General features: G+C 43.7%; 5 protein-coding genes, 1 non-coding gene and 3 pseudogenes across 6 annotated transcripts in view; 4 read left to right on the top strand and 5 right to left on the bottom strand.

The window, feature by feature from the left end:
- Positions 1-19,319, top strand: part of F11R (F11 receptor) — a 21,777-nt gene extending 2,458 nt beyond the window's left edge. The window contains exons 2-10 of the mRNA XM_060088339.1: positions 15,138-15,206; positions 15,373-15,480; positions 15,668-15,814; positions 16,106-16,308; positions 16,483-16,585; positions 16,724-16,831; positions 17,061-17,073; positions 17,379-17,427; positions 17,564-19,319. Of these exons, the coding sequence (XP_059944322.1) occupies positions 15,138-15,206; positions 15,373-15,480; positions 15,668-15,814; positions 16,106-16,308; positions 16,483-16,585; positions 16,724-16,831; positions 17,061-17,073; positions 17,379-17,427; positions 17,564-17,599 (836 nt within the window). The 3' untranslated portion in view covers positions 17,600-19,319. The remainder of the gene's footprint in view (positions 1-15,137; positions 15,207-15,372; positions 15,481-15,667; positions 15,815-16,105; positions 16,309-16,482; positions 16,586-16,723; positions 16,832-17,060; positions 17,074-17,378; positions 17,428-17,563) is intronic.
- On the bottom strand, positions 10,043-12,936 carry LOC132483717 (mitochondrial import receptor subunit TOM6 homolog; annotated as a pseudogene).
- Positions 19,320-22,878: 3,559 nt separating the features above from the next.
- On the bottom strand, positions 22,879-23,009 carry LOC132484799 (small nucleolar RNA SNORA18). The gene has a single exon (XR_009531347.1). It is a non-coding gene; the product is annotated as a small nucleolar RNA SNORA18 (small nucleolar RNA).
- Positions 23,010-23,139: 130 nt separating this feature from the next.
- Positions 23,140-26,130, bottom strand: LOC132475980 (small nuclear ribonucleoprotein G-like; annotated as a pseudogene).
- A 7,906-nt stretch (positions 26,131-34,036) lies between these two features.
- On the top strand, positions 34,037-40,667 carry ITLN1 (intelectin 1). Its single transcript, XM_060077657.1, is given in 9 exon segments — positions 34,037-34,048; positions 34,273-34,336; positions 34,960-35,061; positions 36,019-36,260; positions 36,589-36,747; positions 37,150-37,270; positions 38,126-38,181; positions 38,183-38,230; positions 40,515-40,667. Coding segments are annotated over 9 exon segments (957 nt in total).
- A 2,090-nt stretch (positions 40,668-42,757) lies between these two features.
- On the bottom strand, positions 42,758-45,554 carry LOC132503820 (voltage-dependent anion-selective channel protein 2-like; annotated as a pseudogene).
- A 1,283-nt stretch (positions 45,555-46,837) lies between these two features.
- On the top strand, positions 46,838-94,803 carry CD244 (CD244 molecule). Its single transcript, XM_060120629.1, has 9 exons — positions 46,838-46,851; positions 85,263-85,396; positions 85,471-85,761; positions 87,213-87,320; positions 87,765-87,832; positions 89,982-90,035; positions 92,100-92,165; positions 93,600-93,656; positions 94,723-94,803. Exons 1-9 carry the CDS (start codon positions 46,838-46,840, stop codon positions 94,801-94,803), a joined length of 873 nt encoding a protein of 290 aa, XP_059976612.1.
- Positions 94,804-97,855: 3,052 nt separating this feature from the next.
- LOC132483091 (T-lymphocyte surface antigen Ly-9-like) lies at positions 97,856-116,653 on the bottom strand. The gene is made up of 10 exons (XM_060088338.1): positions 116,530-116,653; positions 112,685-113,011; positions 108,437-108,712; positions 107,576-107,914; positions 106,101-106,406; positions 105,043-105,150; positions 104,001-104,054; positions 100,699-100,979; positions 100,260-100,331; positions 97,856-97,924 (listed from the first exon to the last, which is right to left on the bottom strand). Exons 1-10 carry the CDS (start codon positions 116,651-116,653, stop codon positions 97,856-97,858), a joined length of 1,956 nt encoding a protein of 651 aa, XP_059944321.1.
- Positions 116,654-122,529: 5,876 nt separating this feature from the next.
- LOC132503805 (T-lymphocyte surface antigen Ly-9-like) lies at positions 122,530-132,263 on the top strand (the record flags this gene model as incomplete). The annotated part of the gene is given in 6 exon segments (XM_060120617.1): positions 122,530-122,629; positions 126,373-126,741; positions 129,334-129,435; positions 129,438-129,605; positions 130,340-130,606; positions 132,178-132,263. Coding segments are annotated over 6 exon segments (1,092 nt in total), but the record flags the coding sequence as incomplete, so codon positions are not given.
- Positions 132,264-143,118: the final 10,855 nt, after the last annotated feature.

Raw genomic sequence — 143,118 nt, 5'->3', positions numbered from 1 at the left:
GGAGAGACCCTGCTAGATTCCAAAAGGCGAGAGTGAAAAAGTAGGGGCTTTCTTGGGCGTCTAGTCTGTCCTCTGCCCTTGGGATACTGGAAGCATATATAGGATGCCTGCATGTTCTCCCTCCTCCCTCCAGGGCTGGTCCTCATGTGGGCTCTGCCATCAGGGAGGAAGAAGAAAGGATCAAGCAAAGGCCCAACCCCAGCCTGGGGAACCTAGTGGAGAGGAAGGCCTGAGCCTACTGAGACAGGGTTGGAGACTAAACACTGGGAGAACTGGGCCTGGGAAAAGTAAAACTGGTGACAGAGAGTACTCGTCTCCCTCCCCGTAGAGAGCCTGTGCTTAGAAAAGTTTCCAGCTATCTCCCAGGCAGGAAGAGGCATTTCTGCTTAGCAGGGTGTTGTGTGCATAGGATGACTTTTTGGTGTAACTGCAGAGGAGAAACAGGAAACCTAGGTTGGAATCCTGGTGTTTGCACACACACCTCTTACATCATGTAGTGTCCCCACTGAAACATTCCAGGAGGGAGGAACTGCTGCCCTGTGTCTGGGTCAGTCTGTGAGTCCCGGTGTTTCTTTCGTATTGATGTTTCTGCCTTTCTAGCTTTGCTGTTCAGGGTTAGATTTACCTCAAACTGTAGATTGGTGGGTCACTCCTCCTTTCCCCTCCCTCTACTGGGGGGTTGAAATTACTCTCATGAAAGAATTGTTCCCTCGAAACCAGAACCTAGAAACTAGTGACACAGCAAGTTGGAACTAGGAAGTGAGTGGTAGTGGAATTCCAGTGTCTTAGTCTTTCCCTCCTGGCTCCAGAACACTTTTCACTTTATGATGTTTTTCTTCAGTTTCTTTGTGATCTGGGCTTGCCTGGAGTCTCCAACCTAGTTTTGGCTTAGGGTGGAGCTGCTGTAATTAAAAAAACAAAGTTTATTTATTTAGAAGAGGTTAATACATTAGTGTGGTTCGAGAATCAAAATGATATAAAAGAGTGGGGTTATCACTCCCACCTTGTTCCTGTTCACTCCATATCTCCCCTAGTTTCCTATACATCTTTCCAGTGTTTTGTTATACAAATATCAGTATATATAAATATATATTTCTTTCTTTTCCCTTTTCTTACACAAAAAGAGGCACACTATATTCATTGTATTCCATCCTGTATCTTGTTTATTTCATTTAATATACCCTGGAGATCTTTTCATATTGGTGGTGTGGCCTTGGCCATTAGAATATTCCACCCCCTCCCCCGCCCTCCTCCCCAAGTCCTCTGGGTCAAGGGGCATCTGTTCTGTGGACTCAGAAGTGGCTGACATTCCTGCTCAAGGACAGATTTAAAAGCTATATACATTTTATGTGAGAGATTAGGAAATGATGGGGCTTGTTTTTCACATCTGTTAGCATTAAGGAAAAACCTTGGGGAATCTCTAAACTCAGACCTGCTTCCTCTAGAGGTTCAGGGAAGACCTGGATGGCCACTTGTCAAACGTAATTGTGGAAGAGGTTTCAGTGTTGTCAGGGGGTTGTGAGATGTAATGTGAGTGGATACATACTGGGGTTTTCCAGGCATTGAAAACTCAGAGTTCATCTGCCTGGGACTCCCTGATAAGCAGAGTTTCTGTCTAAAGTCCGCCTGGTGTCATTTGTTTTACAATGTGTAGGACAGGAGGAAGCAGCTGGTTGGCAGGAAGTTTGATGCCAGGCCCCCTGGAGTGAGCCCTGGGCAGGCAGGCAGAGCCTTCCCTTGTAATGGGGAGATGGGTGGGGGAGGAGAGCTGAGCAGGTAGAACTGGAAATTCTGCTGAGAGAGGGCAGGAGGGAGCAATGGCGTGAAAGCTCTCCTGTCCTACACTGCCATCACCACTTTCCACCATCCTCAGAGGGCCTTGCCAGTTGAACGACGTCACTGAAAATACAGCCAAGCCTGGCTGTTTAGAATCAGCCCAGCCTGTTGCTGGGCTCACAGAGCCTTCCTCTTGCCCACGCATTCCTTATCTGTCCCACCCCAAACCCCAGGAGTAACTTCAGTCTCTACAGGGTGAGCGGTGGGAAGGAAAGAGCAAACTGGGGGTGGAAGCCCTGGGTCCAGGTTCTAATTGTATTGCAATGTCAAATTCATTTGTTAATCCAATAAACATTGGTGTTTACTATGTTATGAGCACTGTGCTAGAGATTAGGGAGAAAAAATGAATAACATCTGCTATCAAGAAGCTCTGAGGGGAGTCAGGTATTGTAACAATTAGCCCGAGGCTCTAGCTCCCTTACAGTGGGAGTGTCCTATGAGGCTCATCTGCGTAGAGGGGAAGTTTGGATGAATTCTTAGAGAAAACCAGAGACTGGCTTGGCTGGCTGGCTGGCTTCCCTCCTTTTCCTTCCTTTGTTTGTTTGTTTTTAAATGGATCAAAACAAACGCATTGCACGAAAACAACTTAAGGAAAATTCTAATAATTAACAGGATGCATAGAGAAAACAGATTTCTTAGTAAAGCAGCAGAAGGAAGTAGCTTTTCTGTTGTGGGTTTGACCTGCATGTACAAGGGAGGGTTGTTGGTGGGTTCTGTCAGATGTCTGGATGCCTCCACCCTCTGTGACCACCTTTCTCATCACAGCATTGCTTCAAAGTGGCAAAGCACAGTGCTAGGAACGGGGGAGGATAAAAGCATAATTTGGTTTCTCTGTTCTCAAGGAACTACAGACATACATTGACTAAGTAGAATACAGAGCACTGTGTGTCAGGGGCTGTCATCGAAGCACGAAATGTTTGGGGAGCATAGAAGGAAAGAGTTACTTTTTAAAATGATAAATTTTTTATTAAGAAATAATAGATGTTCAATGTGGAATAATGGGAAAACAGAGGGATATAGAGAAAGTAAAGTCACATGTCATCCTATTATCTAGAGATAAACACTGATTGCTGGTTTTATTCTAGTCTTTCCACTATGAATAAATGTGTGGTATAGATGACCTGTGCAAAATATATCAGAGAAAATAAAATGGCTGTTTGGTGTCACTGACTTTTCCTTAAGTCTTGGCTCTGTGGGCAGAAATTGATTAGGGTCACACCAGCTCAACAGAAATCCATAGATATCAATGTTTAAACCAAACTGTGTACTAATGCTACTTGGAGCTGTGGCCGGTTTTTCAGATTATGTAGGAATTACAGTGGGAAAAAACAAAACTGTGTTATAGATCTCTTCTCATTTAGATTATTAGTTAATGACTGAATACTAGTTTTAAATGAGGTAGGTGACTACGTTCTATGACAGAGAGGATAGGAACATCTATGTGCCCTGGTATGGTGGTAGCATGTCCTGACTGTATTTTTTTTTTTTTTTGAGCAAAATACACTTTAAACAAAATCCCTTCTATAGTATTCTACTGTATGGCTATCCTGTAATTAACTGTTCACCTTTTGTTGAGCATTTAAGGTTTTTTTTTTTTTTTCTTTGCTGTACGAAATACATTAAATTGTCCTTGAACATACATCTTTAAGCTTACCTTTAATTATTTTATTTTCTTAGGCTATATTCCTAGAAGTTGGAGAGAGATTAATTTTGATTGGGGGAAGGCATGATGGATCAAGGGACACTGAAACAGGATCTTGAAGTATGAATGGTGTTTCCTTGCTGCTCTGCTGAAAATGCTGTGTAGTGCAGTAGTTTTGGAGACTCAGAGTTAGGCAGACTTGGGTTAAGATTCCCACCTTGTTGTTTGCAGCTGTGTGATTTGGGGCAACTGTACTAAGCCTCAATGTTCTCATCTATAAAATGGGATGATAACAATAGTACTTGTCTCCCAGGGTTTTTCTTTTTTTTCTTTTTTTTCCCCCTCACAGGGTTTTTAATGACACAATGCATGTGCTCTCATTTCTTCCTGCCCTTTTTCTCTCCTTAAAATTTATCAGACTCACATACAGAATCTTGATAGTGTAATAATCTATTTCTTACTCATCTGTTACTTCATTTCACCTTTAAAGTCTTATTTAATCATTCTGTGCTTCCTGGTGTGTCAGTATTTGGGTATTTCCTGTTATTCTTTATCATCCTTCCTTTCCTTTTGCCTTTGTTTTTGACTCTCCTTTCTTGCTTTGTTTTATTTTTCTTTGCTTCTTGTGATCTTTATTATTCTTTTCCCTTTTTTTTTTTTTTTTCTTTTTGCGGTATGCGGGCCTCTCACTGTCGTGGCCTCTCCCGTTGCGGAGCACAGGCTCCGGATGCGCAGGCCCAGCGGCCATGGCTCACGGGCCCAGCCGCTCCGCGGCATATGGGATCCTCCCAGATCGGGGCACGAACCCGTATCCCCTGCATCGGCAGGCGGACTCTCAACCACTGCGCCACCAGGGAGGCCCTCTTTTCCCTTTTTATTCCGCTTCCCACTCTTTTTTCTTTAAATTAAAACACTTAATACATACTTGTTTATTACACAAATGTAGAACATAGAAGAGAAAAGCTGCCTGTATTCTCATCTCTCAGATAATATGCACTGTCAAGTGTTTGGAGTCTATTCTTAGAGATTCCTTTATGTGTATATTCGGGTTATTTTTATTATTTGTAAAAATAGGGTCATGTTCTACATATTGTTTTTACATTTTGGACATATTTCTATGCCTGAACAAATTGATTTACCTTGACCTTTGAGATGGCAATATGGTTATTTTTATTTGTTTTTGTTTTACATAGTTGTGTAATGTATCATACCGTGGAGCCAGATTACCTGGGTTAGAATCCTAGCCCTGCCTCCTACTAGCTTTGTGAACTTGAGCAAATTACTTCAGTTCTGTGCCCCGATTAACTCACATGTAAGATGGGAGCAATAATAATATTTATTTCATAGCATTATTACAAGGATTAAATGAACTAAACCTGTAAAGGGCTCAGAAGAGTATCTGGTACATAGTATTCAAGAAATTTTAGCTGCTATTATTTTATTCATGCTATTATTTTATTCATTTGGTCATGCTCAGTAACATGTGTCTAGAATTTGGATATAATTAATTAAAAGTATAGGACAAACCTTGCAGAAGTCTTCAAGAATTCTGTTGATTTTTTAAAAAATTATTTTATTGAGGTATGTTTTGCATACAACATTATTTTAGTTTCAGGTGTACAACATAATATAATATTTATAGTTATTGAAGAATGATCACCACAGTAAATGTACATCTATCACCATACATGAATACAGAATTTTCTTCCTTGTGATGAGAACTTTTAAGGTCTACTCTCTGAGCAACTTTTAAATATGCAATACAGTATTATTCACTATAGTCACCATGCTGCCCATTACATCTCCATGACTTATTTCTTTTATAACTGGAAGTTAGTACCTTTTGATCCTCTTCACCCATTTTGCCTCCCAACACCCCACTCCTCACCTCTGGCAATCACCCAGTCTGTTTTCTGTATCTATAAGCTTGGGGTTTTTTTTTTTTTTTTTTTTGCGGTACGCGGGCGTCTCGCTGTTGTGGCCTCTCCCGTTGCGGAGCACAGGCTCCGGACGCGCAGGCTCAGCGGCCATGGCTCACGGACCCAGCCACTTCGCGGCATGTGGGATCTTCCCGGACCGGGGCACGAACCTGCGTCCCCTGAGTCCCCAGCATCGGCAGGCGGACTCTCAACCACTGGGCCACCAGGGAAGCCCTGTTCATTTGTTTTTGATCTCACACATAAGTGAGATCCTGTGGTATTGAACTTTCTCTGTTTGACTTAATTCACTTAGCATAATGCCCTTAAGGTCCATCCCTGTTGTCACAAATGGCAAGATTTCATTCTTCTTTATGGCTGAATGATATATATATATATATATATATATATATATATACACCACATCTTCTTTATCCATTCATCCATTGATGGACACTCAAGGTATTTCCCTATTTTGGCTATTGTAAGTAATACTGCAGTGAACATGGGGCTGCATGTAGCATTTTGAGTTAGTGTTTTCATTTTCTTTGGATAAATACTACCCATAAGTGGAATTGCTGGATCATATGATAGTTCTATATTTAACTTTTTAAGGACCCTCCATACTGTTTTCTACAGTGGTTGTACCCATTTACATTCCCACCAACATAAGCTTTGTATGAGGATTCCCTTTTCTCCACATCCTCACCAGCAACTGTTATTTCTTGTCTTTTTTTGGCCGTGCTGCGCATCATGGGATCTTAGTTCTCTGACCAGGGATCGAAGCCGTGCCCCCTGCAGTGGAAGCACGGAACTCTAACCACTGGACCACCAGGGAATTCCCTATTTCTTGTCTTTTTGATAATAGCCATTCTAACAGGTGTGAGGTGATATCTCATTGTGGTTTTGACTTGCATTTTTCTGATAATTAATGATGTTGAGCATCTTTTCATGTACCTATTGGCCATCTGTATGTCTTCTTTGGGAAAATGTCTATGCAGATCCTCTGACAATTTTTAAAACAGATTGTTTAGTTTTTTTTTGCTATTGAATTGTATGAGTTCTTTACACATTTTGGGTATTAACCCTTTGTCAGATAAGTGAGTTGCAAATATTTTCTCCTATTCTCTAGGTTACCTTTTCATTTTGTTGGTGATTTCCTTTGCTGTGCAGAATGTTGATTCTTTCACTGTGCATACTTGAGTCAAGGCTGTAGTGACTGGAGATTCAACCAGAATGTCCACAGCTGATGCCCAATTTAAACCTTTGTATTGGTATTTTGGGGATGCCATGACAAAATACCAAAGACTGGGTGGCTTGAACAACACTAATTTATTTTCTCACAGTTCTGGAGCCCAGAAGTCCAAGATCATGGTGCTGGAGGGATGGTTTCCTCTGAAGCCTCTCCTTGGCTTACAATGGCAGCCCTCTTGCTGCCTCTTCACATGGTCATCCCCCCTATGCATGAGCACCCTTGGTGTCTCTTTGTAGAAGGACACCAATCAGATTGGATTAGGACATATCCTAAGGTCCTCACTGTAACTTAATTACATCGTTAAAGGGCTTGTCTCCAAATGCAGTCAACTTTCTGAAGTACTGGGGGTTAGGGCTTTCACATATGAATTTTGAGGGAATACAATTCAATCCGTAAAAACCATGAACCATTTTGAAGATTCTGTAGAAAGAAAAGTGATCTAGTCAGGTGTCTCCTCAGATGACTTGAGTCTATTTGGAGTCTTGGGTTGCTCTTGTGATCATAAAAGAAATGGGGGTGTTGTAAATGGATTCACATCTTTTCCCCATTCCCCCCCTCCGCCCATTTTAGACCTTGCATTAGAAGGTCTAAAATGTGTGCAGACCTTGCATTGGCTCTGCACACTTCTACTGGATGTGAGAAACCAGCCTCTACTGTTGTGCATGCAGACACCTACAGGCACACTGCAGCCAAGGTGCAGAAATGAGGCCCTTTTGCAAAATGGCAGGAGGAAACCACTCATGTGCAGAGAACTTTAATTCTGTTTCATAACTATGAAGCAAACTAAAAACACTTAATTCTTAAATTGTGAAGCTAAATTAAAAAAAAAGATTAATAGAACACTCTTTTTTTTCTTCTGAGAACTAAACATTAAAAAAAAAAACACTGTTGCTAGTATTAAAATTTTTTAAAGATTGGGCTTGAATCAAGTTTGTTTTTTCTTCTTCTTTTTAAAAATATTTATTTATTTATTTATTTTGGTTGTGCCGAGTCTTGGTTGTGGCGTGCAGACTTCTTAGTTGCAGCACGCAGACTGTCAGCTGTGGCATGCATGTGAGATCTAGTTCCCCGACCAGGGATCGAACCCAGGCCCCCTGCATTGGGAGCGTGGAATCTTACCCACTGGACCACCAGGGAAGTCCCAAGTTTATTTTTTCTTTATTTGGGCGTGCCCCATCTGCCAATTTGAAAAATGGGCTTATCTTTGTAGATAAACCTTAACAAGTAGATGTTATAGTGAATGGTCTGCTCTGACCTAATTTGTTAAGGCTCTATGTTGTTCAATGTCAGTTTGTACCAGGCATTATGCTAAGTGCTGAGAACTCAGAATGATAGATTAACATATTATCCCTGCTCCTTTGGTAGTTTACTGCCTGATAAGGGAGAGATATAGGCGCATAGATGATGTCATTATAATGTGGGAAGTGCTTTGACAGTGTTTTGCATGGGGTAGTGGAAGCCTAGGAAAGAGACCTTAACTTGGCTGTGGTGAGGATTGGGGGTGGGGTAAGTCATTTCCCATAAAGTAATGTGTTTGAATACCTGCTGGCCAGGTGGAGAAAGAGGGGACAGGGTGTTCCGTATAACAGGAGTAGCATAAGCAAAGGCAGAGGTTGTGAAACTGCACGTCTTTGCTGGGAATTGTAAGTAGTTTTGTATTGCTGGAGGTTAAAATGCAAGAATAGGGAGTGTGGTGAAGATGATAAGCTTATCACCAGTTCTGTTGGTGCTAGAACTCTTGCCTGGCTGAAGAATTTGGATTTTATCTTACAGGTAATGTAGAATCATTGGAAGCTTGAAGCACGTGTTAGATTTGCACTTTTTAGAAGGCTGTATAGTGTAGCCCAGTCTCTGGAATTGGACTGCCTTGATTTGAAGCTGTACCACCACTTAACTGCTCTGGGCCTCAGTTTCCCCATGTAGAAAACAGAGGTGATAATAACAGTATCACCCAACTCCTAAGGTTGTTGTAGGAATTAAATCCATGTAATGTGCTTATAGCAGTGCCTGGCATATACTATTTTAAGTGCTCAATAAATGTCAACTCTTTCTCTAGCAGTGAGGTGGAGGATGAATGTGAGTGGGTCAAAATTAAACAAGGCAGAGAAACCTATTGAGAGACCAAATGCAATTCTTCAGATGACGATGGTACTAAAAAGTGGCAGTGGGCCTGGAGAGGAGGTGCCAAATTTGAGGGAGATTTGGGAGATGACATTGTAATGCTTTGGTGTTTGACTAGAGTGAAGGAAAGATGGTGATGGCTTAAAAGGTTCTAGAGTGAGTGACCAAGTAAATGGTGATACCACCAACCTGGAGAGAGGTGGGGAAGCGAGAGGTAGTGGGAAATGGTGAGCAGCGTGAGATTGCAGGAGGGGGTGTGTGAAGTCCACGTAGAACCGTCAGGAGGCACAGCAATAGGAGTCTGCAGCTCAGGCAAGAGGTAGTATCTGGAGCTGGCCATACACTGGTGTAGAGGAATGTTGTGTATTTGAGATTTCCTAGAGAGAATATGGAGAGGAGAAAGGGCATGGGATGGAATGCTGGGGATTACTAATATTAAGGGATGGACAGAGGAAGCAAAGTTCAAGAAGGCGAATAAGATAACACTGAGGTGGGGGGAGGACCAGAAGGGTTGAACGCAGAAACCAAGGGGGTGGAGTGGCTTGAGGAGGCGAGTGGTTAGCAGGGTCAAACATCTCACAAAGGCCACAGGAGGTAACTGAAAAAGCAAATACTGGATATCTTTAATTATAAGACTACTTTAATGTTTTAGAAATTGGGATGTGACTTACAGCCCATGTACATATTTAATACGATGTTCCCCCAAGAAGCTATTATTAAATTGATGTTATATCTTATAATCAGGGTATCTTAGAATTGAGGAATACGATTGGTGACCTTAGTAAAATCAATTTTAATTTCAAAGTGAGAGCCAAAGACGTATTGCAGTAGGTTGAGCAGTGAATGTGTATGTTGGGCTGGAAACAGTGTGTGTAGACTACTTCTTTAAGAAGTTTAGAGAGAAAGGGAGGAAAGGATTTTCACTAGAGAGAAGTGCAAGATTGAGTGAAGGTTTTCTGTACATGAAAGGGCCAAAAAATCTATTTTTTTTGGTCTTTGTGTACAGTCTTTATTTGTTGAGATACCATTAGATTTTTCCTCAGGACAAGAGCAAAGATCATCCCCTGCAGAAACTTTGGAACTATGTACAGAACTTTACAGAACAGAGGACAACACTTTAGCTGAAGCCTGCCTGCTGACCAGAGAAGGGTGTTCCGAGTGGACTCAGCAAAGAAAAGGAAATCAAGCGGGGAAAGAAAGGTGCCCATCTGAATCAAACTTCAGCTGCCATCAGGGCAAGTCTTGTGATGGTCACAGATTGGAGGCTCTGTTTATGGAAGTTTCGAGTACAGCACAGGGGTTCCATGTATCTTTACGGCTACACCCCAGGCTGAGGTGCCATTAAGTCAATGTCACTCAAATTCCTGGCCAGCCAAACTCCGGCAGCAAAGAGTCCCAAATTAAGAATCAAGTTCCTCTGGAAGAGGCTTCCCTGGTGGCACAGTGGTTAAGAATCCGCCTGCCAATGCATGGGACACAGGTTCAAACCCTGGTCCGGGAAGATCCCACCTGCTGTGGAGCAACTAAGCCCGTGCGCCACAGCTACTGAGCCTGTGCTCTAGAGCCCATGAGCCACAGCTACTGAGCCCACGTGCCACAACTACTGAAGCCTGCGCACCTAGAGCCCGTGCTCCACAACAAGAGAAGCCACCGCAGTAAGAAGCCAGTACTCACCACAACTAGAGAAAGCCCATGTGCAGCAGCGAAAACCCAACACAGCCAAAAATAAAATAAATATATTAATTAAGTTAAAAAAAAATTTCCTCCAGAAGTCACTTCTATCGGTGGCAAAGCGGTAGACTCCCTGAAGCCAGTCTCCCACTTGTCTGGAATTTCAGGAGCTTCATTTGCTGAGCCTGCAGTGGTCATGCCAGCCCCACTGGAAGCGATAGCAGCACCTTAGCGCTCTACAAGGCCTCTCAGCACGCACCTTCCAAAAAATCTATTGATGCTTTTGACTTTGTAGTTTTTCTTGTTGTGAACGTGGAGTAAATTAAACCTCACAATGGAAAAGGTGAAATTTCCTTCTGTTTTGGTTTACCATGTTAACTAGTAGGACATTTGTATGTACAGTATGCCAAGTATAGGTCCAAGGTTAAGTGCAAAAGGGAGGTCGTGATGAGGTAAGGGAACATATAAAATAGATGAGGAGAATGGATGGGGAAATTGTGGGTGTTGTGAGAGAAAGCCCTCAGCTCTGCTGCTCTATACATGATGGTTCTAGAAAAGAGTTAGTCTTTTTTTTAACATAAATTATTTATTTATGTATTTTGGCTGCATTGGGTCTTCGTTGCTGCACTCGGGCTTTCTTTAGTTGCGGCGAGAGGGGTCTACTCTTCCTTGCGGTGTGCAGGTGGCTTCTCTTGTTGCGTAGCACGGGCTCTAGAGCACAGGCTCAGTAGTTGTGGCGCATGGGCTTAGTTTCTCTGCGGCATGTGGGATCTTCCCGGCGCAGAGCTCAAACCCATGTCCTCTGCATTGGCAGGCGGATTCTTAACCACTGCACCACCAGGGAAGCTCTAGAAAAGAGTTAGTCTTTCCAAGGCAATTACAGTGATAGAGCAGAGATGGTTTAGTGGGCTGGAATGTAAGCATTTTTCTGGCAGTATTTATATTTATTTATATGTCTTACTGAAGAAAACTTTGAAGTCAGAAAAAGAAATATGTACAGAAGGACCTATGGGCAGATGATGATAATAATAAGACATAATACTTATTTGGTGCTTCCTGTTGGTCAGACACTCTTGTAAGCATTTTATTTGTATTAGCTTGTTTAACTCTCAACAACAGCCCTTTGACATAGAAACTCTTATTATCCCCATTTTACAAGTGGGTAAACTGAGGTTCAAAGTGACTAAGTGGCTTGCCCGGGTCACACAGATTATAAGTAACAGAGCTGGGATTTGAATGCAGGCAGTCTGGATCCAGAGGCTTGTTCAGGAACAAGAAGGGGAACGTGGATCAGGTTGTCTGAGGTGTCCTGGGGTCACTAGGAGGGAAGGACATGGTGGGGAGGCTGGACTTGACTCATGGTGTGAGATGCAGTGACAGTAGAGTTTTGAGTATTGCAGTCAGGCCACAGGCAGACATCAACAGTCCTGCATAAGAGGAAGGTGAGAAGGCCTTGAGGTGAAGGGCCCTGTATTTTAAGCAAGAGGAGAGAAGCCTGGACTAGGTAATAGCAGCCAGAATTAATGAGAAGGGGAAGATGCCAGTTGCCCAATATGTTTGTGTATATATGTGGTGGTGTCATTCCTGCACATGTTTTAGATCTGATAATCTGAGAGGACTCAAAAAAGAACTTCAGCTAAAGTTCGAAGTGAGGCAGAAGCAATCATCAAATTCATATGCTGTGATTTATTTATTTATTTTCTTTTGGGCGGCCCTTTATTTCAAAGGCTAGTTTTTAGTTTAATTACAAGCTGTTCTTCATTTGGGTGGTGTCATAGGTTGGGTTCTTGGGAAACTGACTCTGAGATGTCAATTATTGTAGCAAGACATTTATTAGGGAGTGTTCTTGGGATCCACACCTATGGAAGCAAGACTGGGCAGAGGGAAAAGCTGAGTTGCATTGTAGTCCCAACAAGGCCTCAGCTTACTGCACAGGGACCTTTGAAGCAGAAATAGCCCTTCAGTGTTGTCCCAAGTTGGGGAGTTGGAGTGATAGAGCTGGGACTTTATATGTGTCCTCCCCCCACTTTTTTTTTGTCCCACGTGGCACGTTGGATCTTAGTTCCCCAACCAGAGATCGAACCCGAGCCCCCAGCAGTGGAAGCAAGCATGGAGTCTTAACCATTGAACCACCAGGGAAGCCTCCATAAGTCAGTTCTTGCTGGTTCCTTTTTTTTTTTTGGCCGCAGGACTTGCTCGATCTCAGTCCCCCGGCCAGGCATTGAACCTTGGCCATGGCAGTGAAAGCCCAGAATCCTAACCAGTAGGTCACCAGGGAACTACCCCCCCCCCCCCTCATTGATCAGGCATTGGATGCCAGTGCCCTGACCCTGTTGCTGCCTGGTAGGAGGCATGGCCCTGGGCAAGGCAGTGTTCTGGGAATCCTCAGAGAGGGCTGATGGCTGCAGGTCTTCTTCTGGCAGCAGTCCCAGCAGCTGAGACAACAAGTCCTTCATTCCTGAAGAGAGATCTGGTTTGCACGTCTCGGTGTACATCACAGGTAGCAAATTGTAAATTTCGAGAATCTTGAAAAAACAAGGTCCCATCATCAAAGCAGAGAAAGTTGACTTGGGCAAAAAATCAAAACATTTAATTGTCAGCGTTCTTGATGAGAGCTAGAGACTTCCATGTCCTCAGTTTTCAATTTAGTAAAGACTATTTGGGTTAATTTCTGTATCTGTTATTACATCTGATTATAGATTTGACTTTGAAATATAATGCCAAATATACAGATAAAAAGTAATATGATTAGAAATAATTTCTAGATAAAATGGACCTGACTTTTAAAAGAATCATATTTTAGTACATAGTTTGCCTCCATTACACTAGTGGCTTTTCTGAAAAGCAACATGGTGTATAAAAGTATGGTATAATAAGGGAAAAAAAGAGGTATAGGAGAGACCTGTATGCTAATCTCAGCTCTGCCACTTCCTAGCTATGAAAACTTGGATCAGCCACTTAATCTTTTATTTTTTCTATTTATTTACTTATGTATGTAAGTATGTATGTATGTATGGCTGTGTTGGGTCTTCACTGCTGCCTGCGGGCTTTTCTCTAGTTGCGGTGAGCCAGGGCTGGTCTTTGTTGCGGTGCACGGGCTTCTCATTGCGGTGGCTTCTCTTCTTGCGGAGCACAGGCTGTAGGCGCCCGGGCTTCAGTTGTGGCGCGCAGGCTCTAGAACGCAGGCTCAGTAGTTGTGGCTCGTGGGCTTAGTTGCTGCACGGCATGTGGGATCTTCCCGCACCAGGGCTCGAACCCATGTCCCCTGCATTGGCAGGTGGATTCTTAACCACTGCGCCACCAGGGAAGCCCCCCACCTAATCTTTCAGGTTTAAAAAAAAAAAAAAAAGAAAGAAACAAGAAAAAGAACCTAAAGGATTTCAGAGAACATCTAATTCAAACCCCTTATGCTTCAGATAAGAAAAGGGAGGTTCAGGGTCGAGAGACCATATTCAGTTACTTGGGTAATTTAATAACGAAAAAGTATACTTGCATTGAACAGATGTGCTTGCATTTATCTAAAGAAGACAGGACTTTGACTTAAAGCTATAAATAAAGCATCCTTCATGAGTTTGAGCTTTGAAAACATGAATGAGAGTAATTGTGTACGTGCAGGTTGGTAACTATATCACACCATCCTAGAATCCTCTGGCACTGGTGCTTATTTTGGGACGTGTGGGCCCCTCCTGTGAGCCCTGCTGCCTCTCTCCCACCAGGTTATTTAATTAGCCTTGCCTCTCCTTACCTCCTCTCTCCACCTCCACCACACACCACATTTTCCTTCTTTTCTCCATTGGGCAGAAGGAGATTCTAATGAGATGATCTGAGCCCACTTCTGGTCCAGAACCAGCTGTGTGATCTTAGATACATTTCTTTACTTCAGTTCCTCCTGTAACACTGGGATGATAATATTTGTCCTGCTGATCTGTCATGCTTGTTTCAAGGATCAAATGATGTAATTGTATGTGAAAACACTTTAAAAAGCACAAAAGGCCCTACAAATGTATTATTATTATCCTATTATTGCTCCTCGCTTTCTTCCCTCCCTTGCCTCCAGCTTTGCTGGCTTCCTGCCAGGATTGTCTGACAAGTGACTGCAATTATTTGCTGAGAAGCTTTCTCTGAACCATGAAATGTCATTTAGAAAGCTGCTCTTGGACTAGGAGGAATCTGATTAGATTATTGGGAGTCACAGAGGGGAAATTTTTTTTTTTTTTTTTGCGGTACGCGGGCCTCTCACTGTTGTGGCCTCTCCTGTTGCAGAGCACAGGCTCCGGACGTGCAGGCTCAGCGGCCATGGCTCACGGGCCTAGCCGCTTCGCGGCACGTGGGATCTTCCCGGACCGGGGCATGAACCCACATCCCCTGCATCGGCAGGCGGACTCTCAACCACTGCGCCACCAGGGAAGCCCAGGGAAAAATTTTTTTAAATAAAGAAATTGCATTAGGAGGAAATCTTTTATTTCCATTGATTAAAACAAGTATTAGCCTTCAATTGTAGCAAAAAGCATTTTTAAAAGATATTTAGAATATTGGTGAGAAAGTGTGAGATCCGAGAGGAATGTGAATCCCTTGACCTTGGAATCTCAGCATGGAGAGTCCCAGCCCTAGATGCCCATCAGCTGGGGCTGCTCTTCCCTCTCCACAGCATTCCTCTGTCCACTCCTGATGGACCCACCTCTCTTCTTCTTCTCAGGCTCACTGGCACTGGGCAGGGGTGCAGTGCAAACTTCTGAACCAGTAGTCAGAGTTGCTGAGAATAAACGTGAGTTGGGAGGGGCTGTGGAGGGTGGCGGGAGTTGGAGGGAAGGGAGGTGAGCAGGTGCAGACCCCTGGGGAACATCCAGCCCAGACTGTGGTTTGGGGCCATTTCCCCAGCTTCTCCATTTACTGCTGTTTCTTCCTCCCACTCACTTTGATCCTGTCTGCAGCTGCCAAGTTGTCCTGCTCCTACTCGGGCTTCTCCTCTCCCCGCGTGGAGTGGAAGTTTGCCCATGGCGACATCACCAGCCTCGTTTGCTATAACAACAAGATCACAGGTGAGTCGCTCCACCTCCTTGCTGGCTGCCTGGGTTGCAGGGGGCACACCCTGGGGCTGAAGTCCCCAGGGCCTTCCTGTCGCCTTTTCTGGGGGAAGAAGAGAGCCCCCTGTGCCTTGGGTGCCACCATCACCAGCTTTTCTTAGCTTTCCAGCTCACTCTGCCCTTGTTTCCTCTGTCCTGGTAGCTTCCTATGAGGACCGAGTTACTTTTTCGGACAGTGGCATCACCTTCCATTCTGTGACCCGGAAAGACACGGGGATGTACACTTGTATGGTCTCTGACGAAGGCGGCAACACCTATGGGGAGGTCACCGTCCAGCTCATTGTGCTTGGTACGTGCCACAGGTCTTCTGTGTGGGCTTGCAATCAATTGCTTCCCTAAACCCTTAGCAGGCTCTGCTAAGCTTTGGAGCTTGCTGATGGTGAAAATGCTTGTGGCAGTGGGCTGGGGAGGTGGGTGTTCAGAGTCCTGGTGCTGTCAGAGAAGAACAAGCCCCTGGTTAGGGGGAAACTAAGGGCACAGTAAGGGAGGAAGGCTAGAGCTGATGGATGGGAGTGTCATGCTACTTGGCCTTCAGGCAGCCTTCCTGCTCTTGTGACAAGTACCTTCTCTCCCTCCCCAGTGCCTCCATCCAAGCCTACAATCAATGTCCCCTCCTCTGTAACCATTGGGACCCGAGCAGTGCTGACCTGCTCAGAGAAAGACGGTTCCCCGCCTTCTGAATACTTTTGGTTCAAGGATGGGGTACTGATGCCTACGGAACCCAAGAGCAATCGTGCCTTCAGCAACTCTTCCTATACCCTGAACCATAAGACAGGGGAGCTGGTATGGATGGGGTCAGGGTAAAAGATGTGTATGAGGGGGCGCAGGGTTATAGAACCCCCGAAAGTGGGAAAGAAGAGCAGGCAGCAAGGTAACCTTGGCATTAGGGTCAGGAGACATAAAAGACAGGTGCTTGGCTTCTTCAAGCAGGAAGCCAATTCGTCTTCTGCCCTCCAGATCTTTGACCCCATGTCGGCCTCTGATGCTGGAGATTACACTTGTGAGGCGCGGAATGGGTATGGGTCACCCATGAAATCAGACACTGTGCACATGGATGCTGGTGAGTGAGGGCGTGGCTGGGGCTTGAGCTCAGACCCCAGGGTGGGGTTTGGGGTCTGCTTTCCATCCTGGCTTTGGCAATGTTGTCAATACCATGAACAAGCTTTCAGGTGCCTTACCTCTCATTTGTGTCCCATAGCGGAGCTGAATGTAGGGGGCATCGTGGCAGCTGTCCTTGTAACACTCATTCTCCTTGGAGTCTTGATTTTTGGCATCTGGTTCGCCTATAACCGAGGCTACTTTGACAGTAAGTATTTGCGCTCAAAGGCTCTCCTTTGTATCATCCCCATTTCAGGGCCTGGTTCTTGGGTGCCACCTGAGTACTGCCCTGATACTGAGCCCCGTGTGTGTTGGGGTTACCTCCCAGAGAGCACCGGTCACCCGTATCTCAGGGCCACACGCTAGGTCCCCCATCTTCCTGCGCCATGCTGTCTTCTACCCTGCTGACACTCATGGTCCCATTTCTTGTCTTTCAGGAGCAAAGAAAGGGTGAGTGAGCTGCTGTCCTAGAGCTCTCTAAGGTTGAGTACTTGGATGTATATGGTTTGAAGCTGAGATGTGCCCGGGGGAAGGGGTTGGAGGGGAAGGCAACTAGCCTGGTAGGGAAAAAACATCTGGATTTCTAGCCCTGTCCACTATGGTCCTGTGCTTGTCCTTTCTCCCTGCACCCAAACCTCCCTACCGAGAACTCTGTGCTTCCATTAAGTTCTCAGTCCTGGCCTCTAAAGTTAACAAGCAGAGGTTAAGGAGAGGGACTTAGGGGACTGAGTCTCCATCTTCTGACTTGTCCATAGGACCTCGAGTAAGAAGGTCATTTACAGCCAGCCCACTGCTCGAAGAGATGTGAGTATGCCTGCCCTGGGATGGGGAGGACCTCCCGGCTGGAGTGAGGGGTTTCCAGACTGTGTTTCTATGTATTCAGGGGATTATCAGCTAAAGAAGACTGTAGAGAGTTGACTTGAATGTTTTATTTCTCCAGGGGGAATTCAGACAGACCTCATCATTCTTGGTGTGACCCTGGTCCAGCTCATCTCCCGTCCTCTGTGCTTGCCTTACTCAGGTGCTACCAGACTCTGGCCCCTGATGTCTGTAGTTTCACGGGATGCCTTATTTGTCTTCTAGCCCCCACAGGGGCCCTCACTTTTATCTTAGTTAGGATGTGTTTTTTTTTTAATAATGTCTGCCATGTGCACCTTCTTCCTTCCTGCCTCCCTTCCTTTCCCACCACTGCTGAGTGGCCTGGGACTTGTTTAACGCTCTTTTTCCCCATCCCTACGAGGGATCAGACAGAAGTCCTGACGGATGCCTGCTGAGTTCCCTTCCAAGTAGACTGCGAGGGTGGCGGGGCATTCACTGCCCCCTGCGTGTGGTGGTCCTCAAATAGGAAGGGATCTGGAGCTTGGTTCCTTGGCTCTTTCTTGCCGTACTGAGGACCGGTACCAGCTGTTCTAGAGTGGGGACTGGAGACTGGAGCAGCTGAAATGATTGTTTGTTGACAACGTCAAGTCTCTTCCGCCTCTGCAGCCCACTTTCTTCTGTCTTCCCGCCAGAAGTGCCATGGGATCCTCCTGCACCGTCCTCTTTCTGAACACAAGCAGACTGACAGCAACTATGTCTGTAGAGAAAACAAGAGCTTTTGTTGTGGAGATCATAGTAAACTTTCAGGGCACGCGGAGCAGAAGAGTTTTTACACAACTGATCTACAGAAAAGAAAGCTGGAGCTGGTACCTCAAGCCATCACCCTTCCCTTGGCTGGAACAAGTGGACCCACACTTTTAAGATGTGTCTGCAGGGTTGTGGGAATTTGTGTAGTAGTCAGCTCTGCTGAGCACGTGTGTGTGTGTGTGTGTGTGTGTGTGTGTGTGTGGTCTCAATTCTATACTGAAATTGAGTGTGTGTTGGAGGGCTTCTGAGCTCTTTGGTGAGATTGTACTGTGGGAATGGGAGAAATGAAATACCTAGGTTCCTTCTTAGTACAAACAAGAAAATCCCCAAAGCCCTGCTTCCTAGCAACCTGGGCTGGTCCCTAGCTCACTGTCCTACCCCTTCCTGGTTCCTGCCTTCAAGGCAGACAGACACTGGATCCTCATTTTCCAGAGTCCTCTTGTGGCAGGAGAAGGGCACCCCGGGTGAAGTGATGGTGTACTCTGGCTTCTACTTGGTCTGATCCACCCAGTGAGAGGAGAAGCGCCCACCCTGCCACCTCTGGCAGCCAAATGCACTAAAATACTTCCCTGAGGCTACAGGAAAAGCTGCTCCAGAACCTGAGGCAGGATTTCTCAAATCATTTTCAGAATCACTTGTTTAGTAGTAGTTTAAAGTAGTCCTACTTCTCTAGGGGGTAGGTGTAAGGAGAGCAGGAGTGAGCAGGGTAGTCCTGCCTGCCACTGCTTCCCTTGTCCCATCTTGACCCTTCTTTGCCCTTAAATCTGTTTCTCTCTCTACCCCAGCAGCCCCAGTCTATTTATTAACTAGCAAGAGGGCAAATAAGGGGTCTTCTAGGATTGATTTTGCTAATTTCTGTGGAGGATACTGAACACCACTTTGCCATATTCTGTTCCCTTATCTGACAATCCATCACAGAACTAAGTTTTCTTTTCATCAAGGATCCAGAAGGAAAAACAAAAACCAAATCGTATCGTCACGCACCAATAAAAAATAAGCTTTCCAGCTGGAAATAAAATCTAATTAGGCAATAAAAGTAGTGATTGTGAAACGGTTCAGTAAGAATGAGATTTTTGAAGTATGTTTCAGTTTTGTATCACTGTTGGGGGACAGGGTGGGAGGGATGTGGAGAAAAGGACACAGGGAAACAGAGGTGAATCATTGCTCCTGTAAGTCTGAAGCAAATGGCTCTTCACTCCCTAGGTCACGACTTGTGAGGAGTATGAGTCAGTTATTTACCAGCCTTGGACTTTACTGCTCCAACTTACAACAGTCCCTTTGAGTTGGAAAACACCTCGTCTGCTTTCGTTTTAGAATGTTACAACTAATTTTTGTAATAAATGTTTATTTTTCACATTGAGTTTGTTTAAGTCCTGAAGTTTTAGCTTAAAAGAATTGGGACCCCCAAAGTGACTTGAAAATTCAAAAATCTTACCTGTAGTCTTTTTTAGAAAGAGATTAGAGATATCCTAAATAGTCTGGTAGTTAGATTTCAGTTTAATTTACCATTGGCCCGTACTTGAATAGGAATGCTTCAAGTGGACATTTCCTACATTAAAAGGAGACTTGGGGGTTGAGGAACAGGGTAATCCATAGAGATTAGTGTTTTAGACACGAACCCACCCTGATTAGGGATAAAATGATTGAACATTAAGGATGTATTTGTTGTCCCTGTCTCAACAGGATCTGCAGATCAAGGCCAGGGGAGGGGAAGGTGGGAAATGGGGTTGGTCCGTTTCTGAATGACAGGACAGTATGTTCTATGGGGGCATGGGGACAGCTTAGTAAAGGAGATAAATGAAGAAAAAGTACAACTTGCACTTTAAGAAAAAAAAATCTAATTTTGTAGCTCTTCCAATTTATTATCCCTTCTTTGGTACTAGCTGTAAAAATTTAATATGAAATGGAACTTTTTTTGAGGGAAGTAATTTTTTTTTTCCTTTTGGCTGCACTGCACAGCTTGCGGGATCTTAGTTCCCCAACCAGAGATTGAACCCTGCCTGGGCCCATGGCAGTGAAAACCCCGTGTCCTAACTACTGGGCCACCAGAAAATTGCCCAGTAACTTGTTGAATAATTACTATCATCCACTAATTTCCTTACTGGGTATTACTACTATCCCCATTTCACAGATGGGGAAAAGAGGCACAGAAATGCTCAGGAACCTGCCCATGTTCACACAGTACTAGGCAAGTAGTAGATCTGGGATTCAAGACGGCTGGGGAGAGGCTGGATAGCATATGTCCTGCTCACAGTGACCCTACCGGAGGAGGAGCTGGAGATAGAAGTTAACTTTCCCTGTAGAGGTAGGTATGTGGGAATTAGAAGAGAGGACATTGAAAGTAATGATGTCCACCTGGGGTTTTCTCTGGACTGTTGACTACCCCAACAGTATCTACAGGACAGTGAGACAAGCAATTATGAAGCTCTTGGTAAAATGGAGGGCCTATGAGTGCCACCTTCTGGAATGAAGGATAACATCACTGCTTTTTTGCCAGTGACCTAAATGAAAAACAAGGCATGCATATCATATTTGTGGATGGCAAGGAGATAGAACAACAACTTCATCAGCTTGCAAAATGAGAAGTCCAAAAGATCTCAGTAGGCAGGAATGATAAACTCCATTTAACAAGGTGAAGTTCAGTGGTAATAAGTGTTAAGATTCTGCCTTTGGGCTCCCAAAACCAATTCTTTTTTTTTTTTTTTTTTTTTTTCTTGGGGTACGCGGGCCTCTCACTGTTGTGGCCTCTCCTGTTGCAGAGCACAGGCTCCGGACGCTCAGGCTCAGCGGCCATGGCTCACGGGCCCAGCCGCTCCGCGGCATGTGGGATCCTCCTGGACTGGGGCACGAACCCGTGTCCCCTGCATCAGCAGGCGGACTCAACCACTGCGCCACCAGGGAAACCCCTAAAACGAATTATTCATGTATAAATTTGGAAAGATGCAGAACGTCTAGAACCAGAGGGATACTCTGCTGATGGTACTAAACCCCTGTATCAAGTTCTGTTTTAGATGTCAAACTTTAAGATGATTATAGACAAACTAGAATATGTTCATAGAAAGTGATCTGGATGGTGAAGGGACTTAAAACTAGAAGCCATCTAGAAGCTTAATAAAAGAATCAATGTCAAGCCCAGAGAATCAAAGACTCAGGCAAGACAAAATTAGATATTTGAAGATTACTGGATGGATGGTCCCAAGGCAGAAAATTAGGACCAATGGATGATGTCTAAGAAGACTGGTTATAATTCAGAATGCCCTTCAGAGCTTTAAGGAGGAGGTGCTGTATGGAAGAAAGAATAGCGGTTTTGGAGTCAGGCAGAACTTGTTTGATTCCACATTCTCCTGCGATGTTGGCAAATTTCTCTCTCTGGGTCTCAGTTTTGTCATCTAAAAAATTGGTGATAGGGCTTCCCTGGTGGCACAGTGGTTGAGAGTCTGCCTGCTGATGCAGGGGACACGGGTTCGTGCCCCGGTCCGGGAAGATCCCACATGCCGCGGAGTGGCTGGGCCCGTGGGCCGTGGCTGCTGAGCCTGCGCGTCTGGAGCCTGTGCTCCGCGACAGGAGAGGAGGCCACAACAGTGAGAGGCCCGCGTACAGCAAAAGAAAAAAAATTGGTGATAATACTCACCCTATGAAATTTTTAGAATTAAATGAGACAAGATCTGTAAAGCACTTTATAGTACCTCACATTATAAGAGCTGTCCATAATTGCTTTCAAACTGGATGTTCTAGGCCAGGAGTTGACAAAGTTTCAATAAATGGCTAGATAATTTTTTTTTTGACTTACGAAGGTGTTTTTTTTTTTTGTTTTGGCTGCCTTGGGTCTGTGGCTGTGCGTGGGCTTTCTCTAGTTGTGGTGAGCGGGGGCTACTCTTTCATTGCGGTGCACGGGCTTCTCATTGCAGTGCCTCCTCGTTGTGGAGCATGGGCTCTAGGCACGTGGGCTTCAGGAATTGTGGTGCACAGGCTCAGTAGTGTGGCTCGCGGGCTCTACAGCACAGGCTCAGTACTTGTGGCGCACGGGCTTTGTTGCTCCATGGCATTTGGGAATCTTCCCGGACCAGGGCTTGAACCTGTGTCCCCTGCATTGGCAGGCGGATTGTTAACCACTGCACCACCAGGGAAGTCCCCTACAAAGGTGTTTTTATTTTTTATTTATTTTTTAAAAGGTTTTAAAAAAATTATGTGTAACATAGACAAAGTTATTTGTCAATAAATTTTTAAGGAATTTCACACGTTCTGATTCTTTCCACTGCCAATCACCTTAGTTCCTCCAAACTCATAATCTTCACGATAAAATAGCCCTTTCAAAAAGAAGTTGTCACGTGAGTCAGCCCACAGTTCTTTTGGTTAGGCTTCTTTGATCTCCCGTGGGATATGGACACACTTCAAAATTCCCCACCTGTAATCTTTGGTATCCAATTTCCTCAAGCGATTTACTTTAGGACCATGTTTAGAGTCAGGAGATGGATCTGCCTGGTTCTGAATTTGACATCCTCTAAAAATGTATTAGGTTAAAATCATATTCACTCCTAAGCCGTCACACCCTAGAACAGTACAGATCATTGGGATATGCCAATACCTAAGATTAAAAAAGTTTGTTAGGTTTTTCATAGTTTACTTGGCAGCTGTCTTGTAGTTCTTTCCCACAGATCTAACAGGTAGTTCTATGAGTAAAGGAAACCACACCATTACTCTATGAGACGTTTCCGACGGTGTAGGTTTACAGAAAAGACCCCGTCAGGATAGACCTCAACACGAAGTTGTTTTTAAAAAGAAAGTTTGATAAGAAAATATACACAACCCGATTTTTATATCAGGAAAACAGTTGCTCTGGATGGGGGATGTGTAGAAGCAGTTGATTCCTCTGGTGAACACAGCCGTTGGTTATAAACGCTGGAAGTCTTCTAACATGATGATACTATTTGTATTAACCACCATTCTGGTATTTTTCTGTTGCCCGCTCGTTACCATCTCCACACATTCATCTACCACAGGGCTCATAAAGGGATCAGATCTCCACAGTATTCCTGACATGTCTGCCACAGTTTAATTTCAATGACAACTTCTTTTCTATACATTGTTTTCTTTTTTTTTGGCCATGCAGTGCGGCTTGCAGGGTCTTAGTTCCCCTACCAGGGATCGAACCCCTGCCCGCTACAGTGGAAGCACAGAGCCCTAACCACTGGACCACCAGGGAATTCCCCATAAATTTTTTTTCAAATAGGGAGGGTGAGCTTGGCTCATGGTATCTGCCCAGCGGCTCAAAGTTGCCTCTAGAGGATAACTTTTTAGGCTTTGTGAGCCACACAGTCTCTATACAACTTTGCAGTTGTAGCAAGGAAGCATCCATAGACAATGAATGAGTGTGCTGTGTTCAACTAAAACTTCATTTGTTGACACTGAAATGTGAATTTCATGATTTTCACATGTTGTGACACAAGTAACAGATCTTTTTCAATTGTTTAAAAATGTAAAAACCATTCTTAGGTCCCAGGCTGCACAAAAACAGGTGATGGGCTGGCAATTGGTGTGTGTGTATATATATATATATATATATATATTTATATATAAGAATATTTTAATTCTTGTTCTTAGAAACTGTAACGACTATACACCATTTGGAAATGAGTCTGTACCAAACAATGGCCAGAGAAGAATCATCCACTCTATGCCTTCTCTTTTGTCTGGTTACTCAGAAATATGTTATCAGTTATAACCGTTGTTGCTTGTCACCTCACATTATTTTTATCCATGTATTCACCATAGTCTAGTCTACTTTCCCTTCCACATAAATTCGAGACCACTTTTTCACATACTGATGGGACCGTTGGTATTTTATTCATAGTTGAAGTTAAAAGAAAGCAACTAACCCCCTTAAAAATTATTTATTTATTTATTTATTTTTGGCCGTGTTGGGTCTTCTTCGTTGCTGCGTGGGCTTTGTCTAGTTGCAGCGAGCTGGGGCTACTCTTTGTTGCAGTGCGTGGGCTTCTCACTGCGGTGGCTTCTCTTGTTGCAGAGCACGGGTTCTAGGCACGCAGGCTTCAGTAGTTGTGGCTCGCAGGCTCAGTAGTTGTGGCGCATGGGCTTAGTTGCTCTGCAGCATGTGGGATCTTCCCGGACCAGGGCTTGAACCTGTGTCCCCTGCATTGGCAGGCGGATTCTCAACCACTGCGCCACCAGGGAAGTCCCCCCTCACTTGGTTTTGAATGCAGACTTTAAGATTTCTTTGGCCCAGGTCTGTAACATCCCTGGGGAGAAAGTAACTCAGACAACAGAGTGAGTGGGAGCAGCTGGACAAGAATAAGAGCTAAATCATTGGAGCCTGCAGGAGAGAAAGGATTGAATGGAAAACCAGTATGTCAGTGAGAAGTGATGTGGGAGGAGGGTGTTTTAACTAACAGGGAGACTCATCCCCACTATTTTAGAACAACACTTAAATCCAGTTTCTGTTTCTAGTTGGTTCTTAAACTATGTGGAAACAATAATACAGTCATTTTCAGTAATAAATTATTATTTATAGCTCCTTGTTTGATGTCACCAACTTCCTTGAGGGCAGGGAGCTTGTCATGGTACATGCCCAGTGTCTGGCACATCATGCCAATCGATAAATGGTGAATGAATGAGTATCATGTCCCCATATCTAAATAAGTCAAGGTAACTGAGGAGCTGCTATGTTGCCTGTCACCAGCATTACTACCTCTTGTTTTTTGTGTGGAATCCAAATGAAAATAAGCTGAATGGAGCTGGGGGACAGAGGAGCCCAGGCCCTGGATTTTTAAATGTGCATTTTGTTCTTGGTGTATAGGCAGTGGAGGCAGTGGAACAGGGTACAGGGCCAAGAAGAGAATGAAGTGGCCTCATGCCCTCCCTCTGGTGTGCTGAGTCCTTCCAAGTGGGCTGGGCTCCTGGATTTTCAGAGCTGCTCTTCCTACCTCTGAGACCAGCTCACGGTTTAAGGTGTTGAGGTGGCCAATAAGGAACACATTGAAACCTTCCTCAGGGAGACATCAACCCATACAGGAAAGGCTGAGTGCTGAGAATGAGGTCCCTTTACCCTGCTGTGGAAGGAGCCTGGCAAGGGCAGTGTGGCCAGAGGGATAAAGGAGGAGCAAGGACAACTAAAGCCTCATCCCCCTCTCTCTCACCCTTTTCCACCAATGTTTTGGCAACATTCCTAAAAGGCTTGTGACTTCCAATTCTGTTTGCACTCAGAACACCTGAAGTCTATGCTGTAGGGGAAGAAAAACATATCTTTTTCCCACTACCCTCCTAGGTTCTCCAGTTGGGGCCCGTCATTAGACTGACAAGACAGATTAACAAGAGACAAAGAAACAGACTTTATTAACATGTGTCATGCATACACAGGAAGAACTCAGATGAGTAACTCAAAGGAGTGGTTAGAACTTGGGCATATACAGCATCATAACAAAAGAATAATACATTTTTAAAGAAGTGATGAGACAAAAGGAAAAGGACTTTCTAGGCTGGCAAATTGTAGGAAAGTAAGTATATGGGAAAAACTAATGCGAGATAAATGTTAGGTTTGTTATGTGGATTTCTTCTGGTGCCATCTCTGGGCTAAAGGTCTAGAGTTGTCTCTGGTGATTAACTTCTGTCCTTCCTGGTAGAGAAGGTAGGTAGGCAGGCACCTTTACAAATTTCTGTTCTGCTTTTAGGCAACTAGGGGAAGGGCAGAGGGCTTTTCTTGTATCCACTTCTCATTCCCTTCAGCTCGAAATGATCAATATACCAAAGTGGCATATTTTGGGGTGGCATATTCTGCTACCCTTCAATGTCTATTTTTGGAGGGGAGTACTCCACAAAACACAGGTCGAAATCCTTAAAGATGTCCAGGCTGAAAAGAGACGTCATTGTTGGGTAAAACCATCACAGATTAAAAAAGCTGTGAGAAACATGAGCATTCTTTAGAGCTCTAGATAAGCAGATTTAGGTGAAAAACAGCCTTATATTTTTCCCTCATGGGACTATGCATTTAGGAACCACAGAAGAGGTGATGAAGCTGAAGCTGTTCCCTAGGGAGCAGCAATCTGGTTGGAGGGCAGGAGCTGAAGCTGTATTTGTGTAGTGCTTTACATAATAATAGTTGGCCTGGAATTCTCATTAGTGCCAGGCATTGTTCTATTCGCTTTCAATGTACTAACTCATTTAATCTTCACACCTAAAAGAAAGGTACTGTTATCATCCCCATTTTCAGATGAGGAATTGAGGCAGGAAGAAGTTAGTGCCTTGCCCAAGGTCATATAGACGTAAGTAGTAGAGCCAGAATGTCAACCCAGACAGGCTCCAGAGCCCCAATTCTAAAGACTCACTATCCTGCCTCTACCATGGTTACAGAAACATAATTATCTATATGGAAAAGAGATATTGGAAAGCTTCCCTAAACCACCCCAGCACTGTCACTCAGCACACAACTCCAGAGGCTTTTTTGGAAAATTCACAGGTAAGAGATGTCACGTTAGGAGGCATTGCAGGCCAGAGGTGCCACTCTCATAGAAGTCAGTGTGAGTGATACCAGGAGGACACAACTTGGGGCTCTTGCCTGTGGCTCCCTGTGGTGCCTGCAGAATCCAGGGCTGGATCTGAAGTCTGTTTCAAGAAAGCATTTTTTACGGATGAAGTTCAAATTTCCTATTCACTGAAAACTTGTTTAGTCCTGAGATAGGGCCTTATAGTGTCACCTTTAGGCCTTGGGCATGTAGAAGAGAGAAAGAAAAAAAGAAAAGAAGAAATAAAAGGAAAATAGGTTTGGGGAAAAGAAGCTGGCTAGTGGGGGAAGCAGGTGCTGACAACCTCTAGTCTCCAACATTAGAAAAGAGCCTAAGGTCCAGGTGGTCTAAAGTTGCCCTCTGCTATGGTCTGAAGGTTTGTGTTCCACCCAAATTCATATGCTGAAAGGCGAACCCCCAAAGGTGATGGTATTAGGAGGTGGGGCCTTTAGCAGATGCTTAAGTCATGAGGCTGGAGCCTTCAAGAATGGGATTCGTACTCTTATAAAACAGGCTCCACAGCGCTCCCTGGCCCCTTCCACCGTGCAGGATACAAGGAAAAGTCTGCAATGAGGAAGAGAGCCCTCGTTCAACCACACTGGCACCCTGATCTTATAACAGGGAAGAGCAAAATCTGACTCCATGTTGGATCTGTTTCTTGGACTTTAACCTTTGCTTTTCGTTGCTTTTGTTATTATAATCATACATAATGGCCTGCCTCAGGGAACCCTGCCCACCTGTGAATGGCTGCAGAAAAGAAGAAACTAACACATCCCCTCCCATATGCTGGCCAAGCCAGGCAAAACTAATGGCCTTTTTACTTTACTTCCTCACCTCCTCTCCCTCTCTGCTCTATAAAAGAAACTGACATTCAGACCCCGATAAGATGGTTCTCTGGGGACACTAGTCCGCCATCTTTCTGGTCTGTTGGCTTTCCGAATAAAGTCACTAGTCCTTGCCTCAACACCTCGTCTCCTGATTTATTGGCCTGTTGTGAGGTGAGCAGAGTGAGCTTGGACTCAGTAACAATCTCAGACTTCCAGCCTTTAGAACTGTGAGGAATAAATTACTGTTGTTCATAAGCTACCCAGTCTATGATATTTTGTTATAGCAGCCTAAATGGACCAAGGCACCCTCTAGTATTTTAAAGAGTCTAATGGACAAAGGGACTAAACTACTTGTGAAATGAGGTTGGTAAGAGGGTGAAGCCCAATGTCTGGCATGACAAAACCCAATTCCTTACCTTTCCCCTGTCTGGAACTTGGTGATAAAGGTACTACTCTCTCTTAAGTTGAAAGCTGGCTCCCCCAAAATACCACAAAATAATCTGTTGGTAAGGCAAAACGGAGTTTCTTGCTTATTGGAGTAACAGAGAGAACGTCATTGATAAAGTCTTAGTAGAGTCTCAGAATGGGGCTGCAAAGGCAGGGTATTGATGGGAATTCTGGAGTCTGGTTTACAGGGGGTATTTCGCTGTGGGGGGAGGCAGGGGTTGCTGATTGAGATTAGGCATACTCTGTGACAAAATAATTTAGGATTGGTGGGAAATATTTGCTAGGGAAGGGTTTCCTAGCTACTCTTGTTTGATGAGTTATTTTATGCTAAGGACACTTTGTCGGGATGTCTAGTTCCTGGGCAAGAGTTTCCTGGGTTAGTAAGGTCTTGTTAATGCAGACCTTCACATAGTGAAGTCAGGTTAATGTAAACAGCGAACTGTGTGGGTGTGGATTATTTTAGTGGTCATTCAACTCACAAAGTTTGGCATATGGCACATGCTGTAGCCAATAGGAAAGGGGTTAGAATACACGTTTTTTTCATTAGGGAAGAAGGGGCAGGAGATTTAAGAGGTAAGCAAATGTGCAAAGGCACAAATATCCCTGAAGTAAAGGTACAGTAGTTTTCCTGCAACTAGATATGTAACCACCAGGTGGAGCTAGACCCTTCTGGCATGGGTATTCTTCCAAACGTGATGCTATGTTACAGGCATGATTTCCTGGACACAGAGTTAAGTATGAGGAATTAAAAATAGTTAACTTCACTTATCAGATTGGAAAAATTTATTATTATTATTTTATTTATTTACTTATCATTGGCTGCGTTGGGTCTTCGTTGCGGTGCATGGGCTTCTCACTGTGGTGGCTTCTCTTGTTGTGGAGCATGGGCTCTAGGCGCACGGGCTTCAGTAATTGTGGCACGCGGGCTCTAAAGTACAGTCTCAGTAGTTGTGGTGCACAGGCTTAGTTGCTCTGCACCATGTGGGGTCTTCCCGGACCAGGGCTTGAGCTGGTGCCCCGTGCACTGGCAGGCGGATTTTTAACCACTGCGTCACCAGGGAAGCCCCGGAAAAATTAAAAAAACTTGTATAGGGGAGGAAAGAATACTTTACCTCTACCCTTCCAAGTTCTTGGTTGAGGAAGCCCCCTCCCTCCAACATTAAAAAGATTAACAGGAGAAAAAACAGAAGTTTAATAACATATATACCTCCAGTACACATGGGGGAGTTCCAGGAAAACTCACCAAAATGGCTGCAGCTCTCACCTTAAATACTATCTCTAGCTAAAGACACAAAATGTTGGAGGTGTTGGGGACGCAGAGCTAGTTATGGGAGGTTTTCAGGCAAAACACAGTAAAAAGGGTAAGGTTTGTTATGCAGATTTAAGTCTGTGCTTTCTCCATTGATAAGAGGTTTCTAGAGACTTGGTCATGCTCCTCTTCCTGGTACAGAAAGGGAGACACCCTTACAGATGGAGATTTCCCTTCAACATGTAAATTTCTCTTACAAAGGGTAACCTCTACTTGGTTTTCAGAGGTTTCCCGTGTCTGCTGTTTCTAAAAAGTAAGCAACTCAAGATAATCCTTATGTCAATGTAGGGGAGCAGAATTTGCCGCTTTAAAATATGTCTCATAGGCATATTTATTGTTTGGAGCTGGTTATTTTCTGAGGAACAACAGACATGGGAAGGGCTCTGAAAACCAAGTAGGAGTTGCCCTTTTGTAAGAAACATTTACATTTGTGAGGGAAATCTCCATTTGTAAGGGTGTATCTTCTCTGTACCTGGAACAGGAAGAGGACCAAATCTCTGGAAACTCTTAGCAATGGAGAAGGCAATGAGTTAAATCTGCATCACAATCACCCTTGTTTACTGTGTTGTTCCTGGTAGCTTCCCATAACTGACTGCCCCCATCCTAAAGGTTCTCTTTTGACTTTAGGTGAGGATGGTATTTAAGGTGAAGGCTTTGGCCATTTTGGTGAGTTACTCAGTTTTCCTGGGTCTCTGCCCTGTATACATGTTATTAATTAAATTTTGTTTGATTTGCTCCTGTTAATCTGTCTCATGTCAATTTATTTCTTAGACCAGCCAGAAAAACCTAGCTGGGTAGAGGAAAATTTCTTCCTCCTCAATACCAAAAAGGTACATTTTGGGTGGCATTTTCTGCTCCCCTTCACTTGATAATACACTTGATCACCAAGGCTGTGAGGGAAAGAAACACTTGTATGTTGTTGGTGTGAATAGAAAAGGGAGGGCGGGACTTCCCTAGTGGTCCAGTGGTTAAGAATCCACCTTCCAATGCAGGGGACACAGTTCGATTCCTGATCGGGGAACTAAGATCCCACATGCCTCAGGGCACCCACGCACCGCAACTACTGAGCTGACACAGCCAAATAAATAAATAAATATTTAAAAACACACAGACACACACACAAACCAAAAGGTAGGGCAATTTGTCAATATCGTAAGTACATATACATTTAAAATTTGACCTGGCTATCATGTTACCAAACCAAACTCAGGTCCACTCACCTGCCATGCAGCAAAGCCAATCTACTGATATCAGGTTGTGGTGAAGCAAAGTACAGCATTTATTGCAGGGCACCAAGCAAGGAGAATGGGCAGCCTGTGCTCAAAAGACCCGAACTCCCGATGTCTTTCAGGGAAGGGTTTTTAAAGGCAACATTTGGGGTGAGGATTGCAGCTCATGGAGTTTCTTCTGACTGGTTGGTGGTGAGGTAACAGGGTGATGTTTCAGGAATCTTTTTTTTTTTTTTCCACTCTATGTGGCTTGCAGGATTCTAGTTCCCTGACCAAGGAATCGAACCTGTGCCCCCTGCAGTGGAAGCGCAGAGTCCTAACTCCTGGTCTGCCAGGGAATTCCTGATGTTTCAGGAATCTTAATCACCAACCTTCTGGTTCCAACCAGTCTGGGGTCTATGTGCTTGTAGTCAGCATGTAGTCACCATCCTATACCTGGGGCGGGGGTGGGGTGGGGTCTTAGTTTCTGCAGAACAACTCAAAGATATGCATCAGATTGTTATCTACTCCCTTGAGGAGGAAATAGAACGCTGTTTAGTGGCTGAAATATTGTTAAGCTATCATTACTTTTCTTGCTTGACTGCTTTTCCTTTTTTCTGCATTCCTTCACTTCCCTAATAAGTAACTGAGTCTGCTCTTCGGAACTCAGAGAAAGCCTAAGGGACTAAATCCTTTTTCTACAAACAAGAAACAGGGGACAAGGAGGACTTTTTGTACCTGGGAATTCCCTCCAGGGTCCTGCTCATTTTTCAGTCTCCTCCTTTTCTTTGTTACTTCTCAATCCTGAGGGGAACAGGGGCGGGACAAGAAAGTGAATAAAGTTTTGGATAGAGAGGTTAATCATAAACTGAGCAGGAGAATTCAGTTTTAGGGGGACTCAGTTTCAATCCCATTCAAATTCAATCTAGGAATTTACCCTGAAGATATACCTCTAACAGTATGAAAATAAATGTAGGGACTTCCTGGGTGGCGCAGTGGTTAAGAATCCGCCTGCCAATGCAGGGGACACGGGTTCGAGCCCTGGTCTGGGAAGATTCCACATGCTTTGGAGCAACTAAGCCCGTGCACTACAACTACTGAGCCTGTGCTCTAGAGCCCGTGAGACACAACTACTGAAGCCCGCACGCCTAAAGCCTGTGCTCCACAAGAGAAGCCACTGCAATGAGAAGCCTGAGCACCGCAATGGAGAGTAGACCCAGCTCACTGCAACTAGAGAAAGCTCGTGCAGCAACAAAGACCCAACACAGGCAAAAATAAATAAATTAATTAAATTAAAACAAAAACAAAAAACAAAGAGCATTTGTGGAATAGAGATTTATATAGTAGTCAGGAAGGGCCTTCTGGAATAAATCAACTAAGTTAGAAATAAGCTGGGCAATAAAACTTTGGGGTAGTCTTCAATCATTTGTGTTTTTACGAGGCAAAAATTGACAACTTAACGTGTAACTTCAGAGTTTAGACCCTAATTAATTGCAGCTAGTAAATGAAAGGTTTGTACCTTAGAGCAGCACTGTCCAATAGAAGCAAAATGCAAGCTGCATAAATAATTTAAAATTTTCTTTTAACCCTATATAAAAAGTAAAAAAAAAAAGTGAAATTAACTTTAATATATGTGTGTGTGTGTAGCCAAAATATTATTATTTCAATATGTAGTCAATTAAAAAAATTTCTTTTCTTGCTTAGTCTTCAAAATCCAGTGTGTATTTAACACTCACATACAGCTCAGCTCAATTTATATACTATATATTCATCAGAATTGTTGATGTTGCATTTAGATTTCATAAAATTTATAGTGAAAAAGTTGTTCCAAACATAATTAAAAATATACTGTGAATTCTCTGGCAGTCCAGTGGTTAGGACTGCTGAGGGCCTGGATTTGATCCCTGGTTGAGGAACTAAGATTATGCAAGCAGTGTGGTGTGGCCAAAACAGACAAACAAACATCCCCCCAAAAACCCACCCAAGATGCAAATAAAGACAAAGACTTACATTAATATATATGTATATATATATATATGTATATATATATTTTTTTTTTTTTTTCTTTTTTTTTTGCGGTACGTGGGCCTCTCACTGTTGTGGCCTCTCCCATTGCGGCGCACAGGCTCCAGATGCGCAGGCTCAGCAGCCATGGCTAATGGGCCCAGCCGCTCCGCGGCATGTGGGATCTTCCCGGACTGGGGCACGAACCCGTGTCCCCTGCATCGGCAGGCGGACTCTCAACCACTGCCCCACCAGAGAAGCCCCTTTTGCTTGTTTTGTAAACTCCCTGGGGATTGCTGCTGAGTCCTTTAGGAGGAAAGCCCAGTGATGCCACTGCCCACATATTTTGCTCAGTGGAGACAAGGACTTTGGTTTTCTCAGGGCCAGCCTAGGCTCAGCACAGACTCATAGACTTAGAATTTATCATGAAGTTCATTTACTTCCATGGGAAACAATGTAAAGTTACAAAAGTAAAAAAATTGCCAATTGAAGATTAAGAAGCAAAAATAGAACATCTGTTATCAATATTGCTAAGTTGATAATTGCATGTAGTTATATATGAGGATATCCCTATTAGGCAAATACACACTTATCTAGGGGAAAGGGCCTTCATGTATGTAACTTACCTCAACTTGTTCAGAAAAAAGTGTGTTTGTGTATGCATAAAGAGAGAGGGCATACATGATAAAGCAAATGGGATAAAATACTAACTATAGGTGAATCTAGGTAAAAGCTATATGTGTGTTTTTGTGTTATTTTTATTTTTGCAATGTTCTGTAAATTTTCAATTATTTCTAACCAAAAAGTAAATAAAAGATGACATGACAGTGTGAAGCATGTCATAATCTGGGTTGGGACAAAGTCCAGTAGTAGGACAGGGGAGAAATCCATCAGCTTTGCCTGTGGGTGGGCATGTCAGGGAAGGCTTCACAGAGAAGTTTCAGGAGAGACTTGAAGGATGCCGTCTTGACAGAGGTGTGTGAGGCACTGGAGCATCTGACTGAGGTGGGAGTAGGACAGGTTGCAGGGAAGAACTGTAAGGTCCCATCCATCCTGAAAGTCTGTTACAGAATGTAACACTGTATGTGCTCTGACCCAGCAGGGTTCCCCCTCCTCAGACGGTGAGTGTCACCAGTGTGACCAAGAGCACTGCTCCTTGCCCCTCCAGCCAGTCACACATTCCTTCTCATTGCCAGGGTTCAAGGCCCGGGGACCTTCAAGGGAAGGACTCCCGAGGGAGGGACCTGCAGCCTGAAGTGAGCAGGGCTCAGCAGGGCCCTCGTGGTTTGCTCTCCCCATAAAGGCTCAGCACTTCACCCACCTCAGGACTCTCTGCAGAGGCGGTAGCTCTGAGTCTCCACTTGGCTGGGAACTCTCAGCTCCTGGCATCTGTGAGGAAGGAAGGAGGGAGCTCTCCGTGCTGTGAGGAAGGTGTTTCTGAGTCTGAGACAAGATCCGAGTGTGTGGGGAGCCATGATGCCAGCTCAGGTCTGGTCTTGGTCTCAGAGATGGGGAGTTTCAGAGAAAGGAGCCCATGGCCCCTTAAGGATTTGTAGCATTGGATAGAGGTGGGGGCTATTCCAGGAGGTTCCAGAATGCTCAGAAGCCCATCACTTTCCATTTGAGGTTTCCTTACTCAGAAAGTTCAAAGAGCAAGGATGGAAGGAAAAGATGGACAAGCCTTTGACCTTGTGCATCTCCTTTCCCCTTAGGGGCCAGGGGCCAGATTCTGCCTCCTGCTGTTCCTCTCTTTGGCCAGCAGAGGGCCGAGTGCAGGTCAGTCACTCAGGAGCCGCAGTTTCTTCAGCTCACCTGAGGTGTGCAGTGGAGCAGAAGCAGTAGAGCCGGGCTGGATGCTGAGGTCCTGGGCCAGAGGGGAGTTATGAAGATGCAGAGAAGCACACTTTGCAGCCGACTTGAGATGTGGCCTGGGTGCTGACTGCTGGCCTCTTTGGGGTCTGGTCTGAAGCTAAGGCATGTCTTGGGGCTGCACTCTGTGCCTCTGTGTGGCTTAGGAGGCTCAGGGAGCCATGATAAAGACTGTGCTCCCTTCTAGCTACTCCTACTGCTATGGCCTTGGCCCGGGGATTCCCACAGGGAGCTGGGTGGTCAGAGCTGTGTCCAGGGAATATCCTTCTTTAGTCCCCATCCTCACGATTCCATCCTCACAGTAGGTGTAATGATAATTTTCACTTTTAATTAATTGAGCAGAAGAATGCAAGTGTTAAGCCTGTACTCGATTGTGGGTCAGCTAGTCATAGCAGAGAGGATCCTGACCTCTGGGGCCTCATAGCGCAGTGCTGAACTGGTGAAGTGGGCAGGGGCTGGGATCTGATGGCCAGGAAGGCTGCTGTCAGCAGTACCAGACTATTAATGAGAATTATCTTTGCATCCTCTAGCAGCGACCCATTCTCCTGAGACATTTTGGGAGAGCAAAACCTGTGCTTCTTTCCTGCCTAGAAGCATCAAGGAAATCAAAGAAAGTTGTGGTGAAGCAAGTGGTGAGTTATAAACCAACCCAGCATCCTCTCATTTGAGTCACCTTTAAGCTAAACGGACCCCAGTCATGGACAGCAAGAGGAGTGTGCCCAACACTCCTGTCTGCTCTGACTCCTGCTACAGCCAAGGAGATTTCCAGTGAGAATTTTGAGACTTTTTGGTCCGACCCAGGTGCAGCAGACATGATCTTCTGAACACAGAGAGAATGCAGTGTTCCTGGTGACAGGTGGTGGCCAGAGCAGTGATGAGTCTAAGATTTTCCCCTTCTTGTAAGCTAAAGAGTTAGCCTGCCACAGTTTCATAGATGCTGGCAGAAAATATGAAACTCCTGACAGTGAGACAAAGAAATTTATTATTCACATTCATAGCAGTAGCCAGAGGATCAGCATTTTCTTGTGCTGGTTCCCTGAGTCCCATCCCCACAGGGTGATGTGAAGAGGGCCAGGAAACATTTGCAGATTTAGTTTGTTTGCCAAGCAGCTCGTAAATTGGGTTTGTCAAGCAAATACAAACCTTTTCAGAGAAGATAGTTTATTCTCTTTGGGGCTGAGTATGAGGAGGAACTCTGCGCTTAGAGAATCTGAATCTTATATAAAGGGCTGAGACCATGACTACCCTTTACTCTTAGTTGAGAGGCTACATCTTGATGTAGACTTGAGATGTGGTTGGCTGCTGATTTCTGGCCTCTCCAGGCCAGAAGGAAGCACGATCCACTGAGAATTAATATCTCTGTCTTCTAAGGATGTTAGTGCTACAGAGTCTTTGAATATGTAGCATGGAACAAAGGCTGTCAGTGTCCCTGTTCATAGATGACCCATAGAGAATTGTACTCTAACAAATGGATATGTGTGGGAGCCTCTAGGATACATTTCTGACTTCCCAGGGTGTTTCTGGTTTTGGAGTCTGAGATGGACCCTGTGCTCACAGACACGGGCTCTCTAGGCTGGTTCCGTCCACAGATGGCCTGTATTTCCTCTACACTGAGAATGGCATCATCTACCAGGCCTTCTGTGCCATGACCTCTGGGGATGGCGGCTGGACCCTAGTGGCCAGTGTGCACGAGAACCACATTCCTGGGAAATGCACGGTAGGTGATCGCTGGTCGAGTCAGCAGGGCAGCAGGGCACACTGCCCAGAGGGTGACGGCAACTGGGCCAACACGTTTGGGTCTGTAGAGGCGTCCACCAGTGATACAAGGTTGGTGGCACTGACCACCCAGCTGGGAAAGGGTGGGGAGTGTGGCTGGAGCACAGCATGTGGAAGGGAGGGTGGGAGATGGGGATGAGGAGGTAGGGCTGGAGAAGAAGAAGGAAAAGAGTCCATGTCTTGAATCACGACTTTCTCCCCCCGGGTCTTTTTGGGCGGTGGGGCCTTACCGTCTGCTGGAGGGGGCAGGGGTCGGAGCGCTGCTGCCACCTGCCCCCCGGGAGCCCAGAGCTCTCAGCTGAACTGAGAACTGCATGTGTGGGTCTTTGGTTAGTGGGACCTCCTGGGCTGTTCAGGATCAGTGTGTGTGTGTTGCTCTGCAGAACCCTGGTTACTATGACATCCAGGCCCAGGACCTGGGCATGTGGCATGTGCCCAACAAGTCCCCCCTGCAGCACTGGAGGAACAGCTCCCTGCTGAGGTACCGCACCAACACTAGCTTCTTCCCGAATCTGGGACACAATCTGTTTGGACTCTACCAGGTGTATGGGGCTGCTGGCTGTTCACACTTCTTTTGGTGAACAGACAGCCAAATGTCTGGGGTGAGGAGTAAGTCTGCTCTGGGTTCCGTGTCACTAGCAGGTGCTTGTGCTTGGTGTTTCTTCCACCTGTGGGTCAGGTGAACTCATGTGCTACCGCTCTCAGGAATCTGAGCTGAGCACGGGATGAGGCCTATGAAGGAGGAGAGAGGGGATAGAGTGGGAGAAGGACAAGGGGCTTGAAGCTAGTTAGGAACCTAGCTATGGGGTGGTGGTGGGGGGAAGGAATCACTATTATTTAGACTGATTTCTGCATATTGACACCCGAAGGCTCTAAATCCCCAAATTCCCAATGTGGCAGCTTCTCTACTGTCCTCACACAACCTGTATCTTGGATCCCTGCAGAAATACCCAGTGAAGTTCGGATCAGGGAGCTGTCAGACTGACAATGGCCCAGCTATTCCTGTGGTCTATGACTTTGGTGATGTTGAGAAAACTGCATCTTAATACTCACCAGTTGGTCATTGTGAGTATCTGCTTCCAAAGCCCAGTCATCAATCCTTCCCTGCACTCTTGGGGAAAGTGTAAATAACAACAATTAACAATTGCTAGCATTTGTTGAACACGTACAATGTGCCAAACTCTTTTCTAGGAACTTGACATGGTTTTGTGTCATTTAATCATCATTAGAACACTATGAAGTTAGAATTACTATCCTCTCCAATTTATAGGATATAAACCCAGGCTTCTTAACCAATATCCTGTATGGCTCTTAAAATAGTAAAAACTAGGCTAATGTTCACAGGTGAGAACAACTTGCAAAGTGGCGAGAAAAATTTATTTTTGTTATGATGGATAGCTATTATTTTAAAGAAGATATTTTTTCAGCATAATAAAGCCACAGAATTTAAGTCTTTGGTAGGAAAACAAGAGCCATTACTTTTTACATTTACTATTTCAGTGAGAGCAGGTAATGGTAGGTAGGGCAAATAAAGTCATGGTAATTGGATGAGAAGTGTGCCAGCATAAACAGATGGCCACATCTGATCATTGCTTATTGCTGCTGGACCTCTGGAGATCTTCTTGCTGATCTTTCAGTGGAGTCTAATTTCTCCTATGAGCATTAGGCAGACAAGTGACCTCTTGTGAGCCCATGCCTTGGTCCTCTTTCCCCAGATGGAGGGAGGTTATCTTCTAGCCAAGTTCAGGGTCAGGATGTAGCAGCCACTGTCCACAGAGGTGCAGGGCTCTCTCCCCACAGCTTGGAGTGTTGAGCTGTAACCTGATCTGTTGGTGTAGGGAATCCCTGTGCTGGTGAAAGGGAAGCTGTTTCCAGTTCTTCCTTTGAATACTTGGCCCTTCTCTGCCTCTTCTTTTCCAGGGGAATTTGTTGCAGGATTTGTCCAGTTCAGGGTGTTTAATAATGAGAGAGCAGCCCAATGCCCCGTGTGCTGGGATGAGAGTCACGGGCTGCAACACTGAGCATGTGAGTTTATTTATTTATTTATTGGCTGTGTTGGGTCTTTGTTGCTGCACGCAGGGGCTTTCTCTAGTTGCGGCGAGCGGGGGCTACTCTTTGTGGCAGTATGTGGGCTTCTCATTGTGGTGGCTTCTCTTTGTTTTGGAGCACAGGCTCTAGGCACACGGGCTTCAGTAGTTGTGGCACGCAGGCTCAGCAGTTGTGGCTCGCGGGCTCTAGAGCACACACTCAGTAGTTGTGGCGCACGGGCTTAGTTGCTTTGTGGCATGTGGGATCTTCCCAGGCCAGGGCTCGAACCCGTGTCCCCTGCATTAGCAGGTGGATTCTTAACCACTGCGCCACCAGGGAAGTCCTGAGCATGTGATTTTTGACAAGATATACAGCCTGGTGTGTTTGTGTGTGTGTATGTGTGAGTGTGCACACCCACCCTATGGAGTACGTTGGTGTGTTTCTCCATGGCTTGCATTTTTACTTTTTTGCTGGTATTTTGTGGACATAATTTTTAAATTGTTACTATTATTTTTTAATTGAGATGTAATCAACATATAACATTATATAAGTTTCAGGTGTATAACATAATGATTCTATATATATATATATATATATATATATATATATATTTTTTTTTTTTTTGTGGTACGCGGGCCTCTCACCGTTGTGGCCTCTCCCGTTGCGGAGCACAGGCTCCGGGACGCGCAGGCTCAGCGGCCATGGCCCACGGGCCCAGCCACTCCGCAGCATGTGGGATCTTCCCGGACCGGGGCACGAACCTGTGTCCCCTGCATCGGCAGGCGGACTCTCAACCACTGAGCCACCAGGGAAGCCCTATATTTTTATATATTGTGAAATGATCACCATAATAAGTCTAGTCAGCACCCACCACCACACATAGTTACAAATTCTTTTTTCTTGTGATGAGAACTTTTAATATCTACTCTCTTAGTAACTTTTCAATTTACAATACAGTATTGTTAACTATAGTCACCAGTCTGTACTTTACATCCACAGGACTAATTTTATAACTGAAAGTTTGTACCTTTTGACCACTGGACATAATTTCCTGTATTGAAGTGCAATTTATCTGTATTCTCAGATATGATTAGTACTTTTATGCTGTGTTTAAAAATTATTTCCATATGCTGAGGTCATGAAGATATTCTCCACTATTCTTATTAACTTGTAGAAGCTTTATGTTTTTGTTGTTTTTCCAGTCTTGTAGAAGAGAGCACCATAAGGGTGGTGACTGGAGACTGCCTTTGAGGGAAATTTTGTAGCTGGAAGGGCAGGAGGAAGATGGAGTCAGAGCTATAAGAATAAGGGCATTCCCGCAGGGCCTTTTCCTTCCTTTCCTTCCTGTCAGTCTGAGAAATGTGACCCTGAAGTCAAGAACATCTTCACTTCCCCCATTAATTATCAGTTTGTCCATTTGTCAGTCAAAATGAGGCATCTGTGACCTTGTGGAAGGACCCCTAGTTTGTGATTCGGAAGACAATCCAAACATGTGTCAAACTCAAGTTTGACATAGCAGTGTGGAGGATATGGATTCAAGAGCAGGGAAATTAAGGGCAGGGAGGTCATGAGGCAGATGTAAAGGTGCAGATGTGAAATAATAAGGACCTGAGCCAGGGTGTTCTTGATAAAGTTGAATGAGCAAGGACAGATACATAGATGGTGGAATCAACCGTTCTTGATGACCAAATGAATATGGGGGATGGCAAGTGAAGGAGACTGAACATACTTCAGGTTTTTGTTTTGGGTGACTGGGTGCTATCAATTAAGATGGGTGACAAAATGAGGAATAGATTTAAGGGCAGCAAGAGAGAATTAGTTTGGTTTTGCTCAAGCAGAGTTTTAGATCTAGAGATACTTAGGTGGAGACATCCAAGTGGCGGCTGGATATGGAGTTTCAAGCACAGAAAATATCTGGCTGACCTCCGACATTTAGGAGTATCTTGACAATATATGATTATGCTGGTGCTAGCTAAAAGTCACGGGAGAAGATGAACCATCATCGGGGGAGTGAGGTGTGGACAGAGCCGTGAGGAATAGCATTTGGGGGATCGATCGAGGAAAAGAGGTGAGCTGAGGGGCCTGAGAATAAATATGAAGGAAGGTAGAAAGGAATTCAGGAAAGAGCATGATTTCAGAGTCCACTGGAGGGAGGGTTTTGTGTGGGGCCGTGGTCAAGGCCAAGTAGGATGAGGACCAAAGATTCCAGGGGATTCGACCATTAAGAGTTCACTGGTGTCCTAGCCAATCCCTCATTGTGTCTCTTTCCCCTGCCCCCCAGCACTGCATCGGCAGAGAAGGATTCTTCCCAGAGGCCAATCCCATGCAGTGTGGGGACTTCTCCTCCTTTGACCGGAATGGATATGGAGCTCACAGTGGTTACAGCTGCAGCCGGGAAACAACTGAGGCAGCTGTGCTCTTGTTCTACTGCTGAGAGCTGTGTGGTGTGAGACGTGGAACCCAACTCCTAAGCTCTGATACTCAGAGATGGAAAAACAGAATGTTAAGAAGGAGAGGAAGATAATAAATTACATCACATCGTGGTCCTAAGTTACTTTGAATTCTTTTTACAAATCGACTGAGACCTGGAGGGATGTTTTAAAATAATGCCTCTTATTCTGGTGATTTCTACTTTAGACGGTCTGAGTTTGGAACTTCAGGTCTCTGGTATCCCAGAACACAAGTTTGCCCCTCTTTCTAGGGAAACCCTGAGTGAGATTGAAGAGCAGGGGGAAATCTTTCTTGCTAAATTTCCTATCATACTGTTATTGTTTAATGAAATAAAGCCCTCAACATCAACATCTTAAGGAAGACAAGGTGACTATTATTTAGATTCAGTAGGAAAAAAGAATTAGAGGTCACAACTGTCCATTTCTTTTATTCCTCCTGCTTTGACAGTCGGGATAGTATCCTTAAAATGATTCTAGAGCAATTCCAACATGTGTGTTGGGGAGGGTTCTCACAGCACCAAGAAATTCACTGACGGCTAGCTGGATGTCCTACAACTCAACTCAATTTTGACCCAGTCTATCAGGAGACAATGTCAGATCCCCATGTGGAGGGCTCAGTCCTACAAGTCTGCCCCTGGAATCCCCCACTCCAAATGCCAGTTGCAAGTCCAGATTGTCACCTGTGCTTCTGACTGACTGGCTATAGATTGGAGGTTCCAATGAATCCTTTCTTGGGTTCAATTAATTTGCTAGAGTCGCTCAGAGAACTCAAAGAAACATTTTACTTACTAGGTGATCAGTTTATTATAAAAGGGTATAACCCAGGAACAGCCAGATGGAATAGATGCTTGGGGCCAGTATGGCTGAAGGGCACAGAGCTTCCTTGCCCACTCTGAGCATGGCATTTTCCCCCAATCTCCACATATTCACCAACCCAGAAGCTCTCCAAACCCTATCCTTTGGATTTTTATAGAGGGTTCATTACACATGCATGAATGATTAAATCATTGCCCAGGGCAATTGGTTAAACCTGCCACTTCTCTCCAGGAGGGTCAGGGTAGGTGGGACTGAAAGTTTCAACCCTCTCATCACAAGGCTGATTCTAACTTCGTTAATATAACTGAAGGCACCCCTCCTTTTTTTTCTCTGATCCCTTAGGTATTGTTAAGTGTTTTAGGAGCTCTTTGCCAGAAACAGGATGAAGGCCAAATTTATTATTCATATTGTGATTCACAACATCATGCTCCCCAAGGATGGATGTGAATGGCAAGGTCTGGGCTCCCATCTTCTGTTGCTTATTCAAAAGGGGAGCCAAAGGTTCCAGTGAGGTCTCAGTGTTTCATCTGTGGAAACAGGAAGCTGATGACAGCAGTCCTGGCCTGTGAGCAGATCAATCTTTTTACAGTTTTGCTCAAAATGCAAATCTGATCATAACATTCCCCACCTCCCATCACCATACTTTTTCTTTATTGCTCCTGTGGATTAGGGCAGTGGTTCTCAAATAGGGTGGGAGGTGGGTGGTATCTCTTCTCAGGTAGGGCAGCCAGATTTAGCAAATAAAAACACAGGAGACCCACTTACATTTTAATTTCAGATAAACAGTGAATAATGTTTTTAGTATAAATGTGTCTCCTGCAATATTTTTCTGGTGACCCTACCCCAGGGAACATTTGGGAATATCTGGAGACATTTTCATGACTGGTAGGTGATGTGTGGGTGGGAGAAGTACTACTGGATAGAGGCCAGGGGTGCTGTGAAACACCTTCCATTGCACAGGACTCCTCCCCCAAATGGAGAATCATGTGATCTGAAATGTCAGTAGTGCTGTGGTTGAGAAACCCTGGATAGAGGACTTTGTCTTTACTATTTTTTTTTAAAGCAATTTTCACAAAGGTCAGTTTCATTATTGGTGGTTAGTACATTTAACAGTTAAATAGATTTAAATAATTCAAGGTGACTGCATGACTGCAGCATTGGTAACTAGACAGATAACCAATTTAAGCAGAAGCCAGCTAACATGAAATTGCCTACACATTTAAAATACAGTTCTTATTTAGATGGTCTTTTGTTTTGATCACTGGGGGTCAGGAGAGGGGGAGTGAAGCCTACTGTCAAAGGGGAAATGTATTCAGGCCAAACCTTCTGATATCTCTTCCCAGAAGTTTCTACAGCTGGATTCTCCCCCAACCCCAGAGAAAGCCCAGGTTCATGGCTTCCAGCAGTAATGTTCTTCCTGTTTACCAGAACAGACAGTGTCAGCTTCACACCAGGCACAGAGGCTGAATGTAGCCCATTCCAAGTGAACTACAATTGTTGACTTTTGCAGAAACAGAAGCAGTGGGATCCAACTGATATTTAGCTGCAATGCCCAAATGAGTGCAGCCGGTACCTAATATCCAAGCAAGATTCACCCAAGTGTCAAGATCTTCACATCCTTTCTGATTAAATTGATCCTCCAAATTCTGTCCCCAGAATCACTGGCATAGTATGCAGCTGGAAGTCCCCAGTCCTGTAGGGCACTGCAAATTTATTCCTTTTCACCTTTTTTTTTTTTTTTACATCTTTATTGGAGTATAATTGCTTTACAATGGTGTGTTAGTTTCTGCTTTATAACAAAGTGAATCAGTTATACATATACATATGTTCCCACATCTCTTCCCTCTTGCGTCTCCCTCCCTCCCACCCTCCCTATCCCACCCCTCTAGGTGGTCACAAAGCACCAAGCTGATCTCCCTGTGCTATGCTGCTGCTTCCCACTAGCTATCTATTTTAGGTTTGGTAGTGTATATGTCCATGCCACTCTTTCGCTTTGTCACAGCTTACTTTTTCCCCTCCCCATATCTTCTAGTCTATTCTCTAGTAGGTCTGTGTCTTTATTCCTGTCTTGCCCCTAGGTTCTTCATGACATTTTTTTCCCTTAAATTCCATATATATGTGTTAGCATACGGTATTTGTCTTTCTCTTTCTGACTTACTTCACTCTGTATGACAGACTCTAGGTCCATCCACCTCATTGCAAATAGCTCAATTTCATTTCTTTTTATGGCTGAGTAATATTCCATTGTATATATGTGCCACATCTTCTTTATCCATTCATCCGATGATGGACACTTAGGTTGTTTCCATCTCTGGGCTATTGTAAATAGAGCTGCAATGAACATTTTGGTACATGACTCTTTTTGAATTATGGTTTTTTCAGGGTATATGCCCAGTAGTGGGATTGCTGGGTCATATGGTAGTTCTATTTGTAGTTTTTTAAGGAACCTCCATACTGTTCTCCATAGTGGCTGTACCAATTCACATTCCCACCAGCAGTGCAAGAGTGTTCCCTTTTCTCCACACCTTCTCCAGCATTTATTGTTTCTAGATTTTTTGATGATGGCCATTCTGACTGGTGTGAGATGATATCTCATTGTAGTTTTGATTTGCATTTCTCTAATGATTAATGATGTAGAGCATTCTTTCATGTGTTTGTAGGCAGTCTGTATATCTTCTTTGGAGAAATGTCTATTTAGGTCTTCTGCCCATTTTTGGATTGGGTTGTTTGTTTTTTTTGCTATTGAGCTGCATGAACTGCTTGTATATTTTGGAGATTAATCCTTTGTCAGTTGCTTCATTTGCAAATATTTTCTCCCATTCTGAGGGTTGTCTTTTGGTCTTGTTTATGGTTTCCTTTGCTGTGCAAAAGCTTTGAAGTTTCATTAGGTCCCATTTGTTTATTTTTGTTTTTATTTTCATTTCTCTAGGAGGTGGGTCAAAAAGGATTTTGCTGTGATTTATGTCATAGAGTGTTCTGCCTGTGTTTTCCTCTAATGAAAGAAATTAAAGATGATACAAATAGATGGAGAGATGTACCATGTTCTTGGATTGGAAGAATCAATATTGTGAAAATGACTCTACTACCCAAAGCAATCTACAGATTCAATGCAATCCCTATCAAACTACCACTGGCATTTTTCACAGAACTAGAACAAAAAATTTCACAATTTGTATGGAAACACAAAAGACCCCGAATAGCCAAAGCAATCTTGAGAACGAAAAACGGAGCTGGAGGAATAAGGCTCCCTGACTTCAGACTATACTACAAAGCTACAGTAAACAAGACAGTATGGTACTGGCACAAAAACAGAAATATAGATCAATGGAACAGGATAGAAAGCCCAGAGATAAACCCACGCACATACGGTCACCTTATCTTTGATAAAGGAGGCAGGAATGTACAGTGGAAAAAGGACAGCGTCTTCAATAAGTGGTGCTGGGAAAACTGGACAGGTACATGTAAAAGTATGAGATTAGATCACTCCCTAACACCATACACAAAAATAAGCTCAAAATGGATTAAAGACCTAAATGTAAGGCCAGAAACTATCCTTTTCAGCTTTGATTTGGCACTGTCCCAGGTCATGGGCTGGTACCCAGCAAGCTAGCCACCACAGTCAAAGACAGCTGAACCACTGGTTGCAGGTCCAGAAAAACCCAAGTCAACATCACAACCAAGGTTTATACACTCCCTCTTGTAAAAAGACTTGATTTTGCCATTTTCCTTTACCATGTTAGTGTGAGAAGGTAGTACCAAATCTTATAATCAAACCTTGAAAAATCTCGCCCTCATTTGTAATTTAATTCTGCTCCCAGCGTGTTATCAGTGTTCCTTTGTTCTGTGCTAGATCATATAGTATATGTATTAGGTCTCCAAGGTCCCAGGAAATTGACCTGTGTCCGTATTAGATGATCCAGATGTTGAAAATTTTGTGTCAGTGCGATTTTGTTTTCATATCCAGACAACCCCAAAACAAATCCTTCACTGAAAATATCTCTGGCAGATTTGCCAAGGTCAGCCCATGACAGAGCCCATGATAAAGGAATACACATTGTTCACACACTCCATGGCAAGACTGTGAGAAGAGGTGCCCTGTTTTTTCCTGAGGGGAGAACTGCAGCCACAGCTGAGGCCACTGCACTTGCTCTGGGTTGGGCGGCAGCTGTCCTGGCTAGAGGGTGAAATAAAAGCCCTGTGCTTGTTCTTGGCTAAACCTGATTTGTATGGTACTTGGTCAACTCCTGTTAATGTACAGTTGATCCCTGAACAATGTGTGGGTTGTGAAGACCAACACTTTGCACAGTCTAAAATCCACATATAACTTATAGTTTGTCATCTGTACCCATAGTTTTGCCATATCTGTGGTTTCTGTGTTTGTGGTCGCAGATTCAAAGAACCATTAATTGTGTAGCACTGTGTTATTTACTATTGAAAAAAAACCCACGTGTAAGTGGACCAGCACAGTTCAAACCCACTTTGTTCAAGTGTCAACTGTATTTGCTTTTTTCTAGTATCTTCTCTTTTTTTCACCTCCCTAATAAATCTTTGTTCCTTACTACCTCGTTCCTGATTTTCCTTCCTGCTCTTTTATACCTTCTTTCTCTACTCATCTTTGATACTTCTTGCCTTATTTCTCTCTCCTCATGTCAGGGTGTTACAAAACCAAATTTGAGTCCATATGCCTGTGTGCAGTATAGCCAATCTACTGACACAGTGTTGTGGTGAAGGAAAGTGCAGTGTTTACTACAGGTGCCCAGCAAAGAGTTTGGGTAGGTAATGTTCAAAAGCCCCTGAATTCCCAGTGACTTTCAGGGAAAAGTGATTTTTTTTTTTTTTTTTTTTTTTTTTTTTGTGGTACGCGGACCTCTCACTGTTGTGGCCTCTCCCGTTGCAGAGCACAGGCTCCGGACGCACAGGCTCAGTGACCATGGCTCATGGGCCTAGCCACTTCGCGGCATGTGGGATCTTCCCGGACCGGGGCACGAACCCGTGTTCCCTGCATCGGCAGGCAGACTCTCAACCACTGCGCCACCAGGGAAGCCCCAGGGAAAAGTTTTTAAAGACAGGGCGAGGAAGAGGGTTACAGTGTGCGGCATCTACTAGTGGACATTTTTCTGATTGGGTTGATGGTGAGGTCATTGGGATCAACATCATCAACCTTCTGGTTCCAACTGGTCTGGGGTCTACCTGCTTGTGGTCAGCATATAGTTAACTTCTTCCACTTGGTGAGAGTTTTAGTAATCACAAAACAGCTCCAAGGATATGGCTCAGAAGGCGTTTGTCATCTGGAAGGAGTATTTTTGGAGCACTGGCAAACTTAAATTTCTTAAACAAGATGGCGATTCATAGGTATTTTCTTTTCTGTAATTTGTGAAACTGTATATTTATGTTTTATATCCTTTTCTATATGTGTTTAAATTTTTTCCAATAAAGTTTTTTTTTTAACAGTAAAATGTAAACAAGTCACTTGGAGAAGCTGAGCCGGATGTGAGGTTGGAAGGGGGTTGGCTATTTTCCACACTATTCTCTCTCCACACACACACATACTATCAATTTTTTTTTTTTTTGCCTAAAATACATTTTGAATTATGTTGATAAAGACTGGTGATTGGTTATGAGTCTAAATTCACAAAAAGCAATACTCTATCAGAGTCAATTTTTTATTCCTTCTTTTACATTGTTACCAACACTCCTTCACCTTCCAACAATTTCCAGCTTGTCACCACACACAACACAGCCTCAAACTCTACCTTGTCTCCCCATTTGAGTCTGTCCTGTAGTGGAAAGATCAGTTGGCTGCAATCCGTACCTCCTAACATTTACCTCACTTTTCCCAGCTCCTTTTCACTGCCAAAGCTGTAACATTCCTTGCTGCTTCTACAGTTTCCCTCTTAACTTCTCTTGCTGATTCCTAACTTCTAGTGCACATGGAAATTCAGTGATGAGAGAAATTGATCTACAGGGCATACGGGCACAAAGTGGGGAAGAGAAAGGTAGAGAGGGCAAGTGCCAGGTATTCACGCAATCCCACTGACCAGCAGCAATGGGTCCCTCTTCCTTTCAGATATATGAGAAATTTGACTCTAAAGCCCATCCTGACAGCCTGTTTCCAGAACCATTTCTGTGCTATTTATCTTAGCCTGCATCCTCCACATGTGAAAGCCTGAGGCAAAGATGAAAGTGCTAACACTTGAGTTGGAAGCTGCCAATTCAGAAAGATAAGGATTAGGAAAAAATGGAAGAGATGAAGAAAACATTAGAAACTATGTTATTTGTGATCTCTCTGCCTATCTCTTTATAATGATTCTGGAAGAGACATGGAGGACGCAGAGTCCTGGCCAGAAATCTCTCCCAGGTCCCATGGTGAATTGTCCAGTGTGGGAGAGAGCTTGGCTGACGACACCTGATTCCATATGAGGAACAGGAACAAGTAAGGGCAGAGAGAGGAAGGAGGGAAAGAGAGGAAGTGGTCAGGAGTTAAAGAACATGAAGAGCAAAAGAAGTGAGAGTAGGGAGAGTGATGGCAAAGTCGAGGTGCTGGGGGGTGGCAGGATCATTTAGGGAGGAGAGAAGGAGAGAGAAGGTATTCAAATGTCCCAGTGACACCATGTGCAGTAGAAACAAGCCGTCCCCACTGAGCTGTTCTTAAATTGCAGACTCAGGAGCAAAAGAAATTATTGTTGATGTGGTAAGTCACTGGGTTTGGAGTGGCTTGTTGTACCACAGTAGATAACTGATCCAACCTCCATGGTGTGCAGTTTGAGCCTGGTGCTCTAGCTGATGACATGACTGTTTTCAGTGGGATTGTGGAAGTGCTTTGTGGTATATAAGGACCCTTGCTGGCAGCAGCAGTGCGGGGAAGGGATTGGAGTGGGCCAACACTGGACACAAGTGAAGATTAGGAGGGGTCAGGAGGCCAGTTTAGGAATGGAGGACCTTGTTCTATGGTCACCAACATCATTCCATGTCCAGATGATTAGTTGGAGGCAATCAAAGTCATTCCACCCTTCTGGCCAGAGGCTGATTCTGGAGTGGGCATGTGTCCCATCTCTGCCCAATGAGACATTAGGAAAAGTGTGCTGGAGCCTCTGGGAAACACTTCATTTCTTCTAAAAAGGAGTCAGAGGAAGTGATCCCTCTTTTTGCTCTTGATATTTCTTAGTCTTATAGATTATTATGGGTTGTCCAATAGAAAAATGGGCAGAAGACCTTAACAGACATTTCTCCAAAGAAGACACACAGATGGCCAGTAAGCAGATGAAAAAATGCTCAACATCATGAATTATTAGAAAAATGCAAATCAAAACTACAATGAGGTACCACCTCATACCAGTCAGAATGGCCATCACTGAAAAGTCTACAAATAACAAATGCTGGAAAGGGTGTGGAGAAAAGGGAGTCCTCCTACACTGTTGGTGGGAATGTAAGTTGGTGCAGCCATTATGGAAAACTAAAAACTAAAAACTAAAAGCCTCAGAAAACTAAAAATAGAATTACCATATGATCCAAGAATCCCACTCCTGGGAGTATACCCAGACAAAACTATAATTCAAAAGGATAAATGCATCCCTATGTTCACAGCAGCACTATTCACAATATCCAAAACATGGAAAAAACTTAAATGTCCATTGACAGATGAATGGATAAAGAAGATGTGGTACATATATACAATGGAATACTACTCAGTCATAAAAAAGAATGAAATATTGCCATTTGCAGCAATATGGATGAATCTAGAGATTATCATACTAAGTGAAGTAAGACAGAAAGAGAAAGACTAATAGCATACGATATCACTTATATATGGCATCTAAAATATGGCACAAATGAACCTATCTACAAAACAGAAACAGACTCACAGACATAGAGGACAGACTGGTGGTTGCCAAGGGGGAAGGATATGGGGAGGGAAGGACTGGGAGTTTGGGATTAGCAGATGTAAACTATTATATACAGGATGGGTAAACAACAAGGTCCTACTGTATAACACAGGGAACAATATTCAATATCTTGTGATAAACCATAATGGAGAAGAATATAAAAAAAGAATTGTCTATATGTGTATAATTGAGTCACTTTGCTGTACAGCAGAGACTGGCACAACATTGTTAATCAACTCTACTTCAATAAAAAAATTATAAAAAAATATAGATTATTATGTGTTGAAATGTGTTCCCCCCAAATTCATACCAGAACTCTAACTCTGAGTACCTCAGAATGTGAATGCATTTGGGGATTGGGTCTTTAAAGAGTTTATGAAGTTAAAATTAGGCCATTAAGCTTGGGTCCAATCCACTCTTATTGGTATCCTTACAAGAGGAAACAATTTGGACAGAGTCATGAGGGATGCATCACAGAGGAAAGACCTTGTGAGGACATAGTGAGAAGGTGGTCATCCACAATCCGCAAGCCAAGGAGAGAGGCCTCTCAAGGACCTAGACCTGCCAACATTTGATCTAGGACTTCTACCTTCCAGAAATTTGAGAAAATACACTGTTGTTTAAGTGCCCCGCTCCCGCACAAGTCTGTGGTGTTTTTTTATGGTAGAGCTAAAAAACTATTACACAGATGCTGCTTGGAGCACTGACAGACATTTTACTCTCAGCCAGAGGATGAGCCAGGGTAGAGAGGCTGAAAGTGCTGGGGTCTTGAAGACAGTGAGCTGGTGCCGAGTCAATTAAGCCTGAAACTGCTCTGCCTCTAAATTTCCTATTTCATAAGGTGATGTATTTACTTTTTGTTTAAGCCATTTTGAGGTGGGTTTTCTATTAGTTGCAGTTGAAAGTCCTGTAACTGATCTAGACCTGAACTAATCAAGCGTCAGAGGCAGTACGACTCGAGGGCGGTGGTGTGGGAAACAGATTTAAGAGGAAGTAGGAGATAGAATAAATGGGACACAGTCATTGGTTGTGACTGGATGTAGGTGGTTTGAAGGGGTGCTGTCCCTAGTTTACTTCTACCATTTCCCCAGATGCTTAGGTGCCGTCAACTTTAGGTCATTCCATAATTTATATCCCATGAAGGATGGGATGCACAATGAAATTAAAGATGTCAAAATATGAAAAACTATGTCTTAGAATCAATAAAAGAATGTATTACAAGAAGCATAAGTTTTCTTTTTAAAAAAAAATAAATTTATTTATTTATTTTTGGCTGCGTTGGGTCTTCGTTGCTGCACGCAAGCTTTCTCTAGTTGTGGTGAGCGGGAGCTACTCTTTGTTGTGGTGCGTGGGCTTCTCTTTGTGGTGGCTTCTCTTGTTGCACAGCATGAGCTCTAGGCGTGCGGGCTTCAGTATTGTGACACGCGGGCTCAGTAGTTGTGGCTCGTGGGCTCTAGAGCACAGGCTCAGTAGTTGTGGTGCACGGGTTTAGCTGCTCCGTGGCATGTGCATTCTTCTGGACCAGGGCTTGAACCCGTGTCCCCTGCATTGGCAGGCAGATTCTTAACCACTGTGCCACCAGGGAAGTCCCAAGAAGCATAAGTTTTATCTGGAGTTTTTCTCGGACACTTTTATTTTCCTTTATCAATGTACCCGAGTATTTTGTGTAAGTCAATACTTTGAACCTACAAAGACAGAAAATGTTAGCTTAACAACAACAACAAAAGGCTCAGCCTTAGCCTAAGGCTTGCGATGTTATCAGCAATATAATAAAGTGATGTATTAGGTATGCGGTAATCACTGTGGATGAACTGATCAATTCTATTATAGCTGAAGGGAGAATCTGAGAACAGAAGAATGCCATTGAGACAGAAATGATAGATGAAGCTTGAAGCATCAGAAGTGGTTTGTACTGACTTATCCTGAAATGTAGTCTCTTCATTTGCTCATCTGTAGTAAATATTCACCAGTTTGTGGGAAGATGAGAAAATAAAAGACAAAGTAGTGTCATTGTGTGAAATTACATTTATTTCAACTGAAGATTTATATGTATTCTGAGAAGATCAGTTCCAATTTTGTTCTTAAAATATCTTTTTTCCTATGAACTGATGATGATGGTTGATGTTTAATTGAAAACAATTTTTTTGTGTATGTTTTGCCAGAAGGAAAAACACAAGCAGAAAACCAAAAGTATCACCAGTTCTTATTAGTCTTGTCCTCATGTGTTTTTTTTTGTGTGTGAAAATAACACAGGTCCATGAAATCCCTGCATCTGGACACTATGCTGCTAGTTGATCTTTAAGATTTGTCTTTTATAGGCTGTTGAGCTTCTAGAGAGAAAGCTCTTAGGGTCAAACTGGCTGTCACCTCTTGGTTCCTGGTCCCAGTGTGGAGGGAAGTAGGGGACTATCTGCACTGTGCTGCTGAGACTCAGACAAGATCTGTGAGTGCGGGAGCCCGGATTCCAGCTCAGAGATGTGTGGAGGACAAGGGATTCTTAGTCTTTAAGTCTTTGTAGGACTGGACAGGGGTGGGAGCTGGGACTGAGGGAAAAACGATGATCAGGAAGGTAACCTTCATCTTGTTTTTCCTTAGATTACAAGGATCCACCCCGGCTTCCTGCTGTTTCTCATGGTGGCCACAAGAGGGTGCAGTGCAGGCGATTCTCTCCTGGAGCAGCACTTCCTCCCCTTCTCTAAATGTCAATAACAGAACTGGGCTGGGCTCTTCTCAGTGTCCTGGAGACTCTGGGGCAGAGGGGATGTCTTTGAGCTGCACAGAGACCACTTCCTGCTGCAGATGAGCTTCACAGTGACCACTTCCTGCTGCAAACTTGAGATGCCTGTAGGCTGAGTGCTGATTTCTGGCATCTGGTTGGATCTGGTCTGTAGAAAGCAGTTCGGGTGTTGGGTGAAGCATGTCCTGGGTCCCAGCTCTGTGCCTCTGTGTGGCCCTCAGGGTGGCCCTCAGCGGCCTGTGGTAAGAACTGTGTCCTCTCCCAGCCTCTCCTCTCTCCAGTGGGATTGGTCTTGGGATTTCCAGAGGGGGTCGAATGGTCTGTTTTGTTCCCAGGACAGCTCTCTTCCCAGTCTTCCTCCCCACAGCAAGACTAGCAACGGGGGCTTCCCTGGTGGCGCAGTGGTTGAGAGTCCACCTGCCAATGCAGGGGACACGGGTTCGTGCTCCGGTCCGGGAAGATCCAGCATGCTGCGGAGCAGCTGGGCCCGTGAGCCATGGCCACTGAGCCTGCGCGTCCTGAGCCTGTGCTCCGCAACGAGAGAGGCCACAGCACTGAGAGGCCCGCGTACCACAAAAAAAATAAAAAAAATAAAAATTGTTTTACTCCCCCAAATTTTACTAATCAACTTTTAGAAGTTTTATATGTCATATAGAAACAATATTGCTCATCTCCATCAGCTGCTAGGTTGGGTCTGTGTCACTAGTTACTATATTGCACATGAGATACCACATAGCAAATACATGCTCTTGACTGAGGTGCATGGAGACAAAGATTTTAGGAGTGGTATTTGTGTGTGTGTATATATATATATATATATATATATATATATATATATATATATATATAGTGCCTGCATATGTGTCTGTGTGTGTGTGTGTCCTGATTAAAGATGATTTATCACGGAAATTTTTCCATACTGTTTGCCTGTTGAAGACCCAGCATCAGTTATTCCTTTTGCTCCTGCTTGCAAAACAGACCACCTTTTCTCCCTGAGGTCCTGTCCTTTGTAATATAGAACCAAGGCAGCTGACATGCAGTGCTCACATTGTTTCCCAGAGGTCTTCCCTTAAAGCTCCAGTGCAGTAGGTACATCACATACCTCCTGAGATACCATAGGCAGCACATGTAACATTTTCCCTACAACAGAACACAGAACTCCATCCTTTTAACCTCCAAGATTAGTTTCTTCATCAGCTATAAGCATGCCACAAAGCCAGGGCTACATATTTGAGTTATTTCATGAGGCTGGGAAAAGGACAATATTGACTTGTGCCCTGCCTGGTAAAGGCTTCAGCCTGAAAATAACCTTTTCTGCTTACATTCCTTGGCTAGAACAAGTCCCATGGCCCTTTTTAACTTCACAGATAAGAGATGCAGTCTTCCATGTGCCTCTAAAAAGAAGTGAATTGAATCAGAGTGAACAACACTGATGATTACCTGAAAGTTTTCCTGATGAAGTGACATTAGTGATCATTTCCTTATGGCTGGAAGAAACAGCAGAGATGCATGGGAGACAGGTCGGTCCTCTCTCTGTATCTCCTTCCCTCTCTCTCCTTCCTTTCCTCCACCCCTCCCTCTCCCTTTCCAATTTTTTGTAATGACTTAGACACTTATAAACCATTACCCAACCCCAAAACTGGAATGTTATTAATAACCTATACCTACCCATGTGCTCCTTAGACTTACTTGGGCCAAGATTGTGGCCTGAGCTCTACTTCCTCTCATAGGCACAACAAAATTAAAACAGAGTAACTATTGATGAGAAAGATTGGAATCTAGCAGAAAAGATCTTCTACAACTAAAGATATAGAGAAGGAATCTCAAGGAGATAGGTAGGAGGGGTGGAGTCTCGATATATCAAGACCCATACCCTTGGGTGGATGACCCATAAATGAGAACATAATTACAATTGCAGAAGCTCTTCCTGAGGAGTGAGTGTTCTGAGCCCCACATCAGACTCTCCAGACTGGGGGTCCTGCACTGGGATGATGAGCCCCCAGAAAGTTTGACTTTGAAGGTTGGCAGGGCTTACTTTTGGGAGAGCCAGAGGCTGTGGGAAACAGAGACTCGACTCTTTTTTTTTTTTTTTTTTTTTTTGTGGTACACGGGCCTCTCACTGTTGTGGCCTCTCCCGTTGAGGAGCACAGGCTCCAGATGTGCAGGCTCAGCCCATGGCTCACGGGCCTAGCCGCTCCGTGGCATGTGTGATCTTCCCGGACTGGGGCACGAACCCGTGTCCCCTGCATCGGCAGGCGGACTCTCAACCACTGCGCCACCAGGGAAGCCCCGAGACTCCACTCTTAAAGGGGGCACACAGGATCTCACATACTCCAGGACCCAGGGCAGAAGCAGTAATTTGAAAGGAGCTTATAGCTCATAGCCACCTGCTTATCTTGGAAAGCCTCCTGGAGAGGTAGGAGGTAACTGGAGCTCACCCTGGTGACATAGACATTGGTAGCAGCCATTTTTGGGAACTTGTTCTACTACCTGGGCACTGGTGCTGGCAAACACCATTTTGTAATCCTCTGTCTAGCTTATTAGCACTGGAACCTGCCCCACCCACAAATACAGTGATGCCTCAGGCCACACAACTATTTGGGGACACAGTCTCACCCACCAGTAGGCAGGCTGCCTTAAGACTCCCTGAGCTGACACCTTCCTTGTGACATGGCCTGTCCACCAGAGGGTCCAGGAACCTGCCCCCCACACCAGGGCATAGGCAGTAACCCTAGGACCCCCAGAGCCCTGCAGCCAGAAATTCCATGATCTGGCTCTGCCTGCCAGTGGGCTGGTAGGCCAAACAACCAGTAAGACAGAGATACAGCCCCACCCATTAAAAAAAAAAAGGAACAAAAAAAAATATGTTACAACGAAGGAGCAAGGTAAAAACCTACAAGACCATATAAATGAAGACGAAATAGGCAGCCTACCTGAAAAAGAATTCAGAGTAATGATAGTAAAGATGATCCAAAACCTCAGAAACAGAATGGAGAAAATACAAGAAACGTTTAACAAGGATCTAGAAGAACTAAGGAGCAAACAAACAGTGATGAACAACACAATAACAGAAATTAAAAATACTCTAGAAGGAATCAATAGCAGAATAACTGAGGCAGAAGAAAGGATAAGTGACCTGGAAGATAAAATGATGGAAATAACTGCTGTGGAGAAGAATAAAGAAAAAAGAATGAAAGAATTGAGGTCTCAAAGACCTCTGGGACAACATTAAATGCACCAACATTCAAATTATAGGGGGCCAGGAGAAGAACAGGAAGAAAAGGGTCTGAGAAAATATTGGAAGAGATTAGAGTTGAAAAATTCCCTAACATGGGAAAGGAAATAGTCAATCAAGTCCAGGAAACACAGAGAGTCCCATACAGTATAAACCCAGAGAGAAACACACCGAGACACATATTAATCAAACTTTCAAATATTAAATACAAAGGAAAAAATATTAAAAGCAACAAGGGAAAGCAACAAATAACATACAAGGGAATCCCCATAAGGTTAACAACTGATCTTTCAGCAGAAACTCTGCGAGCCAGAAAGGAGGGGCAGGACATATTTAAAGTGATGAAAGGGAAAAACCTACAACCAAGATTACTCTACCCAGAAAATATCTCATTCAGATTTGATGAAGAAGTCAAAAGATTTACAGACAAGTGAAAGCTATGAGAATTCAGCACCAACAAACCACCTTTACAACAAATGCTGAAGGAACTTCCCTAACTGGGAAACACAAGAGAAGAAAAAGACTCACAAAAACAAACCCAAATCAATTGAGAAAATAGTAATAGGAACATACATATCGATTATCATGTTGAATGTAAAACGATTAAGTGCTCCAACCAAAAGACACAGACTAGCTGAATGGATACAAAAACAAGATTCTTATATATGCTGTCTACAAGAGACCCACTTCTGACTTAGAGACACATACAGACAGAAAGTGAGGGGATAGAAAAGTGGAAATCACAAGAAAGCTGGAGCAGCAATACTCATATCAGATAAAATAGACTTTAAAATAAAGACTGTTACAAGAGATAAGGAAGGACACTACATAATGATCAAGAGATCAATCCAAGAAGAAAACATAACAATTATAAGTATTTTTGCACCCAACATAGGAGCACCTCAATACATAAGGCAAATGCTAACAGCCATAAAAGGAGAAATCAACAGTGACACAATAATAGTGGGGGACTTTAACACCCCACATACACCAATAGACAGATCATCCAGAGAGAAAATAAATAAGGAAACACAGGCTTTAAATAACACAATAGACCAGATAGACTTAATTGGTATTTTTAGGACATTCCACCCAAAAGCAGAAGAATATACTTTCTTCTCAAGTGCTCACGGAACGTTCTCCAGAATAGATCACATCTTGGGTCACAAATCAAGTCTCGGAAAATTTAAGAAAACTGAAATCATATCAAGTATCTTTTCTGACCACAAAGCTATGAAATTAGAAATCAATTACAGGAAAGAAAACAGTAAAAAACACAAATACATGGAGGCTAAACAGTGCACTGCTAAATGACCAAGAGATCACTGAAGAAATCAAAGAAGAAATCAAAAAATACCTAGAAACAAATGACAATGAAAACACGATGATCCAAAACCTATGGGGTGCAGCAAAAGCAGTTCTAAGAGGGAAGTTCATAGCAATTCAAGCTCACCTCAAGAAACAAGAAAAATCTCCAAAAACCAATCTAACTTTACACCTAAAGCAACTAGAAAATGAAGAACAAAGAAAACCCAAAATTAGTAGAAGAAATCATAAAGATCAGAGCAGAGATAAATGAAATAGAAACAAAGAAAACAATAGCAAAGATCAATAAAACTAAAAGTTCATTCTTTGAGAAGATAAACAAAATCGATAAACCTTTAGCCAGACTCATCAAGAAAAAAAGGGAGAGGACTCAACTCAATAAAATTAGAAATGAAAACGGAGAGATTACAATTGACCCTGCAGAAATACAAAAGATCATAAGAGACTACTATAAGCAACTTTATGCCAATAAATTGGACAGCCTGGAAGAAATGGACAAATTCTTGGAAAAGTACAACTTTCCAAGATTGAACCAGGAAGAATTAGAAAATATAAACAGACCAATCACAAGTAATGAAGTTGAAACTGTAATTAAAAACCTTCCAACAAACAAACGTCCAGTTCCAGATGGTTTCACAGGTGAATTCTATCAAACATTTAGAGAAGAGTTAACACCTATCCTTCTCAAACTCTTCCAAAGAACTGTGGAGGGAGGAACACTCCCAAACTCATTCTACGAAGCTACCATCATGCTGATAGCAAAACCAGACAAAGATATCACAAAAAAAGAAAATTATAGACCAATATCCCTGATGAACATAGACGTAAAAATCCTCAACAAAATACTAGCAAACAGAATCCAACAATGCATTAAAAGGATCATATGCTATGATCAAGTGGGATTTATCCCAGGGATGCAAGGATTTTTCAGTATATGCAAAACAATCAATGTGATACACCATATTAACAAATTGAAGAATAAAACCATATGAGCATCTCAAAAGATGCAGAAAAACTCTTGACAAAATTCAACACCCATTTATGATAAATACTCTCCAGAAAGTGGGCATAGAGGGAACTGACCTCAACATAATAGCCATATATGACAAACCCACAGCAAACATCATTCTCAATGGTGAAAAACTGAAAGCATTTCCTGTAAGATCACAACAAGACAAGGATGTCCACTCTCACCACTGTTATTCAACATAGTATTGGAAGTCTTAGCCACAGCAATCAGAGAATAAAAAGAAAAAAAGGAATACAAATTGGAAAAGAAGAAGTAAAACTGTCACCATTTGCCGATGACATAATACTATACATAGAAAATCCTAAAGATGCTAGGATTCTAGAAACAAATGAAATCAGAAAACTACTAGAACTAATCAATGAATTTGGTAAGGTTGCAGGATACAAAATTAATGCACAGAAATCTCTTGCATTTCTATACACTAACAATGAAAGATCAGAAAGAGAAATTAAGGAAACAATCCCATTTGCCATTCTCAACAAAAAGAATAAAATACCTAGGAATAAATCTACCTAAGGAGGCAAAAGACCTCTACTCAGAAAACTATAAAACACTGATGAAGGAAATCAAAGATAACATAAAAAGATGGAGATATATACCATGCTCCTGGATTGGAAGAATCAATATTGTGAAAATGACTATACTACCCAAAGCAATCTACAGATTCAATTCACTCCGTATCAAATTACCAATGGCATTTTTCACAGAACTAGAACAAGAAATTTCACAATTTGTATGGAAACACAAAAGACCCCGAATAGCCAAAGCAATCTTAAGAAAGAAAAATGGAGCTGGAGGAATAAGGCTCCCTGACTTCAGACTATACTACAAATCTACAGTAATCAAGACAATATATGGTACTGGCACAAAAACAGAAATATAGATCAATGGAACAGGATAGAAAGCCCAGAGATAAACCTATGCACCTACGGTCAACTAATCTATCACAAAGGAGGCAAGGATATACAATGGAGAAAAGACAGTCTCTTCAATAAGTGGTGCTGGGAAAACTGGACAGCTACATGTAAAAGAATGAAATTAGAACACTCCCTAACACCATACACAAAAATAAACTCAAAATGGATTAAAGACCTAAATGTAAGAATGGACACTATAAACTCTTAGAGGAAAACATAGGAAGAACACTCTATGACATAAATCACAGCAAGATCTCATTTTTTAAAATTAATTTATTAATTAATTTTATTTTTTGGCCGTGTTTGGTCTTTGTTTCTGTGCAAGGGCTTTCTCTAGTTGTGGCAAGCGGGGGCCACTCTTCTTCACGGTGCACGGGCCTCTCACTATCACGGCCTCTCTTGTTGCAGAGCACAGGCTCCAGACACGCAGGCTCAGTAGTTGTGGCTCACGGGCCTAGTTGCTCCGTGGCTTGAACCCGTGTCCCCTGCATTAGCAGGCAGGTTCTCAACCACTGCACCACCAGGGAAGCCCCCAGCAAGATATTTTTTGACTCGCCTCCTAGAGTAATGGAAATAAAACCAAAAATAAACAAATGGGACCTAATGAAACTTAAAAGCATTTGCACAGCAAAGGAAACCATGAACAAGATGAAAAGGCAACCCTCAGAAAATATTTGCAAATGAAGCAACTGTCAAAGGATTAATCTCCAAAACATACAAGCAGCTCTTGCAGCTGAATATCACACTCACACACACACACACACACAAACCCAGCCCAATCCAAAAATGGGCAGAGGACCTAAATAGACATTTCTCCAAAGAAGACAAACAGATGACCAACAAATACATGAAAAGATTCTCAACATCACTAATCATTAGAGAAATGCAAATCAAAACCACAATGAGGTATCACCTCACACCAGTCAGAATGGCCATCATCAAAAAGTCTACAAACAAGAAGTGCTGGAGAGGGTGTGGAGAAGAGGGAACCCTCCTGCATTGTTGGTGGGAATGTAAATTGATACAGCCACTATGGAGAACAGGATGGAGGTTCCTTAAAAAAACTAAAAATAGAACTACCATATGACCCAGCAATCCCACTCCTGGGTATATACCCTGAGAAAACCATAATTCAAAAAGATGCATGTGCCATAAGGTTCATTGCAGCACTATTTACAATAGCCAGGACATGGAAGCAACCTAAATGTCCATCAACAGATGAATAGATAAAGAAGATGTGGCACATATATACAAGGGAATATTACTTAGCCATAAAAAGGAACGAAACTGAGTTATTTATAATCAGGTGGATGGACTTAGAATCTGTCATACAGAGTGAAGTAAGTCAGAAAGAGAAAAACAAATAGCATATGCTAACGCATATAAGTGGAATTAAAAAAGTGGTACTGATGAACCTAGTGGCAGGGCAAGAATAAAGATGCAGACGTAGAGAACGGATTTGAGGGCACGGAGGGGGAAGGGGTGGTTGGGATGAAGTGAGAGAGTAGCACTGACATATATACACTACCAAATATAAAACGGATGGCTAGTGGGAAGATTCTGCATAGAACAAGGAGATCAACTCGACGCTTTGTGACGACCTAGAGGGGTGGGATAGGGAGGGTGGGAGGGAGGCTCAAGAGGGAGGGCATATGGGGATATATATATACACATATAGCTGATCACTTTGTTGTACAGCAGAAGCTAACACAACATTGTAAAGTAATCATACTCCAATAAAGATGTTAAAAAAAAAAGAACAACAACAACAAAAATAACAAAGAGCCTAGAAAAGAGCATAAAAAGGAATAGCCAATGGACTGAAAATGTGCCTGAGAAATCTTTTGGGGGTGATGAAAACGTTCTAAAACCAGTTTGTGGTAATGAAACTGCAAAACTCCGTAAAGTTACTATAAGCCATTAAGTTGTGCACATAAAATGGGTGAATGTAAATTATATCTCAATAAAGTTGGGATGGTTTTTATTTTTATTTTTTTTTAAACAAAACAAAGCAAAAGAACAAAAAGAACAGGGCAGGAGGAATCAATGCGTTTAGAAAATAAAAAGGGGCTGGTTGTGAAAGATAAAATGCTATTTTTCAGACTTGAGGAAGTGAATAGGAATAAAATTTCTGGGGTCCAAGACCCAAAAGTTATCCTTTGATATAGGCTGAGAAGAATTACTAGAATTTAAACACAAGGCAACCAGAGTCTCTGCCAAGGACTTATAAATCTGAAATGATGCTTTAAAAACCTCTGTTGGAATGAGGCTGATGTACCTTTTGACATTTAATGGTGTGTCTAACACTTGTGCTTGTGCTGGATTGCCCTGGCTGGGATGGAGGACAGAAAAGCAGTATCAGATAAGAGAGTGGAGCAAGGGGAGGTCAAAGTATGTGATCCCCAAGTCTCTTTCCTCACAAGAAGAAAGCACACAGTTGTGCTAAGGAACACCAGCAGAGGCAGTTAGAACAGTCTGCCAGAAAGACTGAGAGAACTTCACATGAAAGTTATATAGGGAGGTTGGATGGGGGGAGAAAAAGGGGAACTCTTGGTGGATGGGAAATCCGATCTAGGCTCTTCATTTTTTGTGGTTTAATATGTGGGTATGTGGGCATGTGTAACCTGTGTAGTAGATGTAACTGCACATGGAAGCAGGAAACCTGTCAGCACTGATATGGATTATACATGACAGGCAAACAACAATGTGGAGAAAAGAAAATCCTCCAGAATAGAGCTTGCCATGTCAAGAGAATTTCATTTACAGTTTATTGCAAATGTTCATATCATTAAAAAAACAAGATAATTTGGTTTTAAGTTCCTAACTGCAGTATGAAACTTTGATCACATGTGCTTGTTTTCAGAGGTTACAGTATACCACAACTTAAAAAATTAAAGGGAACATTGGTTTGCACAAATTGCCTTATCATTCAAACCTCAATTTTGATCTTCTAAATTTATAATTCACAAAGTAGATGTAATTCACAAACTAGGTGGCAGGGCACCTAGAGTCATTATGTTTTCTTTTCCATTTTTGCAAAACACTCTAATATATTAATATGTCAAATGTAACAGTTTAAGTATAAAATTTGATGCTAAATCAGATTCTGATTTATACTATACAGTTGACCCTTGAAAAATGAACAACGTGGAGGTTAGGGGTGCTGAACCCGCCCCTACCAAAGTCTAAAATGTGAGTATAACTTTATAGGTGGCCCTCCATACAGGCGGTTCTGCATCCGTGGATTCTACCAGTCACAGGTCATGTAGTACAGCAGAACCTATTTAGTGACCAAAAAAAAAAAAAAGGTTTACTCTCCCTCAAGTAAGAGAAAATTCTCCTGCCTGATGACCTTCAAACTGAGACATTGGCTCTGCAGATTTTGGATTTGCCAGCCTCCATAATTTCATGAGTCAGTTCTCTATAATAAATCTCTTTATCTCCATCTCCATTTCCATCTCTATCTCTCTATCTATGTCTTTATATCTCCTATTGGTTCTGTTTCTCTGGAAAGCACTAATACATTGATCTTATGTTATGTAGTTGAAAACCTGGGAACTTGGAGAACTGATATTTTAAATCATCGCACATGTAATATAGTTATTGTAAAAGGTTCTGGACAGGAAGTATATGTGGAATAAAAAGTAAAAGTCACTCACTCACCTCTACTCAAAATTCTATTTCTTTATCTAAAAGTTGCCATCGTGAATATATATATATATATATATTTATTATTATTATTATTTTTGGCTGTGCTGGGTCTTGTTGCTGTGCGCAGGCTTTCTTTAGTTGTAGCGAGCGGGGGTTACTCTTTGTTGCTGTGCACGGGCTTCTCATTGCGGTGCCTTCTCTTGTTGTGGAGCACGGGCTCTCTAGGTGTGCAGGCTTCAGTAGTTGTGGCACCCGGGCTCAGTAGTTGTGGCTCATGGGCTTAGTTGCTCCACAGCATGTGGGATCTTCCTGGACCAGGGCTTGAACTCGTGTCCCCTGTGTTTGCAGGCGGATGCCCAACCACTGCACCACCAGGGAAGTCCCCATCATGAATATTTTTCCCCAGGCATGTTTCTTTGCATTTACAACCATTCAGAGAACATAAATACACACACATTAGTTTGTCCACCTAAACAGAACTATATTATGCAGATGGTTTTGTGAATGTCTTAAGGTTCTTTTCATGTGAGTATGTAGACATTTATTTTACTCTTTTAAAAGCCTTCTTAATATACTGTAGTATAGAATGAATACACCATATTTTTAAAACTGTTCCCCACTGATTAACTTTAGGTTATTTCCGATTTTTTACTTAACAATGCTATAAGGAAGAATCTTGCTTATCTTTGGGCATTTGTGAAAGTATTAGTGAGAGTATTTCTGTGGGTAAATTCAAAGAGGGGTATTGCTAGGTGAAAGGGCATATGTATTTAACATGTTAATGATTACTATTAAATTGCCTTCTAGTAAATTATCAAAATTGAAAGTGGTCTTAGGGACCCCAAATTTAAAATTAGTCTCAGAAGTGGGTGGATTGTTTCAGACATTACATGAAATTTCTAAAAATTTTATATGTTCTGGTATAATGTTTTAAATCATAATTCTAGTTACTACTTTAAAATGTATATCTCAGAAATAACTAAATTTCCTTGTCAATTGCATTATTATGAACTTTCATCAAATCTTTAACCATGATCATTTTTAAGTCTTTTGTCATTTACAGACAGTTCTGGATGTACTCTGATGCTTTTGCAAATATGTTCCTATAAAAGGGTTTCATCTTCAAGGAATCCATGGAAAAGACTCTGACAAGTACAGGTTTCTGGTAACTGACTATACTCCTGAACTGAACGAATAAGCATTTTCAGAACTCTAATGGAAAACTGATGAATTCATAAAAGTGTTTACAAAAGATCAAGATAAAAAATTAATTACATGGGACTGAGTGAACTGATGAGGATGATTATAATTTTTGTGACTTTCTGTTTGAATAAAAAAAAATCCCACAAGGACTCAGAGGCAAAAAATATACAAATCAATTTTCACTGCAAAGTAAAGGAGCTGTTACAGTGGAGGATTACTGGACTGAATGTCAATATTATGACGCAGTATGAGTGTGTTTCCTGTTTGGTAATTGCAAACATTGTTGCTTTTGTTGTGGTCATCCAAAAACAACAAAAAAAAAGAAGAAGTGGGTGGATTTGGGGACTCATCAGTGTTGTAGCTGGGATATACTAGAATGACCTTGACTCCTTGAAACATGGTGAAAGTGTGATTTGAGAAAAAGAAGGATGAGAGGGTGGGGGTTGATGAAACTTTCATTCTTGGATGGTCACTGACCGTTAAATGTCCAAGACTTACAAAGACCTGGGGAATATGCATGGGAAATGGGAATACAGGAGTTTCTGAGTTTATGTGGACTTTGTAGCATCTTGGGTCTTCATACTAAAGTGGCTGGATTACACAGAAGGTCTCTTTGTACAAGGATCCTGCAGGGCAAGATATAAACTCCATGAAGGTAGGGACCATGGTGACTTAGTTTACCAGTGTATCTCAGAGGGGAGGGAAATGCTCTCTCTAGGGAACTCATTCATTCCTTCAGCACTCACAATCTATAACCAACTATTAACAGCCAGGCACTGGGCCAGGCTCTGGAAACACTAAACTAAGGAGAGAAAAGACTTCATGTAGAAGACCTTAAGGTCAGGCAGGGCAGTGTGTAGAACAAGTAGCAGTTATCATGGGGTAGAGTATGGTAAGGATCACAAGACACAGAGTGGTACATCTGCTTCCAGTTCAGTTTCCAGGGGATGGTAGGTCATCCATGTGACTGGTGGGAAGAGGATGGAGCTGGTGCTAGGGTCAGGAACGGTGAACCAGATTCCTAATTCATGTTGTCCATCAGTTGCTTGGAACAGATGGACCTTGTCCTCCATCTTTAACGGGAGGAAATTTACTCTTCCTTATTTTATCATGCCTTGAGCATCACTTCTTAAGGTCAAGGGCATGGCCAGATCAACTCTGAGGAAATTTCCCAAGGCTGGGGGCTGCCCCTTGGGAGGAGAAAAATGAGAGAGGAGCTGATAACCATTAGATTAGCTGGAAAAATCTGTGTCGGTCTATGTTTAAGGAAACAAACAAAACCTTACCGTTGTCCAGAGTTTTTTACACTCATCCTCTCAGGTACAGTTTTTTTTTGCGGTACGCAGGCCTCTCACTGTTGTGGCCTCTCCTGTTGCGGAGCACAGGCTCCGGACATGCAGGCTCAGTGGCCATGGCTCACGGGCCCAGCCGCTCCGTGGCATGTTGGATCTTCCTGGACCGGGGCATGAACCCGCATCCCCTGCATAGGCAGGCAGACTCTCAACCACTGCGCCACAAGGGAAGCCCTCAGGTACAGTTTTTAATTTGATTCTGAAGCTACTTTGTGAGGGATGGGAGCCAAGTATTGTTGAGCCCACAGGTTCAGAAAGTAATTTGGTCAGGATCACACAGGTCATGTGTTGCTGAACTGGAATTCAAGTCTACATCTTTGACTCCAAATCCAGTGCTCCATCCAGAATATCACTGCTGCCTTTTTTGGCAAGCAAGGCTTTCAGTCTGCCTCCCCTCAGCCCAGCTTCAGACAGGGTGACTGGAAATGGATCAAAAGATGGTAAAGGAGAAGAAAGAATGACCTGAAGTGAACTGAAAGTATTTTCTGCTAAGCGGAAAGCAGAAGAAAGAGAAAGGCATAGAACTCTGGGGTGTGGTCTCAAAGCAATTGCAATCTGGGGAAGGTGGGATGCCTCCACCTCTCCCTGGCAGGGTGAAGAGGATCAGATGCTACCTGGCCTTTCTGGAGGGTGGAGTCAAAGTGCGTGCTGGGGGAAGCAAATATGGGTCTACATCCTGTCTGGGCGAGAGAAGCTGAGAAAAGGAATAAAGAACTATTACGGGAAAGTAGATAAAGAGGAAGGGAGGGAATTTAGAAGTACAGATAGGAAACTAGGGCAAAAGCACATTCTTAAGAAAAAAATTTAATTTGCATATGCTTAAATTTTGGTATCAACTTGCAGAGATTCCCCAGACCTGTTAGATTTTTCTAGTGCCCCCTACTTGTCTTCTTCAACATTTCACCCACTTATCTAGGGTTCCACTTCTCAGTGCACATCCTTCCCAAACACTCTCCCCTCCACCTTCACAATGTCTGTTGGGATGGGACAGGCTCTGATGATGGCTGTTTGGTCCCCATGTAGGTTTCTCCATATTGCTAGTAGGATGCAGAGAATTGGAAAATTTCTTGGGCATCTGTCCTTTAAACAAAACAGCTGGGCTGGGGCAGAGCTTGGGACAAGATTTTGAAGCTGGTTTTGTGAGTAACTGTGAACTCTGAGCACCCGCCCACTTGAGGCAGACTTTGCAAGTTTAGCTTGTAGGAACTATCAGACCAGGTCCAGGGACTGGGGCTTCCTCAACGGCCTTGTTAGCGTTCAGCTAATGAGAACAGCCTCAAGTTGAGCAAACTGTGGCTGGAGCGAGGCCGTTCTGCTCTCCATCAGCCTCCTGTTGATGGGTGGCTGCTGAGCCTGTGCAGGGCAGAGCATCTGGTGGGAGAGGACCTGGCCTGACCCCTCTGTCTTGTGGGGATGTTGGGGCAAGTGCTTACCCTCACACTCTTCCTGCTCATCAAGGGGCATTGGGGCCAAGGTAAGGAGGCTCAGCCTGGCAGGGGTGGGGCTGGCATGGACTAGGGGCCGTGGCCTTCAGGGAGATCAGTGTCCAGAGCCTCTGGGTTGTGCTGCCTACATGGTGACCTGGAACTCTGACTCTGAACAGTTCCCTGCAGCTCTGGACAGGCTGGGTCAGAGAGCAAAGGCTGGCAGTGGGTTGGGAGGTCCTTGAGAAGTGCCTCTGGCCAAGCAATCCAGGCCACCTCAGTCAAGGTGAGTCTTTTCCACTGGCTTCAGTTTTTCTTTCTGTCTAGTGGGGAGAAAGTATCCTTCCTGCTGGCTGTAAGAAGGACAAAGGAAATATCCTCTAATTTGGTGCGATTACCAGCAGAGAGGAGAAGTGACCATGAGCTTGGGTTTCTCCAAAGAAGTAGGGGTACTGGAGCTCAGAGACTGTCAGATTATTCTCTGAGGCAGGAGAGCTGAGCCCTGGCAAGGGGAAGGGGAGAGGGGAAGGGTGAGGCCAAGGCCAGAACAGAGGCTTTACCAGCATGGCCTGGTCCCTCATCCCTCAGCTCTTCCAGCAGCCCAGAGGCCATGGGAGCCTGAGAATTATTAGGGAAATGTTGTCTGGGGGCAGGGTGCAGGGAAGGGAAGAGAAGGAGGAAGTATAAGGAAGCTCCATAGCAAACTGATAACTGTCAGCAGGGCCCCGAGCCAACAAATGATTGTGTGTGTGGGAAGCAGGCTTCCCCTCTTTTTCCAACCCTAAGTCTAGGATGCTCTGAGACTTGGAGGCTGCATTTTAGATCAGCGACTCTTTGAGGGGCATCATGAGTGGGGGTTGCAGTGAGAGGAGGGCACACTTTTGTGCAAAGGGAAGAAACAGAGGCACAAGGAAGTATTTGTGCAGGGCCTGTTGGAAGCTATTCCTGGGTACTCAGCTCAATCACTGAGCCCCTGAGCACTCTGGTATCCTTCAAGAAGACACATTCTAGGCTCTGGCTTTTGTAACGAGTACAGGCGGAGTAGGGCAGGGTGTAATAATGAACAGGGAACAGAGAGAGAAGTCTGGAGACTGGGGCTCATGCGTGGGCTGGAGGGACCCAAAGATGCAGGATCCTAGGTAAGAGAGCTAGGTTGGAACCTGGGCTAAGCAGCCTTGAAAGCTGAGGTAGGACCGACATGCTTTGATGCCTGGCTTTGGGGGTGGGAGGGACAGAAGGTTGAGGCTGACTCAGATCATGAGCTCAAGTGGCACGAGTGCTCCCTCCATCCCCATTCCCAGGGCTGTGGTGCTCTCTTTGGGTGTGGCTATGACAAGACCCATTGGTGGGAGGTAGGGGGGAGCCTGGCGAGTGATTCTTTGAGCACAGGGAGGGATGGACTTTGGTCTTAGGGAACTTCTCTCTCTTCTTGCTATGCCCTGCGTCTGTGGGGCCGGCCTGATGAAAGCTGACTGAAACTGCTCTGTTTATTTAGTTCAATTTTTAAACTTCTTAATTGAAAATAATTTTGAAGTTTCAGGGAAGTTGCAAGAATAGCACAAAGAATTTTTGTATTTCCTTCACCTAGATTCACAAGTTGTTAACATTTTATCACATTTGCCTTATTTCTCTTTCTCTCCAAATATAGGTATGTGTGTATAACTGTATAATAATAATTATTTTTGTGGAATATTCAAGAGTAAGTTGCAGACATCATGCCCCTTTACTATTTTAGCACACATCTTCTAAGGACAAGGATGTTCCCATATCATATCATATCATATCATATCAGCACAGTTATCAAATTTAGTAAATTTAACATAGATACAATCAAACATACAGTCCATATTTAAATATTACCAACTGTCCCCCAAATGTGCTATACGACATCTTTTTCCCCAACCAGAATCCAATCAGGATCATGTATTGCATTCAGCTGTTATGTATTTTTTGTCATCTTCAATCTACAATTATTCCTTTCTTTGTCTTTTATGACTTTGACATTTGTGGAATACAAGTCAGTTGTTTTCTAGAGGGTTCCACAATCTGAGTTTGTCCAATGTTTTGTCATAAGACTTAGGTCATGCACTTTTGGCAGGAATACCACGAAAGGACAAGCATGTCTTTTTCAGTGCATCCCATCAGGTGGTACAATGACAGTGAAACATTTTTTCTAAGACTTGGTTTACTGAAGAATGTAATATGCATCACATATGTGTAAGAGGCTCATAGCACTCTTGAGCATTGCAAAAGTCTTCCAAAGGCTTCTCACTTCACGTAGAGTAAAAGCCATACATTTTACAATGGCCCATGTGATCTGGCCTCCCTGACCACTGCCCCTTCCTCTCTGGTCTTCTCACTGCATTTCAGCCATGCTGGACTGCTGATCCTCACGCATGTTCCCCTTGGGGGCTTTGCACTGTTTTCTCCACTTAGAATGCTGCTTTCCCCTCATTTGCCATGAGGCTTGCTTCCTCATTCTGCTCAAATACCACTTCTGTGATGATATCTTTCCCACTAAAAATGTCAACCCCTTCATCCTGTAACTTCTTATCTCCCTCTTCGTTTTTTTTCTCTGTAGTGCTTGTCTCCATTTTACGTACTATATGTTTACTTATTTGTCTTATTTTCTATCTCCTAGGCTCTTCTTTACCTCATTAGAATGTAAGATCCTTGAGGCCAGGGCTTTTGTTTGTTTTGTTCACTGCTGTATCTTCAGCATCTAGAACAGTATCTGGCACAAGTAGACCCTCAATATGTACTTAGTGAATGAATGAGTACTTTAAATAATCCATGGAATAAAGCGAGTTTATCTGCCTACCAGAAAGCTTCATTGGGAAAACTGTTTTAGATTTTAAAACATGTAAATACTAACTACCTCTGTGGCCTTGAGGAAGTTAACTAACTTCTTGTTTCTCAATTTTTCATTCATAACATGAAGTAAACAGTGGTGCCTGCTTCCTGGGGGATGTGTGAGGGTTAGATGAGATAGAGTGTATAAAGTATTTAGAGAAATGTTGAGTTATAACAAGTCCTCCAAAATGAATGCTCATGTTATTCAGCTCTTTGGAGGCAGGGCATATATTTCACTTAGTTTTGTAGTCAGAGTAAAGAGGAGAGACTATTCAGTAATCTTTTGTTGACTTTAATTAATTGAATAGAGAGTGAGTTAGAGAATCTTGAGATAAGATGATAAAGTTTTAATGTGTGACCCTTTTCTGAGGGTTTCTCATTATCATAACCAGGATCTTAGGGAGATTTCAACATTTTTAACTTAAAGAAACATGTATTCAAGACATTTAATCACATGATTACATCGTAATGTAAAGTAGTCTGTTTTCAAAATAGCATCTCCCTCTCTATTCCCATTCCTTCCCTGGATATGTTTTGAGTAGCTCTACGTCAGGTGCTGGACAAGATATTTAGGATTCAGTAGTGATTAAGTACACGGCCCCTTTGTTCACAGAGCCGACACCATTTATATCCATCAGTACATAATTACAGCTGTGATTAATGCCCAGCGAAGTGCCCAACACAGTAAGTGCTCAAGACATGTTAGTTGAGTGAATAAATGAATTGTTTTCAGGCATCTTTGAGGAAGATTGGGATAATTTTTGGGTCAGATGGCTTGGGGACCAGGGACCTTCAAATCACTGCCCATAAGAGTGGACTTGGGCCCTAAAGTTCATTTTGGACCCTAAATTCAGATTTTGGCTATGCAGTCTGAAGAAACTACAAAGGACACACCAGAGGCTATAAATGCCCAGGGGCCACAAGGTCTGGGGTGAGATGTGCTGGACAAAAAAAAAGGGGCAGGGGCAGCATCTCACAGATTAGCTCTGAAGGCCGCAGGCTGCTCCCATAGGTTGTGTTGAAACTTTCACTTCTCAGGAAGGAGTCACTGATCACAACTGCTCTGGCTGGGATCCAGACAAGTTCTAAAAAGGCTGGATTTAGTTTTGTCCATCTTTTCCTTATCATACTCCCTCTCAGACAAAGTGTGAATAGTGAAGTATCTGTCCGCAGGAGAGAGATCAGGACTCAGAGAACTCAGGGCTGCAGCACCCCTGGAGAGAACCAGTTCTACAGAAATCACTCCAGAGATAGCTGGGCCATTGTCTTCATGATATGTGTGCAGAAAAGTGTGCAAAATTATAAACATACATCTCAATGAGTTATTGTTAAGTGAAAACACCTGTGTGTTTACCACATGTTCCCTCCTTTCCTTACCTCCACCTTCTTCCACAAATACAACCACTCTTCGGACTTCTAACATCATTGGTTAGTTTTGCCTGTATATAAATGGAATCATAAAGTATATACTCCTGTATTTGGCTTCTTTTGCTCAACATCTGATGAGATTTATCTCTGCTATCACTTGCAGCTGTTCGTTTTCATGGCTGTATTTCATTGTATGACTATATAATAGTTTATTAATCTATTCTACCATTGATGAACCTTTGGATTGTTTCAAGGTTTTTTTCCCTATTATAATCACGCTGCTAAGAGCCTTTAGGCTGAGCTGCTCAGCATGCGGGATCTTAGTTCCCTGACCAGGGATGGAGCTCGTTTCCTCTGCAGTGGAAGCTCAGAATTTAAACCACTGGACCACCAGGGAAGTTTTAGTGCATGCATGTCTGTTGGGTGTATCTCTGGGGGTAGAATCACTGGATATGTAGATATACCTCTAGTAGTTGCTGCCAAACTGTTTTCCAAAGTGGTTGAACCAAGCAGTGCGTGAGAGTTCCAAGTTGTTTCAGGGCCACCAGCTTTGTGTTCTGAGGAACTGCAAATGGGAAATGAAAGTGCCGGGGTGTGGAGCCTGAAAGGTGAAAGTCAAAGCCAAGAAAACCATGTCTGTTCTGGCTCCCCTGGTATACTGCATGAAATTCCTACATGGGAGTCATTTCTGGGAGCAGAATTTAATTAATTAATTAACCGAACACTTCATTAAACCCTTACTATGTTCCAAGAACTATGCAAGATTTTGTGGAGGAAACAAAGATGAAACACACATTGGTTCCATCCTTAAGAATCTTTCAGACAATTAGAGGAAAATAGGCCTGTACAATATCAACTCTAAGGGAAGACAGAAAATTCTAAATGCTAAGTGTCGCTGACAGGCAAGATACATTTAGAGCACAAAGGGTGCAAAGAAGATGGAGATTCCTTCTAGGTAGGGACACTGGGGAAGTGGCCTTGAAGGATATATAAGAGTTCAGGAGATAGGGGTAACGTAGAAGGACAAGCTAAGCAGAGGGAACAGCCTAAACAGAAGTAGGGAAAACAGGTTTGAATGAGGAGACATGAGAAGCAAATGCACATGTTATCTTGGAGAAAGACAGTATTACAAATGGGATGATTCAGTTAACTGATACAAAGAGTGGGACATAAGCTAGGTAAGTTGACAGAGGTAAGGGGTTGCATTGTCTGAGAGATGGAGTCAGTATAGTCAAGAGGAAACCCCCCAGGGTGGGGCTAGGTAAAGAAGAAGAGAGGTGATGAATTGGGTTGTGGACCTGGAGGGGATTTTATCTACTTTATAATTTTGCCTTGACTAGGGCCGGCCCTGCCCCAGCACTTTTGGCATCTCACTGAGCTTTATCCACCCAGACCCCATCAGGAACCCCTTCTGTTGCCTTCACTGCAAGCCTGGTGGCATAACCCTGAGCTGAGAAAACCTCAACATCCTTTGTTGGCTAGGGGAAGTTACACTTTTCTGAAAGTTCTACTTTCTCTCCCCTGTCCCCTCTCCCAGGCTCTCAGGCCTCAACCTTCTTCCCATCTCACCCTTCCTCCGACCAGCAGGCCAAGGTCAGAGGAAGCTGAGCTGATAGTGGACACTGTGGGACTTTGGAGGCTGAAACTCCTGCACCCAACTCTGGGGCTGAGCGGGACTCACTACTGGGTCAGATCGTCTCCTTGACCATCCTCTGTGCAGGCTTCCCTCTTCTTCCTGAGGAGGTGGTGGAGTTAATCACTTGACCTCTGCCCTCCCTCTGCAGAGTTGTTTCACCCCTTTCTTTCCTAACCACCGGAAGAGAGGCCCCAAAGCTGTTGAGTGCCAACAAAAGAGGTAGCAGCAGCCCTGGGGCCTGCTCTGACCACCGGAATCTGCTGTGGCCTCTCCGCTCTGAACAATCTGCCACTTATCGGGGCCTCCCCCACCTCTCACTAAGCAAGTGAGAACTTGTGTTGAAGTTATCTTTTCATACTGCCATTTCTTTTCTCTCCATTTGGCATATGTGCCCCTCTGGGACAGGGACAGAGGTCTTTCTGTCTCAGTCACAATACCCAGTACATAGTACCTTGCCCACTCACCTTTCTGCTGGATCCTCCCACTCCAACCTCACCCCACCGCCATCCCTGTCTAGCCCTGCCTCACCCTGAATATCTTCCTTTTCCCCACACTGGGCTGTTGAGGGCTGCAGAAGAAAATTCAACAACAAAGAGCAACTGCAGACTGAGAGCCTTCAATTTCAGCTGGGTCCTCCGTGTCTTGGGAATCCTTGTTTCTGATCCACAGCTTTCCTCTTTCTCCAAAGGGGTGATTCCAAACCTTCACCATCTCTTCAAGATCCTGTTCCATCATCATAGCTTTTATCAGCCTACACTCTCCTTCTCCAAGTATATGGAGGCCCTAATTAGGGATTCTGCCGACCTCACCAACAATCCCTCAACATCAACTGACCTCATCTGCGCCCCTAAATGACCACATTCACCTCTGCTCTGCGTTAGGGAGCTCTCCTCCTTTCCTTGGTCTGTCCTTCCTCGTGTGCTCTGGACATCACGGCTTCATCTGGTAGGTCATCCAGGACCTGCCCAGTCCATGATATCTCTGATCTTTCTTCAACTGCTCCTTTTCTGTTGGCTTTCCACTCTTAGTTCATTATCCTCCCATTTAAAAATCTGTGTTGGAATACCATCCAGTTTTTCCCTACTCTGTCTTTCTTTCCCATGTGTCTCTTTTACTACTCATACAGAACACTTCGCTTCTGATACCTCTGGTCTCCAAATGTGTGTGTGGTTCTTTCCCCACACCAAGCAACTCTCTGTGACCCCAGCTGGGTGTCTTACAATTTGATTCAATTCTGACACCATCTGCTTGGAGACAGTGTTAGATTTCACAGGTTAAGGGCTCGTTCCCACAAGATTACCTCCCTCTGCCATTTCAGACACCAGTCTCAAGCCCAGGTTGTAGATCAGAGGTTCCAGTGATCCCCTCTTCTGATTCAATTAATTTGTTCGAGTGGCTCACAGAACAGTGGGAAACACTTACTTACATTTACCAGTTTATTAAAGGATATGATAAAGGTTACAGATGAACAGCCAGATGAAGAGATAAATAGGGCAAGGTCTGGAAGGGAGCTTCTGTTCCCTTGGAGTTGGGGTTCACCAAACTGGTTAGCTCCCCTAAACTCGTGCTATTGGGATTTTATAGGGGCTTCCTCATGTAGATGTGATCAGTTATTAACTATTAACTCCATTTCCAGCCTCTACCCCTCCTCCGAAGGGTGGGGAATGGGGCTGAAAATTCCAAGCTTTTAATCATGGCTTGGCCTTTTTTGTGATCAGCCCCTCCCACCCAGGAGTTCATCCAGAGTCATCTTAATAGAATAAAAGATGCTCCTGGTGCTCTTATTACTTAGGAATTTACAAAGGTTTTAGGAGCCCCATGTCAGGGATAAGACTAAATACTAAGACTAAATACTAAACCAAGAGATGCTTTTGTCACTGAGAAATTATAAGGATTTCAGGAACTCTGTACCAGGAACTGGGGGGAGAGAATAATAAATATATTTCCATTATCTCACAAAAACCAAACCAACAAACCAAAATAACAGCTGGTGTTCTTCCTGCGGTAGCTTCTTTACTAACTCCTTTTTAGTTGGAGACAAACCCTTCTTAAGTGTATAAACTAATACAATTAACATGAAAATATAATAGAATAGTATAATTAAAAAATGACTACAATGGCAGTATAGCATCAGGAGTGTAGATCACACATTTGATTCCTTAATAATTTAATAGTTTAGTTAATAACTTAATTATTCCCTGTATACTCTATATTCAGTTTTTAAAAAATTAATGAATGAATGAATTAATGGCTGTGTTGGGTCTTCATTGCTGCTCGCGGGCTTTCTCTAGTTGCGGTGAGTGGTGGCTACTCTTCATTGTGGTGCGTGGGCTTCTCATTGTGGTGGCTTCTCTTGTTGCGGAGCATGGACTCTAGGCACGTGGGCTTCAGTAGTTGTGGCACGCAGGCTCAGTAGTTGTGGCACGCAGGCTCTAGAGTGCAGGCTCAGTAGTTGTGGCGCACGGGCTTAGTTGCTCTGCGGCATGTGGGATCTTCCGTGCTAGGGCTTGAACCCGTGTCCCCTGCATTGGCAGGCCACAATTAACCACTGTGCCACCAGGGAAGTCCTATATTCAGTTTTGTCACAATGAAGGAGAACCAGAATGAAGGCTCTATGTTTTAATCTGATGGTGGTTATTCAGGAGTTTACTTTGTAATTATTCATTGTACTATGCATTTATATTTTAAGCACCCTTTAATATTTGTGCTACCTCTCAATTTTATAAAAGGTAAAAATAAAATAAAACCATCACACCCCCCTAAAAATTAAACTCATGTTCTATCACCCCACTCTCCAGACCTGCTGGAGAGAGCTTTATTACCATCCTGAGCAGACCCATAAGCCAGAAGTATGGGTGTCTGTAACAATGTTGCTCTTCTGTCTGTGATGCCCTCTTCCATACTCCTTTCTCAATCTGCCTGGCAGGCCTGGGTGCCCCAGGCAGAGCCTAGCTCACCTCCTCTGGGAAGCCACTCCTAATGCCCCAGGGAAGAATAGAGCATGCTTTCCTTATGCTTGTGTCACAACTTGGGCATACCTCCATAGCACATTTCACATCAAGTCTTAGTTGGCTGTTTTAGGTTTATTTTCCTCTAGACTGTAAGCACAGCAAAACAGAGATTGTAACTTTTCCTTTACGTCTTTGCCCAGTGCCCTTAGTAGTCCCCTTCTCCAAAATAGGAGTGATATTACAAATATCTACTTACAGATATGATATGAACAACAGCAATCATAACAGATGCCAACTCTGAGCAACCTGGAAAGCTTTATTTTGTGTATTGGCTGAACTTCTTCCCTGCCTTTGGGCCAGTAAGATGTACCCGTGCATGCACCAGTAAACTTGGCTGTTCACTGCTCCCATATTACACTTATATGCTTCTGTTTTGGTCCTGTTCTCTTCTTATGATTTGGTTGTCATTCCTTATTTAAAATCCTGCCCAGCACTATAGATTTCGGTTTTGTGGCAAGCATTTCTGGCACCCATCCTGGAGCCCTTAAACTTGGCATTTCTTGTTGGTCTTGGAGTTGGCTCCTGTGGGATATTCAAGATCCATCTGTAATCTCAGCCCTTTTGCTGCCTTAGGTGGGGTGGAGTTTTAGATACCCATTACTTAGTCCAGTGCCTAGCCAATGAAATATGTATCCATTGGTGTGGCTCCCTCTCTATTGAGACTTACCCTTGACCCTTCATATGACTGACACTGCTGTTGCCAGTTAACCAGTCTTGGGAGTTCCTTATCTTCCTTTAGCACTTGCTTGTTATGTATGGGGGGCATTTCTATCTTTCTGTGTACCATTTTATTTGCAGCTCTCCCCAGCTCTACTTGCCTGGGTTAATCTCTTGAATGTAATTTGGTGGTTTTATCATCTCCCATTTCTAGAGTCTGTGAAGGTGATGTCCTGTTTCTAGGATATTAAGACTTATCATATGTATGTATTTCTTTGCAAATGCTGCCAACCACTAAGGCCATCTTGCTTAGTTCTTCTATCTCTAATATTCTGCCTAAGGGCTGCACTTTCTGCTTGATTCCCTGTCCTCAGAGGAGCTGTGAAGTTGCAGTTCCCCCTACCCAGAATGTTTTTTCTGTAGCTCTTCACCTGGTTGGATCCTTCATATCTATCATTTCTTAGCTCAGATGTCACCTCCTCAGAGAGGTCTTCTCTGGCCATGAATCTACCAGTCACTCTGTTATATCACCTTTTAAAACTACCTTCATGACACTTATGCTTCTCTGAAAGGATCTTGTTTCATTTTTCACTTATTTATGGTGTGTACCCCAACTGGAGTGTAGGCTTCATGAGAGCAGGGACCTTGTCTCTCTTGCTCACCCCTCTAGTCCAATGCCCTTGAGCAGTCGTTCTCAAGTGGGGACAATTTTGCCCCCCAGGGGACATTTGGAAATGTCTAAACCTTTTTCGTTTGTCATGAATAGGGCAGGGGTGCTGGCATCTAGCGGGTAGAGGCCAGGGATGATGTTACACATCTTTACAATGCACAGGACAGCTCCCGCTTCCTCTGCAACAGGGAATTAACAGGCCCTAAATGTCAAGTGTTGAGATTAAGATATCCTCCCTAGAGCAATACCTGACACACAGAGAGTATTCAATAAATAATTGTTGAATATAGGAGTGAATAGTCTTCTCATTGTATCAAAGGGGCTCACTGATTCTTATAGATGTACCTGGAACCTAGGTTTAGGACATCTTTGTCAATCTGTAAATTTGCCCAATCTATTTTCTAGTCTATTTTACCTGTGAGAATTTCTGATCCACTGATTTCTGGTTGTCATTTGAGTAAGTAACAGGGAGACTTTTCTAATATTTCGCCAAAAGGTGAGTGCAGAAATCTCTTGTTTTTCCACTCTTGCTATGGTAATGTTTCCACAGTAGCAACCTCTTACTTTACTCTTATCAAAGTACATTTTACTTAGTTTAATAATCAGAACAGCTCTCTGAGAGGTAGTAATTACTCTTTTTTTACATTTTGTATTTTTATCAAGATATAACTTACAGTAATGTACAAAAAGTTTAAGTGAATAGCTTGATGAACTTTTATATGTGTATGTACATGTAACTACCACCCATCTCAAGATGTAAAACATTTCTAGCACCCAATAGTCTTCTTTGTGTCCCCTCCTACTTGATAATCTCCTCAGAGTTAACCAATATTCTAACCTCTTACCAAAGTTTTTTTTTGGATTTTGAATTTCGTATAAGTAGAATCATTCACTATATACTTTTTGGTGTCTGGCTCCTTTATTAATAACCACGTCGATAAGATCCATCCACATTTTTGCTTGTAGAAGTAGTCTATTCTTCTTTTTTAAAAAATTTAATTTATTTATTTTTGGCTGCATTGGGTCTTCGTTGCTGCGTACGGGCTTTCTCTAGTTGGGTGAGTGGGGGCTGCTCTTCATTGCGGTACATGGGCTTCTCATTGTGGTGGCTTCCCTTGTTGCGGAGTACTGAATCTAGGTATGCGGGCTTCAGTAGCTGTGGCATGCGGGCTCTAGAGCGCAGACTCCATAGTTGTGGCACATGGACTTAGTTACTCTGCGGCATGTGGGATCTTCACAGACCACGGATCAAACCCATGTCCCCTGCATTGGCAGGCAGATTCTTAACCACTGCGCCATCAGGGAAGTCCCAGTTTATTCTTTTTCATTTCTATGTAACATCCAATTATATGAATATAACCTGATTTATTTATTCATCTAATGATGACTGATATTTGGGTTGTTTCCCATTTTGAATTATTATGAATAAAGCCAATATGAACATTCTTGTATATGTTTTCTTGAGTATGTACAAATTCTCCTGGGTCATAGGGCATGTGTAACTTTAGTTTTAAAAAATATTGTCAGTTCTCCAAAGTGGCTGTACCAATTTACACTCCCATTAGCAATGAATCAGAGTCTCAGTTGTGCCTCATCCCTGTCAACACTTGGAATTTTCAGTCTTTTAAATGTTAGCCATTTTAGTGGGGATATAGTAGAGTCTTATTGTTTTCTGATATCCAACAATGTTGGGGACATTTTTGCTGCTTGTTGGTTAACTGGGTATCATTTATTTGCCAAGTGCCTGTCCCAGTCTTCTGCCTTTTTTTTTTTTTGGGGTTGTCAGTTTATTTCTTACTGATTTTTAGGAATTCTTTATAGACAGGCATACCTCATTTTACTGAGCCGCACTTTATTGCACTTTGCAGATACTGAGTTTTTTTTACAAATTGAAGTTTTGTGGCAACCCTGTGTCACACAAATCTATTAGCTCCATTGTTCCAACAGCATTTGCTTACTTTGTGTCTCTTTGTCACATTTTGGTAATTCTCTCAATATTTCAAACTTTTTCATTATTATTATATTTGTTATGATGATCTGTGATCAGTGATCTTTGATGTCATTATTGCAATTGCTTTGCGATGCCACAAACTGCAGCCATATAAGATGGTGAACTTAATCAATTGTTAAAATGACAACAAAGGATTCAGAATATTACATAAACTTAGTTGATGAAGCAGCAGCAGGGCTTGAAAGGATTGACTCCAATTTTGAAAGAAGTTCTACTGTGGTTAAAATGCTATTAAACGCCATTGCTTGTTACAGAGAAATCGTTTGTTAAAGGAAGAGTCAATCCATGTGGCAGAGGAGGCTCAAGTAAAGGGCAGAGCCTGACTTTCCTTTTCCAACCCACTACTCCCCACCTGGGCAGAGACTACTCCAATGTGTATGGTGTGAGGGTGTGCTCTAACTTCATTGATTTACATGTAGTTGTCCAACTTTCCCAGCACCACTTGCTGAAGAGACTGCCTTTTTCCCATTTTATATTCTTGCTTCCTTTGCTGATGATTAATTGACTGTAGGTGTGTGGGTTTATTTCTGGGCTCTCTATTCTGTTCCATTGATCTGTATGTCTGTTTTTGTGCCAATATCACACTGTTTTGACTATTGTAGCTTTGTAGTATTATCAGAAGTGTGGGAGGGTTATGCCTCCTGCTTTGTTCTTTTTCCTTTGTATTGCTTTGGCAATTCTGGGTCTTTTATGATTCCATACAAAATTTAGGATTATTTGTTCTAGTCCTGTGAAAAATATCATAGGTATTTTGATACAGATTGCATTAAATCTGTAGGTTGTTTTGAGTAGTATTGCCATTTTAACAATATTAATTCCTCCAATCCAAGAGTATGGGATATCTTTCCATTTCTTTGAATCATCTTTAATTTCCTTTATTAATGTATTATAGTTCTCAGCATGTAAGTCTTTCACCTCCTTGGTCAGGTTCAATCCTAAATATTTTATTTATTTTTCTGGTGTGGTTTTAAAGGGTATGATTTTGTTACATTCCCTTTTTATATTTCATTATTAATGTAAAGAAATGTAACTGATTTCTGTATGTTAATCCTGTATCCTTCTACCTTGCTGAATTCATCTATCAGTTCTAGTTGTTTTTGTGTGGAGTCTTTAGGGCTTTCTATATATAGTATTGTGTCACCTGCATATAATGACGATTTTACCTCGTCCCTTCCAATTTGGATAACTTTTATTTCTTTTTCTTGTCTGATTGCTGTGGCTAGGATTTCCAATGCTATGTTGAATAGAAGTGGTGAGAGTGGGCATCCTTGTCCTGTTCCAGATTTTAGCAGGAAGGATTTCAGCTTTTCACCATTGAGTATTATATTGGTTGTGGGTTTGTCATAAATGGCTTTAATTATGTTGAGATATGTTCCCTCTATACCCACTTTCGTAAGAGCTTTTTTAAAAATCATGAATGGATGTTGAATTTTGTCAAATGCTTTTCCTGTGTCTGTTGAGGTAATCATGTGGCTTTGTCTTTCTCTTATGAATGTGGTGTATCACATTGATTGATTTATGTATGTTGAACCATCCTTGTGACCCTGGAATGAAATCAGCTTGACCATGGTGTATGATCCCTTTTATGTAATGTTGGACTCAGTTTGTTAATATTTTGTTAAGGATTTTTGCATCTATGTTCATTAAAGATATTCGCCTGTAATTTTCTTTTTTTGTGGTGTCTTTGTCTGGTTTCAGTGTCAGGATGATGATGGCTTCATAGAATGAATTTGGGAGTGTTCCCTCCTCTTAAATTTTTTTGGAATAGTTTGAGAAGGATAGGTATAAGTTCTTCTTGGTATGTTTGGTAGAATTCCTCAGTGAAGCTGTTCAGTCCTGGATTTTTGTTTGCAGAGGGTTTTGTTTTGTTTCATTTTAAAATTACAGATTCTATTTCACTTCCAGTGATCAGTCTGTTTAAATGATCTGTTTCTTCTTGACTCAGTTCTGGCAGGCTGTATGTTTCTACAAACTTGTCCATTTCTTCCAGATTGTCCAATTTGTTTTCATATAACTAAGTATTCTCATAATTTTTTTGTATTTTTTGTGGTATCCATGGTTAAAATTTCCCTCTTTCTTTTCTTATTTTGTTTATTTGGGTCCTCTCTCTTTTCTTCTTGGTGACTTGGCTAGAGTTTTGTTGATTTTGTTTACCTTTTCAAAAAATTAGCTCTTGGACTTATTGATCTTTTCTATTGTTTTTTTGATCTCTATTTTATTTATTTCCTCTCTGATTTTCATTATTTTCTTCCTTATGTTGACTTCAGGTTTTGTTTTTTCTTCTATAATTCTTTTAGGTGGTAGTTTAAAATTTTTCTTGTTTTTTTTTTTTTTTTTTTTTTTTTTTTTTTTTTTTTCCCATTGCGGAGCACAGGCTCCGGACGCACAGGCCCAGCGGCCATGGCTCACGGGCCCAGCCTCTCCGCGGCATGTGGGATCCTCCCAGACCGGGGCACGAACCCGCATCCCCTGCATCGGCAGGCGGACTCTCAACCACTGCGCCACCAGGGAAGCCCTTTTCTTGTTTTTTGAAGCAGGCCTGTATTGCTATGAACTTCTGTCTTAGAACTGCTTTTGCTGCATCTCATAGATTTTGTAAGGTTGTGCTTTCATTTTTCTTTGTCTACAGGTATTTTCTCATTTCTTCTTTGATTTCACTTTTGACCCAGTGTTTTTTGTTTTTGTTTTTGTTTTTTTGCGGTACGTGGGCCTCTCACTGTTGTGGCCTCTCCTGTTGTGGACTCTTCTGTTGTGGAGCATGGGCTCCGGACGCGCAGGCTCAGTGGCCATGGCTCACGGGCCCAGCTGCTCCGTGGCATGTGGGATCTTCCCAGACTGGGGCACGAACCCATGTCCCCTGCATCGGCAGGCGGACTCTCAACCACTGTGCCACCAGGGAAGCCCCGACCCAGTGGTTTTTTAAGAGCATGCTTTTTAGTCTCCATATGTTTGTTCTTTTCCCGTTTTTCTTTCTGTGGTTGATTTCTAGTTTCATATTGTTGTGGTCAGAAAAGTTCTCAGTTGAGTTCATTTTTCAGTTATTTTATATTTTATTCCTACAATTTTCATTTGGTTCTCAAAAAATTCATTTTTTCAGGTAACTATTGCTGCATAATGAAGCACCTCCAAACTTAGTAGTTTAAAACAACAACCACTTATTTAGTCAATGATTCTGCTAGTTGGCAATTTGGGCGGGGCTTAGCTGGGTCATTATTTTCATTTCAGCTTGCACCATTTATGCATATATGGTCAGCTGCCAGATTGACTGGGGATGGCTGATCTAAGAAGGCCTCAGTTTGCTGCATGTGATCTCTCATCCTCCAGGAGGCTATCTGAGTTTTGTTTATATGTCAGCTAGACAACATGCCAAGAGAACACGTAGAGGCACATTCCAAGAGGCATGTGCAAGGCCTCTTCAGATCTAGGCTTAGAACTGGCACAACATCATTTTTACTGCATTCTGTTCAGAAAGTCAGCCCAGTTTCAAGAGGTGGGAAAGTGAACTCTATCTCTTGATGATGGAAGGAGCTGCAAAGTCACATTTCAGGGAGCATGGCCATTTTGCTTTCTATCACACTAGTTCTCTGCTGTAATTCTCAAACCTATTTTATTTCCTTGAACATGTTAAACAAAATTACTTTAAAGTTTATGGCTGATAACACTATTATCTAGATGTCTCTTGGATTTATTTCTATTTTTTCTTTTGGTTTTTGGACATGTTTCCTCTTCTTATGCCTGTTTATTTTTCTATTTCATTTTGGACACTGTTGTATGAAAAATTTTAGAAATAGTTTAATGTGCTGGTTTTTGTTATTTTCCTCCAGGAATAATTTATATTTGCCTCTAGTCAGATTAGAAATACTAGAGATATTAGATAATGTTAATCCAATTCAGGGTTGAAATTGTTCAAAACTGGGCTTCAATCTCTGTGAGAGCTGGCCTATTTCTTTTCTTTTCTTTTTTATTAACTTTTTGGCTGCGTTGGGTCTTTGTTGCAGTACATGGGCTTTCTCTAATTAAGGAGAGCTGGGGGCTACTCTTCATTGGGGTGCATGGGTTTCTCATCGCGGTGGCTTCTCTCCTTGTGGAGCATGGGTTCTAGGTGCACAGGCTTCAGTAGTTGTGGTGCACAGGCTCACTAGTTGTGGCTTGCGGACTCTTGAGTGCAGGCTCAGTAGTTATGACACATAGGCTTAGTTGCTCCATGACATGTGGGATCTTCATGGACCAGGGATTGAGCCGGTGTCCCCTGCATTGGCAGGCAGATTCTTTTTTTAAAAAAAAAAAATTAATTAATTTTTGGCTGTGTTGGATCTTTGTTGCTGCGTGTGGGCTTTCTCTAGTTGTGGCGAGGGGGGGCTGCTCTTCATTGCGGTGTGCAGGCTTCTCATTGCGATGGCTTCTCTTGTTGCGGAGCATAGGCTCTAGGGTGAGCAGGCTTTAGTAGTTGTGGCATGCAGGCTCTAGAGTGCAGGCTCAGTAATTGTGGCACACAGGCTTAGTTGCTCTGCAGCATGTGGGATCTTCCAGGACGAGGGCTTGAACCCGTGTCCCCTGCATTGGCAGGCAGATTCTTAACCACTGTGCCACCAGGGAAGTCCTTGGCCTATTTCTTGTTCACCCTTACTCTTAGTGTGTAGACCTTTATGGTACCAACCCCAAATCTGCTGGATATTAGGTATACCCACTTCCTATCAAGAGGTTCCTGAACTCCATGTTCTCTTAGTTCCTTGAGCTTATTGTAAGCTCTGCTTAGCTTCTCAGCATTTCAGCTGCTTTTTATGGACTCAGAAGATGCCTCCAAGGAGCAGTAGTCAAAAATTCTGGTTTCACCTCTCTGAGTTTCCTTCTTCCAGATCTTGGCCCTATAACTTTATACTGCTTTATTAGCTCTCTGATGCCATTAACAACATGCTTTTATACTTTGCCCGTTTTTTCTAGTTATTCTCAGTGGGAGCATTGGTTAGCATGTCTTAATCTGGCCTTCCATGATCAGAATTAGAATTCTTTAGATGATTATGTATCTCAACCTAAATGTATGCTGTGGAATGAAAGCATGTTCTATTTCCAGATCACAAATTCTCTGGAGTCAGGAACCATATCTTATACATGAAGATATGGCCCTGCCTTTTCAGGGCCCTCATTACAGTGGGGACTCAGGAAAGACTGAATAATTGGTGATGACAGTTCATGTCCTTTTTTTAGGTTTAGTAATTATTTTTCTGTTCACCTTTGTTCTCAACATCTTTAGGTAGTGCTAGGACCTCAAGAGACAAAGTCACAGAGGTGTATATCACAGTCTCTGCTTTTGGCTTAGTAATAAGCAGAGCCAGTCCAAACCGTGGGAATATGAATAGGAACTTCATGTGTTTTACTCTTAGGAGTGTCATATCAGAGGAACATATTATATTAACCAGATAGTAATTACGAGTCCTTTAATTATTTACTTAGTCTCTTGAGAAAATGCTGAAATGAAGGTATGGTTAGGAGTGAGTGTATTTATAATGCATGTGGACATCTAAAGATCTCTCTCCATCGCTCTCTTCTCAATGTCCTCCATTTTAACAGATCTGTTTGTATAACTATCTCCTTCTTCTATTCTCTCCTCCAAATTCTCCCTGACCCTTTTCAACCCGCCCAGACAGACCTTTTTATTTCCAGCATCCACTGGGCCATGCCACATAGCTTCCCTGCCAAAAATGGCCACAGAGATTTCCACTTGTTTTCATTGATTGCACTGGGGTACTCTAGGGTAGACAATGACAAGCAGCTCTATGTCACATTCTCACGGTCATTAGCCCCCATCTTGGTCCTTAGAGAGGGATGTGCTAGGATATGCCTTGGTAATATAGTTTTATTTTTCTCTATTTGTTTTCTATGGAGCGATCCTGTGGATACTTTCTAGTAACTAAAAAATTGACAAACACTAATGAATAAAGACCACAATCCTATGTGCAAAGTGCTACAAGAAAGATTATGAATCCAGTTCTATGAGTATGGAGGACAGAGGAGGGAGCCATTAGTTCAACTTGGAGGGTTAGTCTTATTAGGTCTGGCCATTAAGAATTTCCAGCAGTCACTGATGGCCACTGTTGGTTGCCTCAGCACTGCAGGGTAGGAGTGACATCATATATGATATTTATAACATTGTGGTTAAGAATTCATCCTCTAATGCCAAATTGACTGGATTTTAAGCTCATCTTTCTCACTGTGTAACTTGGGCCAGTTACTTTTAAGTTCTTTCTAACTCAGTTTCCTAACCTGTAAAATAGGGATAAGACTCTTTTAGGATCATTGTAAAGTGAAATAGTAAAAATATGTAAAGTGTTTAAAACCTGTCTGTCCCATAATAAGAACTCAGGAGATTTTAGCTATTATTACTGGTTTGTGGGCCCTTCAGACTCAGGCACAGAGCATGGAGGGAGGGGAGGCAGATAAGGGAGATACACTTTCAGGTTCTCTTAGACTTTGGGCTCCTCATATGCATTTCCATCTTCTTGGTTTAAGGGAGGTCACATCCAACAACCCACAATGCTCAGGCTTGAAACTCTTCTTTCCACCTCCAGCCTGTGTTCTCTTTCCTATAATCCCTAGGTTCTGCTGATACTGTCGTTGGAATCTCGGGAGAGTCTGTCTGGTTACGGCCCCCCAGAATACAGATAAGGACATACTCTGTTATATGGAAGATGCAGCCATACTCAAATTCAAGATGTTATTTGATACACTCTTGGAAGAATGTTTCCAGCCAGAGCGATGTAGGGAAGAGTTTGAATTGGACTTCAAATCATTTCAAAAATAGACTGAGCTTTATAAGCGAAAACTTAACTCTTCTCATCATGGCAGTTCGGCAGCAGGACAGTGGCCTCTACCTCCTGGAGGTCACTGAAGACACTGGGAAGGTTTGGAGACATAAGTTCCAGGTTTCTGTATTTGGTGAGTCCTCAGGACAGCTCATGTTACACCTCTGACGCCTGCAGGGCTTGTATTTCCAGCAGCTTTCTGATCAGAATCTCTGCTTCCAGATCGTGTTGAGAAGCCCCAGCTGGTGGAGAGATGGAAGTTCCTGGACAGGGGGTTGTGCCAAGTGACTCTGTCCTGCTCAGTCTCCAGAGGTGGTGATGTGAGCTATGCTTGGTATAGAGGGACTGAGCTGATTCAGACACCCAGGAACCTCACCAAACTGGAGGAGCAGATTGATGTCAGTGGTTTGCACTCATACACCTGCAATGTCAGCAACCCTGTCAGCTGGGCAAACCACACCCTCCAACTCACACAGGGCTGTTTGAATGCCCACCCGAGTAAGTGGAGCACTTTGCGCTGTAACAGGGGCTGAAGGTGTGGGACCCCACAGCCTGGCTCATGTGCAAAGGAGACTTGACTCTGAGATCCCTTGGCTGCCTCCCCCAGGGCTTTGCAGTCCTTCCACAGGGAGGTCCTGGCCTCTAGGCACACAGTTTACATAAAGTCAGGGCTGTCTTTGTCTGGGAAGAATTTTGTCCCAATAAAGAATCTCCTTCTGGGAGATGCGCATTTCTGCTTTATGTAGGGAATGCTAGTTGTCTGGTGAGTCGCAGCCCTGCCATGATGCTGATCATTACTTTCTTTCTCTGAGAGACTGATGGAGATCTACTTTCTCCTCCTGAGTGATAACTCCCCCAAACCATATAGCTCCCCAAGAGTTAACTATGCTGTACACAGTACTCTGGGTCATAGGGTCATCAGGATGACCTTGGGGGTAACTAGAAGAGTTCTTGGGGTTTTTTTTTTGCTTATGCTCATCCTAAGAGTTACCCCGAGTTAAGTTTACACTACTATTGATTAGATAAACAAAGAATTACTGTGCCATCAGCATGGGCATGACAGGAAAATACAACCCACAGTTCCCATACTTAAGGAACTTATAATCAAATGGGGTAATAAACTAAGCATTCATGGGCAAAAAAGAAACAAACAAGCTGAAGTAATGTGGAGTGACAAGGACACTGGAGTTTGGGTCATGCCAGCCATGGCTTCATCATTCACTACATCTGTGAACTCAGGCTGATGCATTACCTCTCTGAGCCTCAATTTTTCTTTTGGGTAAAATGGGAATGATAATAATAAGTACCTCACAGGATTGTTGTTAAGGTTAAACGATATAATGTTTGTAAAGAGCCTAGTCAGCTGGCATCTGGAACTTTAATTCATTTCCCTTCTCCCCATGTTGGCTGGGTTATATAAGAGGCTACATGTGTGACACAAATGTTAAAGTTTGAATGAAGAAGAGCAGTGAAAGCAAGAATAGCAGAAGGTGAAATGGAAGACTTGCCTGGCACATAGTACGTGTGCAACAAATGTTTGTTGAGTTAAAAACAAACGAGTGAATGGATTAACATTTGCTTGCCAGATGTTTTACATATATTAGACTCCATAATTAACCCCCATGTGTAGATAACATTATCTCCTTTCTGTAAGTGACAAAACAGAGGCTCAGAGAGTTTAATTAAGGAAGTTGCCCAAGGGCACAGAGGTTATAGAATTAGAATTGAGCCTGGCCTCTGAGATACTAATACCCAGGCTCTTAACATCACTCAGGGGAGGTCACCCAATTGAGAAGAGAGATGACTTTGATGGTGAATTCACAGGGTGCGAGGAGACCAGCCATTTGAGAGAGGAGTGTGGATTTTGAGACAGTCCCTGCAGCAGACAGGTGGGAAGGGAGAACAGAGAGGGCTTAGCACTCAGGCCTGGTGCCTTCCATATCCCTCAGATTTCATCTTTCTGTCCACTTTGATGAGCATCATGATTCTCCTAATGGCATTGTTCCTGGGCACCCTCACCTGCTTCTATGTGTGGAGGTGGAAGAGGAAGCAGTCACGTAAGTGGAGGGTCCCTAGGAGGAGTGTTGCCTGATTTGACATCCCCAGTGGCAAGTACCTGGGAGCACAGTACCTGCTTTTTCCTTGGGGGCATTGAGGTATGTGTGTGTGTGCTTGGGGGAGGGGAAGCAGTGGCTGCTGGGCCCTCTCTCCCAGGTCGCGCCTTTTGGAGTGGCTGCTGGATGTTTACAGTCTGATCCCCAATGTGCAGATTTACCTGCACTCTGCCTGGCCTGACGGAATAGGTATGTCAGGGCAGGTTGCTGCCACTGTGCATTTCGGGTATCCTAGGAAGAGCACTAATCTGCCTCCTTTCTAGAACTTTTCTCAAGGTCTTGGTCATCTGGGATGGAGGGAGGGCTGCCAGAAGCAGAAGCCTGGACAGGATGCCCTCTGGAGGTCTCTGCAGCTCTTTTCTTTGCTTCTTTGCTTTCCTCTCACAGAGACCAGACCAGAGGAATTTCTGACGATCTATGAAGATGTCAACAACGTGCAAACCAGGAGAAATCAGGTATGGCACCCTAGGGGCTGTGGTTTCTCTCAACTAGTCTGGGAGATGCACTTGGGAGGATGACCATCCAGAGCAGGGGGAAAGAGGACCAGACAATTGTCCTCAGTCCTCCCCATCTATCTTTTCTCCAACAGCCTCCTAGCTCTGGCCATGGAGGAAAAGAGGAAAACAAGGGGGCCGGGGTGCAGAAAAAATGAAGGAGGCAGAAGGGGTATCTTGGTGCAGCATTGCACCTGTTGGGGAGGGATGGCCCCCTGGTGTCCTCATTTCTGTCCTGTCTTACCAGCCAGGCTCAGCCCCATGAAGAGTCCAACCTTCTTGCATTTTGTGTCTGACCACAAATTCTCGTGTCCCTGCAAGTCCGAGTTTACTTTTGCGGACCCCTTGATCGTTGCCCAGGCTGAGAAGGAGGCCAGCCTGAGCAGCCAAAGCACAGCAGTTTCACAGCTGGCTCAGTGGTCTGTGCTCACAATGCTTTGGGAGGAAGAGGCCCGAGTCTGGCTGAGGTGCTAGAGAGAGTAACCAGGTTAGCACAAAGGTTAGTTCCTCTGCGAACCTCTCTGGCCAGTCAGTCTCTGCAGGTAGTGGCTAAGTCTGCCTGTCAACCAGGGGTGTCGAAGAGGAGGAAATTGCAGGGGGCTGCAGGGGCCCTCCTGCTGTTCTGCCCCTGAGCAGGGCAGGATGTGTGACAGGCCTCGGGGAAAGGCAGTGCCCAGCTGAACTGCCAGGTGGGAAGGGTGATGGGCGTGGGGAGGAAGGGCCCTCTTCCCACCCCCATTCTTGGTGCTTCACCTGCAGGGGCGAGGCAAGAAGTCACAGCAGTGGGACTCTTCCTTGTCACAGGTGTGAGGCCCTGTGAGACCTCATAGAACAGAGAAGCAGCTTCCCAAAGGTCTGGGCTCAGTGGGAATTAGGAATCAGTGTGGCTCCCCTGGCCTGTTTCCTTGCCCCACCCATGGAATATTGGGGCATGAAAAACAAAAGGAGACTTTGTTTCTCCCATCATTACTGGATGCTGGTACAAATTCCTGAGAGCAAGTGCATCTTCCTACAGCCACGGATGCCCAAATGCTCAGTAAAAATAACCTTTCTTCCCCAACAAAATGAAGGTGACTTTAGATTAAGTAGACGGAGGAGAAGACAAAGGAAAATAACTACTCACAGTAAAAGAGACCTCTTGGAGATTCAGGTCTGTTACTCGGCATCTGACTCAGGGCTTCCTCCCTCCGTGGCCACATCTCTCCATGGCCTGTCCCTACTGTCCCCAAGGTTCTGCTTGAAGGCCTAAATCTCAAACTTCACGTGGTCTCGCTTTGGGCCCCAGCTTTGACCTTTCTGGAGACACTTCACTCAGGTCTGGGCAGAAGAGAAAAGCACAAACTCCTGTTTCTTGCCAGATGCCAGCGACTCCAGCCTCCACGGATGGCTGATGTTTCTCTGCTCCTCTTAGCGTCTTCCTGCTTCTGGAGAGTTCAGCTTCTTCCTTGTCTAATGGACTCTAATGGTCTCCATGGGCTCTCCCCCAGAGCCCAGCCTGGCAGTCTGTGTTTGGGGTCGAGCAGCATGAAATGCCTCCAGCCCCAGTCTCCCGTGGGACAGGACTGAAGAGAGAAGCAGGAGGGGTGTGTGCTCCCTGCCTTTGGCCTTGCTCCAGGGCTCCACCCAGTACCACAGCTGCTCAGAGGCTGGCTTGAGGCCAAAGGCAAGCTGGCCACCAAAGCTGGATCTAGAGAGGGGGCTTTAGAACATTTAGAGTCCCTGAATTTGTGTCCTTATAGGTAAAGCTCAGATTAGAGCCCCACCCAAAGCTCTGCCCATTATCAGTAGTTATGTGGCAAATTTTGTCAGAAAGTCAGCAAAGGCAAGTTTCTAAGTTACCAAAGTAAAGCAAGTGACAGGAGACCCTTTTGGCAGGGTCACTCGATGCAATTCTTTCACACTTGGGAGGTTCCTCACTTCTGACACTAACTGCTGCACGGTGAATCACTCCTATGGTCTCTCCCTATCCTGAGATGCTCAAAGAACACCTCCCTCCTAGGTTCCTGGGAGTGCCTCTTCTTATGCTGTTTCTCCCCTACTCGATCCAAATTCAGACAGACACAGCTGTCTGCTCACGTTACCATATGTCCTTTTACTATCTCTTGTGCAGGAGCAGAATTCCCTTGGAGAAGGGAGCACCATCTACGCCATCGTCCAGCCCCAGGTACCACTCTGGTTTCTCAAATCCATTCTGTACCTGTCCATGGGGTTTCCTAATGCCCCCTAGACACTCACACCCTTGAATGGCAGAGTAAGACCTTGGTGCTCCTGGAGTCCGGAAGACAGCTTGGCCTCAGCTGCATTAAGTTGTTTGTAAAGATGAGTGTGATTCTGGAATGTCTCGACAGCTGAACAGAGCTGGAAAGTCTGATGCAGACATTCTTTTCTCTTCCATGCCTGGTAGCAAGTGTGGTCCAGATAAAGTCAGTGGGAGGAGGAAACTTGTCAGGGGACTCAACTTGTTTTCCCTGCCTGTTGCTTCCAATACTTGGGGACCTTGTACTTTTTATTCCTGCCCTTGATTATACCTGTTTTCAGGAGAGAATGCGTCTGTGTTGTTCTCTTTTATCTAATTATGACTTAACAATAGCATTTATTAAGCACTTAACATGTCTATTTTCTTATTGAATGTCACAAAACAACCTCATGAAGTAGGTCTAATAAAAACCCCATTTCGGGGACTTCCCTGGTGGAGTAGTGGTTACGAATCCACCTGCCAATGTAGGGGACACGGGTTCGAGCCCTGGTCCAGGAAGATCCCACATGCCGCGGAGCAACTAAGCCCGTGCGCCACAACTATTGAGCCTGCATGCCACAACTACTGAAGCCAGTGCACCTAGAACCCATGCTCCACAGCAAGAGAAGCCACTGCAACGAGAAGTCCGTGCACCACAACGAAGAGTAGCTCCTGCTCGCCACAACTAGAGAAAGGCTGTGCGCAGCAAAAAGACCCCAAAAGCCAAAAATAAATAAATTGAAAAAAACCCCATTTTTTGGATGAAGAAACAAACTCAGAGGTTAACTAACGTGCTCAAGGCCACATAGCTGTGTTGCGGCAAAGCTGAGCCAAATGGTTTCCGAGTCTTCACTCCACCTCTACCTACTTCATCTCTAACATTCTGGGACTGTGGAAATTCACCCGTAAACTGGAGAAGGAGCCTGTAATATTGACTGCTAAAATGACTGTATTGATAACCCAGATTGCTGAGGCATCTCTCTCAAAGGAAACACTGCCCCCTGGTGGCCAGTAATGTTAATTTCTGATAAAAATGACATTATTTTACCTATTTATTTTTTAAAGAATTAAAGACTTGAAGCAGCAACCTCTTCAGCTCGGTGGCTAGGCTGCAGGGCAGAGAAAACTCTTGGGGAATGGTGATAAGCTTCCGAGGAAGATCAAGAAAAGAGGGAAGAGGAGAAAGGGAAGGGGAAGAGGAGAAGGGAAGGCAATGGAGGGGAGAGGAAGAGAGGAGAGAAATGGAAGAGAGGGAGGAAAGGAGGAAGGAAGGTGCCCGACCCCTCAGAGCCACTCTGGAATTCCCAAGCTGGGTGTTGCCTACTTCTACTCCCCTTAAGATAATGTGATTCACTGATAATGGGTCAAAGTCAAAGAGAGATGTAAGGGCCATTGATATCTGGCAGTTTTCTGGCTTTAGTCACATTGAATTCCAACAAGAGGAATTTAAATAAATGCAAGGAAGAAATCCTCTTAGACTGAGATGATGGTGAGAATGAGGTTTCTCCTCTGGAGCATCTTAAAAAGAGGATGGTTACCTGCTTTTGAGGACACCTGGCTCAGGTCCAGAGACGGAAGGCATGATGTCAAAGGGAGGCACCGAGGTGTTGAGGAAAGAAACTTGGAGAGTCTGAGGTTTAGATCCTTCTTCTGTGAGCACACTCTCTGACTTGGGCTATTTATCCTTTTGGAGTCTCATCTGTAGAATGGGGCAAATTATGATTATTCCTATTTTGTAGGAGTGTTATAAGGGTTAGGGGAGAATGCATATACAGAGTAAGCACTCAAAAAATAGCAGCTATCTTTAATAACAGAGCAGGACTAGCTTTCAGGTTGTCTGACCTCCCAACTAGTCCAGGATTCTTTTCACTAACACTTAAACCTGCTGTCTGGGCAAGGTTGAAGGGGAGGAATGGAAGAGATAGATGCCTGCCTCGCCAGGGTTGTGTTGGATCTCTGCTTCTGAAATGGTTTTATTTCTCTTTTCTTTAGTCTTCTGCTTCCACATCACAAGATAATGCACATCCATTGTATTCATTAGTACAGTCTTCCTGGAAGGTAAGTCTCCTCCACAGGGTGCTCTTTATGCAGATATGTATTTTGCCTGTGCATATGCAGGCATGTGTTTGCAAAGGATGTGTGTGTGTGTGTGTGTGTGTGTGTGTACTTCTGAGTGAGTTGTCTTCCACTGTGTGTATCTGAGTAGTCTGTGTTAAATGACTGTGTTTAAATGTAAATGGGTCAGCTAGAAATGCCTTTCTGGTTCTGTCTGGAGAAAAAGAACAGCTCTGAGATTAGGAGAAGAGTGCTTTCTATAGGAGTTTCTGTGGGAGGCGGAGGACCGTCAAAGACAGAAAGGAGGTGCTTTGTGCAGAAGGACCACAGAGTCCTAATTAGACCAACTGAGGCTATGGTGGGAGATAATGGAGTCATTTCCAAGGCAGGGGCATATAACCTGGAACTGGAGGAGTAGACTGGACCTAGAGAGAAACAGTGTTGACTTTCAGAGAATCAGACAAAGGCTCTGGCCAGTCACCTGCTGGTGGAGGTCTCCAGACCGAGGCAACCCATCACGGTCTCCTTGAATCCTGCTCCAAGCTGAGCTCACAGTTGTTACATGTGCCTGGGACCACAAAGTGGGACAACCTAGTGCCCATGGTCATATTTCCACCTTGGGGGGTGGGGGGTGGGTGGGAAGAATGTTAATTCCAAGGCTGGAGTCACAGTATGAAGCCAAAACTTTACCATGATAGCATGGGAAGTTTGGAGTCTGCCAAACTGTGGGAGTGTTGAGTTCATGTGTGTCAGGGATCCTGTGTTTGTGTCAAATGGGGGAGAGGTTTGGGAAGATTTTTAGACTTTTCACTCACCCTCCTTCTAATAAGTCATTAAATCAACTTGGATTCTACCATGAGAGGTATTTATATTTAAATTATACACTAGAGTTTATGGACATATAGATGGTCCCAGGCACCATGATCACATACTTTTGTATTAGGTTATGAAGGCTCTGTATACTACTGAAAGTGCTTCTGAGTTCCTGCACTGTCTCCAGTGTTTCACCATGTTCAGGGTATGTGCTAGGATTGGTATTTATGTATGTACCAGAATTGTTTACACTAAGGTGTGTATGTAGTCTATGTGTTGAAAAGATACACAGTTTGAGGCAGTATTTGTATTAGGTTTGTCTGAAGTGGGTATGTGTGTGTGCTGGGGATGTGTGTATGTGTAGATTTTAGGGGTATGTGGGTGTGGGATGCTAAAGTCTTTTGGTTCAGAAATGTCATATCATAGGCAAGTATGTACTGTGCCTTCTTTGGAAACTGTAAACACCATTGTTTACTCCTGGGGTAGGAAATTCTATTCACTTCTGGCTGGGGATACTTCAGGGATTTTCTGGACCCTGAGTCTCCTTTGGGACCTCTCACATCAGTTAGGAGTGGGACATTTCTTAACTTGAAGTTAAGCACTCTTTACCCTCTGAATTTCTAGTCTGGATCCAAGAAGACGAACCGCAACACTTCCTTCAATAAAACTATCTATGAAGAGGTAAGGAACTCCTCTGAATGGGTTTAGTGCTCATAGCATAGCCCTGAAGTCATACACGTGTGAAAAGTCATCCATAGAGTCTCAGGGTTGTAGGGATTTTAGGGATCTTCTAATCCAAATCTTCATTTTAGAGATGAAGAAACTGAGGTTCAAGGAGAGTGATGGTCTAACCCAAGATCATATCCTATTTTGGAGTTTGACTCCTGTTGGGGAGATAGAGTTTTAAGTTAGGGCTATCCCCAGGCTAGCTTCCCAGCTGTGTGCCACACACTGGACATCTCTCCTTTCCACGGGTACCTGTGTGTTGGGGAATGGGGAGCAGAGAAGGGAAGATACATGAATTTAAATGATTTTCCCATTAGTAAGTAACTGGGAATCATTCCAGAACATAGGTGATCTTCAGCTGCTGCTGGGATGGACACTGCACAAAAGAGACCAGCAAGCCCGGTGGCCGAAATGATTCCCATCAGGCCATTTAGGGAATGGAAAGTAGGGACTCAACCTTTATTGGAGGTTTATTGCACATATATATTAGCCTGCCAGTGACGTCATGTGAACTAACTTATTTAATCCTCACAGAATGCTATGAGGTAGTATAATTATACTTCCCATTTATACCCAGAGAATTTAGAGCATGGGGAGCACCCCACCCATCAGCCTCATTTAACACCTGAGCTTCCACCTGTGGCTTGATAAAGATGTTGCCCCTGGTCACAAGGGAGAGGGTAGATGGGTGCCTGCTGGAATTTCTGGCACTTGAGCTGCGCCCCTACATTAAAGCCAGCTGGACAGGCCAGGCTTGTAAAGGACACCATGTGGGCCAAGGCAATCTAGGTGGGTCACGAAGAGGGGTGGTGTGGTTAAAAAGCACTAGAAATGGAGCCAGAAGAACTGGATTCAAGCCCCTCCTTTACTTCTTACTAGTAGTTGACCCTGAATTATTTGCCTTACCCATCTGAGCTTCCTTTTCTTATGAATTATGAATCGGGATAATAATTCATAGCCCACAGGGTTGTTATAAGGATCTCTTAGTGGGAGGGTCTGATGTTCTCCTTTTCTTCTGCAGGTGGGAAAGAGAGCATCCAAAGCTGAGAACCCTGCTCGGCTGAGCCGCAAGGAGCTGGAGAACTTCTGTATACATTCCTAGTTGCCTGTTCTCACCTTTCTAACAGTCCAGCTTCTGTCACAATGGATGACACCACATGACTCTCTGCAGAGCGGTTCCTAGTCTGGAGAGGATATGAGAGTTTGTGCATGGTCTATATTTTGTTTTGAAAATGATTGCTAACAACCATTATAGGAGCAAGGCTGTTAAATACTATCTCAACTCACAGACTGGACAAGAATGAGTAGAGATATTGGGTAGTTTCCAAAAATGGACTCAGCAATCCAAGTACTGGTAATCTTTCAAGTGCTATGTAAATGTATGGTGGTGTTATTATTAGCATTGATTCCCTTCCTCTGGTTTTCTAACCTATGACTTGTCTTCCCTCCTCCCTAATCAGGGATGACCACGTTTTTAGACCCTTCCCTTGCCCAGGCCCATCTTCCAAAGAGGAAGGAAAGATAATGGGGATACAGAGGAAAAGAAACAGCCCCCTCTGTGAGGGTGGAATAACTAGCTGTAAGCCAGCTGGCAGGTTCTCCAAGGAGGCCATGCCTGGGCTTTGGTCACAAAAGGGTGTAGGCAGGAGCGAGGGTAGATGGTGCAAAGCAAGCCCATCTCTGAGTGGAAAAATCACCCAGAGCCCATGCCATCCTGATAACCTGGCAGTGGGACCAGCTTTGTCTACAGAACGAGGTTTGACTTACAAAAACACATTATTAGACATCTATTTTGGCCTCTTCACAGTTAGAAACAATATTGTATTTAAGTTCTGAGTCCTGATGTTCCCATGGCACATGCTGGAGGGAGGGCTCAGACAGCTGAGCAGTTGGGAACCAGGCACCTTGCTGGGCACCCCCTGAGTCTTCAGGCCAGACCCTTCCACAAGGCTGTGGAGAGCAGGCTGAGACTCTGGCCAAGCCCAGGAAAGGGTAAGCTGGAAGAGGGCCTACTCAGGGACCCCCAACAGGTGACATTGCATGGAGCCTTGTTCATCAGTTGCCCCACTCTATATTTAAGGTGTGAATTTAATATAGAACTGTGTTGTTATTTAGAGGCAGTTTAAATTTCTTTTCTGAATTAAATGTCTGGTCTCTTCTCTATTCTGTACTTTTCTTCTCTATAGCAGCCAAAGGGCACTCGTGGGCCATCAATAAACACGTCTGTTCAACTCCTGCTGGAGAGGAGTCTGGTTTCCTGGTAAGCTGTCAGTGTCTCCCAGCCTGTGTTCACACTGGAACCACAGATTCCAGGGTCCCCAGATCCCAGGGCCACTTAGTCTTGGGGGATAAGCCACTTGCTCATGCCCCACCTGATCCCTCTCCCCTGCAGGTGTGTGGTTGGCCAGGCTAGCTTCTTCCTGGAGACAAGTGTGGACAGACCACATCCTGGAGAAAGTGTCAAGGGTAAAACTTGGAAAATATATGCAAAAGGAAGGTGGGGAGGAGCCGAGGCACCTATTAGGAGCTGAGCTGCTCAGTCAAGGAGTTTGATGAGAAGAGGGAGTGGGAAATGATAGGGGTCACAGCAGGTCAGATGAACACCAGAGGTGTGGACCGTTGCCTGCTGCTGGCCTTTCACATGTCCTGAGTTGCATAGCTCTTGAACTGGCCAGATTTGTTTAAGGAGCAGAAGAGATCCTATGGGCCCAAGACCTTTTGGGATGCTCTATTCTGGAGTGTAATAATGTACATCATTATCGCCTTACATGTCTTTGTTGAGCTTCTGTGATAAAGCCTTACAAAGATAATTATCCATCCAATGACCAGCCAATGAGCAAAGCAGTAATTAAGCTCCTGCTGTGTAGGAAGCACTGCCTGGCTCCCTGGGAGTACTCACTTCAGGCCACAGAAGTCATACTGACCCCATGGACCATGTGCAGGGGTGCATGACAGCAGAAGCACAGTATTCAAAAACATAAACAGGATGCAAAGCACATGTAACGCAAGTGGACACGAGAGTATCATGAATGTAAGTCAAGGGCAGTGTAACTTACAGACAGGGGGACAGGGCTGAGGCCACAGTTTGGGGGAGAAGAGAGATATTATGGCTGTTTTGCATCCAGACCTGACAATAAGGAGGGAAATTCTTTTGGGTAAATACGGGAGGCTTATACAGAAGAGGCATTTTAAGCACTTAAAAAATATATCAAAAGAGTAGTACACACAAATGGTTTAAAAAATATCTGGCAGTACAAAAAGTATACATTAAAAAAATCCCCAAGCCAATCCAGTTCCCTCCACAGAGGCAGCCACTGATAAGATTTTTGTATTTCCTTTCAGAACTTATCTTTATCTACATAAACATACAGTTATTTTTTATCCAACTGGTAGCATATGATACACACTGTCCAAGACTTTGTTCTTTCCATTAACAATATATCTTAGAGCTCATTCTATATATACATAGAGAGAGAGAGCCTGTTGCAGAGCACAGGCTCCGGACGCCCAGGCTCAGCGGCCATGGCTCACGGGCCCAGCCGCTCCGTGGCATGTGGGATCTTCCCGGACTGGGGCACGAACCCGTGTCCTCTGCATCGGCAGGCAGACTCTCAACCACTGTGCCACCGGGAAGCCCAGAGATCATTCTATATTAGTCTTTCCTTTCTTTACAGAAGCGGCAGGTTTTGCCATTGCATGGGTATACTTTCATGTGCTTAACCAGATTCCTACTAAATGGACACTTAGGTTATTTGTAGCCTTTTATTTAAAAAAATACTACTGTGGTCATGATTTCATCTAGATCTTTGTGTCTGTAAGTGAGAATATCTGTTGGATTTATCTTAGCAGCTGTTTAGAGGAACATGTGAAGGTCCAGGTCCCCTTCAACAACATGACAAGCCTTGGCAGAGTTTTGAGGTGTGCATCTGAGCTGAGAGGCAGAAACAGTATGAGCATGCAAGGAGACAAACGGAGCCCAGAAGTTGTCTGACCTGTTAATGGGTTTGGGAAGTCATGGGGGTGAGAGGAAGGGGGAGGCACAAATCCAAGCATCGCTGAGACACTGAAGGAAATTCTGAAGTGCTTCTGCCTGCAGGAGCCCCAGACTCTATTAGGTCCAGCACTCCAACCTCATGGAGGGAGGCAGCTGCTTTTCAGGGGACATTTTCATAGGTAGATATTTCAGGAGACTCAAGATCATTCTGTTGCGGTGCTGGCACCACCTGTGAGCCAAAAGACACACAATAATATGGTTAATAAAGCAATTATCCAAGCTGATGCCAAGCATTTACGGAGAATCTCCTAATGGTGAGGGCCATGCTCTAGGCTCTTTGGAAGGGAGATATAAGACAGTTTAGTGCAGCAAATTGAGGGTGTTCAAAAATGACAATAAAAGGCCTTGCTCTCATGAAGCTACAGTCTAATGATCCCAGTCTCTACCCTAATGAGATAAACAATACAGATATTTATATAAAGATAATTCAGGTGATAGAGGCTAAGTTCCAAAGTAATAGTCCAAACCATTAGACCTTCATATTCCAAGGGTTCTGAGGATCCCTTGTCTGAGAGTGTTCAGGAAAAGCTCTAAAGTGAAGATGAGACTTGAGCTGATGCAGAAAGGAGGTTAGGTACCATCAATAGCTTGGAAATAGCACAAACCTTCTTTGAGATATCATGCAAAGACAAGTGTCAGAAAATAACTGAAGTAGGTTTGAGAATTTCCTGATCAAGTGGGAAATAATGGTCTTAGGAGACCCAGAACCAGAATTCCTGGTCCTGAAAATTCTGAGGGCAAGGAATAAATTCTTTCTAGAATTTGGCTGAGAAAATGTACTGATTTCCACTTATATTTTGGGTGAGGGTGGTTTTAGGGGTCTTGAGTTCCTGGAGTGGTGTTGGGAGTCATGCAAGACTGACCAGACAAGGTGGGGGGTGTCACATGACCATTCTGAAACTCAGAGCAGGGACTGCTGTCCATGACTTTAAGATTGACCAGTATTGACCCAAACACAATGGGCCAGGCCCAAGCAGCTTTAGTGAACGTAGTGAGCAGTACAGATTTGGCCTTGAGGCCAAAGATAAAGTTTCTAGCTAGCTAGGCATTAGGCCATGCTCTAGAAATCAGGACATGAGGCAGATGATGGTTGAACCAAACTGTGTATTTGCACAAGTGTTTTACTGAGCAAATTCTATCCATCTTTTAAGGCCTTATCTAAATTACTTTTTTCATGAAGCCTTTCCTGGCTACCTCCATGCAGTGCTGTCTACCATTTCCAATGTCCGAAAAACCCTTGGGAACTGCACACATAATAAGTAGTCATGTAGAGTATTTTCTCTCCCCTTTCAGGTGACTAAATCAATCCAACTCTCCTACATCAAAAATAGATAACAAGTCTTCAAAGTCAAAAGTGGTGCCTTATGGGCTTCCCTGGTGGCACAGTTGTTGGGAGTCCGCCTGCCAATGCAGGGGACACGGGTTCGTGGCCCGGTCCGGGAAGATCCCATATGCCGTGGAGCGGCTGGGCCTGTGAGCCATGGCTGCTGAGCCTGCGCGTCCGGAGCCTGTGCTCCGCAACGGGAGAGGCCACAACAGTGAGAGGCCCGCGTACCGCAAAAAAAAAAAAAAAAAAAGTGGTGTCTTAAACGTATTTGAATCCCCATAGCACTCAGCCCAGTTCTGGGCAAACAAAAGGTATTCAATAAATATCTACTGATTGACTCATCAATCACAGAGAAGTAGCATAATTGAAAAACTTTGAGAGTTAAAAAAAAATCTTGTTCAAACATATTACAGGGAGGAAATTCTGGGGGAGACTTGAAAGCAAAGGTATGAATGGACCCAATATTTTCAGGAAAGTGAAAGTAGAATGGACAGCCAGATTCAGATCAAGGTTAATTGTTTAAGACTTTTTAGGATTATTTAAAAACTCCTTGTGGTTTTTAATATTGAAATTTCAACCACTATCTGTGTGAACTTAAGCAAATTTAATTTTCTGAATCTCAGCTTCTCTGGCTATAAAGTTTGGATGACAGCACACTTGTAGAGTTGTTTTAAGGATCAGATGAGAATATGTTTGCTAATGTTTTGTAAACTGTAAAACTTTATATAAACTTATTATTAATGGGAAATTCTATGTTTAAGGGATGTTTTAACACTCTAATGACACCAATGTGCTGTAGTTAATAGCACATAGTCCAAAAAATCTTGGCATTAGACTGTTGGCTAATTTCCAATTGTTTTGAGAAGTTGCAATTTTGATGGATTAGAGATAGATTTAGAAACATACATGGACCATACAGTGTTTGGGTTTACAGACTCTTATTCTGGTAGTGTTAAGATTAATCAATAGAAGATATCATTAAATTAATTAGAAATGTTCAGCTTTTGTCCACACATATGCAAATCAGGAATATTTGTTTCAGTATCTCTATGCACCATGGAGTGTGTCGGGGGGCCCACAGCGAGTGGAACTTGAGCTCCTCTGCTTGCAGTTAACATGGTCTGGACAATATTTCCTCACGTTATGGGCCTTAGGATACAGAGAAAATTGTTCTCACCTTCTGAGATTTCTGTATAGAGCAGTAGATTGTGGCTGACCTCTCTTCCTTCTGAGGAACTGGGGTCTGTCTCTGTAACAGACCAACACCAGGATATCCATAATCACCAGACAAGAGCTTTCCAGAGATTTGCCCTCAACTCTTGAGGAAAAGGGGCATCCCACCAGGTTCTGATTACATATAGAGGGTGGGAACTGCCTTAGTGCAGTGGAAACACCGCCTCTGGTTTCCCAACACCTCCCTTATTTACGGCCCAAGAATGGGAGAGAAGTTCCTTCATTTCAAGGGACCCCAAGGTTGGTAAACATGGATAGAATCACAATTCTCTGCCCTTGCACCACTGGTCCTGTCACCCAGTTTGGAGAGATTATCTTTCAGGTTACTGGATTGTCCTAGAAGGGGGAGGGGGAGGGAAGGTGTACTGATCAAAAGAGCTCACCTGAAAGTCAAGGAACACCTGTGTATACACAGTTTCCCCTTCAATCGCAAGCACCGGTATCGTGTCATCTGGAGTGACGAGATAATACTCTGCTTGCCCCTCAGAGTCTGAGTCATGTCCAGCATCCTCCTGAGTGACCAAATCACACACCTGGTCTCTTCCATTGACGGGTTGGTGCATCTCTGTCCTCTCCTCATCCTCCTCAGTTGTTCCATTGCTGTCAGAGCTGCTGTCGGAGACGTGCCTGGCAGTCTTAGGGAAAATGTCCAGCTTCTCATACTCTTGGGAGAGCATGGAGTATGCTATGTGGTCAGCAGTGGGCTCTGGAACACATTGTGCAGGGTTGGTAAAATGTGTGCCAGCCCCCTTCTCTCTCTTGCTTTGTGCAAGGATCCAAGCTGCTCTGACTCCTACCCCAGACGAGGCCTAGAGAACTGGAGAAGGTGTTTTCCTGTCTTCCCTCACAGGACTCCATTCCATTACCCCTTCCTTCTTCCTTTCAAGCATTCACTTATTCATTCATTTGATAAGCATTCATTGAGTGTGGTATGTGATGGACTTAGGAGTCCTCAGTGAGCAGGACTGGCCCCGTTGAATAAACCATCCTAACTGCCATGACAGGTACTCTGGGGAAACACAAAGGTGAATTAGACCTGGTCCTGAAGGAGTACACTGTCTACCTGGGGGTCAGATCTATACATAAATCAACTAATGCAAGGCCAACTGTGACAAGTGTCATAGGAAAAGTATGAGGAAAGTGCAGAAGTGAGAGGAGGTGGTCTCTGGTTAGGAAGCAGAGAAGAACTTGTGAAGTGGCAGAATTAAGGTAGGCCTTGACATTGGGGCAAGACTTTGATGTATTCTTGGTAGAGAGAACAGCATGATTAAAGGCAGTTATGAAACCTGAGGTACCCTCTCTTTTGGGAAAGGATGATACTTAAAATATTTAACAACCACAATGGTTTGGGCATAGGACAATCAGAATGGGTGCCTGTTATGAACAACTGGGTGGATGTCTACTGCCTTTGGGACATATCAAGCAACCCATTTGATCTAAGTGTAGAATAATAATGGCTCAAATTTATTAAGTGCTTACTATGTGTCAGTCACTGTTCTAAATGTTTTTCACGAATAAATTCATTTAACCTGCATAAAACCCCATGAAGGCTAGACAATAACTATTCTTATTTATGTTTCGCAGATGAGGAAATTGGAGCACATAAAGGTTGAATATTTGCCTAAGTAAGTGGGAGGGCCAGGATCTGAATGCAGGTAGTCTGGTCCCTGGTGTTCTTAACTGCTACTCAATACTGCCCCCTATGCACTTTGTGTAGGAAAAAAGTAGACAAAAGTTGGCCTGGCCCAATACTGAGCCATAATCATAGTTATCACCTATTGAGTGCACACTGTGGGTGCTGCTCCACGCAGTCCTCACAGCAACTGAGAGGTTGGTGCCTTCATTTTGCAAAGTAAGGAAACTAAGGCTTAGAGGCTGAATTGCCCAAGATCACTAAAAAGGAGGAGAGCTAGGATAAAAACACAGGATTATCTGACCTCAGGACTCATACACATGACTACTAGATTATCTTGCCTTTTGAGTAACAGAAAAAGCCATGAGGAGCCATTGGTGGTTTTAGAGCAGTCAGAATTAAGCTTTGCAAAGGGGGAGCAGAAGGGATAGAAAGGAAAAGTTCTGGAGAGGGAATGTCCAGTTAGGAAACTATTACAATATTTCAGGGAAGAAGTTACAAGGAATGGGAATGTCTGTTAATAAGGACTTGTTGAATAAATTAAGGTACATCTGTAGAATGGAATAAATGGGAGTCAGTCTTAATCTACGTACGCTAATATTGCTAGGATCTACTGTTAAGTTAAAAAAGCAGATTCAGAAAAATGTTATAGATGGCTCCCATATGTGTAATCAAATGAAGAATATATGGCTTGTAAATGCATTAAAATGCTCTGAAAGGATTTAAACATACATATATCTTAACAATGGAGGTTTCTTCAGGGAGAGCTGGAGATTGGGATTTAGAAGGAGATTATTTTTAATTTATACCATGTGAATATGTGACTTTTCAATTAAAAAAAGAACCTGTTTAATAAAACAAAAAATTGATGACAGCATGAACTCAGGCAGTGGCAGAGTCTCCAAAGAGGAAACTCTGGAGAGATAGTGGAGAAATAAAAGTAGCAGACCTTGGGCACTGAGGAGAGGTGCCAGGGGAGGGAGGAGGGACAGGGATGACAGTGGTGTCCCCAAAACTTTTTTATTCCTCCTCCTGTGCCCAGGGTGCCAAGGAAGGAGGGTTCAGGCTAAGGGAGACCAGGGTCTGTTCTGCCAGCTCTAAGGAGGAAGCTGGTAGGAATCTCCAAAGTCTAGCCTCATTTCCATTTGATGCTCCCTTTTTCTTGGTTACACTTTCCCATCAGAAAAGGCTGCAATGTTGGATTTCTGAGCCCCTGGCTCCCCCCTCACATTCCCTCCGCCTATTCCATCTCCTTGGGGCATCCCCTCCATGAGAGGTGACATAGGGTTTTTTAAAGCAGGGTTTGACTGAGTGGCCAGAGTTTGGGGATTCCTTAGAACTCCAGAGCTTCAGAGTTCAAGGTGGTAATTTAGGACACTGAGATTTGGGACGGGAAAATAAGGTGCAGGCATCTCAGCTCTCCACCCCAACACTCGTCAGAACAGCTCCACTTTTACGTGCATTGTGATTTGGGGATGTTGCATAATATTTTGTTTGAAGAAAGCATTCCTTAGCTTTTTCAAAAGTTGGAAAACCACTGCCTCAGTAATACTTATGGGTAATAGGTATCTAAACATTCTTATGAGTTTTAATTTCAACTAAGTTTTAATTTTGCTTCTGTCACAGACTTACTACTTCATCTGGTCTTTGTTTCTCCATTCTTGGAGTGGAGACAGTAAATTCATCCTCATCATGGGGCACACTCCAGTGATGGCAGTCAATGCCTGAGGAATCCTAGAGACCCTGGAGGAAGGACTAGTTCTCCTAGCTCTGGTTACCATCTTTCAGGAGTTCAGCCTGGTTGTGGCTTTTGTTCTCCAAACCACCTTCTTTTAGCACGTTGCTTCTCAGACTTTAACAGGCATATGATTCACCTACAGATCTTGTTAAAATGCAGATTTGTGTTCAGTATTCTGGGGTGGTGCCCAAGAGTTGCATTTCTAACAAGCCCTTGGGTGTACCCACGTTGCTGGTCACACATTGAGTAGCCACACTCTGGAGCTTCCATCTGGCCTGGGAACCCCATAGTCTGTGTCACTGGTGATATATTACCTGGTGTGTCAGCTGGAGCCTCAACTTGACTGGAACTGAAGGTTGGGGCTGAACCTGAGAAATCAAGTTAGAGAAGGGTTATCATTAGGGCTGTGAGGGAAGAGAGTCTCTGATTCTGTGAGAGTCAAAGGAGAGGGAGAGAGATTTCTGAGGACACAGGGAAAAGGCTTTAGGGAGGAGAGTGAACCCTGATGAGAGTAAAAGCCCGTGGGAAAGGATGGCCAGAGTCTAGGGTTATCTTCAGCTGAGGAGAATTCTCTCGAGTTTCCTGCCATCTCTCTGGAAGGGAGAGCTCCAACCCCTCTGTGGTAGCCACTCATCAGTTTGGTTTGCTGGCTCACAGTAATTCTTCCAGGGACCCTATATATTCTAACCAATCTGTTCTTTCTGGGAACTACTCCATTCCCACTTCAATACTGACATTCCAGAAGGAGCTACCAATCACAAACACTCATTCCATTGCCCACAGTGATTAGTCCAAGCAATAGTCACATGACCTAAAGCTGAGCCAATCAGAGAGATTTCTGAGGTTCTTCAAATTGGAGTTGGAGGGGGAACATCTTTTTCCCCTTCTTGGTGTCTATTAGTATGCGTGAGTCTGGAGCTACCAGTTGCTGTGCTTTGGTACATTCCACCCCCACCCCTTCCCTTCAGCTGGCTGTATTAAGAGAGTTAAGCTGGCTTATAGGGAAAAATAGGGATGAGAGATGGAGAGCTCTGGTGGCTTTGGAGTCTCTGGTGACATTTGTCTCTAGGCCAGCTCTTCTCTTCCTTGCCCATAGACTGATTATGTGAGTCTCCAAATAATAAACCACTCCCCTTGCACCTCTCCCCACCCTTTCTTGTCTAAGCTAGTTTGAGTTGGGCTTCAATTATTTGCAACTAAAGAGTCCCAGCTGACACTCCTCCCCTATCATTCTGAGAAGAAATGAGGTCTTGGGAGAGAAGGGGCAGGAGGGAATTATGAGAGGACAAAGATGTCTCCAGAGGTCCTAGGGAAATGGCCTAGTACTTGCAGATATCATTGATCTCAGAAACTCACATTGTCCTTTTTTCTTCCAAAAACACCAGCCAGAGATCCCAAAGCACAGAAGGGTGAAAAGAGCCATCAGGGAGAGCCCAGACCAAAGTGCTGTCCTTCTCTCAGGTCCTGTGAAGAGGAACTGAGTGATATCAATATAAATAACAACAAGGGAGTTGGGGCAAGCAATGGACAAAACTTAAAGGCCATCCTATCTGCTTCTTAAAATCCCATACTATTGCAGGAAATATTCCTTTTCATTCATTCATTCATTCTACAGCTATTTATTGAGCAGTCATATTCCAGGCAAGAAATTATAGCAATAAGGCAGACACTGTTCCTGGGTAGAGAGGTTTATTGCTTGCCCAGTGTCACAGAGTTTTAAGTACCTGAGCTGGGATTTGAATGCAGGCTGTCAGATCCTAAAACACCCTTATCCATCACACTAAACTACCCCTCTCTATATATGGCATAAGGAGAGTTCTAGACAGTGAATCCAGATTACTATTGATCAGGCCTCTAAAACCATTTGCCAGACACAGCCTGACACAACATTTTCACATCCTGGGTAGACTTTCCTTTTTAATTTTAATTAATTAAAATTTAAATTAAAAATCAGCTACTCTGTTCCTTATTGAAAAACTGATAAGTATATTTGGAACAACTCGGATATAAATATATTTTTTCAGCTGCAAATTTTATGAAATCTGAATACAGATCAACGACTGGTCATGAGAATTTAGCATCTGAATTAAGATGTGCTGTAAGTGTAAAACATACTGGATTTCAAAGACTTAGTACAAACTGAAATGCAAATTATGTCGTGAATAATTCTTTATATTGACTACATGTTGAATTGATGATATTTTGGATATATTGGGTTAACTAAAATATATGACTAAAATTAATTTTACCTGTTTCTTTTTGGTTTTTCTAATATGACTATTAAAAATTTAAATTACCTATGTGGTTTCCATTATATTTCTATTGGAATGTGCTGCTCTAAAGACTCTCACTTACACTCCCTCACTGCACTTTATAAAGAACCACTCAGAATGAAAACTCTTGGGTCCACGGACTTAAGGCTCTGAGGTCTGGCTGAACAGGAGAGCAACCTGGACAGAGGTCCCTAGAAAGAAACTGCTGGGAGCTGTTGCTGACAGGATTGCTGGCTCTGCATGTGAAGCTGGGGTGTTTTTCTCCACTTCTCCAGGAGACGCTGAGGTGAGCTCCCCCTTGGGACACGACAGCTCCTTTCTGTAAGGGGTTCCATCTGTATGTCACGTTGTGTCCACTGTCCTCCACTGAGCATGTCAGGCTGACCCTGCAGACACCATCCTCTGTGAGCCCGAGGCTCCCAGTGACTTTTGGCTTCTTCAGCCTCCCTATGTGAGGAGAAAGGCAGACCAGATGTGGAGTCAGGACTGCACCCTGGGCAGTTACCATTCAAAATATATTCATGAAGTTGTGGGTTGACACTGCCTTAGGGCTGGGAAGGTGTCTCCAGTAGTGCACCTGGACTTTTCTTTGATAGCTCTAAAATCTCAGACTCATCACTTTACTCATCTTTGGTCCTTGGAAATAGAGGGGTTAATGAAAAGTGAAAAAAGATACCTCATCATTCTATACATTATACTGTGAAGAACAAGCAAACCAATCAACACAAATAAGCACAACACTTCCAAGTGCCCTGAGGCCCTTCAAGGCTTACATTTTGAGGTCCCATCATCTAATTTGTTTACTTACATGAGATAGGGAATATGGAGAGGTGAGCACAGCACTGTCACAGAGTAAGCACTTAATAAATGTTAACAATTTTAAAAGAAACGTAAGACTGACACTCTTTGTTCCCAATTTCTTATTCTTTTTGCTTGATCTTCTTCCTGGTTCTTTGATATTTGAGTCACAGTAGGCAATAGATGTGAACTAGCTGACTTGCATATTTTAACAGGACCATGGACAGTGACTCTTTTCTCATGTACTGAGACACCAACATGCCCAGGAAGGGGATAGGTTGACCATGCCTGAATGGTACAGGTGAAGGAGCTGGCAAATATAAATTATACAAACCGTCCAGCTAAGCTCCTGTGAAGCACAGGGCTGAGGAGGAAGACTCTGAGTTCTTTCCCTCATACTTAAGGAAGCCAAGTAGCCTTCCAAGCTCTTGGGGGTTACAGGACAATAAAGATTTTCTCCTCACTCTTCTATGATTTTACCCAGCCAGCTCTGCCTTTATGCAAAATGATAATGTTCTATAAAAATACAGGTTGGAGAGTTTCTTGTCCCACCCAGTAATCAATGCAGGAGGACAGGGCAAGTACCAGAAGTTGGTGGATTGAGGCTTAACTGGAAGCCTAGAAGAAGGGGGCCTGGGCCAGGGGAATTTGCCCAGCTGCTGATTGTATTGTCCTCCTGTGAACTTACTGGTGTGAACTGAGTAGCTGTCCTGTGAGTCTGAGGCATTTTGTAGGAGGAGGGATGTGGGATAGGCAGCAAAGGGGAGAAACTTTTCAGGGAATGAATCTAATGATGGGCGGTCTACTCAGAAACTCACGGTAGATGCTCAGGTTGATATGTTTTGTGCTGGCAACTCTGGCGTTTGAGCACACATAGGCGTGGTAGGGGCCGGCATCCTCCATCTTCAACTGGCCAATCTTTAGGGAGTAGTCCTGACTGGAGACCCACGCCGTGTTCTGATTTGGATCCTTGAACTTAATGAGTTGATTGGCTGTTGCTTCTTTTCCCCGCTCTTTGCTGATAATAGAGGTGTTAAACATCCAGACAACGTTGTCTATGTGTTGACTGTCTGGAAGCGCCAGGGACAGGGTGATGGACTCCCCCAGGATCCCCGCCACTGTCTCTCCCATTGGTCTTCCTCTGGAAGCTCCTAGATCTGTAGCCAGAAGTGAGACATTGCAGTTTCAGCCACTGATCTCGATCCCTTGACCCTCAGCCTGCCTGAAGGGGACCATAGCCCGATACACCCTCCTGCCCAGGCCTCCTTCCCCCTTTCTCTGATGAGGCATCCCTGCTGCTTTCCCATGACCACTTGTCATGCACAGGTATGCACCTGGCTCTCCCTGTTGTATACACAGGCCTCTTCTTCCCTCTCTGCCCTTCTAAGGACACCCTAGGAGACACCCCTATCCAAGCAAAGAGCAATCTGGATTTCTGCATCCATACTCTCTTTCCCTCTCTTGTGTTATAGACCCTTGGAGTTTCAGAGTTCCCTGGGAGTTCCCAAGTCCCCTACCAGTCTCTCTCAGGTTCCTGAGGGTAGAGAAAGAGGGATTTTGGGGCCTGTTCTCTTACCTCCCTACCTCATCTGTGTCCTGCCAGCATCCTGGGGTTTAGACTCTATAGCTGTTTAGACTGTTTCTGGAATCCCCTGGAGGGCCTCAGTGGAGCCAGTTACCTGTACAGAACTGCCAGGCATGGACAGGGCGGGAGCTGCTCTGGCTGACTGGGTTCTTGGCTCTGCAGATGTATGGCAGGTTTGGGTCACAGGGCAACCAAGAGATGGTGAGACTAGGCCCCACCCAGGATTCAGAAGCATGGGGATCCCTCGAAGTCCAGTAGTACTGAACATCTTCCCCTGTCCCCTTCACGGAGCATACAAAGGTGATGTTACAGGAGGCGTTCTCAGACATGTTCACAGACTTCATGGTGACTCGGGGCTCCTGCAGCTGTTCTGCAGGAACAAGGGCAATAGGAAGACTACTCAGACTGCTTCCCCAGCTGGAAAGAGCTAAGGGAAAAAGGTGGTGTTGGTAGAGGAGCTGGGGGCCAAAGGAAGAGGCCAGCATTATCTGTTTCAGTGGGAAGTCTTTTTTTTTCTCTTTGTATACCATGCAAGCTAGGTTGATTGCCTTTCCTCTGTGCTTCCGTAGTATCCTCTACAGCTGTTATCACCAAGACTCAACATGACAATAGTCTGATTATTCTCTCTCTCCCCCACCAGTTAGTGAATTCCTTGAGGACAGAGCCAGTGTCTGTGTCTGAACATCTAACATCTGCCTGGTCCATGAAAGACACTCATGAATGTTTGGTAAGTAAATAGATGAATGAGCCAACCTCAAACACTGGGGATTTGGAAGCTCTGCCTCTATAATTTGAGTTGACCTTGCCTTTTGATCTAGATTTGGGACCCACTGTGCTTCCAGACTTTCTTCCTGGTCCTCTCCTTTTCTTTTGTTCCATCTCCTCTGTTCACAGCCTCTGTGTGTGTGTGTAAGTTCATTTTCTTTTTCTTTTTTGAATAGGCAATACATACATAAAATTGAAATTGCAAAGATACAAAAAGGTACACATGCGCACACACAAAGAAACAAGCTTTCTTGCCCCAGCCACCTAGTTCCTCTCCCCAGGAATTATTGTTCTTGGAGGCAATTACAGTTATGAGATTCTTGTTGATCTTTCCAGAGATATTCTAGCTGTAGACACATATATATAATAGCATGCTGTACATATTGACCTTAAGCTTTTAAAAATTTTAAGAATATATCTTGGAAATTGTTGTATGTTAGTACATATTAAGTTGATTCATTCTATTTCTGTTAACTGCATAGAATTCCATTTCCATAATATATCCAGAGCACCCTAAAAAACCAATCAGAAAGGTCAAACAATCCAATAGAAACACAGTGTTATAGGCTAAATTCTGTCCCCACAAAGTTCATATGTTGAAATTCTAATCCCAAGTACCTCAGAGTGTGATTGTATTTGGATATAAGACTGTATTTGGAAACGGAGGTAATTATTTTAAAATAGGGTGATTAGGATGGTCCCTAATCCAACATGTCTGGTGTCCTTATAAGAAGAGGAGATTAGGACAGAGACAACACAGACAGAGAGACAACCATATGAGGACATAGGGAAAGAAGGTGGCCATACACAAGCCAGGGAAAGAGGCCTCAGAAGAAACAAAACCTGCTGACCTCATGACCAGCCCCAGATTTGTGAGAAAATAAATCTCTGTTGTTTAAGTTACTCAGTCTGTGCTATTTTGTTATCACAACCCTAGCAAACCAACACAGATTTTGGCACCAGAACTGGGGCGCTGCTATAATGAATGCCCAAAAATATTGAAGTGGCTTTGGAACTGGTTAACGGATAGAGGCTGGAAGAGTTTTAAGGTGCATGTTAGAAAAAGCCTAGATTGTCTTCAAGAGACAGTTCATAGAAATATGGATGTTAAATGTGATTCTGGTAAGAGCTCAGAAAGAAAAGAAGAGAGCTGTAGAGAAAATTTCTATTATCCCAGAGATAGACATATTATTGTCAATATAACATTGATAGAAAGATAAACATTAAATGTGTGGCTGGTAAGGTAATAGTTGAAAATGAAGAGCATGTTACTGGAGGAAAGGTGATACTTATAAAGTGGCAAAGAACTTAGACAAATTATGTTCTATTGTTTTGTAGAAAGTAGAACATTTAAGTGATGAACTGGGTATTTAGTTAAGGAGATCTCCAAGCAAAGCGTTGAGGGCACTGCCTGTTTTCTCCATTTGCTTGTAGTAAAATGTGAGAGAAGAAAGATAAATTGAGGAAGGAATTGTTAAGCAAGAAGAAACCAGAATTTAAAGATTTGGAAAATTCTCAGCCTATCTATATAGCAAAAAATGAGAATTTGTGTCTGGAGGAAACACTGAGAGTATGGATAGACAATGGTGTAATTCAAGGATCCAGTCAACCATTTCAGTAGAAATTCTGCCACCTTGGACTGAAGGGACACAGATGGGACAAAATGAAGGAAGGCTGTCAGATTTGGGGGATTTTATAGGCTAAGCCAATAGAGATGTCCAGCTGAGACCATGCTTTATCCTTCAAGAAAAGGGAAGAATGACCCCAAGGGCAGTTCAGAGGTCAACAGGTCTGCCACTGGCACCACAGGCCTAAAGGTCATAGGCCCAGGGGCCGCTGGTGGTGTGGTTTCCTCCTTGGTTCCAGGGGGCAGGGCTGCTGGCCAGGGCCCAGGAACAAGGAGGTGTGACTGCCACCCAGTGGACAAAGACGATAAATCATAGTGCCAAGGGGGATTATTTTCAGACCTAAGAAGATGTGGAGACTTCCCTAGTGGTGCAATTGTTAAGAATCTGCCTGCCAATGCAGGGGATATGGGTTTGAGCCCTGGTCCGGGAAGATCCCACATGCCGTGGAGCAACTAAGCCTGTGCGCCACAACTACTGAGCCTGCGTGCCTAGAGCCCATGCTCTGCAACAAGAGAAGCCACCACAATGAGAAGCCCATGCACCGCAACGAAGAGTGGCCCCTGCTCACTGCAACTAGAGAAAGCTCGCATGCAGCAACAAAAAACCCAATGCAGCCATTTTTTATAAATAAATAAAATTTATTTAAAAAAAAGAAAATGCATCATCAAAAAAAAAGATGTGGTATATATATGTACAATGGAATATTACTCTGCCATAAAAAAAGAATGAAATAATGCCATTTATAGCAACATGGATGGACCTAGAGATTGTCATACTGAGTGAAGTAAGTCAGACAGAGAAAGACAAATATCATATGACATCACTCATATGTGGAATCTAAAAAAAGGGTACAAATGAACTTATCTACAAAATAGAAATAGAGTTACAGATGCAGAAAATAAACTTATCGTTACCAGGTGGTAAGGGGGGGGGAATAAATTGGATTGACATATACACACTACTATATATAAAATAGATAACCCAATAAAAATTTTTAAAAAGTCTAATAGAATTTGCCCTAATAGGTTTTAGACTTGTTTGGGACCTGTGACCCATTTCTTCTTTCAGATTTCTCCCTTTTGGAATGCAAATGTCTATGTTGTGCCTGTCCCATCATGAAAGCAGGTAACTTGTCTGGTTTCAAAGGTTCACAACTGGAGAGGAATTTTGCCTATGATGACTTATACCTTAAGTCTCACTTATACACGATTTAGATGATATCTAGATAAGATTTTGGACTTGAAGTTGGAATGGGTTAAGACTTTGGGAGCTGTTGAGATGGAGTGAATGTATTTTGTGAGAAAGACATGAGTTCTGGGGTGCCAGAGGGCAGAGTGTTATGGGCTGAATCAAAATTCATATGTTGAATTCATAACCCCTGTTACCTCAGAATGTGACTGTGTCTGGACATAGAGATTTTAAAGAGATAATTAAGTTAAAATGGGGTTGTAATGTGGGTCTTAATCCAGTATGACTGGTGTCCTTGTAAAAAGAGGAGACTAAGACACAGACAACACAGATAGACGGACGACCATGTGAGGACACATCAAGAAGGTGGCCATCTGCAAGCCAAGGCATGAGTCTCAAAAGAAATCAAACTTGTTGACACCTTGACTTTGGACTTCTACCCTCTAGAATTGTGAGAAAACAAATTTTTGTTGTTTAAACCACCCAGTCTGATATTTTGTTATGGCAGCTCTAGCAAGCTAATATAGATGGATAAAGGATATTAACAGAGAGAGAGAATCCAAATGGCAGAAAACAGAATCCAAATAGCTCTTAAACACATTTTGGCTGTTCTTCACTCTTGACATCTGTATTTATGGAATTGGGGGAAAAGGACCAATGTGATAGTTCTCTTTGTCCTAGAGAGATTAATTCCTGGAGAGGAAAAAACCCTGCTTTTAAAAATAAAAGGTCAAAACCCACAGACGCTCTCTGGAACTCACCATAGATAGACAGGGTGAATTTCTCACTTGTGGTGACTTCAGAATTCTTTTGGTTTATCTGGGCTTTGTAGGATCCTGCATCTTTCAGAGTGAGCTTGTTGATAGACAAGGAGTTGTTCTGGGTGACGTTTATTCGCCCCTGGTAGCTTTTGTCTATAAAGGTAATCTTTCCTCTTGCATCTACTAAAGCCAAAGCTTCTTGGGGACCACTCCAGGTGATGTGCTCAATTTCTGTGTCTACTGAAATGTTCACGGAGAGAATCACTGAACCTCCTAGAATCCCTTTCACCACTGTTGGGGCTGAGTCCTTTTTAGAGGCTCCTAGCCCTGCAGAGACAAAAGAGGGACTTGGAGGAGGAGCTGGAGTCCTCACGCCAGCGTTCATTTGTTTGTTCATTTATTCATGCATGCATGCATTCATTCATTCAATAAACGCATATTGGTAATAAATGCCAGATGTTGAGAAATGAAATGATATTTTGGCTGTCCTCCCTCTAGGTCCATTGCTTAGCAAATGGACCTCATTCATCCATTCATTCACTTCCCAAACATTCTCTCCCAGGAATGTAGCTACAATAATCAGTAAAACAGACTTTATAGGTTTCTATTCCTACAGGGAAATTAGCATTGTGGCTTTCGATGAATTTCTGAATTTCTCTGAGAATCAGTCTACTCATCTGTAAGATAGAAATGTTCACACCTGTACCATCTTCCTCCAGGAATGTGGTAGAGATGAAATAAAATCAGGTTGCTGTAAATCGTAAAGAACTAATGCAGTAAAATATGGAGCATCTTTAAAAAAAACAAGATGGATTGATGGATGGCTAAAAGGGTGGATAGATGAATAGGTGTGTGATAAAGGAAGTAAAGTAAAACACCAGTGATAGAACTGAGCTGGGAGGTATCTGAGTGTTCACTGAAAAATTCCTTCAAGTTTTCTATACATTTGAGAATTTTCATAATAAAATATTGGGAATAAAAGGAGAACCTCTCACCTCTATTATCACCTTACCTTTCCATCATTGTCCACGGATCTCAGCCTGACTTTGGCTTGGCCAGGGAAATCTGGTCTGTGCTTGGGAACAAGGTTTGGGGTTGGGAATAGGTAGGTAGCATTGATTCAATACCTGATTTCCTCATCTCAGGAAAGACTCAGATCTCTGATAACCATTGTTACCAAGGGTTCCAGAGGCCTGACAGCTTATTTCCTTGTAGAGGTCCTGTGAGTATCTGCTGGGTGACCCCAGCCTGGATTTCCAGATTCCAGGGCTTCTGAGGCTCTAGAGAGCGCTCTGTAAACCCTAGACCAACTCAGATGGGTTCAGGACCCAGACTACACCAGGAATTCTGGGTGGAAAAATACGTAGAAAATATGTAGAAAAATATGTAGAAAATGTTAGAGAGAGAGGAGTGTCCAAAGTACAGCCTGGACAGATGGGAAAATGTTGAAGTGTTTTGAAAGCCTAAAGGTTACAGGTTCCGTAGACACAGAGAAGAGATTGGTGCAGGCCAAGGGGGTCTCTGCCCAGACCCCCATCAGCAGAGCACTTGGACCTTGTGGCATGGTAGCTAGGGAGGACAAAGGACTAGGAACCCTGGACATGAAAGTGTCAGTTCAGGTAGACTCTGGGGGAAGATTCAGAAGACAGAAGCTTAGCTGATGTGATGTTGGTTTGAGGTTGCCTAAAAGAGAGCTCTTCTCATCCAGAAGACACTGCTTAAGTTTGCTATGTGTGTATTAGGCACTTTGTAGAAATCACTTCATTTAATCCTCAAAATTATCGGATAAGTAGCCCTGTTTTTCTGATAAGGAACTGAAATTTAGAGAGTTTAAGTCACTTGCCTGAAATCACAGGTTTGGTCAGTTGCAGAGCCCAGATTCTATGTATGTGATGCCCCAGAGTATAGAGGCCAAAAGCACTGACCACCCCATCCTGGAAACCCAGAGGTGCTTGGTCTTGGCTGGGCTCATATGAACTTGTTTTGACATCATCTTTCCTCACATCAACGATAAACAAAGCCTCTCATACTGTCAGTGGGAGGAGCAGGATGTGGTCCTGATCATATTGTAGCAGAGTGCTACACAGCTCCCTGCAGAGTGACAGGAGTCCCAGGTATCAGCCATCTTATTTTTGAACTACATCATTTGGCAAATAATTAAAGGGGGGTTCAAAGATTGTGATAACTGAATTTGACTTGCCCATCCTTGAATAGTGTCTGAGAATAATGTACTTAACAGTGATTATCATAATAACAAACATAGCTTCCACCAACTATGTGCCAAGCACTGTACACATACCATCTCTATCTATAAAACAGTCTTGCATAATACATCTTATTATTTGTATTCTACACTTAAGAAATAGAGGCTCACACACCTAAGAAATGATGGAGCAAGGACTTAATTTCAAATATTCCTGGTACTAAAGCTGGGGGCGAGGGGTCAAAACTTTTCACCTTACTGCCTCCCAAGTTCCTAAAACAACTCCTTGGAAACACAAAATCCTCAAGGAAACTCCCTTCTAGACCCAAACAGTGAAGTTTGAGGTAACCCTAATTGGTGGAGCCAGACAGAGGGAGATGTCTCTTTGCCGTGAACTGTTTGAAATTCCCTGCATTGACCATCTGAGCCTTGGAGGTCGTTGGATGTGGCTAATTCCAGGTTTATCCAACATAGCCAAGAAGCACCTCGAGAGCTGGGTGTGGATATAAACAGCCCTGCTGCCACCTGTGTTTTTATGGTGAGCAAAGATGAAATAGAAAGTGAAGAGAGGGGGCTTCCCTGGTGGCACACTGGTTAAGAATCCACCTGCCAATGCAGGGGACACAGGTTCGATCCCTGGTCTGGGAAGATCCCACGTGCCACAGAGCAACTAAGCCCTTGTGCCACAACTACTGAAACCCATGCGCCCCAGAGTCCGTGCTCTGCAGCAAGAGAAGCCACAGCAATGAGAAGCCCACGCACAGCAACGAAGACCCAACACAGCCAAGAAAAGTGAAGGGAGGTCAAAATAAAATTCAGCCTTGAGGTCTAAGCTCCCTCTACCCCCATACATGCTTCTAAGAGTTTTCTAGAGTTTTCCTCACTGCCCATCCCCACCTCCATCCTCACTGCTGTCAGGTACTTAGTACTACCTTCATTATCCTCCCTGAATCCCTGGTGAGGAAGAAGGATTCCAGACTGACAGTAACTGCCACAGTCCCAGGTGGTTGAGATCCTCCCTGGGGTACTGGGTTAGCTCTGCCCACTTGAGAGTGGTGAGCAAAGATGAAATAGAAAGTGCTCTTGAGAAATGTTTCTCAGAAACTAGCCGGACTTGGGCCTTGAGGGGGAGGTAGGATGGTGGGGAGAAAGGATATTCACATAGAAGCCACCTAGCTGAGGGCAACCAGACCATCTCCAGATCCCCAATGAAGTCTCCATACATGTGATAAACAAGGCAGGATGTAGAAAGAAGCTCCAGCAGTTCCATTCTTCCCTAGGAAATTGACAGGTGGCTTATCCTCAGGACAAGTTCCCTCTATCTCTCTGTGTGTTTTACCCACAGTGTACAGGGAACAAACTCATCACCCAGTATTTCTCAGCAGGAAAATGTGAGGGTGAGAGGAATAGAATCTGAGTCCAGAGTTATTTGTGACCGGGGCTAGAATGTCACCTATTCATGGTGTGTAACCATGCATACTCACACACACACATACAGAGCTCAGAGTAAGGTGGAACTTGCAGAATAATTACCAAAAGGAGAAGAGTTTCTTGCTTTTAACAATTAGAATCCCCAGCAGAAATGTGACCAGCCTCAGAGGAATACCAGTAGCAAGCAGCGGTGGCCATAGTGTGGACTTACCCATGAGCAGGAAGAGGAGAGGGGTCCATAGAAAGGGAGAGGATATGTGTGGCTGACTCTTTGGTGGCTTACTGGAGAAAGTTTGTAGAGCCCAGCCATCTGTTTGTCTCCCTGGGCTCGCCATGATGATCTACAGTCAGATAACATGCTGAAGGAGGAAACACTTACCACAGCTTCCGCAATTGCATGTGAGTGTGTGTGTGTGTGTGTGTCCCAGGGAGGGTTGTTTATACACAGCACCACGGACTCCTCCCACATGCTCAGGCTGGGGTAGAGGTCTGAAGTCGATTAATAACCTTCATGGGATTTGCAAACCAAGAGCGGGTATCACTTGCTTCAGCCTCAGGAGACTTAGGTTCTAAACTTGGCTCTGAAGATGCCGCTTAAATATCTCTACCTCCTGGTATTCATGCCCTAGTGTAATCACCTCTTCTTGAGTGTGGGATAGATATTGTGACTTGCTTCTAGTGAGCAGAATGTGGCAGAAGGGATGGAATGTTGTGGCTTCCATCTTGTGCTCTCTTTCTCCACCCCCATCCCTCCCTGAGCTCATGCGAGGAGCCAGGTATTATGCCGTGAACTGCAGGGCCCCAAGATAAGGAAGGCCTCCAGCCAGCATCCAGCATGGAACTAATGTTTCTGGCCAATGGTCGATGAGAACCTGAGGCCTTCCAAGAGCCACAGGAATGAAATTGGAAGTGGATCCTCCCCTAGGAGGGCCTTGAAATGATGGCAGCCCTGGCTGACACCTTGACTGTAGCTTAGTGAGGGACTCTGAGCCAGAGGCATCCAGCTAAGCTGTGCCTGGATTCCTGATTCACAGAAGCTGTGAGATAATAAATGTTTATTGTTTTAAGCTGCTAAGTTTTGCAGTTTGTTACACAGCAATGGATAACTAATACAATGGTCTAATAAATTCCCTATTTTGATTAAGCCAGAGGCATCCAGCTAAGCTGTGCCTGGATTCCTGATTCACAGAAGCTGTGAGATAATAAATGTTTATTGTTTTAAGCTGCTAAGTTTTGCAGTTTGTTACACAACAATGGATAACTAATACAATGGTCTAAGAAATTCCCTATTTTGCTTAAGCCAGTTTGTGTCGGCTTCCTGTCAATGCAACTGGAAGACTTTGAATTAATCCCGATAAAACACCAGGGAAACTGTGCTGAGGATGGATGTTGCAGGTGACAGTTGTAGAACTGGCTGAGTTGAGAAGGTAAGTTGTGGGGGCGTGTAGCATAATTCCCTTTATTTGCCTTGGGAAGCTGACTTCTTCTTTTAATTGATTATGTAATATCTGGTTAAGCTGTAGCTTGTTGTATCTTGAGATTTATATGTTTACTTAGGCTATAACATTAGAGAACTTAGAAAACTTCAGGATGGTGGAGGGTGTGGTTTTAGCTAACATTCAGTGAGTGCTTCTCTGGTGCTAGGCCCTCTTCTAAAACTTGACACAAATTAACTCATTAGTCCTCACAACAGCTTTATGAGATAGGTATTTTTTTTATCATCCCCATTCTATAGATGAGAAAACTAAGGTATAAGGAGAGTAAGTCGCTTGCTCTGAGTTTTGTAGTTACTGAGAATGTGAACTCAGGAAGTCTGGGAGGAAGGAGGGAGAGAGCGGGACAATTAGGATAACAGGCCTCTGCCCATGGAGAGCTTCTTCAGAGGCTGGTCATGAGCTGATGTTGTACAATCCTGAGAGGGAAGGCTTCCTTAAATTTGTGCTTTAGACACTTCTCTCACCTCACTCTAGTACTGGCCCTGTGGTTAGAATATGGTTGCCTAGAGAGAACTGCAGGATATGGGGCCAGGAATGGTTGCTGCAGCTCAGATAAAGGGTCTTACAACCTAGGAGCTATGGACTAAATGTTTGTGCCTCCCCAACATTCACATGTTGAGGTCTAATCCCAAATGCAATGGTTTTAGGAAGTGGAACATTTGGGAGATGATGAGGTCTTGAGGGTGGAGCCCTCAAGAATGGGATTAGTGTCCTTATACAAGAGACCCCAGAGAGCTCCCTCACCCCTTGTGCTATGTGAAGACACAGTGAGAAGATGGCTGTCTATGAACCAGGAAGCAGGCTCTCACCAGACGCCAAACCTGCTGGTGCCTTGATCCTCGACTTCCCAGCCTCCAGAACTGAATTTCTTGTTTATAAGGCACACAGCCTATGGTATTTTTGTTATAGTGGCCCAAATGGACTAAGACATAAGACTACAGGCAGTGATAGTCCAGCAAGTGTTTTTGAGCAGAGGCATGGCGTGACTCAAGGACTCGAAGAAACATTACTCCAGCAGCAGAGTGGAAGGTGGATGGAAAAGAGACTGAGATATGAGAAGACAGGTCACTAGGGAGCCCAGGTGAGAGCATGAGAGCAGGGACAGCCTGGATGGGAAGAGAGAACAAAGGTGGGAGAAGGTTCAAAGATATTGTTAATAATAAAAATAATCACTAACATCTGTTGAGTAATTGCTGTGGGTAAGGCTTTGTGCTTGGAGTTTTACATACGTTTTCTCTTTTAATCCTCACATCAACCCTATTTGGTTGGTACTCCTATTATCCCCATTTTAGAGATGAGGAAACTGAGTCTTAGTGAGGGAAATGTCATTGGAAGGACCTTCTTTGAAGTTGTGAACATAGGTAGATGCAGTCTTGTGATAGACAGAATCCAAATGAAGTATCATTTAAGTATAGTAATTAAGTACAATAAAAATCTAAAATAATTCGAGTTTTGATATAATGCAGTTGGCAAATTGGGTCTTGTACTCACCCAGCCCCTGTCTTCACACAGAGAGAGCTAATATTCTCACTGGGCCATGAATGCAAAGACACCTAGTTTTGGGAAGCAGAGTGGAGGCAGGTTGGTCCCAGCATCTCCAGTTTCTCAGTGTCCTTGTACCAGACCAGCAAAGGGTGCAAATGACTGGAAAGTCTGGAACCCCTGCTATTGTCTTGGAAATCCAGCCAGTCACAGGCTCCTATTTACTGGGCATTGCCTTCAGGTAGCATCAAACTCCAACCTGGGCTGCAATTTGGATCCTGCAACCATAGTCCCAAATTTAGTTGCATAGATTCACCATGAGCCCCAAACCAGCCCTTCAATAACTTTACAATTAAGATGACCCTGCATTTTACACAACTGCATTTTTTGGACTTCACTTTTAATGTTATGTGGGGTTCTAATATGTACTGTTCCTAAAGATTGGAAGAATATGAAAAGAGTATAGAATTTTGGCAAGTTCAAAGCTCTTTACACCTAAATGGAAAGAGAGTTAAATATCTTAAGAGCAAAAAGAAATGCAAAGGAAAAATCAAGTTCTGTAGCTGCAGGAAGGGGAAAAATTAGGTAATATCACAGTGTGCAAATTGAAGCTAGGGGACAAGGGCACGAGACCAGCCTTTTAGAGGGCATCAACAAAGTAAATAAAGGGACCATCAGCTAAAGTCTCAGTGATATCTGGTCATTAAGCAGCTGTCCTTGGTTGAGAAGGTGGCCCAGGGAATAGTTGGGATTGAGATGATTGTTTCCTTTGTAGTTATGAATCTTTCAATCCTGGAAAGATAAGGAATTCAGAATAGACATGTTCAAGATATAATTTAATACTTTTTGTTTAAGCATATGTATTGTTTAAGAAATTCAGCTTATTAAAGTAATAGTTAACTTTGTGGTTCTGATTTGAACTGTGTTAATTGAGTAATTGATTTACACTGATTTTAGTTGGAAATCTTAAGTATATATGAAGTATTGAATATTTTAAAACAACTTAAGAATTACCATATTTAAAACTTTAATTATTAGATTTATAAGCTCTCTTTAAGTATTTGGGGAGGCTTATTTGTTGATTAAAATACTTTAGAAGGAAATTAAATATATGACATTCAATAGTGAGGTTTGAAGTCCTTAAGGGAATCAATTTATACATTTATAAAACGAGTCAAATATTATCAATAGCCCCTAAAAAGGGTTATTAAAAGTTTCCTCACATGTAAATGGAACAATATGTTTGTAAGCTGAACTGGCCTTAAGGCTGACAGGTTTTTAATTTGTCTGTTTGGTTTTTTTTTAGTAAACTGAATATGAATTCTTTTTTTTTTTTTAAGTATTTGTTTATTTGGCTGGGCCAGGTCTTAGTTGCGGCACACAGCATCTTTGTTGCCACATGCGGGATCTTTAGCTGTAGCACGGGGGATCTAGTTCCCTGATCAGGGATCGAACCCAGGACCCTGCATTGGGATAGCGAACTCTTAACCGCTGGACCACCAGGGAAGTGCTTGAATATGAATTCTTAAAAGCAGTATAACCTATGAATGATTCTTTTAAGCACTAAAACCACCTTCAGGGAAATAAATGATAGTGGGGGAGTCTTACTGACTGGAAGGTAATTTGCTAAGGTCACAGGGCTAGCAAGCAGCAGAGGCAGGATTCAGATCAAAAAGCTTCACACACACCCCACTACACCTGAGGCTAAATCATTCACATAACTTTATTTTTCTATTTATGTGACTTTCCCCCTGGCCTGTGAGCAACATGCTTGCAGAAACTTCTTTTCATCTTTGAATCCCCAGTCTCAGCACAGTGCCTTTGCAGCTCCCAGCAGGAGCTCATATGGGTGTTGAATAATTGAGTGAGGAGAACCCAGTGAGAAGAGCATCCTGGAGCACCCTCAAGAGAGGGTTTCAAGCAGGGAGTGTTCCAATGTCAAATTCCACCAAGCGGTCATATAAGATAAGGACCAAAGGGTCTATAGGATGTGACTGATGGGAGACCGTTGGTGACGTTCTTAAAAGCAACATAGATTCTCTTCAAGTCTTGTTGGGGCACCTAGCCTCCACACACTGAAGGCCAGGGAGATACTTATCAAAGTCCAAGAAGTAAGGGAACCTTATTTCTGACTAGATTGTGACTAGTGACAGGAGACACTAGTCATAATCACATTCTCATGGAGATGTCAGAGGAGTCTGCATAGCCTAGCAAAGCCATCAGGACTCCTTGGTGTGGAGAGGTGGGGAGGGGAGCTCCATACCTGCCCCAGCTGCCCCCTCTCTTTCCATCCACCCATGCACCAGGACTTTTCACACAACTCCCTCAACTGTACCACTAACAGGCCAAGATGGTAAAATGGTATCTGGTGGTCCTTCGTGGTTGGAGGTAGAGGCGGTCCCAAAAGTCTTGTCCCTGGATCCTTCCAGCCTTGTTTCTGTGCTAAAGAAGCTGCAGCCAAGCCTGTGCCTTTCCCATTTTTGTCTTTGGGCCATTCTGGGCTCGTTCTTCTCTGCCTGTTGACTCCGTGTCTGCTCATGGACTTACCAAGCATGTAGGAACTAAGCCCTTACTATATGCTGATACTGAGCTAGTCACTGGAAACTGAAAGGTGAAAAAAGTAGACCTTACCCTCAAAGGGCTGAGAGACTACTAGGAAGAGTATGCAAGTAAGCAGATGTTTATGGTACAGCAGGATGGGTGTTACCATAGTGGCGAGTAGGGGGAAACTGAGAGGCCCAGGTGAGGGCAACTGTTCTAGTGTGGCGTTTCAGGCGAAGCCTTTCTCAAGTCAGTGATGACTTTAGTCGGGGAGCGGGAGGATATTAGAGGGAGGCAGGTGAGCCAGGTGGCAGGGACTAGGGTAGTCCAGTAAGCCAAGTTGCAGGAGTCAATTTACAACAGTGAGAAATCATAAGGTATGTGGGGGGGAGTCCAAGTGTGAGACTCGGTGACAACATGAGGCCAAGCTCATGTCGGGAAGCCAGCAGATCCTGAAGGATTTCATCTGTCAGGACTGTGACCCTGGACTTTACCTTGTAGGGGATGGGGGACCTTAGAAGGGTTTAAAGCAAGGCTGCGACATCGTCAGCTTTGGCTTTTAAATAGCTCACTCTCCTGCCTCTCACACTTCTTTCTTTCATATCCCCTTATTTTCGTAACGTGACTCAAAAGCTACATGTGATGAAAGCGGTGAACTCTAAAAATGGGAAATGTTTGTGGGCTGATATTTACATGCACACGGCCCGTCAGCTGTCGTGAGGCAGGCCAGCCTGCTGCATATTATGGGCCTTTCCCTACTGTGGTCCTTGCTCCTCCCAGGTCTTCTCACTGGTAGGTCTCTCCTTGCCACTGCCTCCCAGGCACCTCTACCTGCCTGCACGTTGGGTTTCTCCAGCAATGGGTCATTTTCACTGAAGATGCTGCCTTGCTGGGAGCCAGACTCTGTGTGTGTGTGTGTGTGTGTGTGTGTGTGAGAGAGAGAGAGAGAGGTGTGTGTGTGTGTGTATGAGGGGTGCGTGTGCTATCATCTCAGACCATGAAAACCCAGATTTGTCCTGTCACTTTCACACTTCTTCTAGTGAGTCACAAGGACCCTGGATGTCCCCAGACAGACCGATGGTGGAGGCATGAGATAGGAGATCTAGGACAGCCAGTTCCAGGACCTCGTCTGCATCTTGCCATTTCAAGCATGATCCTCTTACGCTCTCTCCCCCAAGCCTCTGAGAGTCGCCTTTACTGTGAATTGGGCTTTCCTGTCGCATAAATGACTTCAGTAGGGGATCTCAAAGCCGGCACATTGTGGCTGTTCCTGTCCCTCTGGGTTCTTACTGCTCACTCCCATGCCCCCAAGGACCTGGGTGATGGCAGAAAACAGGCTTGAGAACTGGAGGCCAGAGGAACAGAGTTCTTAAGAAACCCATGGTGAGGGGCCAGATTCTGCTCTTAGTTTCCAGAGTTTCAGCCTTTTGCTTTCATCCTCATTTAGGAAGAAACCAGCTTGCACTGGTTATCAGGGTCACCTGCCTTCAGGGTGGCCACCACCCCAGCATTTAGGGTGTCCCCTAAGCCTGCTGTAGAATCCTTTAAATGTGTTTAAAACTTGGCAGTTTATAAAGAACTTTTACTCAAATTTAAAATAATCTGATCCCGGGCTTCCCTGGTGGTGCAGTGGTTAATAATCCACCTGCCAATGCAGGGGACACAGGTTTGAGCCCTGGTCCGGGAAGCATGGGGAGCAACATGCCGGGGAGCAACTAAGCCCGTGCGCCCCAACTACTGAAGCCCACACACCTAGAGCCCGTGCTCCACAACAAAAGGAGTCACCACAGTGAGAAGCTCGCGCACCGCAACGAAGAGTAGCCCCCACTCACCGCAACTAGAGAAAGCCCGTGCGCAGCAACGAAGACCCAACACAGCCAAATATAAAAAAAAAAATAAATAAATTTATTAAAGAAAGAAATAAATTAAATAATCTGATCCCTACAACAATCTTGTGATATAGATAAGGCAGATAGTATTAAGCATATTTTACAGACGATGGACTGAGAGATTAGGTGACATCTGCTGGCACACAGCTGGTGATCTGTGAGAATGGAAGTCAGCACGGCCCAGCTGTGGGAATGCAGCAGCAGCAAGGAAACTCAGAGAACCACAGTGTCCCCAACCAAAGTCACAGAATTGAAACTCAGAGGCCGGATTCCTGGAAGCTTCCCCTTGCCTCCACTTTCATATCCCTCCACGAAGCAAGCACATCTGTGAGCTTCCCTTCCTCTATGGCATCCAGGCCAGGCCCTTGGAGGTCACTGTTCACAGGGGCATCCCTAGGGCACATGGCAAAAGAATGGGTGAGACAGGTCTTGCCTTAAAAGATGTTCATATTTCTTCGGTTCAATTCCAGGAACATTTATTGAGGCTTCTTGTGTGCTGGTCCTGTGCTGTGTGTGTGTGGTGGGGAAAGGGGTCAGTGGCACACAGGGAGGAATTAGGTGTGGTGCATTCTGCTGCTGGCAGCACAGTGTAGTCAACAGAGCATAAGCTTCGGGGTCAGGCGAACTTGGGTTTCATGTGACTTCTATTGCTTCCTGGATGTTGACTCTGGGCAAGTAATTTTCTTAAGCTCTTTGAGTCTCATGGTCTTCATCTGTGAAGTGGGAATAAAAATACGGACCTTACTAGTTTGCTGGGAAAGTTAAATAAAATAATGTGCTTAACGTACTCAGCAGTGTCTGGCACTTGGCGTTTCATGTACTGATCTGATCCTTTTGTGTCTCTTTCCCTCATTGAATCCAGAAACAGGATTCAGAAAGGGAAGTTCTACACACATCCCACTGCACCTAACCACGTGGCTAAACCATCAGCCTTACTTTACTTTATTGCTCAGATACTAATTCCCTTCTACCTTCTCCTGTCCTTGGGGAGCTCATGAACTATGGGGAAACACAAACAATCCAGCTGTATGAGGCAGAATGAAGTAAAAGCTTTAAACAAAACAAGCCAACAAAAGCACAGGCTGAAGGAAACTAGGAGGAAGGCATGGCCAGACCAGGAGTATGGAGCTCAGCTAAGGCTCCAGAAAGGAAGTAGCACTTGAACTAGGCTTAACGAGTTACTGCACTCAAGGGTGCAAGGGTGAGCATAGCTGCTTGGTCAAGGTGGAATTCCTCCAGGCCAGACTTTAGGTCCTGGGCCAACTTGGGATGAGAAAGATCCATCTGGTGCCAGCACTGCCTTGGCATGCTTCCAGCCGAGTTGCACAATCCTCCAAGTGGAGCCAGAATAACTCCATGGAAGAAATGAACACCAGGCCGTCAAGTGGACTCTGTGGTGGGCACACAGGGTGCTGTACATCCCCCAGTGTGGAATCCCCACTCCCACAAGACAGCAACCACTCTCCTACCCCTCGTCACCACAGCGACTATCACAGGAATTCTCAGTTCAACTTTCAGCAGAAAAACCTCACCACCAGGCCTAGGAATCAGTGATGCAGACAGTGCTTCTGGATTCCAGTTTGAATCAGGACCTGCATCCCTCCCTGGGCCAGGCAGCCTTTTCTCTTTAAACAACTATGCAGCAGACCTGAGTCAGTTTCAGACTTTCTGCCTCCTGGGATTGTGTCAGTGTTGCAAAAATAGAGGTGGGTCACACTGCTTAGGAGTGTTTTTTTTTTACATTTCTCTGCAAGAGCACTGACTAGTTTTGGTAAGGATGCAAACAAGATGCAGTCACCAACTTATTTCAGTGACTTTAAGTATCTTTAATAATACCATAGTGAGGCATTTACTTGCATTATCTCATTTAACACTCACAAAATCCTGGAAGATGGCACTCCCTGTTCCACAGGTGAGAAAACCAGGACTCAGAGAGGTTAAGTAACCTGCCAAAGATCACACAGCTAGCACCTGGTAGAGCAAGGGCTTGAACTTGGGCAGTCTGACAAGTGCCCTAGTGTTACACTCTTCTCTCAAGGGCAGTATAGGCTGGTATCCAAATGACTGTCCCACTGACCACGCTTAACCTGGCTTGGCTAGCACAGCACCAGCCCTCCTGCTCTGGAAAGATACGTTCCCAGATTCCTGGCTGGGCCTCACAGGAGCTGGCTTTTGTTTCAGAAGTGGCCGAATAAGCAATTATGGGGGATACTGGAAAGCAGTTCCTGCTGTGGATGGAGCTGGGCTAAGTGAGTTCTGGTCCTATTCCCTGAATGGGCAAGAGAGTGACTCACAGAAACAGCAGAAATCACTGCCCCCATAGGCCCCTCCCAAGAATTTTGCTTACTCTCCATGACACTTAGTACCTGCAACCCTTTGGACAGCCTTCACTGATTACTTCCTTATATGTTAATTAATGTAAGTGCTGAAGGAGACCACTTTGGTGTGGAGGAGTGACCAAATTGTGTTCTAGTTCTATCCCTAACTAGCTATGTAGTCTTGAGTAAGGCACCTAAGTTCTGTGGGTCTCTGTTTTCTCACCTATAAAATAGGAATAATAATCATGGCCCTGACTCTCTCTCTCAGGCCTGTTGTGAGCCTCCAATGTAATAGGCTGCCTCTGAACCCTCTGTTCTGTGTTTGCAGGACCACTGGCTTCCAGAGAGGACTCAGCCCCTTTGGTGGTAACTGGGACCCTAGGGGGGTCTGTCATTTTGCCCCTGCAGCTGCAGGATGGACAGCAGGTGGAGAGCATCTACTGGATGTGTCGTTCCATCCCCGGGGTAATAGCCACGGTAACCTTGGTAGAAGCTGGAGGGCCAGACACCTTTTACCAGGCAGAAACGCAGTACTGGGGTTGTTTGAGTGTGGTGGGCCCAGGCTGCTCCCTGCAGATCAGCCACCTGAGCTGGGAGGATGCAGGGTCCTACCAAGCCCATGTTAATCTGTGGAGTTCCCGCATCACCCACGCCTGGGAGTACAGCCTGCACGTCTATGCTGAGTGTCTGGGGCATGGTAACAGGTGGGTGTGTGTGGTGACTGTCTTTCAGTCATTTTTATAGCCTTTCCCACTTCCCTTTTGGTTACATTTATAATTTTCTTTCTAATTACAAGGCTAACACATGCTCACTGGGGAAAAACATGGAAAGTAGAGTTACCTGGGAGAATATCCTGAAAAATCTCGGGGCCCAGGACGTGTCCCAGACCAATTGCAGCAGCAGAACCGCTGGGTCTGGGCAGAGAATGGTATTTCAGGCCCTGAGAACTGGCTTCTGCCACAACCTATTTGTGTGGCCTTGAGCTTCCTCCTTGCTAAAATAGGAACACTACCTTCTGTGAGAATAAAATTCATGGGAAAGAGCTTTGTAAAGCTCTGTACAGATGTACGAGAACACTATTATCATATTCATTAAGGAAATTTAAACAACTGTTTTATCAGGGGAAACTACAAAGGGGACAAGGAGTCGGGGGGCGCCAGGCATACGCAGCAGCAAGATAGGCCAGTGAAGACACAGTCAGGTACTTTTAGATTCAAACAGCTTATTACTTATATAGGTAGTGAGAGGGAGAGGGACCAAAGGTCCCAGATCCCTGGGTCTTCATCCCACACCCCAGAAATGATGACACTGAGAAAAAAGGGACCGGATGAACATAATGGGGGTTGCTGAGAAACAAATTCTAGACTGCAGAGAAGTTTTGTAGTCAGCAGCTCTGTTCTGCGGGGGTGGAGCAGGAAGCCCTGCAACTCATGACAAACTACTCATGACAGCCTCCCAGGAGGGACCAGTGGGAGGCCGGTGGGAGATGGCTTCAAGGTAATTCCTCACAGGCCACCCTCCTGTCATGTTCTGGGAGGATCACAAGGCCTTTTGCAAGACTCGGATTAGCTGTGATTCTAGTCTTTGCTTGAGGAACAAGGATGCCATGGATGGCAAGTTCACCAGGCAAGGTCACCATGTTGCCATGGCAGAGTTGTTCCTCTACAGTGGGTAGCAGGAAAGGTACCAGTGATGAATGAGGATGAACACAGGAAGCTAAGTGATGGAGAGAAAGTGGATATCCTTCTCAGACATTTTCCTGGGTTATGTGACAGGAAATATTCCTATTAGATGAAGGCATTATTATTTTTTTTAAGTCGGGGATGATGGAATTGCCAAGGTCAGGTTCACATGGCTGGGGAGAAAGCATTTCTGCCATAAATTGGCCTGGAATGGCTGTGGCCCGTTCCTCAGACAGGGCAAGGGAACATGGGTGAGGGGCTGCTGGGACCTGGGGTAGGACTGTTCACCCCAGGGGTGGTGGGAGAGCCCTCTCACTGCTGATGGTCATTCTGGCAGGATGAGCTCAGTGTGGATTCTGGGCAGGATATAAAGCTGTGCTAACCAATCAGAGGTGGGGTCTTCCAGAGAGGGCTCCTGGGGCAAGAGTGGTGATAAGGGGCCAGGCTTTCATCCTTCACAGGGTATTTCCCAAGTCACTGGCGGTTCGTGACAGGCTTGCTAACAGGCAGGAAAGGGGTTTTGATTTCTAGGCTAAGAAGACTGAGTCTCAGAGAGAAAAAAATGACATACCCGTGACAGAGAGCTAGAAAGATGCAGAGAGCTGGGAATAGAACTCAGGTACCCCAATGCCACACCCCGGATTTCTCATATGTCCCTGTATTTATCTTCCTGAGCTTGAGAGGACACTGAGGAGACAAGGGCCTGCAGGAGGGGTCTCAGGGGAAGAGTTTGGATCCCAGAGCCTGGTCTATGGCAGACACATTGGAGTGAGACGGCAGAACGTTACCCAGCAGTGCACATGTCCAGCTTGCCCTCTCCTGGGGGACATTCTGGGCTGTGTTGTCCTATTTTGCACAGTTGAGTTGCCCCTGGGGCTACTGTCAGGTGGACCCCAGGGCAGAGGCCCAATAGCAGAGCAGCCTTCTCCCAAGCCTCGTGACTTTGTTGCCTGTCCTGATCGTCTGTTGTCTGCAACTGCTCTTGCTGCTGCCCTCAAACCGTCCTGATTCTGGCCTGAGGAGGCAGGTTGGCAAATAACGAGACTCTGGATACCTTAAGGAGAGCGTCTGGGTGCCTGGTCCCAGGGTGAGAAGGGATGGAGTGGAGGCGGAAGGGAATGCAAGGACGTAGGAGAAACCTCAAAGGCATAGGGCCACATCCTCTGGGAGCCTGGTTCAGCATCTGGAAGCTCAGTGTATACTGCAGAGCCCCCTACTGGGGAAAGATGTAATTACAACATGGTTCCTTGCTTGCCCGTACAGGCAGCCTTCATCTACTCAGTGCAGGGTGGGAATTCAGCTTTGAGGTCAGATCCATTGGATTTGGGATCGATGAGACTCTGGGCAAGTAACTTAAATAGAGTAGATATAACACCTTCGCTACCTACTTCATAAGATTGTTCTGGGAATCTTAGGAGATATTAAGTGACATGCCTTATAAAGCCCAAAGCTTGAGAATAGACGTGGCCAGCTTCTGCCTCTGTTGTTCCTTATGTGTATTCAGGGTGGTGCAGGGTCTTGGCAGCCACGCCTCCTGCTTCTGCCCTGTGAAGGGAAGGTCCAGAGCCGTGTTCCAGTCCTCCGTTGGCTCTTTGTTGCGCACACAGAGCAGCTGGCCCGGCCCCGTGTCACACTGAGCTCCAGGATGAGTGGGAATGGACACTGCCTCGTCATCCTAACATGCATGGCAGAAAGCAGAGGAGGCACTGTGACTACAGCTGGACACCCCTGGGGCCCCGGACTGTTGTATCCCACGGAGGGTCTGTCCTCAGTGTCTCCTTGAGACCTGGGAACAGTGCTCTGAACTTTACCTGCGTGGACAAGAACTCGATCAGTAACAGCAGCTCCCTCCCTGTCTTGGTGCCGCCCTCATGCACAGGTACCTGAAACCCAAGCACACACCCTGACTGGCAGCTCTGGAGTGGACAGAAGCTGGAGGAAGGAGTCTTGTCCCCTTCAGGCCCCGAGGAGAGGGGCGAACACCCTTGAGAGAGTGGGGGGGCCAGGGTTGGTCCGTGTGGTCAGGGGAGAAGAAGGAGACCCGCTGGAGCTGATGGGGAGGCTGGAGGGGTCTGGGCAGGAGGCGTTGGATGGGACCTGTGGCTGCCCCAAGTGGCCAGGGAGGCCCTGACGTTGAAGCTGTGGTTTTCTCTCTCCATCTGCAGGACCAGGAATCCTGGGAGAGGAATCAGTAGGGGAGATAGTGATCAGCATCCTTGGGAAGTTGGCCACTCTGCCCCTGGAGGTCCGGTGGGGCAGGAGGTTGAAAAGGTTACCTGGAGCTCTCCAGGGCTTGTGGCTATTTTGCAACCAGGACTGGCAGGCAAACCAATCCTGGTTGCTGGGACGCAGGGACCCAAGAGCAGGAGAGTGAGTGTCCTCTGCCATGACTACTCCCTTCAGATCAGCTCCCTGAGGCTGCAGGACTCTGGCTCCTATAAATCCCGGATAACTCTGCAGAGTCCTCTCACCAACATCACCAAGGATTTCACCCTGCGTGTCTATGGTGAGGGGGGTGGGTAGAGGGCCTACGTTTGAACTCTGACCTTTCTTCTCCTCTGCTTGGCCAGGCCAGAGCCTTCTCATAGCTTGAACTATCCCTTCTTGGAACAGAGAGTTTGCAAGAGCCCAATATCACGGCCAGCTCTCAGGTCATGAAGGATGGGACCTGCTTCATCACCCTGGCTCGCTGGATGGACCAGGCTGGAGAGGATATTAAGTATAGCTGGGACCCCGAAGGCCAGGGGGCAGTTGTGTCTCATGTGGGGACCACTCTCAGCATGTCCTGGAGACCTGGGGTCAGTGACAGGTATCGCTGTACTGCCAAGAACCCCAGCAGCCAGAGCTCCAGCTCCATCCCTGTCAGGCCCCTCTGCTCAGGTAACTGCTTCCTTCTGAGAACCTTTCACTGCAGACTCGGTCCAGATTCACAGCATCCCTGCCTGCCTTCCTCAGGGTTCTAGGAGTGGTTAAAGAAAAATAGGGCAGGATTAGCTTGCAGGAGGGAGCATCTCTGGGGTGGCAGGAGACGAGGGTTCTGGCACTACCATCCCGCTCTGCCCACCTTCTGTCGGCCCCAAACCCCCATGCCTGGACTTGCAGCAGACTCAGCTGGGTATTGGCTCATTCCCAGGACTCCCTGAGGGAAGGTGCTTCCCCCATCCCCACTCAGTCCTGCAGAGCCCACCGAGGAGGGGTCCCAGACCTCCTTGCCTGTGTCCTCAGGGAAGCCTCAGCCGCTACTCCTGCCTAGAGCTGCTCCGAGAGGGTAACAGGGCTGTGCTCCTCCGGTGGGCAAGGGTGGCCTCTCCTGGTTTCCACAGGCCATGAAAGGAAACTGCCTCGGTCCAAACACACCTGTTCCTCTCCTCTTCTCCACTGACCTCTGAAACAGTGGTCTCTGCTCCCTGTCTCTGGTTCCTCACCAGCCGTTCACTCCTCAACCCCTTGTTGCTGGTTTGCCCCAGTAGCATCCTGATAGGTAAGCTCAGGGGCTACTCCTCAATTCTGTTACCCTTGAGCTGCTCTCCTCAGCCACATGGGCTGCTCTCTCCTGGACCTCTTCTCTCGGGTCACAGTCCTTCCCAGGACCGATATTGCCCCATGCCCATGCCACTCCCCACACTTCTTGTTTTCTTCCTGTTGCCAAAGGCAGAAAGCTGGTTATTTAGAGCCCTCGTCTTCCTCACGCTACCAGCCATTGCTCACACCTTCCTCACTTCACGTATTCCTCACCTGGTCTCCTAACTCCCCTCTCCTCCCAATCATCCTCCTGACTGTGCTGCTACGGGGTTAATTCTAAATGAAAGCCATGCTTGTGTTTCTTTTCGTTTAAAACCCTACGATGTCTGCCCACTAGCTAAGGTATAAATATTTTTGCACCTCTTTCTTCATTAAGCAACATGCATTTACAGAGCATTTTTAAGGCACCCTGTGTTGTTCTAGTCATTGAAGATACAGTGAAGAAGAGGTCTGGATATATTCCCACCCCTTGGGGAACTCACCATTACAATCATTACTATCTGCAGCTAACCCTAGGAAATGACTTTAGGAGAGCACTGAGCGTGCTGTATAATGGCCTTTGTGCATGTGTCTGTCTTCTCCATTGAACCATGACAAAGCCCATGCTTACCCTTCTCTGCATCTCCAATACACAGCATGTAATAGGTGTCTGAAGTGTGAATCTGACAAGATTTTAAGGGGCAGCCTATGCTGGGTGTAATGGGACACAAGGAAACAGGATAATTGGCTTCAGACATTAACATTCTCCCTCCTTCTCTATGGGGCCTGGAGGACATCTCAGCTCCATCCCCAGATCCAGCTTCCTCAAGGGGTCTCCAGCCCACTCACACCTCTGACTTTTCTTCCTGGAATACTCCTTCCCCTGTTTCCCATTTCTTTTCTTCTCTTCCTTTTATCCAATTCCTAACCTGTGATCATTGTTTATTCAGGTTCCTTCCTACTCTGCTCCTTGAGGAAAGAGTTTCTTCTCTTTTTGATCCTGGGAGCTTTGCAGATTAAACAGATTTCACCTTGACACGTGGAGAAGCCAAGAGGAAGAATGTGAGAAGAGGGTCACCCTGTGAGACACAGAGATAAGGAAGTCTACACACAGAGAGAGGAGTGTGACCTGATACCAGCATCTCCTGGTGTGAGTGAGAGAGAGACATCAATTCTGATTAAGTGTAAAACTGATGTCTTTTGCAAACTGAGTTCAAAACAAACAAGAAACTGCTACATATCTTCAGTTTAAAATAATCTGTTTATGTCTTGTTTAACTGTTTTATTAAAGTGTTCAGAAAGAAAAGAGGGCTTATTCACATAAGAAAAATTGAATGGTTTGAAACATAGTTAATATATAATGATAATGCATAATTAACAAAACTATTACATTTTGTGCATATACATTATTTTTTGTTAAAATTTAAGTAAATGGGCTCAGAGGGCTCAGATTCAACTTAAATTTCGTCTCCTTGGAGCAGCCTTTGACCACCTTATTGAAGCGGATCTTACTTCTTATTCATAGTCATTGTACCCAGTTCAGATTTGTCAAATTATCACAATTTGTAAATATATATTTATTTGTTAGTTGTCGTGGTCTGAACGTGGGTTGGAAAATAATTTTTAGACACAACGCAGAATGTAAAGATAGAATTTATTGGAGGGAAGTGTCGCTGCCAGAACAGCGTGTTGACTTCCTAGTAGTCTGGGACAGTCAAGCCCGAACATGTGCTATTGCTCAGTTTTTATAGCCAGAAAACAAAGGAATGGTCCAAGGTGAAAATTTCATTTACTGATTGGTCAAGGCACATATAACTTCCTTCTATAGGGTGGGAATGGGACAGTACATATGCCTTTCTTTATTTGGGACAGGTCCTGTTGCCCAGGTGGGCATCGCCCAGCTGGGCTCAGGAATTTCATAACCATTACCACATGGTGGGGAGGGCAATTAAGAGTCTGGTAGGGGGTGTAACGCTGACACTTTTCCAGGCAGCATCGTCCTTTATCCTTGAAGCCTCATTGTCCTTGGAGCACCACATTAGTTTAATTGTTTATTGTCTGTCTCCCCCACAAGACATTCAGCCCATGAGGACAAGAACTGTATCTATTTTGTTTACAACTGTAAACCCAAAGGGTGATAGAGTTCTTGGCTTGTGGTAGAGATTTCAATATTTTTTTAATGCATGAATAAGTAGATGGGTTAGAGTTGAGAACATTCTTTTTAAGATTTGAAGACTATCAGGAAGTTTCATAAAAATCTGGGCCCTATACCATTGTGTGTGTGTTTTTCTTTCTGCTTTTGATAAAGGAAGAAGAAAATGGGATCTTTAGCCTAAAATTTCCTTGAGTTCTCAACAGCTAGCAAAAGAAAGAAGTTAAAATAAGAAGAAAGTCTTTTCTAGGAGGTTCTGACAGCAAGCTGCTCTGAAGTGCTAAATAGGTTGATCTAGAGTTTGAACCATATATAAACAATGGAGCCAAAATCATAATTTAGGTGTGAGAGAGACCTTGAACATCTCCTTCTCTTTTTTCACTCTCAGCTGATTACGTTGGTTCCTATTTCACTTACAATGAGGATTGACAAACTCCACCCATTACACACAAATCTTCTAGTCAAGTAGTTAGTGATTTATTCTGAAATGTGAATGGGTTGCTGGAATCACAAGATATTTGAGGAAAACCTCAGTTGAGAAAGACAGTCTCCAAACAAACAGAATCAATTTAAAAAAAAAAGGGAATTTGGAAGAGAGATAATGCAGGGAGCAAGAGAAAATGAAATAAAAGCCCCTAAACCTGTATTTAATATTCTTAGAAACACATGAGAAGACATTACATTTTTAGAAAGGAGTGGGGAGCTTCTCAAGATGGCAAAGGAGTAAGATGTGGTGCTCACCTTCTCCCCACAGATCTACCAAAAATACATCTATATGTGGAATGACTCCCACAGAACCTCCATTGAAAGCTGGCAGAAGGCCTCAGACTTCCAAAAAGGCAAGAAAATCTCCACATAACCAGGTAGGGCAAAGGAAAAAGAAAAAAAAAAAAAAAAAGAGACAAAGGAATCGGGATGGGACCTGCACCTTTGGGAGGGAGCTGTGAAGGAGGAAAAGTCTCCACTCACTAGGAAGCCCCCCCACTGGCGGGGATTGGTGGGGAGCTTCAGAGCCTCAGAAGAGAGCACAGCAACAGGTGTGCGGAGGGCAAAGCAGAGAGACTCCTGAACAGAGGGTCAGTGCTGACCAGCTCTCCCCAGCCTGAGACGCTTGTCTGCTCGCCCGCTGGGGTGGGTGGTGGCTGAGTGCTGAGGCTCGGGCTTCAGAGGTCTGAGGTTGGCTGTGTGAAGACAGCCTGAGCGGGCTTAATGCACCACAGCTGAGGGAGTCTGGGAAGAAAACTGGGCCTGCCAGAGAGGCAAGAGACCACTGTTGGGGGATGCGCAAGGAGAGGAGCAGGCTTGCCATAGGAGCTTCTATCTCTGTGCACTCACAGGTGGCAGGGCACCACCTACACAAGCTCCAGGGGCAGGCGTGAGTTGCAGCTGCTATCTTGGACCCCAGAGGCAGGTTTGCTGCTGCCCCTACCACCAAAGGTCCTGTGAGCAAGAGCAGGTCACTGCCCACACCTTTCCAGGAGCCTACGTAGCCTGCCACTGCCGAGAGCCCTGCGATCTGGGGCCAAATTCCCCAGGAGAGCTCACAGCATGCCTCAGGCTGTTGCAACTTCCTGCTGGTCTCTGCCACCACAGGCAGTCCTCACACATCCCAGCTGTGACTGCCGTATCCCTCCCTCTCCCTGGCCTGAGTGAGCAAGTAAGCCCTAATCAGCCGCTGCTTTTGCCCCTCTTGCCTGGGCGGGGAACAGATGCCTGAGGGTGGTCCACAAGCAGAGGTGGGGCCAAAACCAAAGCTGAGCCCCAGGGGCAGTGCAACCAAAGAGGAAGGGAAATCTCTCTGTGCAGCCTCAGGAGCATCCAATTAAACCCCCACAATCTGCTTGGTAAACCTTGCATCTATAGAATATCTGAATAGACAAGTGTTCCCACAATTAAGGCTGTGGACTTTGCAGGTAACTGTGGACTTTGGAGGCAAGGACACCCAGGAGTTGGGACAGTTCAGAGTCTGAGCTGGCCCCAAAGTGCCTACAGCTGGTCCAGAGAACTACCTAGAGGTTTTGGAGGACTTCAGGTGGAGGCAGGGATTCACTGTGGCTCACTGAGGGGGCAAGGACACTGACAGTTGAAGCCTCAGGAAAATGTTATCATTTTTACAATTATTTTTGTTGTTGTTGTTGTTGGTTTTTTTCTGTCATTGTCCTTTATCTTATTCTTTTGTTTTTTACATATTTTTTCTTTTCTTTTTATGCTTTTATTTTTAATGTATTTTAAAATATTTTTCTATTTTTACTTTACTTTTTAGTTATATTATGTTTTTTCCTTGTTTTTGTCTTTTTTCTTTGGTTGGCTTTGAATTTATCTTTTTTAAACTATATTTTCTATTTTTACTTTATTTTTATTTATTTATTTATTTTGCGGTATGCGGGCCTCTCACTGTTGTGGCCTCTCCCGTTGCGGAGCACAGGCTCCAGATGTGCAGGCTCAGTGGCCATGGCGCACGGGCCCAGCCGCTCCATGGCATGTGGGATCTTCCCGCACCAGGGCACAAACCCATGTCCCCTGCATCGGCAGGTGGACTCTCAACCACTGCGTCACCAGGGAAGCCCTTCTATTTTTACTTTACTTTTATCTTGTTTTGTGTTTTTTCCTTTTATTTTCTTATTTCTTTTATTTTGTTTTTATATTTTTTTGATCATTTTGTGTGTTTGTTTTATGCTTTTTTGCCTTTTTTTTTTACTTTCTGCTTTTGATTTGTTTTTTGTCTTTGTTAGTTTCATTTTTATTGTTTGTTTTCGTTTTCAGGTTCATTTACTGTTTGGTCGCTCTCTGCTTTTTAGTTATCTCTCTTTTCCTTTATTTTCTGTTTTTGTGTGTCTGTGTGTTTCTTTGTGTGTTTTTGTCTGTTTGGTTTTGCTTTTACCATTTGACTTGGGGTTTTGTTTGTCTGTTCATTTTCTTTCTTTCTTCCTTTTTTTTCTTCCAAGCCACGTGGCTTGTGGGGTCTTAGTTCTCTGGCCAGGCTTTGGGCCTGAACCTCTGAGGGGGGAGAGCCAAGTCCAAGACGCTGGACCACCAGAGAACGTGTGGTCTCAGGGAATATTGATCAGTGAGAGCTCTCCCAGAGGTCTCCATCTCAACACTAAAACCCGGCTCCACCCAAAGGGCAGCAAGCTCCAGTGCTGGATGCCCCACACCAAACAACTAGCAAGACAGGAACACAATCCCACCCATTAGCAGTCAGGATGCCTAAAGCCATACTAAGCTCACAGACACCCCAAAGCATACTAACATGCACATTATAGGGGTCTCAGAAGGAGAAGTGAGAGAGCAAGGGGCAGAGAACATTTTTGAAGTCATAATAGCTGAAAAATTCCCTAAGATGAGAAAGGAAACAGAAACACAGGTCCAGGAAGTCCCAAACAGAATCAGTCCAAAGAGGAACACACCAAGATGCACTGTAATTAAAATGTCAAAAATTAAAGATAAAGAGAGAATATTAAAAGCAGCAAGGAAAAGCAACAAGTTACATTCATGGAAACTCCCATATATCACCTGATTTTTCAGCAGAAACACTGTAGGCCAAAAGGGAGTGGCCCAATATATTTAAGGTGATGAAAGGGAAAAACCTACAACCAAGAATACTCTACCCAACAAGGCTCTCAATCAGTTTTAATGGAGAAATCAAAAGTGTTACAGACAAGCAAAAGCTAGAAGAGTTCACACCACACCAGCTTTATAAGAAATGTTAAAGGGACTTCACTAAGTGAAAAAGAAAGGCCACAACTAGAAACATGAAAGTTATGAAAGGAAAAATCTCATTGGTAAAGGCAAATATACAGTAAACATAGCAGATCAGCCATGTATAAAGTGAGTAGGAAAGGTAAAAGACAAAAGTAGTAGAATCATCTCTATCTGCAATAAATAGTTAAGGGATACACAAAACAAAATGATGTAAAATATGATGTCAAAAACAGTAAACATGGGCCTCCCTGGTGGCGCAAGTGGTTGAGAGTCCGCCTGCCGATGCAGGGGAAACGGGTTCGTGCCCCGGTCTGGGAGGATCCCATATGCCGCGGAGCGGCTGGGCCCGTGAGCCATGGCCGCTGAGCCTGCGCGTCCGGAGCCTGTGCTCCGCAACGGGGGAGGCCACAACAGTGAGAGGCCCGCATACCACAAAAAAAAAAAAAAAAAAAAAAAAAAAAAAAAAAAAAAAAAACAGTAAACATGAGGAGGGGATAAAAATTCAGGGTTGTTAAAATGTATTTGAACTTAAGAGATCAGCAACTTAAAACAATCACAGATAGATAGATAAATAGTTATGTACAGTGCGGAGAATATAGTTAATAACTATGTATCTTTGAATGGTGACATACTGTAACTAGACTTATCCTGGTGATTATTTTGAAATGTAAAGAAATACCAAATCACTATGTTGTGTAATAGGAACTAACATAGTGTTGTAGGTCAATTATACCTCAAAAACAAACAAACAAACTTATAGAAAAAGAGAGCAGATTTGTGGTTACCCAAGACAGTGAGGTGGGGGGAGGGAGAATTGGATGAATTGGTGGTCATAAAGTACAAACTTCCAGTTATAAGATAAATAAGTACTAGGGATGTAATATATAGCATGATAAATATAATTAACACTGCTGTATGTTGTATGTAAAAGTTGTTAAGACAGTAAATCCTAAAAGTTTTCATCCCTAGGAAAAAAGTTTTTTTCTATTTCTTTAGAAATAGAAAAATTTATATTTTTCTATAAAATAAAATTCTATAAAATAGAATTTTATATCTATATGAGATGATGGATGTTCCCTAAACTTATTGTGGTAATCATCTCATGATGTGTGTAAGTCAAATCATTATGGTGTATACCTTAAACTTATACAGTGCTGTATGTCAATTATATCTCAAAACTGGAAGAATAAAATAAAATAAAACCTTAAAAAAAGGAATAGAATGTCAAATAAGAAAAACTGAAAAAATCAGAAAATAAGGAAATGCTCTAAAAATATATGATAACAGAAATAAATAAAAAACAATGGAATTTTTGGAAAATTAAGTTGAGGAACTCAGGAAGCAGAGCAAAAGGCAAAGAGATAAAAATAAAGAGAAAAGATAAGACAGTTAAAGAATCAGCCCAGCAACCCCAACATCTGAATAATACAAGTTCCAGAAAGAGAGAGTCAAGAAAACAGAGAGAAGAAATTTAAGAAAGAAATAATACAATTTTTTCCCCTTAGAGCTAAAGAACATATGTTTTTCAATTGAAAGGTGTTAAAAAAACCCCACAAAATCCAACTGAGTAAATTTGAAGATCTAATTGTCTTTATTCAATGATTCATGAATAGATCGGCATACCATCTAGTAAATAGAAGGGTGCTCTGAGGAGCTGTACAAAATGGAGGGTTTTTATAGGAGTGTTGGGCAAAGAATTTGTCAGTAAAAGAAAAGAAAGAATGGTTTCAGGCTGGGTCGCTTTCTTTTGGGAGGAAGGTGAGGGTCTATCATACAGACTACCTCTTCTTCCTTTGACAGGGGGATGGAGAGAACACATGTGACAGAATACCTCACTGATACTGACCAGAAAATTCCAGACTGGCTAATTAAGATTATGTCCCTGGGGAAGGTCATAACTACAATTAGGTCAGATATTAAATCTAGGTTTGTGGTCATGGGCTTTAGCACAAGTGACAGCATTTTGGGCCTGTGGTTTTCTCTTTCACAAAGGGCCCATCTGATTCCCAGAAATATAAATGAAAAAACACCCACTTCCAGCCACAAGATCGTGCATAGAAAAAGAACAGGAATAGAAAAAATATTCTCAAAACTTTCAGAGAGAAGGGGCTTCCCTGGTGGCTCAGTGGTTAAGAATCCACCTGCCAATGCAGGGGGACATGGGTTCGAGCCCTGGTCTGGGAAGATCCCACATGCTGCAGAGCAACTAAGCCTGTGTGCACAACTACTGAACCTGCGCTCTAGAGCCTATGAGCCATAACTACTGAGTCCGTGTGCCACAACTACTGAGCCCGTGCACCTATAGCCTGTGCTCCACAACAAGAGAAGCCACCATGATGAGAAGCCTGTGCACTGCAATGAAAAGTACCTCCTAATCACCGCAACTAGAGAAAGCCCGCGCAGAATAACGAAGACCAAATGCAGCCAAAAATAGATAAATAAATTTATAACAAACAAACAAACAAACAAACAAAAACAACAAAAAAACCCCAACTGACTAGTAAATTGGCTGAATTTGCCAGCTGGCACCAGGAGGGGGCAGGAGCGAGCTGACCCAGGGCTTTCTAAATGACTTGATGGGAAACCCTGAAGTCACTACTGTGCATTGTGACCTTGCTTTCACTGTTTCCTCCCTGTTTTTTTTTTTTTTAATTTTTAAATTTAATTTTATTTATTTTTTGCACAGCAGGTTCTTATTAGTTATCTATTTTATACATATTAGTATATATATGTCAATCCCAATCTCCCAATTCATCCTATGACCACCCCCCCCACCACTTTTCCACCTTGATGTCCATACGTTTGTTCTCTGCATCTGTGTCTTAATTTCCGCCCAGCAAACTGGTTCATCTGTACCATTTACCTAGGTTCCACATATATGCGTTAATATACGATATTTGTTTTTCTCTTTCTGACTTACTTCACTCTGTATGACAGTCTCTAGATCTATCCATGTCTCTACAAATGACCCAATTTTGTTCCTTTTTATGGCTGAGTAATTTTCCATTGTATATATGTACCATATCTTCCTTATCGATTCATCTGTCAATGGGCATTTAGGTTGCTTCCATGACCTGGCTATTGTAAATAGTGCTGCAATGAACATTGGGGTGCATGTGTCTTTTTGAATTATGGTTTTCTCTGGGTATATGCCCAGTACTGGGATTGCTGGGTCATATGGTAGTTCTATTTTTAGTTTTTTAAGGAACCTCCATACTGTTCTCCATAGTGGCCGTATCAGTTTACATTCCCACCAATAGTGCCATAGGGTTCCCTTTTCTCCACACCCTCTCCAGCATTTGTTGTTTGTAGATTTTCTGGTGATACCTATTCTAACCGGTGTGAGGTGATACCTCATTGTAGTTTTGATTTGCATTTCTCTAATAATTAGTGATGTTGAGCAGCTTTTCATGTGCTTCTTGGCCATCTGTATATCTTCTTTGGAGAAATGTCTATTTAGGTCTTGTGTCCATTTTTGGATTGGGTTGTTTGTGTTTTTAATATTGAGCTGCATGAGCTGTTTATATATTTTAGAGATTAATCCTTTGTCCGTTGATTCATTTGCAAATATTTTCTCCCCTTCTGAGGGCTGCCTTTACGTCTTGTTTGTAGTTTCCTTTGCTTTGCAAAAGTTTTGTTTCATTAGGTCCAATTTGTTTATTTTAGTTTTTATTTCCATTATTTTAGGAGGTGGATCAAAAAAGATCTTGCTGTGATTTATGTCGAAGAGTGTTTTTCCTTTGTTTTCCTCTAAGAGTTTTATAGTGTCCAGTCTTACATTTAGGTATTTATTGCATTTTGAGTTTATTTTTGTGTATGGTGTTTGGGAGTGTTCTAATTTAATTCTTTTACATGTAACTGTCCAGTTTTCCCAGCACCACTTATTGAAGAAACTGTCTTTTTTCCATTGTATGTTATTGCCTCCTTTGTCATAGATTAGTTGACCATAGGTGTGTGGGTTTACCTCTGGGCTTTCTATCCTGTTCCATTGATCTATATTTCTGTTTTTGTGCCAGTACCATACTGTCTTGATTACTGTAGCTTTGTAGTACAGTCTGAAATCAAGGAGCCTGATTCTTCCAGCTCCATTTTTCTTTCTCAAGTTGCTTTGCCTATTCGGGTTCTTTTGTGTTTCCATAAAAATTTTAAGATTTTTTTGTTCTAGTTCTGTGAAAAATGCCATTGGTAATTTGATAGGGATTGCATTGAATCTGTAGATTGCTTTGGGTTGTATAGTCGTTTTCACAATATTGATTCTTCTAATCCAAGAACATGGTATAGCTCTGCATCTGTTTGTGTCATCTGATTTCTTTCATCAGTATCTTATAGTTTTCTGAGTACAGGTCTTTTACCTCCTTAGGTAGGTTTATTCCTAGGTATTTTACTCTTTTTGTTGCAATGGTGAATGGCATTGTTTCCTTAACTTCTCTTTCTGATCTTTCATTGTTAGTGTATAGGAATGCAAGAGATTTCTGTTCATTAATTTTGTATCCTGCTAGTTTACCAAATTCATTGATTATCTCTAGTAATTTTCTGGTGGCATCTTTAGGATTCTCTATGTATAGTATCATGTCATCTGCAAACAGTGATAGTTTTACTTCTTCTTTTCCAATTTGTATTCCTTTTATTTCTTTTTCTTCTTTGATTGCCATGGCTAGGACTTCCAAAACTATGTTGAATAATAGCTGCGAGAGTGGACATCCTTGTCTTGTTCCTAATCTTAGAGGAAACGCTTTCAGTTTTTCACCATTGAGAATGATGTTTGCTGTGAGTTTATCATATATGGCCTTTATGATGTTGAGGTAGGTTCCCTCTATGTCCACTTTCCGGAGAGTTTTTATCATAAATTGGTGTTGAATTTTGTCAAAGGATTTTTCTGCATCTATTGAGATGATCATATGGTTTTTATTCTTGTTTATTAATATTGTGTGTCACATTGATTGATTTGCATATATTGAAGCATCCTAGCATCCCTGGGATAAATCCCACTTGATCATGGTGTATGACCCTTTTAATGTGTTGTTGAATTCTGTTTGCTAGTATTTTGTTGAGGATTTTTGCATCTATATTCATCAGTGATAATGGTTTGTAATTTTCTTTTTTTTAGTATCTTTGTCTGGTTTTGGCATCAGGGTGGTGGTGGCCTCATAAAATGAGTTTGGGAGGGTTCCTTGCTCTGCAATTTTTTGGAAGAGTTTGAGAAGGATGGGTGTTAGCTCTTCTCTAAATGTTTGATAGAATTCACCTGTGAAGACTTCTGGTCCTGGACTTTTGTTTGTTGGAATGTTTTTAATCACAGTTTCAATTTCATTACTTGTGATTGGTCTGTTCTTCCTGGTTCAGTCTTGGGAGGTTATACCTTTCTAAGAATTTGTCCATTTCTTCCAGGTTTCCTTTTTTTTGGCATAGAGTTGCTTTAGTAGTCTCTTATGATGCTTTGTATTTCTGTGGTGTCCGTTGTAACTTCTCCTTTTTCATTTCTAAATTTATTGATTTGAGTCCTCTCCCTCTTTTTTCTGATGAGTATGGCTAAAGGTTTATCAATGTCGTTTATCTTCTCAAAGAACCAGCTTTTAGTTTTACTGATCTTTGCTATTGTTTTCTTTGTTTCTATTTCATTTATTTCTGTTCTGATCTTTATGATTTCTCTCCTTCTACTAACTTTGTGTTTTGTTTGTTCTTCTTTCTCTAGTTTCTTTAGGTGTAAAGTTAGGTTTTTTACTTGATATTTTTCTTGTTTCTTGAGGTAGGCTTGTATTGCTATAAACTTCCCTCTTAGAACTGCTTTTGCTGCATCCCATAGGTTTTGGATTATCCTGTTTTCATTGTCATTTGTCTCTAGGCATTTTTTGATTTCCTCTTTGATTTCTTCAATAATTTCTTGGTTATTTAGTAACGTATTGTTTAGCCTCCATGTGTTTTGTGTTTTTCACAGGTTTTTTTCCCCTGTAATTCATTTCTAATCTCATAGCGTTGTGGTCAGAAAAGATGCTTGATATGATTTCAATTTTCTTAAATTTACTGAGGCTTGATTTGT

The sequence above is a fragment of the Mesoplodon densirostris genome, chromosome 2 (genome assembly GCF_025265405.1).
Source record: "Mesoplodon densirostris isolate mMesDen1 chromosome 2, mMesDen1 primary haplotype, whole genome shotgun sequence".
In the NCBI taxonomy this organism is placed as follows: domain Eukaryota; kingdom Metazoa; phylum Chordata; class Mammalia; order Artiodactyla; family Ziphiidae; genus Mesoplodon; species Mesoplodon densirostris.
The sequence above is the reverse complement of the archived record's forward strand: the minus strand, read 5'-3'. Positions and strand labels throughout refer to the sequence as shown.

What these genes read in the sequence shown, in the direction of transcription:
- CD244 (XM_060120629.1), top strand. An exon ending in GTTCCAGGTTTCTGTATTTG is followed by an intron (nt 85,397 to 85,470) that starts GTGAGTCCTCAG and finishes CTTTCTGATCAG; the next exon opens with AATCTCTGCTTCCAGATCGT. An exon ending in TAGTACAGTCTTCCTGGAAG is followed by an intron (nt 92,166 to 93,599) that starts GTAAGTCTCCTC and finishes CTGAATTTCTAG; the next exon opens with TCTGGATCCAAGAAGACGAA.
- LOC132483091 (XM_060088338.1), bottom strand. Translation starts at nt 116,653, where the DNA reads ATGGCGAGCCCAGGGAGACAAACAGATGGCTGGGCTCTACAAACTTTC. An exon ending in TATCAACCTGAGCATCTACC is followed by an intron (nt 106,407 to 107,575) that starts GTGAGTTTCTGA and finishes CTCCTCACATAG; the next exon opens with GGAGGCTGAAGAAGCCAAAA. An exon ending in AGGTGTTCCTTGACTTTCAG is followed by an intron (nt 100,332 to 100,698) that starts GTGAGCTCTTTT and finishes GGTCTGTTACAG; the next exon opens with AGACAGACCCCAGTTCCTCA.